A 144,179-nucleotide genomic window follows, 5' to 3' on the forward strand; every position below is an offset into this window, starting at 1 on the left:
AGTAAATACATCAGATATACCCCTAGGAAGACTCTGGGTTAGATACAGAATTCATCATTCTAGTACTCAGAAAATCCCTCAACTGGACAGGAGCAAAAAATAAAATAAAATGTATTAGCATTTGTCTTTTTTATGACACATTTGCATGCATACCGTAAACGAAACGTTGCCCCAAGCACCAAAACCAAGAAACCCTTGCATCAATCTTGGGAAACTTTAGCTAAGTCAGGATATGGCCTGATTAAGCCCTCCCAGAAAATAAGTATTGTACGCATACATCTCTTTGCTTTACTCTGTGTGTGTACCCTCAAAACTGGTATTTTGAAGAAAATGATTTGTTGCATTGTCTTTATTTCTTTACAGCCTTAAACCAGGCCAGGGAACCTGTGCCAGCCAGCACTTCCAGAGAGCATCCTGAGGGGCATGGGTGTCCCACCAGCTGCAGGGGAAAATTATATGTACGTTTTAATATTTTCATTTCTCTAGTCCACACTGGCTCGGCCTGACCCTTCCGACACGGTCATATAGGGTCTCCCTAGATCTCTAGCTGAGCACTGAGGACTTTTTCCAGCCGAACCGGAAGGCGAGCCAGATCTGCAGTCCTTCCGTGAAGACATCCAGTTCCTTTCTCCTACCGACTGGCCCCCTTCTCCATGGCCCCCCTGCACACTGTTTGTGAATAAGCTAAGAAACCTTGGAAACATTTTGTCTTTTGTTGCAACAAGGCAGAATCCCCGTCCCCATCTGGTACGCAACCCACTCGCCCATTAGGTGCAGGCTACTTACTACAAATGTTCTGATGTCTGAAGTAATAAAATAAAAACCAGAGATGGAAAATCAAATTGATCAAAATAGATAAAGGACTGGATTACAATATAGGGCCGTGCCAATCAGGTTCCAGGCCATCAGCTAGAACTCTTTTTTTTTTGTCTGCAGTGAGGTTATGGCATAGAAAAAATACTATTTATATGCACTCTTTCTGCATCCTACTGCCCAGTACATTAATAAAGGACCAGAAATATGAAGAAGCACTTAGGTGCTTTAAAAGACCTGCTTACGTAACTGCTGAATAAGTGGATAGCAATGCTGTAATTGTCCTGCAGGTAGGGGCACATGTCTTTCGAAAGCAATCGGAGCGAAGCAGAAAAGCTTCAGTCTACTGTTTGCCACTGTCTAAATGCTTCTTCTCTTCCCCTCTTCTCCGTGTTTTGTTAGAATCACAAGCAGATGGGAAAGCAGGAGGGTCTAAAAATGGCTGATAGGGCTCATAGGAAACGTGAGCATATTGAAACAGTGGCAGAAAAGGACCATCCAGACTGTCCAGCAAACCTATGATAATGTGCCGTGCAGGTTACCCCATACTTATCAGTTTCCCACACCGTAAAAATCAGGGCCCTCATTGGTTGCTGTAAGAATCCAATTTCCCACTGCTGTTGAAGCAGAGAGCCATAATGGAGTTGCATCACGAGTATATGAAGGCTTATTGAAGGGCAGTCACCACCGCACCAGCAAGTTACCCCATGCACTCCTTTCTTCATTCTCCTCCCCCCTTGCCTTTAGGGATCCACAGTGTTTATCCCATGTCCCTTTGAATTATTTCACTGTTTTCATCTTCACCATCTCTTCTGGAAAGGCGTTCCAGGTATTCACCACCCTCTCCGTGAAGAAATATTTCCTGACGTTGGTTCTGAGATGTTCTCTCTGGAGTTTCATTTCATGATCCCTAGTTCTACTGATTTCTTTCCAATGGAAAAGGTTTGATGTTTGTACATCACTAAACCTTTCAGGTATCTGAAGCTCTGTATCATATCTCCCCCTGCGTCTCCCTTTCCCCAATGATGGAAAAATTCTCCCTCTGGAGGCCGTAAGCTCCTCCTGTCCTGCTCGGAAAGGCATACTAGCTTAACGACGGTATAGAAAAGAGTTTAAATAAATAGATAAATAAATACAGTCCCTCCTGACCACCCTGAGCAGGAGATTCTGCTGCCACGAATGGAACAGGTCAAAAATGCAGGAACTGGCAAGGCATGAACCTCTGTCAGACTGGGGACCAAACTCAGAAAGCACACATGAAACACGACAGTCCCTTTCAAAAGCAAACTACAGCTACCCTGCTCTTACCTAATCTAGCCCTCTCCCCTTGTGCCTAAAGATGTCCAATTCCAGACAAACTCTGGGGGAGACACTGTCACCAATAGGTTTTCCCTCTGCAGCTGACTACCCAAGGGCTGGAACTAGGGACATCTAATCTTTTCTTTAATTCTGGAACTTTGAAGCAAAAAGCTTCAACATTTCTGTATTCTCTCTGAGAGAATACAACAGAGGAATGACTGAGAACAAAATGGTCATTAACCGCTCAAACTGCTCTTAGTTTCACTTTTACCCAAAAAGAGTGATGTCAAATTATGCAGCTAGTTGAAAAAGTGCTGAAACATGATTGGCCCTGATCCTTCCTTGTCTGGGGATCGCTTCTGCCCTTTTTGGACATTAAAGACCAATGATAGGGTAAGAGGCATCCAAAGGAGTGGGGGAAGGCTGTGGAGCCTTCAATTTTATTAATTTTGGAGGCGCTGAGGTTTTCTTTTTCAGCAGGGGAAGGTGAGTCTCATTTTCATTATTTTTTTCATTCATATTGTTTGTTTTATTTCAAACAAATAACTTAAATGAAAAATATGCAAATGAAATTTAGAAAAAAAAAAAAGAAACGAAAAACAATACAAAGCAAAAAAAAAAAAAAATGTAAGTGTGCACCCCTATAATAACTGACAGGTGAATGGAATCCATGGCAAGAAATCAGATTTGGAATTAATCTGTAAATCACAACCTACAAAGTGAATAAAATAGATGTTCACACTTGTTATGGTTTCTGTGCAGCTTAAATAGGTAACAGCTGAGCCATAAAGCCTTCCCGGTGGAAGGGCTGTAAAGAAAGTTGAAAAATGTGTTCCAAACTACCTTACAAATGAAGAAACAGTAATGACTGGGTCATTAGCTTTGTGCTGGTGGCCTTCATCCAGCTATAGAAAGAGGGTATGACAGGTTCTTACCTAAAGATGCTCTCATTCCACAACTAGGAACAAGCAGCTGCTGCAGTTAATTCAACAACTGTGAGCATGCCTGGATATAAATAACATCCGTCCATTGTCTTGTCACTCATGATGAAGGACAAGGATAATGCATGTCGCTTGGCTACCTCAAAATGAATTAAACAAATCCAAACCAAAAACAAATCTTACATTCAAAAAAGAAAACATCAACCTTGCCCTTGGTTACAGTGTAGGAAAATCTTTTTTTTTTAACGTGATAAAGAAAATAATGTGCAGCAGTTTGCCATTCAATCAAATGCACTTAGCACACTCCCCACCAGTTCACAGATTTGGGTAACCTTGGCTCTCCTCCCTTACCCTACCACCCATGCTGTGTCCCTTACCCAGAATCACATGCTCAGCCGTCTGCAAGCGATTCTGCGAGTACTTTTATGCATGCGAAAGAGGCGTACCGGGAAGGCGGAGTTATGGCGGTGATACCATTTGCACACATACTTTCGATTAAATGATCAGTTGGATTTTCGAGCATTGCGCGCATAGAATAGCATTTACGCAAATGCATGCTATTTTCAAAACTGCTGGGTCTGCAAGTAACTTTGCTCACGTAAGAAAGGGGGCGCGCCAGGCGTGTTCTGGGGCGGGGACAACATTTCCGCGCATAAGTTGCTAATTTAAAACCTGCCAAAGTGACACGGATACGCCTTTTACTTGCGTATATTTACTTACGCTCAGTATCTGGTGTAAGTGATCGTAAGCGTTGTTAAAGTGAAAAAATGGCTGGGCAGAGGGTCTGGATGCAATGTGGGGGGGACGGGACTTCAAGCTGAAGAGCCGGGAAGCGTCTTCACAAGCTGCAGATGAACTGGGCGAATTGGGTGAACTAAATGGTAAAACTGGTTATATCATTGCCGTGCGCATGTTATAAAATCCTGACTTAGGTCTGTAAAAGCCAACTTACAGGGAGTAAAAGTGTCAATGCAATAATAATCTACACGTGTATGCTTATAAAATTGGAAATACGAATGCACGGGTATGTGAGTTGTGCAAATTTATCCGGCTAACTTCCATCTTATTTGGCTAAGCAGCATCTTTCCCGCTACTTAGACAGATACATTTTAATTTATTCAGATAAGTAGAGGCACTTATTTATTTTTTATTTATTTATTTAACATCTCTTTTATACCGATATCCGTTTGCACATCGCATCGGTTCACAATAAACAAAAACTTTTGGGCAGTGCCCTTACATGTAACAGATAACTTAGTGAACTAGGAAAAATACAATTAACTTTTGGGAGGAGCCCTTACATATAACAAACATCAATGGGTAGATGCAAAGCAATAGAACTGTAACTATAACTATACACTTATCCATCTATATTCCGATTTTTCAGAAAAAGCGGAGCCCCGCACATGCCCATTACAAAAGACAGCCCCAGAGAAGGTTAGATGGTCAGCAGAGGCGGAGGATGCCTTCCAGGGTTTAAAGAGAGACATATATGCTCAAAACCTGTTCTGCTAAGTCCGGACTTTACTAAGCCCTTTATAGTACAGACAGACACATCAGAGGTGGGGCTAGGAGCCGTCCTCGCACAAGAGAAAGAAGACAAAGAACACCCAGTAGCCTTCATTAGCAGGAAGCTACTACCCCGAGAGAGACGCTACTCAACGATAGAGAAAGAGGCCTTAGCTGTCAAATGGGCCTTGGAGGCTTTTCGTTATTTATATACTGGGCCGCCAGTTCACACTGGTAACGGATCACCCACCCCTTGTCTTGGTCTCTCGGAATAAGGAGTCCAATGGACGAGTAATGAGGTGGTTTTTGGCAACTCCAACACAGAGCAGGGAAAGCGAACGTAAATGCCGACTTCCTTTCTAAGGAAGTCTCCCTTGTACAGGCAGGCGCTCAACTAAGGAAGATTGAGCTGAGGGGGAGGGGATGTGATAGAGTACATGACAAAAAGCCTCAGACTACCTTAAAGGACCGGCTCCAGCTATTTGGTCCGGTCCACCTTAAGACAGACAGGAAGGGGATCCTCAGGTGGGGGCATTTCCCTGAACCAAGGGATAAAAAGGTGAGGCCCTAAGAGAGAGGCAGAGGCCCCAGGAAGATGAAGGAAGCTGTAGTTAAATGCTGTGTTTGTTTTGGACGTTTTCTTTTGCTTGTCAGTCTGCTGAGGTAAGCAGCCATTTTCTTCTGTTCTGTTATACAATTCTGTAAATAAACTGTTGAAAAGCAGACCAGATTCCAGCCTGGTCTGTTCTCCGGCCTACCACAGTCTTAGACCGCTCAAGGGTATCACAGGGAGATAAAGCAATTTGATCAAGGTCGCAGAGAAGTTGTTACTATTGCTCTCAGCCCATTACTCTAACTGCTAGGCCACTCTTTTTCCCTGCTGGGAAAAGTAGTAATGCTGTTTAACGGTCAAATGCAATATTTGCATTGCTGCCTTTTCATAGGTGGGGTTGTTGCTATCTGAATTCTGGGAGTTACTGCTGTTTGCTACATAGGTTCTGAATTAATTTTTTTTTTTTTTTTTTTTGCAGAGTTTTGTGTTATTTTACAAGGTGCCTGGTAATGGAAGAAGTCTGTGTCACTGTTACTGATGTGACAAAAGAATAAGAATTTTGTTTTTTGCATGGTGAATAGTAAGAGAAACCAACCTTCCTCAGCCGGGCCAGCCAATCATTTCAGAGACTACCTTCTGTACTGATTTCTTTTATCTTGTAAAGTTTATGCATTTATTGATTTGTAGTCTACCCCCAAAGATCACAAATGGCATTTGCATCAGATACTGTGACATGATTTCTGAAACCTATTTGTATTAAATGTACAGAGGCCGATATTCAGCACCACTTAGCTGGATAAGTTTGGACTTATTTGGCTAAATGGCACTGTTTGCATATTCAGCCACATTCAGTGGCCATCACTTAGCTAGATAACTTTTTAGCTGTTGAGCAGATCTAAACTTAATCGGATAAACATATCCAGCTAACTTTTAGATAGCCAAGTATATTCAGCGATGCTGCTGCACCACTAAATATCCCAGCTAAGTTAGCTGGATCTATTTATCTGGCTAACTTTCTCAGCTAGCTAGTGGCTGACTATCTATCTACCTCTCAATATATATAATACAGCAACTCACCTCATACAGAAACAGAAAGCAAGGACATGCACATACAGAACAATATGGAAAACCTAATGATTCCGAACAGTTCAGTACTTGTGATTCAAACAGCATAGTGACATGTAACATGTTTCCAACAGAGCAAAGCCTGTGGGTAAACATATCCATGGACTTTGTACCGACCTGTTTAGTTTTGAAAATTTGCTCTATAAAGATTAAACTTTATTTTAAAATTTATAGTTGCTGGTTGCTTACAGCTCTGTTTTCCCTTCTTAATACAAAGCGGTGCTGTTTTACTGCTCTTGCAAAAAGGAAACCTTCCTGGCTTGTTTTGTTTTTTCTTTAGAAGGCATTCTTTTATATAAAGAAACTCCCTTGTGCCACAAATCTCTAACAGGCTCTGATTCGGAAAGGGAAAGGAAGAGCCTACTTTCATTTCGAACCATGCATACGTTTAGGAAATTTTATAAAATCTCTCTTTCCCAGATAAATCGATATTTCACCATGTAAATGGCTTTTGTTCTGGGAGGGGCTAATGGCGGGGTCCTCATGATTGTGGAGTTTAATTTAGAATGGGATGGATATTCAAAGCGGGCCATGTAAGTAAATTGGTTGGTTAGAACTTAGCATGGCGAAGCTGCCGAATATACATGTACATAAACATATTTAGCTGGATAAGTCTACCCTGCTAAGTTTAGACCTGCTCTATGGGGGCGTTTAAATTTATAAGTATGCTTACGCAGCTAACTCCGAATATCAGTAGTTAGCCGTATAAATTATATGGCTAACTCTCTTCACCCCAATCCACCCAGTACACGCCTACGTTTTGTGCGGGTATCTTTTAGCCGTATAAGTGGCGGCCATTGAACGTAGGCGCATATTCAGTGGCCGCTGCTTAGCTGCATAAGTCCCATTTATCAGGCTAAATAGCGCTGAACATGCTTTGAATATCAGACCCCATACTTTCAGTAGAGGGGGAGGGTAACTCAAGGGACTTAAATTTAGTGGAAATGGGGGGGAGGGGGGTCCCTAATGCCCTTGCACTGGCCCTATACATTGTTGTTTTTATTCCATGCACTTTATAGGCAGTTTTCAAAAGGGAGACCATCTGGGTTGTATCCCTTTCAACATTAGCAAGCCTGAAGTGGTGAACGTTAAAAGCATCCATCTACTCTCATCCTGCTATTCGAGCGGCAGGCCAAGCAGGGGTAAAATAGAGCAGGTACCTTTGAAAACTGAATGTGTGCGCACTGTTTCACGTCACTGACCTGCTGCTGCTGGAAACGCATGTGTTGCAGAATCCGGCGCGCGTGCTTTTTCCAGTCAAGCCTTTACCCGGAAGATAGCAGGTTTCATGGGTGAATTGGCTTCTCTGAAAACTGATGTCCTCAGCTGCTGAAAAGGACGCATGAGAATCACAACACCCTGTACTTTTAGCTGCATTTAAAAGGGTTAGTCAGAGCAGGGGACATAAAGTATGTGTTGTGTTTTCAAATCTGCATGCAGACTTCTCTCTCCGTCCCAGCTTTCCTCCACCTGTAGGAAAAGGAAGTTCAAAGTCCACGGGGGAGACCTTTTTTTTGCTCTCGTGCCCATGTGCGTAAATTCTCAAAGACAGTACTACGTTTGCCGCTTCTCTTCGAGAACTGCCTACCAGTTCCACGGCTGCACAAGTGCCCATGGCCTTCCCACCTAGGCGGGCTACTGAACATTGCCCCCTAAGATTACAGCTGCCTAATAATATCAGCTCTGCAGAAAGAAGTCCTGGATTTCCCAAATACATTTATACTGCCGGCATCTGCAGAGATTTACTCGCAGACTTTGTGTGAAGGGAAGCGAGTGCGTGATCCCATTGTGTGGACGCAGCCTATGAGTCCTGAGCCTGCAGCTGGTGAACGTGGTCCTGCAGCAGGACAGTCTGGAGCTTCACCTTTACCAGCCGCCTCCTGCGCAGGTTGAGCCCTTGAGTTCTGACGGCCATCAGCACTTAGGCGAGTCCCTGGGTGAAGGTGACTAAAGTCCAAAGGCCACACTGGAGGTCAGGGCAGACAGCAGACCATTGGGCTTGGAGACAGGCCAAGGTTGGGGCAGGCAGCTGGCAGGAGTGGTCAGGTCCAGGGAGAGGGGTGAGGTCCGAGCAAGGGGGCCAAGATCTGGAGAGTCAGGCCAAGGGTGGATGAGGACACACGGAAGACACGGGACGAGACAGTTAGGTCAAGGCGAGGCCGGAGAAGACCAGGCTGGGTGAGGCAAGGCCGGAAGAGAAGCAGGAACGCAGGAACCGGGACCGCTCGGCGACACACGCTGCAAGGCAGGAGACCCGTTCCCGAGGCGTCGGCCTCGCTGTGGTGCTGATGATGTCACTGGAGGGTGCCGGTAGCGGGGATTCCCGCCGCGGAGCCTTTTAAGAGGCACCCCGCGCACGCGCCTAGGGGAGCAGCAGGAGCGGTGGTCTGGGAGCATCGGCAGCGTCGGGCGGTGGACGAGGTGGGTGCGGCCGATCGCGGGGCAGCCCATGGCCGGCCAAACGTAACACTTTAGAAAGTTAGGGAGGGAGAGGGGGGGTGTGAAAAGAAGAAAACAGAATTAGAGCTCCCTGAGGAAAACAGTTATGAAACTCCTACCAATCTGGATAGGAACTGTAAGAGAATGCTGTGTTCTCGATGGCCATTGTTTATTTTTTCATTTTCCACTGACTGAAAGATCAATGATACGTTGAAAAGGGCCTGGAAACAGTGAGGATATGAGAAAAAAAGCAAAACAAAAAACCGGCACAGTAACTAGGATTCTTTTTCATTACAGGAGCTGCAGATATTCCATTATCACCATTCACACAAAGGGAGCGTCTAACAATTAGTGTCAGTGACTAATCTAATGCCGAAAAGGAAGTTTGACTTACAGTGCTTTAGTTCGTAAACTAACATGTATTTGTCACAGACGATAAATAACAGCTTTTCATTTACTGCACTAAATTGCATCCAGCTGAGAACAGTCGCATGAGTATAGTCTAATAACATTTCATGGTCATTTTAAGACTCACAATGCATAAATCTGCTCCTCAGAGCATCCTTTATTAAGGACATTTTCTTTTTTTTAATTTTCTTTTTAATTGCATTTCAATTTTTACAAACAGAAAGAAAAACAATAGAATAATCTCACAATCACCTAATCCATTATAAGGAATTACTTCCTTATACTAATAGGTATTAACAATATTATCCTATACAGGAAATTTGAATTTGAAATTAGAGAACAATTTAACGTTAAGTATACATATGGAGCACAATATAGGAACTATTAAAAGTGAAATCACTTAACACCATTGTTGCTCCCACACTTTAAATATATTCCCGCACTTTGAACCTTATCATGAATAATCATGAATGAGTATCTAAATACGTTCGAAGCTGTTCTGGAAAATTGAAGACATATCTAGCCTCTCTATGTTTGATAAAACATCTACAGGGATACTTTAAATTGAATTGTGCACCTTTTTCCAAGACTTCTTTTCGCATATCGATAAATTTTTTCCGTCTCATCTGCGTAGTGCGTACCACGTCAGGAAAAATTCTTATGGGGTAACCATAAAATTCACTTTTCTGATATTTAAAATGCTTTTTCAAAACATTATCTCTTTCTATGATAGAGAGAAATTGAACTAACAATGTAGCCCTAGTATCAATTTTTGATTCAAACGATTTCTCTAGAAAATCTGTTAGGTCTAAATTATCTTTATCTTCCAAATTTTTTCCCTCCTGAAATTGCTGGATATAATAAATCTTAGAGATAACAGGCAATGAATTTTCTGAATAATTTAAAATATTTTTCAGATAACTAGTAAATAAATCAAGTGGTGTAGCCAAATGAGTTTTGGGGAAATTCAATAGCCTGAGATTTAGTTTCCTATTTTGGTTTTCAAGCATTTCAAATTTTCTTTCATACTCTTCAACTGATTTAATCAAATTTACTTCAACCTTGTGGATATCACCCAATTTCTGATCAAAAACATTTACATTTTTTTCCAAATTTACAATTTTTTCTTGTGTATACGTACTCTTTTTCAGAGCATCCTGCACTGTTAAAGTTAAACTATTAATAGACTTTTGTAAATTCAACATCATTATCCCTAATTCTTCGATGGAAAATTTTTGAGGAACAGTGACTGAAATGTCCTCAATACCAGATAGCTGTGACTCTGCTCTTGAATGTTCAAAGGTTCCAGCAAGTCCTACTGCCAGTGATGAAGATTGTACCTTATGATCTTCTTGACTATGTACTTCTATATCAGAAGTTTTAGTCATATTCGGAACATCTCCTACATTATCAATTAAACATTGACCTTCAACAGATTTCACAGCAGGAGGAGCTGGTTTCTCTGGGGCCCCGGGGGTTAACGACGTCTCGTTAGCCAAATAGATCTTTTCTTGCTCCTGAACTGGTCTGTTAGCGGCCCCCTCCGGAGTAAGTGTGGAAGCAATTTGAAAACACTCAACAATACTAGGTTGTGTCATTTTGTTTGGAGTAGATGTTGTTGAAAGCTCTCTCAATTTCGCCTTCCTCTTAGGGTGAGACATCGCTATTAATTGTTACTTTACTTAAAATATTCCCAGCAACAATTCAACCAAATAGAGTGTATTCAAATTAACAACATAATACTCTACTTAACTTATCTTGTTCTCTGTGGCCGCAGAAAATTCGTTAGCCTCTGTTCAACTCCGTCCAAATCCGGGCTAAGCCAGGCAAAGCCGCGCGCCGGCGGCAACGCGCCGGCGTAGGCTAGATTTTAAAAGCCTACCTGGCTCCTCCTCCCGATGATGTCACCAATACCCGGATGCAGGAAGTAAACGCGGTCAGCGGACCGCTCAACAGCAAGACTCACCAAGGCAAGGAAAAGGAATGTCACTGGCCTCTCAGCAGTCAGACCCCAAATTAGGAAAGAGTCCTGGCGGCGTCTGTTACCGGCGTAGGCTAGATTTTAAAAGCCTACCCGGCTCCTCCTCCCGATGATGTCACCAATACCCGGATGCCGTACGGTCGGCGCCATTTTGCCGTACGGCAAAACGATTCGAGTTTAGGAGGTCATTCCCGGACCCCCGTTGGACTTTTGGCAAGTCTTGTGGGGGTCAGGAGGCTCCCCCAAGCTGGCCAAAAGTCCCTGGGGGCCCAGCGGGGGTCCGGGAGCGATCTCCTACGCTCCTGATGTCAGGGGACAAAAAACAAAATGGCGCCGGCGCTACCTTTGCCCTGTCATATGATAAGGGCAAAGGGCCACCGGCGCCATTTCTCTTCACAGCAGCCGTGGGCAGAGAGCGGGACATCACGCCGGGATCATCGTGCCGGGACCCCAGGTCATTTAAAACATTTTGGGGGGGTTCGGGAGGGTGGGGGTTTGTTTTAAAGGTTCGGGGTGGGTGTTAGGGTTTTTTTGGTGTGCCGGTTTTCCCACCCCCTATTTAACGATACAATACAAATGCCCCTGACGATAAATCGTGGGCATTTGTATTGTATCGTGCACTCTAATGATTTTGGATGATTTTAAAATTATCTGACGATAATTTTAATCGTTCAAAAACGATTCACATCCCTATTAACCAGATTATTTCAGTTTTTTTTGTGTTTAGTGTTAGTTTAAGCTGAGATAGTTCTTGCTGTATTGCCTTCATGTGAGAGTGTGATGCTGTATTTTCAAATGATGAGGCGAGTGGGATGTAGAACTGTATGTCACCAGCAGATGATAAGAAGGTGATTCCTAGCTCCGCCAGTAATTTACACAGAGGAAACATATAAATGTTGAATAGCGTTGCCAAGAGTGCTGAGCCCTGGGAGATGCCTGTATCGATAGGGAAGGTGTCAGATATGTGGTTGTCCAGTTTGACTTGGAATGTTCTATTTGATAGGAAGGAGGAGAACCATTTGAGAACATTTCCATCTATTCCAACTTTTTCTCCAATGATGGCATAGCAGGGTATGGTCCACAGTGTCGAAGGCGGCTGTTAAATCTACTAGCACCACAATATAAGTTTCATCGTCATCAAACCTCCATAGTAGAGGGTCCATTAAAGATATGAGTAAAGTTTCTGTTGAGCGTTTTTTTTCTGAATCCGAATTGGTTTGGATATAGAATATCATTGTCTTCTAGGTAGTTATCCAGTTGAGATAACACTGCTTTTTCTAGAACTTTTGAGATAAAAGGCAAGTTGGATATTGGTCGGTAATTGTCCCAATCATCAGTTTTACCAGTTTTAGTGTTTAGGATTGGTTTTATCACAGCTTGTTTGCCCCAGGTGGGATCAAACCTTCTGAGAGTGAATGGTTGATTATGGTTGCGATTGTCGGAGTGATTACGCGCTGTACTAGTTTCAAGGAACTTGTTGGAATTGGGTCTACTGGGTGGATTGCAGGATTAATTTTAGTAATGATTTGACTTTAGTTTAATTACTCTGTCAAATGTGGTCCATTTAGCCTGTCCATGTTTTTCTTCTGTTTCTTTTGTTGGTGAGCAGGTGGAGAATTGTATTTTTAGCCTATTGATTTTATCTAGCATATAAGTGGCATATTCATTGCAGGCATTCTCTGAGAAGAGGTAGTTACTCAAGATGGAGGAAGACGGGTCTTTGATTAGGTGTTTAGTGACTTTGAAGAGTAATTTGGAATTAAATAATACCCCGTGAATCTGGCATAGTAATCTTTTTTTTTACTTTATTGATTAGTTCACGGTATTTTGTTAGGAGAGATCTATATTTCCCTAGGGTTTCTATAGATGGACATTTCTGCTATTGTTTCTTAGATTTTCTCAGTTTCTGCTTAGTGCGTCTTAGCTCTTCATTGTACCATGGCTTCTTTTTTTTTTTTTTTGGATCATTTTTGTTTGGATTAGGCTCAAGTATTCAGCTATTTCATTGATGATTTTATCTCAGGAGTCAAAAGCTGAAGAAGCATTAGATTGATTAAAATCAATTAGCTTATTTGTAATCGATTCTGCAAATACATCTGTTTCTGTCTTTTTTTCTGAAAGTGAAGGTTTGATTATATTTTTTTGCTTTGGGTTGAGGAGGGTTATTTCTGTTTTCATTAGTTGGTGATCGGACCAGGGCAATATTTTATTTATTTATTTATAGCTTTTCTATACCGGCATTCATGATACAATCATATCATGCCGGTTTACAAATAACAGGGGGTGCAATAACTTTGTTCTTTATGGGAAGTATTGATTTTATGTATTTTATGGGAAGTATTGATAAGACAATTATTGTAATTGGCAAATATTAGGTCTAGGATATGTCCTGCTTTATGAGTATGGTTGGTTACAAACTGTGAGCATGCCATTGCTTCCATTGACTCTAAAAAGATTTGACATGCTATAGTTTTTGGTGTTCTATCTACGTGTAGGTTAAAGACTCCTACTGTTAGGGTAGAGTCAGGTGATGGAAACACTTTAGTGAATAGTTTGATTAGAGGTGAGCAGTCTTTTTGAAGTATTCCAGTGGCGGGCAATACACCATTCCTATGTTTAATTATGGTGATTTCAGTATTGCCACCTCGTAGGAGGGTTAAGCTCTACTTTAAAAGGTATAAGTTTATGTTCTTTTTTACTGATTATTATTAGACCTCCCTCCTTTAGGTTTGGGTCTGGGGAAGTGAAAGACATCGTAGTTGGGATGAGCAATTTGATTTCAGAGCACATTATCTTTGTCAATCAGCCAGGTTTCAGAAATGCAGAAGATTATTGGATTTAAATCCTCTAAAAGATCATTTATCAGTGGGGATTTTTTTTTTTTTTTACAGAGATTGAACATTCAGTAATAGGAGTGTAATCGTTAGGCAGGATGAGATTTTAGGAGAGTTGTTACTTATCATGGGGAAGATCAGTTGTTCGTTCTTTCTTTCTTTGCTTGTGTCTTGGGATTCTCCTTAGTTTTCCATATAGTCCAATAAAGTGTGTCTGCTCCATTATCGTAGCTGCATGAGCAGAGCGCAATTAAATAAGCACTTTGGGATTCGCGTCGGGCAGGCTCCTTTTTCGCACTCCTTTGTGCGCGTGCCTGCCGGCGCAAGTGCCTCTGGCGTTGCCATTGCGCTCTTGTTCCTTAGGTGGTGGGCGGGCAGTGGGGTGGGCGGTGAGCGGGCACAGGCTCACTGGCACCGGTGTCTTCTTCCTCTCTCTGGAGGGGGGGAGGGAACGCCCCTCACAAGCCCGCCCCATCAGTGCCTCTCCACTCTGGTGGAGGAACCTGGCGTGCTGAGCGCTGGCCGCTCTCTTACAAGCGCATGGCATTGCCGCCATGCGCTTGTTCCTTAGGTGGTGGGCGGGCAGTGGGGTGGGCGATGGGCGGGCACAGGCTCACTGGCACTGGTGTCTTCTTCCTCTCTCCCGAGGGGGCGAGGGAGTGCCCCTCACACACCTGCCCTACCAGTGCCTCTCTGTTCCGGTGGAGGAGCTGGTGTCGGGGCCTGGCGTGCTGAGCGCCAGCTGCTCTCTTACCCCGGCATTGCCGCCATGCGCTTGTTCCTTAGGTGGTGGGCGGGCAGTGGGGTGGTCGGGCACAGGCTCACTGGCACTGGTGTCTTCTTCCTATTTTATTTATTTATTTATTTATTTAAGTTTTTTATATACCAACATTCAAGACGATTGTCCCATCATGCTGGTTCACAAGAAACAGGAGTGCAAATTAAAAGAAACTTAACAACTTGAACAATAGTGCAGAAAAAGCAGTTACATGTAACAGGGAAATATAGAACTTGGAGTAAGGAGGAAAATGCAGATCAGATAATTACATATAATAACATTGTAAGAGGTGGCTCTTAATGGTATTAATGGGCACTCCCTCGCCCCCTCTCTCCGGAGGGGGCGAGGGAGTGCCCCTCACACACCTGCCCTACCAGTGCCTCTCTGTTCCGGTGGAGGAGCTGGTGTCGGGGCCTGGCGTGCTGAGCGCCGGCCGCTCTCTTACCCCGGCATTACTGCCATGCATTTCTGTTCCTTCGCTGGTAGTGGTGATCAGTGTCATAGATAATTGTATCTCTGATTCCAATAAGTTTCAAAGCAGACTGAAATCAGGAGCAGAAAATGATTCAGATAAACACTGAGGAAACACTCATTATTCAGCCAATTTGCAGAATTAATTGCAGGAAATCAGTAAGTTCTGAAGAAGTGGCTAGGGTTGCTTTTGATATACTGCTACCAGCACGTTGTTCATGCTTGCTTTGGTAAAACATGGAACAAAGGTACTTCATTGTATCAAAGTTCAATGTAATATTCATTTACAAAACTGAAGCAGCGGTCAAACTTTGAGAATTAATTCAGCCATAGTCTTATAATAATTTGATTGAACATCAAACGTTTTGCTTTTAATTCCCTAGGTGCGCAACCAGAAAAAGAATTGCATGGCCTTCGTAAGAAGATTGACTAGTGTGGAAAAGAGTCCTATTTATATTGTTCTGAGAAAGAAATGTCATAATAGGTTAGTATTCCCATCAGAAACACCTCAGCTTGGGAGGTCTTCTGACGGCACGCACCAAACACAATCCAACTATGCGCCTGGAGATTTTGCAGTCACATTCTTTCCTCATCTTTCTTCTTGATTTCCTCACCTCTGCAGATGAATGCAAAATTAGCTAAGGATGAAGTTTTCTGAATATTCAGCCGAAGGGTTGTGCCTAGTTCTGAAGGTCCTGCCTCCCAAAAATATAGACAGGATACACTCGAAGCAATCCAGGTAAGGACTATCAAAATGGCGCAGAGCAGGGCTGCAGCCTGAGCTGCGTTTTTGGGGAGCCTAAGGTTAACATGGGTGAGCCTTGTGGCCAACGCCCGGCCCTGCCTTTCTCTCTTACCACCTCCTGCGTGGGTCTTCATGACAGGCTTAGTTAGGAGCCTAAACCTTGAAAATTGTCCTCAAAATGCCTTAAGTCCCTTTGCATTTGTTTCGAAGGATTTGATGATGTTAATTTCAAATGTTTTATATTTCTCAGTAAATGTGATATTCCCTGATCATAAAGGCACGGATGCAGTGCTATAGTCTGGAAAAATGTCCTCCCCCACAAGTGTATCACATTATTATTCTTGGTGATATGTTAACATCTGTCTCGGAAGGTTTACTCTTGTCTTTGATTATTGACCCATTTCACGGTGTGGGGTCCCTTTTCATATTTTCTATACTGGATAATGTGTACTGCATTCATTGAATAATGTAAATATGATCCTTTTATGGTGAATGTCTTTCCCAGTTGGGTAACTCTCGTATGTGCCAGCACAGTTTGCAGAGTGGTATTTTTCTTTCTTTTTTTGAATTTCTGTTTGAAGCTTGCCTCTTTCTCTCCAGTCTTTGCATTGCATTAGGTGGTTGCCAGAAAGAGACTGACAGGAAGCATTCAAAAAAGGATTTGCATTCACAAAAAAGCAGGGAGTAGCTTGCTTGTTACGGCGGTTACTATCCCAAACCAAATAAGCCTGATACTTCACTTTCAATGCATATAAAGCATAGCTCTCTGCTTCAACGGCAGGGGAGAAAGTCTGACACTTCACGCATATCCAGCATAGCTCTCTGCTTCAATGGCAGGGGAGAAAGTCTGACACTTCACGCATATCCAGCATAGCTCTCTGCTTCAAGGCAAGGGGGAATGAAGAAATGTGGATCTATATTCAGGAAACAACCAACAAGGACTGAATTACATAGTCTGGATAAACAGATAAGCATGGGTGTAGCTTGCTTATTACAGTGGTTAATACCCCTAACTAATTAAGCTATTTCACTTAGATGCAGTTCCAACGCTGCTCTCTACATTAATGGCGAGGGTGGAAGGGAAATAGAATAAAAAAGGTTACTAAGAACCAAGAGTAACAGATAAGTATGAGAGAAAAAAAAAAGTGCGTAAGCTTGCTGGGCAGACTGGATGGGCCGTTTGGTCTTCTTCCGCCGTCATTTCTATGTTTCTTTATTTTAATTGGGTACCATTTCATTAAATGGCACTTCAGCATTCAGATTAAGAAAACCATAAATACAAATGCAATTAAAAACACGGGCCATTCTATTGAAGACATTATGGAGAGATTGCTGATAATCCTCAAGCCTACTGACTACTGCCTGATGCTGCTTATCCATGTTGTCCTGCTGGCTGGGATCAGGGAACTCGCCCTCAGGAGCAGGGCAGGACTGCAAGGCTGCACTAAGGTTTGGCTTCTGCCTAGCCAGCTCCCTCCCCCACAGGTTGAATCCTTGCGTTCTGGGGGCAGGGTGGGGGGGGGGGGTAGGGCTGGGGTGAACATCATGGTGTAAGGCAAGGTAGGCTGGACAGGCTAGATGAGCTGGTCAGGCTGGATGAGGCTGGACGATACAAGGCAGGCACCAGCTGGAACTGGGGACTGGTGATAATGGAGCTGGTGGGCGGTGGAATACTGAGCAGGGGCTGGGGCTGGATTCAGACATAGAGTGGCGACAGGATATAGATATGGACAATGGCTTAAGTAGTGCAGAAACTGCTGAGTCAGGTGGTCAGTGAGGAGGTGGCTCGGATAGCTGGGAGTAGAGCTCACTGGGGGCCTCTGCAGGTAGGGAGGCGTCATAACACATAGAACCAGGGCACAGTGAGGCTGCACAGCAGGCGAAACTGTCACACGTGTTGGCACAAATGATACTGCTAGGTACCGTACGTATCATATCAAAAGTGACTTCATGTTTCTGGGAGAGAGGGTAAAGTCAATAGATGCACAGGTGCTATTCTCCTCCATCCGCCCAGGCAGGGAAGCTTGCATTCTGGAGGTGAATGAATGGTGGCTTAGATGGTGTTGACATGAGTATTTTGGTTCCCTGGATAATGGGATCAATATGTCGAAGAAGGGGGGGGCGCAGCCTCTTTCAACACAGAATGGCAAACTTACTGAGGAGGGCTTTAAACTAGGATCATGGGGGATGGATGAAGAAAACCCTAAGGTAAATAAAACATTAAATAGTCATCTATGTAACCCACACCCCGGGGGCCTGTCCTGCATGGGTGGGGCCATAAAATAATTTATAAGCTCTTTGGGGCAGGGACCCTGGCTAGTCCTTCTTTGTGCCCCTTTCCCCAGGATGTGGATCTTTTTCTGTTGGGGAGGAAAGGTTACCCTTCAGGGCCCAGTGCTGGGGTGACTTCCTCCTTACTGAAATTTCCCTGGGAGAGGGGTAATCTCTTCACTGTGTGCTATGGGTAAGAACCATGCAGGACGCACTGGGTCAGTGTCCAAAATAAAACTTTACCGTTCAGAAGTTAGGTGAATGCTGGCACAAGAGATATAAATCCAGCAGCAGGGACTTTCGTTCTTTGGTTACAATCTTTATCCTCTACCTGTGCAGGAATCTTTTAATCAGGCAAAGGATCCACGCACCCTCCTGGATTAGGCAAAGTGGTGGTCCCAGTGGGCAGGGCCACCCTAAGATGCTCGGGAAACCCCTTCCAAAGATGGCCAAAATCCTCTCTCTCCAGGGGGTGAAGATGCCGAATGGTCGTCCTCAAAATCATTGATCATCTCTTACTCACCGTTAGTAAATCTTCAGGATCTTTACCCTTGGGTTGTTTTTTTTCTGTGGGGATCTCGGTAGGGTGGGATCCAATGTCCAAATAGCAGCTCGGGCTGTTTCTCCGCTCCAGGCAGGAAGGAGGGCAAAAATGTTCCTGCTGGGCAATTAACCAGAAATCACATCACAGGATGGAGCCCTGTGCGGAAAACTTCTCTGTCAAAGTTTCTACATTAAATGGCGCTTCAGCATTCAGATTAAGAAAAATTGCTTCACAAATATTTCTGTTCAGTGTTCACTGTGGAAGGGCCTGGTGCAGGCCCACAAGAAACAAACACAAATAAGATTGGAAGTGAGGTAAACCTCAAATCGATTTTCAGAACAGTGTGTTCGTGAGGAGCTGCCTAAACTTAAAGTAGATAAGGTGATGGGGCCGAATGGGACACATCCGAGGGTGCTAAGGGAACTTGGAGATTTCCCGGCAGCTCCTCTGGTGACCTTTTCAATGCTTCTTTAGAGTCTGGAGTAGTTCTGGAGGACTGGAAAAGGGGTGGATGTGGTTCCTATTCATAAAAATGGAAGTAAGGAGGAGGCTGGGAACTGCAGGCCAGTTAGTCTGATCCTCTGTGGTGAGCAAATTAATGGAATCTCTGCTAAAACAGAGGATAGTGCAATTTTTGGAATCCAATGGATTGCAAGACCCGAGGCAGCCTGGTGTTACCAGGGGTAAATCTTGTCAGATGAATCTGATCAATTTCTTTGATTGGGTGACCAGAGAGTTGGATCAAGGGAGAGCACTAGACGTAGTGTACTTGGATGTCAGCAGGGCCTTTGTCACGGTTCTGCACAGAAGACTTATAAATAAATCGTGCGCCATTGGTGTGGATCCTAGAGTGACTGACTGACTGACTGACTGAGGGGGAGGCGACAAAGGATTGTGGTAAATGGAGTTTTCTCTGAGGAGGGGGGTGTTACTAGTGGTCTGCCTCAGGCATCGGTTCTTGGACCCATTCTTTTTAACAATTTTGTGAGTGACATTACAGAAGGATTGTCTTTTTGCTGATGATACCAATATCTGTAACAGGGTGGACGGCTAGGAAGGAGTGGAAAACATGAGGAGGAATGTAGTAAAGCTTGAGGAATGGTCTGAAGATTGGCAGCTAAAATTTAATACTAAAAAGTGCAGAATAATACATTTAGGATGCAAAATCCCAAAGGACAGGTACAGTATTGGAGGTGAAATTCTTCTAAGCACAAAGGAAGAGCAGGATCTGGGGATAATTGTATCAGATGATCTTAAGGTGACCAAACAGGTGGATAAAGCAATGGTAAAAACCAGAAAGATGCTTGGCTGCACAGGGAGAGGAATGGTCAGCAGAAAAAGGCAGGTGATACTGCCCCTGTGTAGGTCCCCGGTGAGACCTCACTAGGAATGTTGTGTACAGTTCTGGAGCCCGCGCCTTCAAAAGGATATAAACAGGATGGAGTCGGTCCAGAGGGGGCTACTAAAATGGTCAGTGGTGTTCATTCTAAAGCATATGGGGATAGACTTAACATATACCCTGTTATATGTAACTGCTTTTTCCGCACAATTGTTTTAGTTTATGTTTCACAATGCACCCCTGTTTTATGTGAACCAGCATGATGTGACTGCGATCTCGAATGCCGGTATATAAAAACCTGAAATAAATAAATAAATAAATAAATAAATCTAAGCATGTGCACCCTAGAGGAAAGGCGAGATATGATAGAAACACAAATGCACAGAATGTGAGCCTCTTTTAATAGAAAGAAGATTCAAGATGGAGTCATGGGATGAGGTTGAATGGGGGGGTAGGCTCAGGAGTAATCTTAGAAATTATTTCTTTATAGAGAGAGTAGTGGATGCATGGAACAGCCTCCCATTTTGAGGTGGTGAAGACAAAACCAGTATCTGAATGCAGGAAAGCACGGGATAAATACAGGGGATCCGTAAGGAAGTGATGGGAATTATAATGCTAAATGAATCAGACGGATGGGCAAACTAGACAGGCCATATGGTGTTTTTCTTCCATCACCTTTGTATGAAGAGTTTATTTTCTCATGGCTGCAGAACCAGGGAAATTCTTTTAAAAAAATGGAGCGCTTGTTTCTTAAACCTGGAAAGATAATTACAGAATGAAGACATTTACTTGTCTGCACAATTTGCAGTCAACCAAGTAAGTGCTGATTAGCAGGTTGCAGGGAGAGCAAAACGGCAGGTAAAACCTCTGGAGAACTGATCAATTAGTAATCTGTCCATTAGCCGTGGGCACTGTGCTTTCGGCGCTGTGCCATTTGCGACAGTGTCCTGCTAAACAATTGATTAAATTGCCGAGTTACCATGCGGATAATTGCAACTCCGCTCCTCGTCATCTCCCCAACTGCATGCACAGCCGCCCACCTCTCGGCCGCTCTGCCTCCCTTCTCTCAGAGCCCGTTTGGGGTGCGTCGGGGATTTACGATTAGGGCAATTAACTCCCGCCGCCATTCCTTTTTATATATCAAGGAGGCTTTCGAGTACTCGGAAGAGCACGCGGGAGCTCGCAGAGTGCACTCGCCTTGTACGTGCAGGCTCTGAAAATGCCTTACTCCGCGGCCATTGCTGCCAGACGGAGCTTGCGGAATCCCGAGGAGGGACGAGGGTGATTTTAGTTGTTCCCTGCAAGGATTCGCTTCTGCGCCAGGCGGGGCTCTAAGCTAAAATCTCCAGTTCTCTCTTTCCCCAATGTTTTTGTGATTGCCTTTCCCTTCCCGGCTGTCGGCGAAAAGCGGGAACTCACTGGAGTGCTATTCAGTCCACAGCGTTGTCCCATCCCAAGGAAGCTGAAAAATGATCTTTCTTTACCCGGCCCCTGGAAATTTCCACCGCACCATGGATCCTGTTTTCTCATGGATACAAAAAAACCAACAAAAAACTACTGCAAGACAGTCAAGAAGGCTGTTGTACTCTTTGGTATTTGAAAAATGATTTATTTCCGACTTAAACTCTGGCCAGGGTGAAGTTAAAAAGTTCGGGGCTGTTTGGTGCGACCGCGGAGCTGCTCCTTGTTCCTCTGATTTGAGCTGCGCACCCCGCGGGGCCCTCACGCGCCTCTAGAGGGGGCAACTTCAAGCCGCGAGAACTTGACCTGGGTGGGAAGTTGGTGCCGGATTTCATAGGGGAAGGGCTCGGCGAAATGCTGGGGTGGACTTTTGTACCTGCGTTCGGCGTGGAGAGAATCTTCGTGGAAAATAATGCACCTACACTCAAAATATAATGCAAGCATGTTATTTTCTGATCCTGCCAAAACAAATACCCCCTCAAGATGAGAATGGGGTGAGAATGAGAAACAGAAGAGGGTGAGTGGAATTAAGGAGGTGAGTGACTAACGGAAGGGAATTAAGTGGGAAGGTGAGTGACAGAGGGAAGAGAAGGGAGTGAATGAGTGACTGAGCGGCGAGGGAAAGGAAGGGAAACAGAGAAATGCAAATAAAAATTGAACAGGAAATCACAGCAAGCCAGACTCTGTATGCAGTGCAACAGTGGGAAAACAGAAACATTTCCATTCCCTTTTCTTGCCTTGAGTTTCTTTGGCCGCCAATGGGATGGGCTCCACCAGGGCCTCTCCCTCACCTTCAGTATCTGTGGCTGCGGTGGCCCTGCTGGGTGTCTCCCTCTCTACGCCTCCATACCCCATGCAGTTTCTCAGTTTGCACACCCGGCAGTGCTGGGCCCATCTGCAAATAGTCTGTACAGCGGATTGATGTCACCAGAGCAATTCAGTATGCCTGAGAAGGAACAGTGAGGCTTATGCATATTTTAATGACGCGGATAATTCATTCCATGGCTTGAAGCCAGGTTAACTCCTAATGCCACTAATGGCTTATCCACCACCATTCAGGCTGGCAAAGATGGATTTTTCAAGCGCAGGATCGCATTTGAAACGTTCATCTGACACCCCTCCCCTGAATTCATCCTGGCCTGACGTTGGATGGTTTCGACCCCCTGAGGCTTTCTAAAAACTATACAAGATTCTGCAGATCTGTGTGTTTATTTAAAAGTGGAGACGCGGTTTGCCAGTAACATTTCTTTGCTGGTAATGACATTTCCCCAAGTGGGCGACGGTGACTCAGGTTAATACTTTATTCAGCTCGGCGTCAGCCCTGGTAATTTTTTTTTTTTTTAAACCAGGTCTCTTCGTGACCCAGAAATGAACCATGTTCTTTGTTCTATCACAGATATGAAAAGAAAAAAAAAAAGAACTTGGCTTAGAGCAGCTTTTATCAGCTGGGCCGGCCCGCGCCGTGTCTAAAAGTTTAAACGTGCAATAACTTTAGTAATCAGAGAAAACCCAGCAATTGAAGACAAGCACAAAAGTACGAGCACAGCCCGATGCTCTTGCATTAATGCAGCAGACGCCCTTAAATCAGCCTCTGCTAACCCAGCCTGCCTCCAGTGCTGCTCCCCTTTTGGGATCACTCATTTAAAAATAAGGATTTTCTTTCCCTTAGTTTAGGAATGTTTAGCATCGGTAATATCGTCATGACACAGCTGAGAGAAAGACAGAGTCAAAGGGGATAGCGACAACGTAGCATAAAAGTGCTAGGCGTTACTACCAGATGGAAGGCATTTTTTCAAATGGTTTTTACTCGGGTACAACCCTTGGTTGGAATTGGGTGCAAAAAACCCTTGGTTGGAATTGGGTGCAAAAAAGAAGTACCTATAGGGAGGAGGAATAGCCTAGTGGTTAGAGCAGTGGACTATGAACCAGGAGACCAGGGTTTGAGTCCCGCTGTTGCTCCTTGTGACCTTGGGCAGGTCACTTTAACCTCCATTGCCTCAGGTACAAAAACTTAGATTGTAAGCCCTCTGGGGATAGAGAAATACCTACAGTACCTGATATTGAGATGAATGTCGGTATATAAAAATAATAAATAAATAAACAAGTACCTGCTGCTGGCCTGCAAGCAAGTCGTGGGGGCTTTAGAAACGACTCCCAGGGGTGGATACCACTTACAATACCCACAGGCGGGATTAGCGACAGAGAAACCTGTGTCTTCTGCCTTCACACTGTCAAACTCAGGAATTTGTTGCCAGAGGATGTGGTTAGTGCAGTTAGTATAGCTGTGTTTAAAGAAGGATTGGATAAGTTCTTGGAGGAGAAGTCCATTACCTGCTATTAATTGAGTTGACTTAGAAAATAGCCACTGCTATATTACTAGCAATGGTAACATGGAATAGATTTAGTTTTTGGGTACTTGCCAGGTTCTTATGGCCTGGATTGGCCACTGTTGGAAACAGGATGCTGGGCTTGATGGACCCTTGGTCTGACCCAGTATGGCATTTTCTTATGTTCTTATGACACTGCCACCACACGGTATTTTTCACTCACCTGTTTTTAGTTCAGAAATAAATGATTATCATTTCATTACAACAGCTCTTTATCCATTTTCCAATATTTTCTGTATGCAGGGAATCAGGCACTTTCACTTCGAAGATAGGATTCACAATGGAAGGCTCCAGGACCTTTGCAAAATGAGATCATTTTAACCTGGTGGGTATCGGCCAATTTGTGAAGTGAATTGCACTCCAGTGGAAAAGACGTCCTGGATTCCTGCTGTCCATTTAACAATGAAACCATGAAGATGGCACACACCATGTGTTCAGCTAAAATCCGCCCGTAGAAATAATGCAGGGCATCTTCCTTAGCTGAAAGCATATGATTACTACTTTAAACAGGAAGAATAACATAAAGGTTCTTTATCATCAGGTGGTGTGTGTGTGTGTGTTATTTTTCTCTGCAACAAAATGAATGCCAATGACTATATATCTTGTAAGGAGAATAGATAAAATAGCTGAATATAAGACATGCCATACTGGATCAGACCAAAAGTCCAACAAGCCCAGTTTCCAGTCTCCAACACTGGCCAATCCGGGTCACAAGTACTCGGCTGAATCCCAAAGAATAGGTCCAATCCTCCTTGCCCATAGCCAGGGATAAGCAGTGGCTTTCCCAGGACTACGCAGCTGATAGTGGGTTATGGACTTTCCTCCAGGAACTTGTTCAAACCCTTTTTAAACCCTGCAATGCCAACTGCTTTCACCTTATCCTGTGGCAATAAATTCCACAGTTTGAGCGCTGAGTGAAAAAAATACTCTTTCTAATGTGTTTTGAATGTTCTACCTATTAGCTCCATGGAGTGTCCCCAGTCCTAGTGATATTTGAAAGGGTACATTACCCCTTCCACCCCCACTCAAGGTTTTTTTTTATCATATCCCCTCTCAGCCATCTCTTCTCCAGGCTGAAGAGTCCTAACCTGTTTAACCATTCGGGAGCCATTCCATCCCTTATATCATTTTGGTCTCCCTTCTCTGTATCTTTTCTAATTCCACTATATCTTTTTTGATATGGGGCAACAAGGACGCATACAATACTCAAGATGAGGTCGCACCATGGATCAATATAGAGGCATTATGATAGCCTCCGTTTTATTTTCCTTTCCCATTACCTAAAATCCTATTTGCTTTTTTAACTGCAGCCATGTACTGGGCCAAGGATATCAAAGTATTGCCCACAGTAATTCCAAGATCCTTTTCCTGGGAACCTAGCTTCATGTACCTACATGCATCACTTTGCACTTGTCCATATTAAATTTCATCTGCCATTTAAGCGCCCAATCCCCAAGTCTTGCAAGGTCCTCTTGCAACTCCTCACAATCAGCTTGTGATCTAACAAGTTTGACCCCCCAGGTACATATCCCGGGAACATTCCACTATTTACCCTTCTCCACTGAGAGAAATGACCATTCAGTCATAGCCTCTGCTTCCTATCTTTTAGCCAATTACCAGTTCACAAAGGATATTGCCTCCTAGCCCATGACTTTTTAATTTCTCAGTGGGTCTCTCCTGAAGAATTTATCAAACACCATCTGAAAATCCAGATTACTATATCAGCCAACTCCCCCTTATCTACATATTTGTTAAACCCTTCAAAGAAATCCAACAGATTTGTAAATCAGAACTTCCCTTTGCTACATCCATGTTGGCTTTGCCCCATTAGTAAAGGAAAATATTACTTTACAAGACTCAGCCTGTGCCAAGTGTCCTGTTCTGCAATACCAGTTTCCCAGAATTACTGTCCATGTGCATGTGAAAGGATACAAATTCCCTTTCACTCTTTTCCAGTCAGACTGCCTTTTCTCAGCCAACCGATATCCTCCAATTACAGCAACATTTTTTGACTGTAGATTTTGGAACATTATCACTTTCTTAATGTTCTAGGTAGGTTCCAGCTGGGCCATTACTCTTACAGTTACCTTGGCTTCCCATTTCACTATGACATCAATTTAAGTGCCTTGTTTTGGCATTTAAAATAATGAAAGGTCGTTGTTCTCCTCGCTTAAATGGGAAGTTAAAACGGTACTGCAGTACTAGCAGTCCCCTGTTCTATACAGCAATGTCAATTATACAGCTTTCAGCAGCAAAGGCCTTCTGTCATGCATGGTTGCAAAGCTGTGATTTTCTCTGCTACCATTCCTTCATTGGGGAATAGTTTAGCACCTCAGCTTAGAGATGAAAACAATCTGTTACAAAAGGGTCTAAAGACATAGTTCAGTTCTGTGCCCGAGAAAACTGGATTTGCCGGACAAGCATTGGGTAGAGTCAAGGACAGAGTTTTAAATATTGTCATTGTTTGATTGCTATATGTTATGTATATGCATGTGATATGTTGTCATCGATTACTGTCTGTTATGTATATGTATGTATTATGTTGTCATTGATTGCTACGTGTTATGTCTATATGTGATATGTTGTCATTGATTGCAGTATGTTATGTATATGTATGTAATATGTTGTCATTCTTTGATTGCTATATGTTATGTATATGTATGTGATATGTTGTCACTGATTGCTACATGTTATGTATATGTTTGTGATATCTTCTCATTGATTGCTACATGTTATGTATATGTATGTAATATGTTGTCATTCTTTGATTGCTATATGTTATGTATGTGATATGTTGTCATTGATTGCTACATGTTATGTATATGTTTGTGATATCTTCTCATTGTTTGATTGCTACATGTTATGTATATGTATGTAATATGTTGTCATTCTTTGATTGCTATATGTTATGTATGTGATATGTTATTGATTGCTATATGTATATGTATGTGATATGTTGTCATTGATTGCTACGTGTTATGTTTATACTCCTACTACTACTATTACTACTTAACATTTCTAAGGCACTACATGACATATGCAGTGCTGTACAAGCATACAAAAAGTCAGTCCCTGCTCTATAAAGCTGACAATCTAATAAGACAAACATGCAGGCAAGAGACTTGGGGTATTTCATAAAGCAAGACAATGGTTAAAAAGAAAAGAAAGTTAACAAAACCAAAAGCAGACAATCAGGCATAAGATTTAAAAGTGGTTTCAAGGTGGGGTCTTTAGATGGGATTTAAACATGGCAAGAGAGGGAGCATAGCACACCAGTTCAGGAAGACTATTCCAAGCACACGGCGCAGCCAGGAGGAAAGCTTGGAGTCTGGAATTGGCAGTAGTGGAGAAGGGCTCGGATAGGAGTGACTTATCCGATGAGCGGAGTGCATGAGGAGGGGTGCAGAGAGAGATAAGAGTGGAGAGGTAGTGAGGTGCTGCAGAGTGAAGGCATTTGTAGGTAAGAAAGAGGAGCTTGAACTGTACATGGGAGTGGATAGGGAGCCAGTGCAGTGATTTCAGAAGAGGGGTTATGTGAGCACAGAGACTTTGGTGAAAGATAAGTCATGCAGCTGAATTTAGGACAGATTGCTGGGAGACCTGTGAGGAGTAGGTTGCAATAGTCTAAGCGGGAGGAGATGAGAGAGTGGATAAGGGCTCTGGTAGTGTGTTCAGAAAGGAAGAGACAGATTTTGGCAATGTTATAAAGAAAGAAACATGTTCTAGCAGTGTTTTGGATATATGTAGAGAAGGAGAGAGAGGAGTCGAAGAGGACTCCAAGGTTATGAGTTGATGGGACAGGGACGACGACAGTGTTATCCACGGAGGAAGAGAGGAGGTGGGTTTGGGGGGGAAGATAAGGAGCTCCGTCTTGACCTTGTTGAGTTTAAGTGGTGGCAGTGGGACATCCAGGCAGCAATGTCAGACAGGCAGGTTGAGATCTGGGATTGAATTTCTGGTGAAATTTCTGGTGTGCATAGGTAGATCTGGGCGTTGTCAACATAAAAATGGTATGAGCACGCTTAGAAAAATGGTATGAGCACGCTTAGAAAGAGCACTGAGGGAATTAGTATATAGTGAGACGAGAAGAGGGCCCAGGATGGAGCCCTGAGGCTCACCAGTTGATAGAGGAATGACGATAGAGGTGGAACATAAGAACATAAGAACATAAGAACATAAGAAAATGCCATACTGGGTCAGACCAAGGGTCCATCAAGCCCAGCATCCTGTTTCCAACAGTGGCCAATCCAGGCCATAAGAACCTGGCAAGTACCCAAAAACTAAGTCTATTCCATGTAACCATTGCTAATGGCAGTGGCTATTCTCTAAGTGAACCTAATAGCAGGTAATGGACTTCTCCTCCAAGAACTTATCCAATCCTTTTTTAAACACAGCTATACTACCTGCACGAACCACATTCTCTGGCAACAAATTCCAGAGTTTAATTGTGCGTTGAGTAAAAAAGAACTTTCTCCGATTAGTTTTAAATGTGCCCCATGCTAACTTCATGGAGTGTCCCCTAGTCCTTCTACTATCTGAAAGAGTAAATAACCGATTCACATCTACCCGTTCTAGACCTCTCATGATTTTAAACACCTCTATCATATCCCCCCTCAGTCGTCTCTTCTCCAAGCTGAAAAGTCCTAATCTCTTTAGTCTTTCCTCATAGGGGAGTTGTTCCATTCCCCTTATCATTTTGGTAGCCCTTCTCTGTACCTTCTCCATCGCAATTATATCTTTTTTGAGATGCGGCGACCAGAATTGTACACAGTATTCAAGGTGCGGTCTCACCATGGAGCGATACAGAGGCATTATGACATTTTCCGTTTTATTCATCATTCCTTTTCTAATAATTCCCAACATTCTGTTTGCTTTTTTGACTGCCGCAGCACACTGAACCGACGATTTCAATGTGTTATCCACTATGACACCTAGATCTCTTTCTTGGGTTGTAGCACCTAATATGGAACCCAACATCGTGTAATTATAGCATGGGTTATTTTTCCCTATATGCATCACCTTGCACTTTTCCTCATTAAATTTCATCTGCCATTTGGATGCCCAATTTTCCAGTCTCACAAGGTCTTCCTGCAATTTATCACAATCTGCTTGTGATTTAACTACTCTGCACAATTTTGTGTCATCTGCAAATTTGATTATCTCACTCGTCGTATTTCTTTCCAGATCATTTATAAATATATTGAACAGTAAGGGTCCCAATACAGATCCCTGAGGCACTCCACTGTCCACTCCCTTCCACTGAGAAAATTGCCCATTTAATCCTACTCTCTGTTTCCTGTCTTTTAGCCAGTTTGCAATCCACGAAAGGACATCGCCACCTATCCCATGACTTTTTACTTTTCCTAGAAGCCTCTCATGAGGAACTTTGTCAAACGCCTTCTGAAAATCCAAGTATACTATATCTACCGGTTCACCTTTATCCACATGTTTATTAACTCCTTCAAAAAAGTGAAGCAGATTTGTGAGGCAAGACTTGCCCTGGGTAAAGCCATGCTGACTTTGTTCCATTAAACCATGTCTTTCTATATGTTCTGTGATTTTGATGTTTAGAACACTTTCCACTATTTTTCCTGGCACTGAAGTCAGGCTAACCGGTCTGTAGTTTCCCGGATCGCCCCTGGAGCCCTTTTTAAATATTGGGGTTACATTTGCTATCCTCCAGTCTTCAGGTACAATGGATGATTTTAATGATAAGTTACAAATTTTTACTAATAGGTCTGAAATTTCATTTTTTAGTTCCTTCAGAACTCTGGGGTGTATACCATCCGGTCCAGGTGATTTACTACTCTTCAGTTTGTCAATCAGGCCTACCACATCTTCTAGGTTCACCGTGATTTGATTCAGTCCATCTGAATCATTACCCATGAAAACCTTCTCCATTACGGGTACCTCCCCAACATCCTCTTCAGTAAACACCGAAGCAAAGAAATCATTTAATCTTTCCGCGATGGCCTTATCTTCTCTAAGTGCCCCTTTAACCCCTCGATCATCTAAAGGTCCAACTGACTCCCTCACAGGCTTTTCTGCTTCGGATATATTTAAAAAAGTTTTTACTGTGAGTTTTTGCCTCTACAGCCAACTTTTTTTCAAATTCTCTCTTAGCCTGTCTTATCAATGTCTTACATTTAACTTGCCAATGTTTATGCTTTATCCTATTTTCTTCTGTTGGATCCTTCTTCCAATTTTTGAATGAAGATCTTTTGGCTAAAATAGCTTCTTTCACCTCCCCTTTTAACCATGCCGGTAATCGTTTTGCCTTCTTTCCACCTTTCTTAATGTGTGGAATACATCTGGACTGTGCTTCTAGAATGGTATTTTTTAACAATGACCACGCCTCTTGGACATTTTTTACTTTTGTAGCTGCTCCTTTCAGTTTTTTTCTAACAATTTTTCTCATTTTATCAAAGTTTCCCTTTTGAAAGTTTAGCACGAGAGCTTTGGATTTGCACACTGTTCCTTTTCCAGTCATTAAATCAAATCTGATCATATTATGATCACTATTGCCAAGCGGCCCCACCACCGTTACCTCTCTCACCAAGTCCTGTGCTCCACTGAGAATTAGATCTAAAATTGCTCCCTCTCTCGTCGGTTCCTGAACCATTTGCTCCATAAAGCTATCATTTATTCCATCCAGGAACGTTATCTCTCTAGTGTGACCCGATGATACATTTACCCAGTCTATATTGGGGTAATTGAAGTCTCCCATTATTACTGCACTACCAATTTGGTTGGCTTCCCTAATTTCTCTTAGCATTTCACTGTCCATCTCACCATCTTGACCAGGTGGACGGTAGTATACCCCTATCACTGTAGTCTTCCCTGATACACAAGGGATTTCTACCCATAAAGATTCAATTTTGTATTTAGTCTCATGCAGGATGTTTATCCTGTTGGACTCTATGCCATCCCGGACATAAAGCGCCACACCTCCTCCCGACTGCTCCTCTCTGTCATTGCGATATAATTTGTACCCCGGTATAGCACTGTCCCATTGGTTATCCTCTTTCCACCATGTCTCTGAGATGCCAATTAAGTCTATGTCATCATTTACTGCTATACATTCTAATTCTCCCATCTTACTTCTTAGACTTCTGGCATTAGCATACAAACATTTCAAAGTTTGTTTTTTGATTGTATTTTTATTCTGCTTTTTAATTGATAGGGATAAGTTAGAATTTTTTAGCTCAGGTGAGTTTTTAGTTACAGGCATTTGGACTACTTTTCTAATTATTGGAACCTCACTGTCGGGATGCCCTAATTCTAGTGCATCATTAGTATCCTTTAAAGATACATCTCTCCGAACCACCAGAGGAAACGCTAAAAGTGTGATGGGAGAGGTAAAAAGAGAACCAAGTCAGGACAGAGTCCCGAAATCCAAGTGAGGACAGAGCATCAAGGAGTAGGTGGTGATCAATGGTGTCAAAAGCAGCAGACAGGTCGAGGAGGATAAGGACAGAGTAAAGACCGATAGCAGGAGAGGCTCCTAGCATGTGTAATTCAGGGAATGTTCACAGAAAGAACCCTCCAGAAGATTTCACCTTCAACCAGGAGGATTGTCAAGCTTACTGATTGGAGAAGAAAATCTGCAAACTTCACCCAGGTACCAATATAGGGAAAGTTCCAGTGAGGCTGAATCTTAAAGAGTATTTTGCTAGGGAATAAAAGGAAAGGAGCCATTGAAGAACCCTAGAGTGTGCAATACCCAAATGTACCCCTTTGCCCTTGCTAAAGGTGGAACTGGGGTTGCGTATCTACTGCATAGAGCAACTTGTAAATATTGTACACAGTATGCAATTTTCTTCGTTGGGTATATAATAAAGAAAGCATGTCCAGCATGTGGCCTGTACTCTATACAGGACTAGGTCTTGGGGTGGGGTGGGGACTGGAAGGTTTATTCCCTAATGAAGCATGAACAGGAGAAGATAAAGACAGAGAAACAAGAGGGTATTTTATAACTTAACTGCAGAGGCCTGAATTTTCAAAGCTGCTTTATGTCCCACATGTCTGCTTTGAAAATGTGTGGAGTTTTGCACAAAATTACACCTGCTCCCGAAAACCGAAAGCATGGGCAGCAATCCTTCCCCTGCCTCAGCTCTGTCCCACGGAAAGCCTTTTTTCAACTGCAGGTGAAAGGGCATGCCCGATCAGGTTTCCACACGCACAACTTCCAGGATGAGTCTCATAATGCTATGCACGCTTAGAAAATGCACAGAAAGTGCATTGAAAATCAGCTGCCTTTATGAGCAAAGGCTTTTGAATTCAGTGTGTCCTGAGTTTGAAATATTGAATTTACACAACGTGATTTGTCTGCTTTGGGGAATTGCTGGTATAATTAAAATCTGAAAGCTCCATGACATCTAATGGACACAGACACAAAGGCAATTACTCCCACAGTCTTTGGTGCTCTTCCTTATTTCATCATTAATGCATAAAGACAGATAAGAAGTAAGTAAAAAAAAATTAATTGGAATACTGGAAGTGTATGGCCATCTAATTTTGAAAATTGATGTGGAAATGAAAGTAAATAGGTGGCTGGTTTTATTCCTAATCTATGGTGTAAAAAATAAAATTTAAAAAAAAAAAGCCACAGCAAAATCAGACGTGGCCTATGAAAACATGGAGAGAAGGCAGCAGTCAGTGTCAGCAGCAGAAGTAAGGAAGGTTTTATCACGCGAGATTGCCATTACTGCTCGAGCTCACAAGTTTCTCCTGTCCTTCTAATACACATATTCCTGTCCAGTTTTCAGAAGGAGGCCAACATACTACAAATCAGCAACCTGCGCATCCATTTTGGAACCCCATCTAGGATCACGCCCCTAGACCCCCTCTCTTTTATCCTCATTAAAATGTAGATGCAAAACCGCAAGAAGGTGCGCCCTCTGGAGGTTTATAAAATATCACACCCGTGCACATGCTGCTTACACGCCGTCCTGCTATTTTTTTTTACGTGTGCAACCCCTGTGTAACTTCTTGAAAATTCCTTCTAAAAGGTCAGATTTATCCAGGGCTAAAAGCTTGGAGAAAGACGGTTCCTGTTCTGCCCCAAAAATTGTCTCGCAAAACAGAAGTGGTATAAGGATAAGAAGAGACAGTGAACAAGTGCCCCCCCCCCCCCCCCCAAAAAAAAACCCAACCCAAAACAAGCAAACAAAAAAAAAAAAAAAGAGCAGGTGATAAAGAAGACACCAGGAGAATGAAACCACAAAGACAATTCACAGACAACCACGAAGAGGTTTAAATAAAATCTCACATTCTCCTGAACGCCAAGAGCAAAGTGAGAAATAAAAGACAACAGCAGGTACAACAGCTTTTTTTTTTTTTTTACATTGGTTCACTGCTTATCCCACTCCACTCCCCAAATAAAATCATTACAGGGAGATGTCCAGAGATTTGAAGCTTGCTGCACTCATATATAAAAGATAAATCCTGTGAAAGGCATGTATTCCATTCCCAGGCACAACACGAAGGTGAGAGCTTATTAAAGAACTAAGCCTTAAAAATCCATGACGCTGTTCTCAAACATTACCTAACCCGACAGTGAGAGACAGAAAAGGCATCGGATCAGACGTTAAATAAAATATTAGAGAATGGTGGTGGCGAGAAACAGAGAGAAGACCATGCGAACGTGCCAGGGAAGAAGAACCCGGGCAGGGAGTGAGAGCAAGGAGCAAGGTCAAAGAAAGGCCGGGAGCCGTAGATGCCACTTCAGCCAGAAAATCATGTTGGCCCATCTTATGGTCCACTGGGACGGGCAGAGGTAAAAGGTGGACAGACAAGCTGAAGGCCGATGGATCTTTGCTGCTGGGCTGGCTTCGGGCACCGCTGGCTCGCCTGCCAGGGCCGCGCGCTCATCCTCACGTCGGTGCGCGCTGAAGGCGGCGCAGCTCCTAAGAGCTAGCCAGGCATGCGGGAAGCCGGTCCAATGAAAAGGTCTCGCCTGCCACGCTCTTCGACGACGGTGCTCGCTCGTAAAGTGCGTCTAATTTTCTCGGAGATGGTTTCTTGTTTCTGCTCCCTTGAAGTGCTCTTAGGGGGAAGTAGTGGGAGGTGCTCTATGGTCCGTGGACCTCGTTCCATCATTTTCACGCAAAAGGCACATCCGTACTTTGCCTTTGACGGTTGCCGTGGGTGCAAAATATCCGCTTTGTGTGCGGGCAAAATTTGTCAAGGAAAATATATAACAGGCATGGATTTCTACTTGGGTTTTGGGTTTTTTTTAACCTGCTCGAAACACGCCCCACCCCTGGCAATGCCTCCCCTAAATGCGGGTAAAAGTACAGGCATTGCGAAAGGGTCTTCCTGCTTTTAGCCTTAAAGGTGAATTCCAAAAGCCCTTTGCACGCCCAAGCCGGGATATATGCGCGTGTCTCAGACCGGCGCGCGCCGTGTGGAATTTAAGGCTGGCCAAAGTACGCACGCATCTCCCAGTACGCGCGCCAACCAAAAAAAGTTAAAGGGGCGGGGCATGGTTGTGGTCTGGGCGGAGCATGGGCGGGACATGGGTGTTCTGGGAAGGTCATGTGAAATGCTCGCATAAGTATTTACGCGCTCAAGCAAGCGCCGGGGACCCCTACTGCGTAACTTTACTTCTGCTATGGATGGTGTGTAAGTTTTAAATTAAAAAAAATCAGAGCTAATCAGCTGGGTTTAAAAGGGAGGCTGTCTAGCTAGAGGTATTATGAAGTCCTGTCCTTTACTGGAGCGAACTGGGAACAAACTGGGGAAACGGGTATTTGTGTTGGCACGTGTGCCTAGCAAACCCCCCGCCCCCCGTTTTCGCGGCAGAGGTGGCATTTGTGAGCACCTGTGTGCATTCGTATAAAATTGTGCACGCGCATAGGTGTGAACTGTCGATTTTATAACATGCGTGCATATCCGCGCGTATGATATAAAATGGCCGCGATCGTTCGCGTGAGCTGGCATACGCACTTACAGGTATGCCTGCGTGGCTGTTTAAAAGTTGCCGTCTTACAGAGAGGAGACGATGATCAAACCTGGCATTCTGTCTGGGTGAACAGGATTTCACTCACGGAAAGTGCCTCTGAATATCGTCCCCTTGGTGTTGTTGCCAGGCCTGTGAAGCGCGCTGCCAGGCTGATGGCATTTGCAACTGATAAGCTCCGTACGTTGAGATAAAAACGCAATCGTTTTATTTGGAATATTGGAAGCTGAAGTATCTGTCCCTGATGCAGCCATAAAGGCGAAACACTGGCCAGGTTGCTGGAGTGTGTTTTTTTACAAGAGCTACAAATTGAGAAAGAAACTCATTTACTGTGATACCTCTAATGGCCAAAGTCTTACGTATGTGGATTGCTTAATACTATATAAATAGAGGTGGATAAAAAACGAGATATAAGAGCATTTAGATGGGTCACAAAAGAAAAAAAAAGTTTATTGCTTCCTAATGTTTTATAAAAAAGAAAGATAAAAACAAGAAAATATTTGAAACAAATGGTTGGATAACTGATTAGATAGGTCGATTTCACATAGAATAAAAAAGGAGGTTTTTCTGACTAATGATTTTGCCCTCTACCAAATCGGTAATGGAATGATTGCTGATCTGGCATCTGAAGTCTTTTCCTCCTAAATAGTCTTGTTTCTAAGAAAAATCTTATTACTTGGATGTGGTTTACAGACTAAGGTGCGATTGTTTTGTCAATTAACGCATGCAGACTTTACCGAGTAGTTACTAAGCGATCTTATGCATGGCTGAAAATACCCAGGTAACTGACCGGGTCTGCGAGCGGAGGGAGTAACTTACGTGTGTATACTTAAGCGCCGCACTTTCTGAAATAAAGTATGTGTGCAAGTGCCGACTCCGCCCTGACTCTGCTGCCTGGATCCCCTCTCCTCAGTGCGAAACCAGGTCCCGTGTCATTTTAAGTGTATTGAGCCCTGGTCAATTTTAGAATCAACATTTACGCACATAAAAACTGGGTTTTATGCGTTTACAGGGCTTTGAAAATTATCCCCATAAATATACATTTTTTTTGTTTCAGAAAGTATAAACGGCTGCCAGTGTGTATCGTGACAACGCTGACAAGGGGTACAGGCAGACAGAGCATCAAAGAAACATTTGTAGTAAATGGCATCTATCAGCATGGGCATCCCAAAATGTTTTGTCATGAGCACTTTGGATGAAAGACAGAGCCATCAGGGACAGTGGGGGAAGTTGAAAATTTTTAGGGGCTGAATTGCTAAAGTGTGCTCTCTTTAATATATTCATTTTCACTTATGTTAATGACCACGGATGGGGTTCACTGGCATTTTAACGCCGTTGAAAATCCACGCAGGAAGGGAAATTTTCCTAAGCATTTCTGGAGGGGAAACAGTTTTTTACCTGCAGCAATGGATCTTTTTAGAATTGCTCACCCAATGCGTGGGTTTAACTTACGTGCGTAGGTCATGGTGGTGTAAGAAACCATAGGCTTCCTTGTCAGAAGGAATGGACCAAGATCATAGGGAGCTACAGAGAGATTAGTGAACAGAGGTTGGAGTTTGAGGGAGAAAGAAAGAGACGGTGTGTGCTTGAGCCTTTATAAACCTCTGCCACCATCTCAGGGCGTGGATTCTTGCTTACATTTTTCCTATGTTGCCCTGCTGTGGGACAGCCTTGTCTGTGCAGTCCACTTTTTATTTTTTTTGGGGGGGGGGGGGGGGGGGGAGGGAGAGAAAGAACTCTGATCTGGGTAAAGACAGATGGAAACAGAGGGACAGATATTCCAAAGCCATTTATTTATTTATTTAGTTGTGATTTTTCTTGACCGACCATCATCTGAGATATCATGCCGGTTTACATGTAACAGGGGGGGACGACAAAGAAGGAAGGGAGCAGTTACAAAAAACAGGGTAATGTAGGAAAGAGAGCAAAGATTGAAGGCGATAGAGCAAACTTATATACACTCACAAGTAATAACTCACAAGTTAACTGTCTAAATGGGTTATACAGCATTTTGAGCCTCTTATCCGGCTAAATTATAGCCGGTTATGTTGTTATCCGGTTATAATTTAGCCGGATATAAAAGGGGGTTTGGGGGACATTCTGGGGAGCATCCTACCATGATCCAAGCTGGGCACATCTGACTTTGGGAGTGTGCGCTCCCATTGCAGTGTCAGACGCACCTAGAAATGTGTGAAGTTATTCGGCTAATTATAGCCAAATAACTTTATACATAACGGGTGATATTCAAAATAATCTGGCTATGGTTAGTCGGATAACTTTAATCGGGGAGATTCAATGAGACGTTTATCCCACTGAATATCCACTAAATGTCCTACTGAATATGGACCCCAGAGTGTCTTAACCTAAGTTTCTGGTGCTGAGTTTTGGAGACTTTTGTTTGTTGCTGGAGAAGGAATTTTTTTTCCCATCCTTCCTTTCTCTCATTGGGTGTCCCCTTTTTCATTATTTTGTCTGTGACTTTATTGACTGAGGACCCTATGGCCCAGGGACTCAGATAGGAGATTAATCTGAGGAAGGTGGTGTTGCTCATCTAGAAAGAACGTGGTCGCAGAGAAATGCATTCACATCCATTGCCAGAGAGAAGGAGTTCTTAAGGTATCTCTCAAGTCTGTTTAACTACTGACCCGAGGGTGCTGCGCTTGGAAAGAGAGTGCCAACTTGGTACTCCCAGCAGAAGGTCCAGGAGAGTCGTGAGGTATGGTAACTGGGACGTTCCATTCTGTTAAGTAATTGGGACTATCAATCTGACCATTGCACAATGAAAGGAATCTGCTATAAATCTGGGAAAATTTGGTGGATGTTTACACTTTCTTAAATCCCATTCATTGGAAAGGAGCTAAATCATTAAGAAATTGGTTATTACAAAATCTAAAGACTTTTACTGGAAGTGTAAGGTCACAAATGTATTAATTTCAACTTGTAAATCGATTGAATTTAACATCAACATAACTTAAATCCATAATAATATCCAACAGTCTGTAGCAGAAATAATCACTCTGGAAGTGAAAGCTGGGAAGTACTTCACTTCCAGCGTGATTATTTGTGCTGTAGACTGTTGGATATTATCAGCGCTGTTTACAGTGGACTTAAGGACAGTGTAATTGTTGAACAACGTAAAAGGGCCTTGAAGTTAAGCCCTGGACATTTAGATTTATTGACTACCTAGAAAAGCTTTGCAGATAGGGTCTGAACTATTATTGTGTGCCCTTGGGTCCATTACCTGGGTTTCCCCAGCAGGAGTTACATTCACATGTAGGTTTAGGCACACTGAACAGGGTCGTTCCTGGGGTCGGAATGAGCTGGGGAAGGATTTTCACTAATGACCGTATTTTAGGATTTTAAAAAGCGGTGTTTTAGCTCCTGAGCCACCATCACTCAGCACCCCCACCCTCCGAACCTTTCAAGCATCCTCCGACCTCCTGATTCCACCCTCTTACTATAGCAGTTACTTCCCTTTCCCCCTTGCTTTCCTCTCGCGGGCTGCAACGCTGATTCTAAACTGGCGTTAGTTTGCAGTGCTTTACACCCTGACCCACGTGTGTCCTCTTGCATGTGGGGGCAGGGTTCCAGGTGGGTCAGAGTTGGGTGGTTCTGGATATGGGGAGGGGGATCACTGAGGGATCAGGACGTGCTGGGGAGAGGGAAGGATTTTATTTTTCTCTGCGCAATCTGGGCCCTAACTTAAGGTGCCCATATTCATACTGTGGTCGTCATGAATGCTGTGGTGTGCAAATGTTTAGCGCCTGCATTAAGTCTGCAAGATTTCGTGTACTCTTGAAAAGCAAAGGTGCAGCTGACATCTATGTAATTCTGTAGTTAGATTGGGTGTTTGTTTTTTTTTATTTGTATTGCAAATAGGCCAAAAAAAAGAAAGTTAAAAAAAGAAAAGAAATGTCTATGGGAGTTGGGCTGTAATTTTGCTGCTGATATCAAGGAAGGTAAATGTAAATTTCAGTTCCAGCTTTCCTGGGAAAAGCAATTCTCTTGCTAGGGGCCGCATGGACCACTATCTCATAAAATCCCATGTAAAGCCTCAACACTAAAATATGTGAGCCTCTGGGTACTCGGTGAAATAAAGGCCTCTGGTGCATCGAATTTGCAGTTCATAAAGGTTTTTCAAAACCACAAGAAAATAATTTGCTTGGAATACTTATGCGAAAGATAAATCTTTGGAGGATTTCTGAAGACAAAAAATTGATGCAATCTCCTTTAAAGCAGGGATGATAGAAATGCCACCGGACCACACGGGACTTCAAGCTAAGATATCGGGGGGCTAGGAGGAGGGCGTCCCACCCTAGACCACTAGGGATTTTTTTTAATGGAAGGGGGGTTTTGAGGGGGTCTAGTTGACATTTATGCGATGGGTCTCGGGGGGGGGGGCGGTGGAGAGGAGGGGTTTGGATGACTGGGGAGGGTGGGGGTATTTCAATCCCAGAGGGGAGCAGTCAGCTACAGCTTTTCATTTGTGGCTGTTTTGGAAATAGCATGGCTTGGGCCAGCCATTTTATTTGCAAAAAAATGACCCTATGACTTAGCTGCTTTGCATGCATTTGCAAACTTTATGCATGGAAATCGCATCCAAAGCAGCCTATTGTAATAGGGCGTGTTTTGGCCCAAAATAACACGATATTGTGAATATCGCATGATATCACCGCAACGTAGATCTATCATGCAATGAATGATGTTTTAAATGCCTTATAGCCATATTGTAGCTTAGTAAATGACCCCCTTAGACTGTCTATCCTCTGGGGACAGGAAAATCTCTCCAGTACGTGAATGTAACTTGCCTTGAGCTACCAATGAAAAGGCATGAGCTATATAAATAAATAAATTATTTTTTAAAAGGGATATTAATGAGAGGTTCTGAATGCAAGTATTGATTGTATCCGACTGTTTTAAGCATGATTGTGACTGTATGTCCTTCTAAGAAATAGTTCTAATCAGAAAAATTTCTGTTTGACCTTTTTCTCTGGATCGTATGATATGTTTTGGTCCTGAGCTGTCTGTTTTAGTTTATAGGGCATAGAATGACCAGACTGTCTAAGGGGTGATATCTCGCAGGCAGTCAAACTTCTACCGCTTGTCAGGTGGGAGATATTCTTAGCTGGGTATACCTGAGAAACTGGGCAGGTCCGGATGGGCCAGCTGGTCTTTATGAGGGTGATTTTCAAGGGGTCTTCTATGGGTAAACCAGTGTTCTGTGGACAGAAATGACCTTTTACAAAATTGCCCGGCAATATGTGAGTAAACTTACGTCTGTATCGTGGTTGCGCACAGGTTTATCGGTACTGAGCAGAGGCTGAGCAGGGGTTTGCATTTATGTGCCTACTTTTTGCATTTTCAAAAGCATGCGTGTAACATTTCCACCAAAAAATTCTGTACACAAGTTAGCAGCTGTCAGTTTTGGTGGAATAATTTTCCCAAAAGTAAAGTATGTGAATACATGTGTATTTTCCCTTTGAAAATTAGTGTTGTTATGCACACATCTACAATCTGGTATACGCAGGCTGTTACAAAATTATTCCCTCTCTGCTGTCTTCTATTATGTTACTGCATTATTTTACTGCGAGGCTAAGAATCTCTCCAGTATGAGAGGACCGAGCTATATCCCAGTCCTGCCTGAAGCTGCCCATATGTTGTTTATCTTAATCTTACCACTTACAGAGATGATGAAGGGGAGTCATCAAACTGGCAGCTTGTCTTGTGTTCCAAAATCCCTTGCTATGGCCCTGGCAATCTGCAAAGCAGTGCCACAGAAAGGTGCATGCATAAGTAATAGGAGGTGGACATCAGCTTGACCTTTCCATGCCTATTTTGCCCGCATATGTCCCCTAAGTTCTTCTGTCTAGAGATGTCACAATTAGATACCCCAAGACAATGATTCCCAAACCTGCCTGGGTGACCCTAAGCAGTCAGGTTTTCAAGATATCCGTAATGAATATGCAGGAGATAGGTTTGCATATAGTAGAGGCAGCGCATGCTCATGCTTATTCATTGTGGATATCCTGAAAACCCAATGCCTGGGGGGTTCCCCGGGTCAGGTTTGGGAACCAGTGCCCTAAAACATTACTTGCTGGGATGGGAATTTAGTTTGAAAATGAATCATGCACTCCGAATGTGGATGCATCAGGACAAGGGCAGGACTGCTAGGGCCACTAGAATTAAATTCAAACTTAGACACTGCTCAGAAGCTAAGAATGGCCACACAGGTGGCCTACCAAGGACACACACAGAGCTTACCAGCATTCAACACCCCACCCAGTAGAGTTGTGCTGGTAAACAGGAAGTGTGACAGAGTCCTGAATGATAGGTATTTTAGTCAAAGGCGGCAGGAATGTAGATTTCTTGAAACAGAGAAGGGAAGTCAGACACATGTCACTAACATTTTCCCCAATTTCCCATCATGGGCAGTGGGAGAGGATTTTTGTCTTTTGAGACTGCAGTCTGGTTTCCTTGACAACAGATCCCGGTTATTCTCTGACCTCACACATGAGTCATAGACAGTAGGGCTGGTTGCTATGGAAACTCCCACATGACCAACCTCAGACAGGCTCTATTCTTACAATGCAGTCATTCTTCTCTATGAGAAATGCAAATGAATGAAACGAATAACATATGTTTCATTCGTGGGAAGCACCCATTTGTTTTCGGGGGACCCACAAATAAAACTAAAGGGCATATTCATCACAGAATTAGCATTTGTTTTAAACAAATGCACATCCCTATTCTCTATGAGGATCTCAAAGGTTGCATGGGAACATAAGGCTGCAAATATTGTTTTAAATACAATGGTCCCTGCCCCCTAAAAATTGTATATACAAGTTTAGGAAAAGATGGTGTGAGTAGGGCTGTTTCCCTTATGAAACAGGACCTGCTGCATCCCGTGTAGATTATAACCCAGGAAGGCTAGGACAGGGATAAGCAACCTCAGTCCTGGAAAGCCACGAACAGGTCTGTTTTTCAGGACATCTACAATAAAGTATGCATGAGCTATATTTGCACAATGGAGACAGTGCGTGCATATATACCTCATATGTATTCATTGTGGATACCCTGGAAACCAGACCTGTGTGCGGCACTTCAGGAAGGACGTTGCCTACCTTGGGCTAGGATTTTGTTTTACTTTGTATTTTCTTTTGACTCTTGCTGTTTTGAGTTTTGTGAGTCAAGGTAATGAAGAATAAATTGTTTTACTGAAAGATAAAACCTGAGGACTGTGTTCGCCGATTACCTGGGATCAAGCTCGGGGACCCACAAAATTGTCAGGGGGATGGGAGAGCAGGGCCAGTGCAAGAGTATTTGGTGCCCTAGGTGAACCTTCAGTCATTCAGCTTCCCTCCTCAGCTTACCTCTAGCACAGTGCTCCTTCCTGCCAGTGGCAGCGATTGCAGCATTGCTCGCTCTTCTTTGGTGGTATTGGCTCTGTCACAGCACGCCTCTGAGCCTCAAGCTGCTGGGATTTTGCCACCCGCAAAGTTCTGGCACCTTAGGTGACTTCCTAGTTTGCCTAATGGAAGCACGGGTCCTTCAGGAGAGAGCTGGTATCACCTGACTACTCTGTATATTCTTAATTTCAGTTCATTTCATCCCCCATAGACTGGTGGAGTTCGGGGCAGGCAAGGATTTATGATATTGTATTTTGATTTTGTACTGTCTTGTTCCTTACGATGTGAATCTTTTTTTTGTTTTTCTAGCAATGAAAAGAAAAACTAAAAAAAAAAACTTTGAAACTTTACATATTTTAGTGATTTGAGCCCGTTATGTATCACTTCTCCACAACTTCTCTATCTACCACATAATTTAAAAGTGAGTTTTCTCCAAATACTTACAGTGCAATCACAAGAGACATGTTTAACCTTTCCAGAGCTAGCAAGTCTGCCCCAACCAGGTTTTTGACAGTTCAGCATTCCAACACAAAATATACAAATATGCACAGTAAATGTGTATCCAGAAATCCCTTGTTGTTGAAGAGTTTTATTTATTGTGCAAATAGCTATCGCCTTACTGTTGCTAACCCTACTTCATCTCCACTTATTTTTTTTCTAAACTGAAATATATAACAGAACCAGGGTAACTTTCAAAATCAAGAAAATCTAAGTATTATGTAACATGCTGCTTTCAAGAGGCAAACCAGAAAGAATGCACTTTGCTTGAATTGGTGCTCGAAGGGTGAAGCTGGGTTTCTGCACAAAATCTGTGCCAACAGCCATCAAGTTTAACAACCCATCCAATGGCAGTGTTCTCTTATGTAGCTAAGAGGAAAAGATAATAGCCCCATTTTCCAAAAGCTTCTGCTGTAAAGACAAGAGAGGACAATTTCTTTTACAAAACAACAGAGGACTCTCTCCGTTGAAGATTTTCCACTTCTGAGACTGAGGCATTACAATTGGCCACATTATTGCACAGAAAGGACAAAAACAAACCCTCAATCTGAAACATAACAACAACAAAATACCAACAAAACAGATCAGGAAGAAAAAGTTTCTGAAACTAAAAAAGTCCTCCTTTATTGTAGAAAATAGTAATAAATCATCATAAAATATAACAAGGGAAGAATTTTCATGAATAACAGAGAGCAGCCCTCAGACGCATCAATAAACCCCGACGTGTTTCTGCAGAAGCAATTCTAGGGCCTGGAAAAGGACATCGAGCTCATGCGCTGAAGGGTTGGAGGTGCTGGTATTACAGGTGACAACAATACAGTGAACGGAGCTGTCATACAGGAAGTAGAAAAGCCTTGAAAATGGTCCAGCAGACTACCAGAGGAAAAAAGGCGGAAACGACTGGATATTAGCTGAGTGAACACCAAAAATAACGATGTCTCACCGTACAAGGGAAGATGCAGACTAGATTGTTAAGTGAAGAGGGTAAACCAAACCACCATACAAAGTATGTGCAGTGATAAATGATATTAAATAAAAAACCCCAATGGCCCTTTCTCTGGTGACCTTTTGGATCTCTCTTGAAGTGCCTCTGTTGCCTGTGCGACAGCCTTTCATGTCACCTAGCATATCAGCATCTCCAACAGTTCATTCTATGAGCTTTGATGTTTCTTCCTGGTTCCAACAATCTTCTTTGAGATAGGGCGAAACTGTTTTGACGGAAGCCTATCTCGTCCTTCCATCTCCCTCTCTCCTTCTTTTCTCCCAGTCATGCGGGCACTAAGCAGACCGCACAGTTTTACATGCTCGTTTTGAGCGCATAAAACTCCTTGCTGCATTGGCACAGCTGTAAAATCTTGCATTCTGCTGAATGCACCTTATTGCATCGGCCTGTCAGACCGCAGCCTGAAATCATTTTAAGAGGAGACCCAACAGGAGACAAAACAGAATTTTTGTTCCACAAAATGGATTTGTTCAAAACAAATGCACGACCCTACATGTAACTGCAGCCAGTTGCAGGGTGTTCTGTAAATATTACCATTCCCCTGTAGGAGGATATGTGCACATAGAGTATACTGGACACAGGGTAACAAACACACTCAGAGGTTAAATTAGCACAAGTTTGAAGTGTGTGAGCAGCAGCACCAATCATCAGCCCTCATTACTGTCCATTCACTCATCTTTCATAGTAACATAGAAACATAGAAAATGACAGCATAAAAGGACCAAACAGTCCATCCAGTCTGCCCAGCAAGCGTATGGTAGCATCTGCTGCGCCATACAAGTCACCCCCTTACTTAGTTTCCCAAACCGTCAAAGTCAGGGCCCCTGTTGGTTGCTGTCTGAGTCCAATTCCCTGTTACTTCTTGCCGTTGAAGCAGAGAGCAATGTTGGAGTTGCATCCAAAGTATCAGGCTTATTGGTTAAAGGTAGCAACCGCCACATCAGCAAGTTACCCCCATGCTTATTTGTTTTCCCCCCATGCTTATTTGTTTTCCCAGACCATAAAATCCAATGTCCTTGTTGGTTGCTGTCTGAATCTAAGTCCCCTTTTCCTCTTTTCCCCCTGCCACTGAAGCAGAGAGCAATAATGGAGGTGCATCAACAGTAGGAATGCTTATTGGTTAAGGGTAGTAACCACCGCACCAGCCAGTTACCCCTGTGCACTCTTTCCTTCATTCCCATCCTCTAGCCTTTAGGGAACCACAGTGTTTATCCCATGCCCCTTTGAAATCTTTCACTGTTTTTGTCTTCACCACCTGCTCCGGAAGGGCATTCCAGGCATCCACCACCCTCTCCATGAAGAAATATTTCCTGACGTTGGTTCTGAATCGTCCTTCCTAGAGTTTCATTGCGTGACCCCTAGTTCTACTGATTTCTTTCTTTTTTCTTTTTTTTTTAATTTTTTATTTATCAATGTTTTCAATAATCACAAGCAAAAATCTTGTAGAGAAATTACAGTGTCATAGAATACAAAAAGAAGAAATAATATTTTCAGATTCAAATTCATCTATAAGTATATATATACAGCACTGTTTAAATAAAAGAAATATGAGGCTGTAAATGAGACTGTGACAAATACAAAGGAATAAGAAAAAATTAAAGAAACAGGTTACTTAGTGAGGTTAACGAACATTACTTTTACCAAGACAGCTAGGGGTACCTTAGGTATGTGAATCCAAGAGCCCCCTTAATTGGGAGGGTTAAAAAAATATGTAATTCTCATCTTGATATTCAACAGAACATCTACAAGGGTAGCGGAGTAAAAACTGTGCCCCCATCTGTATCACTTCAGAGCGCATAGTTAGAAATCTCTTTCTTCTAGACTGAGTGACTTTAGTCAGGTCCGGATAACACCAGACCTTTTGGCCATAGAATGAAACAAGCCTATTACGAAAAAATTGCCTTAGAATATTATTTCGATCTAATAAAAATGCAAACGATATTAGAAGAGGTCTTCTTCTAGCAACTAATGTTTCTTGAGACATCTCGAGAACCTCAGAGATGTCCATATTCGGCGGCTGATCTTCCGTTTCTTCACCAGTACTTCTTACCGAAGGTAAATAATAGGCTTTGGTAACCACTGGTCTAGCAGGTTCTGGTATCTTCAAAACTTGAGAGATGTATATCTTGAACAGTTCCATAGGAAAAATCAAATTAATGACTGGAAAGTTCAAAAATCTCAAGTTATGGGACCACAAAGAGTTCTTTATATTTTCCAGCTTTCTGTTATTTATTAATTCAGTTTGTACGAAATTGTGCTGCACTTTTTCAACCCCCTCCATTCGTTGCTCCAGGGCTTCTATCTTCTTATTTTGCTGAGATAACATATTAACATTCGTTATCTCTTGATTTTTAATTTCCAAGGGAATCTTAGATAGGGAAATGATAGAAGCTTCCAAGCATTTTGTAGCTGCCCAAATAATTCCTAAATTCATCTCCGAGGGTGGTTGAAGATTCCCTTCCAATTCAGGGATACTGGGATTAACCTCACCTAACCCCGTAACTGTGCCTGTCCCATTTTCCATGGCTGGGAGTGATGGGCAAATCGCTAATTTCTGCATTCCAGATCCCCCTCCATTCTCCACACTTGGAACAGGAAGTGCAGGACCTTCTTTCCCAATGGATCTCGTGCGGGATTTCTTCGAACAAGGCAGCGTTTAATGTCCCGCGGAGAATATCCGAGGTATCCTCCACCACTGCCAGCTCTCCTTTCTCTCCTCTGCATGGCGGCTCAGGCCGTCTCGGAGCGCCAGGACTTAATGTGGTGTCAAGGGTCAGAGGGGACGTTGCATACCCTTCAGCTGTCCCCGCAGTGACCTGCTCCACCGGCGTATTCGTTACCGTCGGAGAGAAGAAGCTTGCAATCTGTGGCTGTAAGCTCTCTGCAGGAAAGGAGCGCAGAGCAGCTTCCCCTCACTTTCGCCTTCCTCTTTGTGTGAGGCATCTGGATACGAGGAAATGAAAATTCAGGTAACGGATCGGAGAGCTTCTGCCGACACGTCTCACCCGGCAGCCATCTTGAGCCTTACTGATTTCTTTCTAACAGAAAAGGTTTGTCAATTGTGCATCATTAAAACCTTTCAGGTATCTGAAGGTCTGTATCATATCTCCCCCACACCTCCTCTCTTCCAGGGTGTACAACAGCCCTTCACCCCCCAAGATATACAGCTCTTTTGGAGTACCACACCCCAGAAGCATGACTGTGCACTTCTTGGCATTGAATCCCAGCTGCCATATCTTCAACCACCTTTCAAGCTTCCTTAAATCACGTCTCTACTCCTTCCAGCGTTGCAGATCTTAGTATCATCCACAAAATGACAAACTTTACCTTCTTTCCCTTCCCCAATGTCGCTCACAAAGATATTGAACAGGACCAGTCCCAACAATGATCCTTGCGGCACTCTGCTTAACACCGCTCTCTCTTCAGAATAGGTTCCATTTACCATTACCTGCTGTCTCCTATCCGTCAACCAGTTTTTAATCCAGGCCACCACCTTGGCGCTCACTCCCAAGTTTCTCATTTTATTCACAAGCCTCCTATGCAGGACCATATCAAAAGCTTTGCTGAAATCCAAGTAGATCACATCGAGCACTCTTCCTCAATCCAATTCCTTAGTCACCCAATCAAAAAAGTCAATCAGATTTGTCTGACAGGACCTTGCTCTGGTGAATCCATGCTGCCTCTGGTCCATCAATTCTTCCATCTGTAGATAGTTCACTATCCTTTCCTTCGGCAGCTTCTCCATTACTTTTCCTACCACCGAGGTGAGGGTAACCGGCCTGTAGTTTCCAGCCTCCTCTCTGCTCGCACTCTTGTAAAGCAGGACCACCACCACTGTTCTCCAATCCCGTGGCACCACTCCCATTTCCAGGGATCTATTGAAGAGGTCCTTCAGGGGACCCACCAGCCCATCTCTGAGCTCCCTCAGTATCCTGGGATGAACCTCATCAGGCCCCATGGCTTTGTCCACTTTCAGTTTTCCCCAACTCTTCCCATACATTCTCTTCTGTAAACGGAGTTTCGTCTACTCCAACCCCGTCCGGTTTCTTGTTAACCAGCGATGGTCTTTCTCCAGGTTTTTCTTTAGTGAACACCAAACTGAAGTATTTGTTTAATATTTCTGCCATTTCTTCATCTCTCTCCACACATTGATCCTTTTCACCTTTCAATTTCACTATACCGCTTCGGATCTTTCTCCTTTCTCTGATGTATCTGAAAAATGTTTTGTCACCTCGCTTTACCTCTTTGACAATCCTTTCTTCCGCTTGACTTTTTGCTTTCTTGGTTACTTTCTTTGTCTCCCTCAGTTCCTTGTGTTCCTCCCTTTGGGATCCTTTATATTTCTTGAACGCTGTTCTTTTTGCTTTTATTTTATCAGCCACCTCCTTTGAGAACCAGATAGGTTTTTTTATTTCTCTTGCTTTTGCTTCATAATTCAATCATCTTATTAAAACAAAAATCTATCTAGCTAAAACCAAGTCCTCCCCCACCCCCAACCCTGGACAATCACTTCACGTCATACCTGTTCACCTATTGATATTTACATTTCCCAAGCTAACTCCTCAGCAGTTTCAGCCTGCACATGCTGCACAGCCATATCTGATCCAAGCATGAGGTAAGTGAATGTGAGCCTGTGGGTCTGCTTTCCACTTTAAACAGATTTTTTTGAGATGACTAATTATGACTGTATCTGAAAGATGCACGAATGGATGGTAGCCAGGGCTAAAGCCTTGATGATTGGGACTACTGCTCACAAGTTACAAACTTGTGCTAATTCAAGCCCTACAGAAGAATTAGCTATTTTTTAATGTTTTATTACATTTTCATATAGACTCTGAAGAAGTTGTGTGAAGTACATAGTTGTTAAACACTGGTGTGTGTATGCAGCATTAACAATGTGGCCTCACTTTGGTTGTCAGATTTTATTTTTAATAAACAAGTGATCAGCAGTTATCAGCAATTAGCTGTCAGTCATTCTGTGACCTATGTGGCCTGAACCGATGGTCTCAGTCCAGTTCAGGGGCAGTGGAAATCTTTTAAGGTTGGAGGAGAGGAACCAACCAAGCTCTGCATAACCCCAGCCCTCTCTCTGTCCCTCTTTCCTCCACCCCCCACCAATCTCTCCCTCCCTCTCTCTCTCTTTCTTCCCCATCCCTCACGATCACTCTTTCCTCTTCCCCTGCTGATCAGTGGCAGGAGGGTGCCACACGTCACATCCTCCTCTGCCGTCTGGCCCGACTGCTGCTTTGAACGGTGCAGCCGTACAGAGTCCCGTGCAGGGCGGAAGCAGCAGTGGCGGAGGACACGACCGACGCACTGCTGCCCTCCTCTTCCGTGCTGCCTGCCTGTCCCAGCCCTCGGTCTCCCCCAGCGATTCAGAGGGAAGGGCCATGGCCCCTGTGACCCACCTACATTCCAAGACCCCAATAGTCCAGTTCACATCTTTAAAAGCGCCGCCGTCACTAGCACTAATTGACACCTTGGGTGGCAGGGTTAGTAACAAGCTCCAGGACCGAATCAGCATGAAAGAAACATGATCTTTCCCCTCCCTCCCTCCCAGAGAGGGTCCCCCATAGCAGCTTGCGAGGCAGGGTGTGGGGAAGTTTGCACTGAGTTGCCCATGCAAAAAAAAAAAAAAAATCAGGTCTGCAGTTTCCAGTGCTGTCAATCCAGCACCCTTCAGGAGGATTTAATTCACTAGGAATATGTAAAAACAAAAGCAAAAATGATGTATTTAGCATCATTGTAATTTATCAAATGCATGAGTGATATGCAAGAGTGAAATGCATGAGTGTTATGCATGTAATATGACTTTCGTCATGAACGTCGGTATAGAAAAGAATTAAATAAATAAATGAGTAATTACCTCAGGCATGAACTGCAAAGTAGGGATTTTTAAATTTCTACTTATTTTATGCATTACAGTTATGATTATACTGTTTGCTAACCGACATGTTATACATCGCTCAGAGCCAGTCACAAATGGAATTAATGCTGTAAGAGCCAGAAGATTTAATTTTCACACACTTGTCAGCATTATGTAAATTTGAATTATGGGGCAAAATGAAAAAACATTTCTCATTAAACTACTGTAATACATACTTCAACATCTGAAGAAGCAGCTCATTATGGCAGCATCTTTGAATTATTCTTATGATGGACCCAGATTAAAATATTTCACAGCCTCACAGAGAATCCAGTTTTCTTCAGGACCAATAACAGCCACTAGAATTCTGTGCTAGCGTGAGCCAAACAAACTTGCACAAGTTTTGAGAAAAGCTAAAATAAACCACCAAAAAGCATGCAGTGAATTATAGTTTCAAAAACCATAAAAGACCCACAGCCACTACACCTGGAGAATGAGTCCCTGAAAGAAAAATTCCCTGCTCTGCTGATTTTACCCTTCTGGCAACCATGCAATCTGACGCAAATACTAGCAAGAAGCAAGTTTCCAGCAGAAACTCAGAAAGAAGAAAATGACACAAATCCCTGCAATATATCACGCTACAGACTAACAGGGCCATTTTTCAAAATCATGTTAGGGCGATATTTGCGATAACGCCCGCATACATGCGTTATTTTTCGCATCTCGCGATGTGTATGCAAATTTAATCAAAGGGGAGGACTTTTGGCGGGGTTTATGAAAATAAGGGGTGTATAATGTTGTGTGTGATAGCATAATGCATGTTATAACTACCCCTTTTTTTCCTGGCATTAAGCTGTATGATATGCCCGAACTGAGGTTTGTGATATTTATCACAAATGCTGTTTCAAAGAGGGAGAAGGAGAAAGAGAGCTACTCTTTATAAGGCTCTCATATTAGTCAACTATTTATATCACTGAGGAGGGTCAACTAGCAACTCGAGGTGAGGTTTTGGTGGTGTTCTAGGGTTTGGGGGGGCCAGTTTTACATGCACAGTCAGAGGTTCGAGCAGCACAGTACACATCTGTGAACATTTGATGTGATTTGGAATGAGCGAGGTACACAAAGATGAAATTTGTACAATGTACTCTCACCTTCTCTCACTCTCTCTCTCTCGCCTCTCTCTCTCCCTCCCTATCCCTTTCTCCCCGGGAGTGGTCCAAAACATGGGTGTTGCAGTAACAAAGAAATGTATAGCAAAATGATAAATTTAGGCCTATGTGTCTCATTTACTAAGCTGCATTAGCCGTTTACCACACGGTAAATAGCCTAACACACTTTGATTACAGCCCTGATGCTATCTGCTGGCTTAAGCTGGCAGCGGCAGCATTCCCAGCACTGCTGCTGCTGCAGTGTGACACCAGCCGCACTGAGCGGCATTTATCTATTTTTAAAAAACTCATTGCGGCACTTCTGGGCTCTCTTTGGCTGCCAGGAGCTCCCCAGGCTCTCGTGGCCTCAACAACACTCAGGCAGGTATTTATTTAAATTTTTTTATTTACCCCATTTACAGTAGCCTAATACATGCAAAACAAATAACTCAGTTAGCCTAAAAAATTGCAAGCCGTGTTATTTGATTCAAAGTAGGCTACAACTCAAGAGCTATAGCTAACTTTCCCCAGGAGCATCGAGACGCTGGTGCTCCTGGGGCTCTGCTTTAAAGGGGGCCGATTGGTCCAAAGTGAAGTCCTCCCGAGTGACACTGGAGACCATCTGTTCCACTTCCATGCCACTCCTGGAGGCAGCCAAATTTCCAAAAAACAAAAAAACAGAAAGGGCATCAGACCCCCCCCCCCTCCCCTATTAAAAAAAATGCCTCTGGAGGCTGGCTCCCCAGTTTAGCTCATCCTTCTGAATCCCTGGGCCTTTCTGACATATCCTCGGTGCTCCAGTGAGGGCCTGGAATGCCCATTAGTCCTTTGGTCCTGGTGCTGCCATTTTTCAAAATGGTGCTGGCCAGGTGAGGTCCTACCTTTTGTCCTTATCATTTAATGGGGCAAGTTAGGACCTCGGCTGGCCGGCACCATTTTGGAAAATGGCGACGCTGGGCCTGGAGGCCTAGGGGGCATTCCAGGAGGGGAAGCTTTTGAACCCTATGCTGCAGTATCCTGCAGTCCCCTGCATGGAAAAGACTTTCAACATAAGGGGATCCTATTTATGCTACGCCTATAATATAGTATATATTATTCAATGCAGAACATTTGAAGAAGAGTGCTACAATAGGGAAACAGACTAGGACCTCAAGACGAGAATAAACTTACACAAATGCAAAATTACACATCACAGAGAAGAGCAAGGCAACACCTCTGTGGAGGAAACATATTTCAGGACCTGACCACTGCTTCGATGAGCTTATGATCAGGGTATTAAAGGTTAATTCAGAACAATTCTGGAATATAGGACATTTGAGGTTAAAATGATCATGTACTTCTGAAATGACTTAAAAGGACTTAATAGACACTTTTTTTTTAAATTTACTAGCAAAGGTAATTCTATTTCCTCTGTCACTTTCTTAATAATCTAAGACATAAAGTCTTTCCCTATAGAAAATGACATTTGAACATAATGTTGTAGTGTATGGGCTAGTGTTGCACAAAATGATTGCAACAGTTTTGGCATGTTTTATTTGTGTGGATTGTATTGTTATTTGTTTTATATGTGCAAATGTATTTTAATATTTTATTATGTGAACCACTAAGAACAAGGTTTTTAGGATTAGTGGGATATGCATTTTCAATAAATAAAAGCTCTCCATTTTAACCTTCCCCTTCACTCTACCATTGTAACGGAATCTGTAATTACCTTATATTTTCTGGCAATGTCATATTTTGCTCTTTCTATTCTGACTTGAGGAAATAGCTCCTGAAAGCTGGTCAAGAAAATTATTAAGTTAGTTCAATTAAAAAGGCATCGACTTATATTTTTTGTTTGTTTATTGACCTTTATTTATGTGCATTCAAGTGGCCCAACACATCTACCTTAGTACTTCATCCAAAGTTAAGGCATAAAACATCCAATCCTATTGCTCAGCTGCAGCGGGCGCAAACACACAAAAGACTGGCGTTCATGTCTTTTGTCCGATGGGGTTGGCAGAGCACAGGTGCCCAGCAGAGGCAACATGCTCGAGTCCAGGGAGAGAAGTAGGGTTACCAACTGGTTCCAGATTTTCAGGACAGGTTGATCCAATCCTGGTTTTACTTCCTTGCACGCAGGTACGTGTAGTCTTGATTTTCCAAGGGAATGCAATAGGTACATTAGAATAAGTCCCGGTGTGCAATGGGATAAAACCAGGACTGGATCAAGCTGTTCTGAAAATCTGGAGCTGGTTGGCAAGCCTAGAGCGAAGGAAGGCAGCTGTGGCTTGTTGCTGTCACAGAGTAGCCCTCCCTCCAGACAGCCTGGACAGCCAGGGTAAATTTTCTATGCCTAGACAAACTGCCTGGGATTGGGAGATGAAGATGGATAGCATGGAAAAAACCAAACAAACAATAGAAATTGCATATAAAGAACATAAAACTCCAATAGGCTTCCTTGGATAATTTTAAGAGGTTTTTTTTTTTTCTTTGTTGCGATTTATTTCTCACTCCCATGTATTGCTGCAGCATGCTTCTACAATAATACTGATGTGCTCTACTGAAACGATAAAGAATGTAAGGACAGAGGTGCTATTTATTAAAAAATGAATGTATTCTCAACACACACACAGAGAAATCAGCAGACAGAAAATGCGTTTTATTAACCTACATCGTATTTTGACAGATACTGACAAAGTATATCCAAATTACTAACAATATTTTCAAATGTGTGAAAAAGCTTAGGAAATGAGACCTGAGAAGAGTGGTTGCGTTGTACAATGCTAGAAATATAAACCAGGAGAATACGAATCTCGTCTAAATTGCATTTTTAGGGGGCAATTTTCACAAGCCCATACCGTGTGCAAGGTCTGCGGTGGGGGGCGAGGGGGGCTATTTTAACCCTTGGTACACTGCGCCGGTTCTGAAAAAGGGAAACAGCCCATCTCATCTCCCTTTAAAACGCCAGCAGGTGCAGAGTACACAGGTTAAATGCATTTCCATATTTTGCACCCGCTGTCTGTGAAGGTGGCCGAGTCGGGCCAAACCCACACATGAGCTGCTACATTCCTTCCCCTCCCCCCCACCAGCTCTGACCCGAACATGCCCATAGAACGCCTCCGTTTAATAAGGTTGAAAAATCTTAACAGGGATAGCCGAGTTTATTTATTTATTTATTTATTTATTTTATATACCGACGTTCGATCGAGATATCACATCGGTTTCCAGATAACTAAAAGAATAGGGTAGTAACAGCCCTATTTTACATTATAACATTGTAATAAATATAATAAATTAGTTTGGTGTAGCAAAAAAACTGGAAAACTGCAGTAAAAGGCTTTCATAGTTATCAACAAGTAAAATCTGGGAGATACCTAAACAATATTGTTCACAAGGCAGAACGAAAGGAAGAAAAGACAGGAGGAAAAAAGGAAGGCAAAAAAAAACTAGGAAAAAAACAAAAAATATAGTAGAAGAGAGCAATAAGTGCACTTATAATCAATAAAATCTCCTTTCCACCCACCCCTTAAAAAAAAACCCCCACAGAAAAACAATATTCCCAGCTTATTTTGTGAGGGTAATGTTAAAGGCCGATTTGGGGAATGTGCATGGACTTGTGAACAGTCTTGCTTATTAAACACAACATTATGGATCGACAGAATAATTTTACGGTGCCCTCTGCCATCTGGCACACCGTTTCAGGAAATTACCGTGGTGCTTTCACTTCTTTCGCCTGTATTTTTTTTTGTTTTGTTTTACATAAACATGCGGTGACCTTGATGCCCACACACAGCAAACGTTAAGCAACAACGATAGGGCTTTTAACCTCCCGCGCAGAGACGACGCATCACGAGCAATGGCGTGCGCTGACGTGGCTTTTCTGGGAAGCGGCTGGTGGGGGTGGGGGAGGTTGTAACTATGGTCTCTGAAGCACCGCACACACACAAAAAACACCTGCTGCCTTTCTCTCTGCCCGTCACAAGCTCACGGAGGCCCCTGCACGTTGATGGTCGTCACCGTGGCCATGAAGCATCTCTGGAAGAGTCTGTCGGGCTCCTGCGGCTGATTGTCACAGTCCAGCTTGTGGCTAAAAAAATGCCGCCTAAATCCATTGGGCCCCGCCGTGGACTGGCTCGAGCGACTCGTGCCTTCGAAAGAATGCTGCTCCGTACCTAAAAAAAAACACAAAACCACACAGGTCAGCTGTGCCTGCCAAGGCAGGTTTGGGTCTGAGGATGCCCTGCCAACTGAAGGGAAATTTCGTAAAACAGAAGCCCTTCCCGCTGATTTGTTTGCAGGTGCTCCGCGCGAGATGGCATGGAAGGAAAAGTGTAAAAATAACATGCTGTTGTTTTGGGGGGGGGGGGGGAAGGGGGCAAAGATTTTGTGTATTTTTTGTGACAACCTCTGATCAGTTCCTGGTGGATTTTAATAGAAAAAAAACAAACAAAAAAACCAAAACCAACAAAAGGACACTGTATTTAACTTTCAATGCTGTGACACTATGTAAATTTCAAAGGAACTTCTCTTATATGAAGCAGTGAAGAATTATGTCCCGCCCAGTTTTTGCCAGGAGTCACATCTGGATTGGGAATGTTTTGAGATGTAACTGTTCTTTTCAAATGTTTTGTTGAGCTCTGTACTCTGAAACACAGTAAAGGGTACACACATAAGAGAAATTCCTTTCAAATGTACATAGTGTCACAGCTTTGAAAGTTAAATACAGTGTCCTTTTGTTGTTTTTTGCTGATAGGACTGTTTGTTTGGGTTCTTTATTGTTTCGGGTTTTAATAGAATACATTCCAGGGCCACGGCTGGCCTTCACACAAAGTCTGTACCTGATCGGTCTGTTTTAGCGGCAGTTATCATGCATGTGAACGGACGGGATTGGACCACTTCACCGATCTGTTGTAAGGCATTAAAAACTCACTTAATCTGCACTACCCACATCTAACTCTTCTGTGCTCTGATTTTTTTTTTTATTATTAAAGCTAGCAGTGCAGAATTATGTCCCGTTCAGCTTTTGCCGGGAGTCACATCTGGATTGGGAATATTTTGAGATGTAACTGTTCTTTTCAAATGTTTTGTCGAGTTCTGTACTCCGAAACACAGTAAAGGGTGCACACCTCTGAACCAGATTTACTAACTGCATTGCTCCAAAACAAGTTCCACAGTTTGTCATATGTCTTGGTCTTCAGGTCTAATTGCCAGGAAAATTACAAGTAGTGGTAATGTTAACTTTGTAAAACTGATGATTGGAAATCAAGTGCTATGATTGGGCAGGACAGAGCACAAGATTTGTTTTGATCTACCTTTCCAATTTAATGGTTAAAGCTGCTTATAGCATTATTAGTACTTGGGTACAATACATTCCTGCTCTGAAGAGGAAACATAGCGATTTGTCCCAGGCCACAAGAGCTGTCAGTGGAATTTGAAAGCTGTTTTTTTGTTGTTCTAAGCCTATTGCTCTAATTAATAGCACATTCCTTCTCCATCATTCATTCCACTTTTCAGCACTTCAAAGTGGATTACATTCAGGTACTGTAGGTATTTCTCTATTCCCATGAGGCTTACAATCTAATTTTGTATGTAAGGCAACAGAGGGTAAAGTGACTTGCCCAAGGTCACAAGGAGTGACCCTAGGATTTGAAGCCTGCTTTCCCTGGGCTGCAGTCCACTGCTCTAACCACTAGGCCACTCCTCCACTGCGTTAATAGCGCAGCCAGTATAACCAGGAGTACTGGAGGGCGGCTGCAGCACCTCTGAGGGTGCAGGCATCTATTACACACAGGGGCCGTTTCCTGCACCCCAAACTATACAAATGGTTCCAACTTCCCTGTTTAATGAGTATTTTTACAACACGGTTGTTTGTTTTCTGGTGTAATAAGTCACTCCTGTGGGTATAAAGTAAAATCGATTTTACTGTAGGAGTAATCACACTGACTCAGGGCATGCAGTAAAATCAATCTCAGTGGCAAGGCTGTGCACCGCCATGCAAAAGATATGAATATGATTCCCGGGCCAGGAATCTGATCCCCAGGCTGGCCAAGGATGTGACGGAGGGCAGTTTGCAGCCCCTCAGAAGGGGAAGATTCCCATTTCATTCCCTAACGGTGACACCTAGTGGCTGGACTTAGGCTCCGTGACTGCAGGGTTGAGGGGGGGGGTTGAAGGTGCACGGCCCCAAGCCGAGGTGTGCTGCTAACTGGGCTAGGCGAGTTGGGAAGGGAATAATAGAATAGTGGGAAAAAGCTCACGGCACTGGAGTCTAAAGGAGACCAGTATTGGTTCACCTGCACGTGCAAAAGGAAACTGCCAGGCCAAGAAAACAATTGTTTTACACCCCCCCCCCCCCCCCTAGTCCTGGACTACTACACAGATACTGAAAAAAAGACTGCACCAGTTCATACCCATTTGTTTGATGTTCACACTGAGCCATGGAAAGAAGTTCCCCATCTCGAAACTCTTCTGAAACTGGCAGAAATCTCAGCTGGTTTATTTCTCAATAATTTATGACATAAAGTAATTCTACAGCAATTCTAGCTGGGCAGATACCAACATTTACATTCCAGCAGGGTAAGAACCTTAGAGAGAGTTTGATTTCATCTCATCCGAGAGTTCAACAGGTTCCCTCTACCACGAATAAGGCCCTGGGCCGTCGTAAATATGGGATTCCTGTTACTTGCGCAAATGTACTGGACCTGCTGGTTTTTCCATCAATCTCAGCTGAATTATCTATTTCTACTTTTTCAAAATGTCTTAATATAATACCATGCACTTCAATTACAATCTGTTCTAAGCGGTTAACAGATATGTAAAAGTGTAACACAAAACCAGTAAAACATAATAAAAATCACAAACAAAACAGAGCAAATAGCCAAGAACCATTTCAGAACACAGCACCTTCGCTCGTGCAGCAAGAACCTTGCCTCTCCAACAAAATTCACGTTTCAAATGCCTGCACGTTCAATCTGCTTATGAAACATATTATAATCAAGCAACCTTCTTAATTGCAATTAAAGACGCATATTTACAGAGCTACACAGCGTAATGCTACTCAAGTTAGTTGTGCAGTTTTGTGCCCATGTTCTGTACTTTTATATAGGGACAAGACAAAGGAAAATCAATTGCGGGTATAGCGGAGCAATCAAAGTTCCATGGGCAATGTGCGATTCCTGGCTCGGTTAATTCAACGTTAGGCTTCAGCTGCCCACACTTTGTGATTGTACTAAGACGGGATGGACATAAACATTTTACAGGCTGCATGCCGAGGTGGCACACATTACATCCCGAGGGTCTCGATCAGGAGACTGAGAGACCAGTTTATTTGCAAACGATATGGACCAAGGTTGTGAATGGCCTATGGAACTTGCTGGGATACGTTATTGATATTTTTGGCCAATCACTGCATTCTCAGTATAGGGTATTTCTGAACTCGTGAGCCTGTGATTTCATTTTAAAACGGCCCGAGTGGGGGTTTGAGGATGTTTGCATGGAACCTGCAGGGTAGCAAATCGATTTAAGCTCTGTGATGATTTTTTTTTTTTTAAATTTTCAGCCATGCTTTGCCTTTAACATATTATAATTATCATTTAAATTATTGTTTTATTTTTTTTCCAGATACTGATTTTTGCTCATTTAGACTGCTTAAGTTGCACTATTTTGCTTTTGAAGAGGTCATCAAAAGAATAATGCTGAAATCTGTAAATACATTTCTTTGAGAAATCCTATTTTTGGCAAAACCACGGTCCAGGTCAGAGGAGATGGAAGCTTGGCAGATTTTCCAGCAACATCTTGGATGTACATTTATGATGCAAACATTAGCAAATTGAACCTCTCTGCATTGTGAAGATACATTTTTAAATTCCATCAACTGTTGAGTACTTGCACTTCTAAAGGCCACTTTTTGTACCTTTAAGAAAGTTATTTATTGTGATTCATTGAAATGATATAATGTATTCATGGGCTATTGAAAATGTAAGAGGCTTTTTTTAAGCTAATATCAACTGAAGAAGTGTTTTTAAGGCCACTATGATTACATTGTAAGCCATGCTCTTTTAAAATGTAATTGAGGGAGATTTTTGAGGTTAAATACATGAAATTTTTTCACTTCTTAAAAACATCAGTTTTTTTAGACTGAATAAATTGGTTTGCAGAACAATAATTTTTGCCTATTTGTATAATCTATTGACAGAGCAGAAAATGTGATTTTTCAGTGACTGCACTTCCCTCCCAACTGCACAGGCAAGCGATGTCTGAAGAGAAAGGACAGATCAGCTGCAGGCTTGCAGTTGAAACATTTCTACATCAGGACAAAAAATAAATAAATATCCACATCTATATATGTGTCTCACCAAAGAGGTGCAGTTAACTAGAAGTGCATTGGTTAAGAATGTCACTACTCTGAAAGTTTAATAAGTAAAGTGGAAAGAGAAGTACTGTCTGGCACAAAATGTCCTTAGTGGGACTTTCTAAAAAGCTAGAAGAAAGCAAAGGCTAGGATCCTGATGATGATGATCTTTGACTTCCATTGACATATCACCTTGGGAGTGTGTGCTGTCTACTTTCTCTAAAATACATTAACAGTTTCAGATGAGGATACCTGCCAAACTTGTATGAATAAGAGAAAGAATATGCAAATCTCTTCTCCTCTGGAGATATGGCCACTTTCAGATGTGATGCGATGTGAATCAGTGAATTGCTTAATCACAAGTGAAAAGACAAGCCATCCATTCTACTGCATATGACATGGAATTTATTTACATTTTGATGGGTACAATAAAGCTAGCATAATCCAGAATGTTCAGATCCTATGCAATCTTTCAGTATAATTACATTTGTTTGTGGACAGTCTCATGGCTTTGCAGCCACAGAGCTTTCAGAGATTTGTAGTTTGCTAACCGCAGAAGTTTAACATCAAAGGCAGCGTCAGTTTTGAAGCATGCAAATACTTCATCAGCTTTGGCAGGTATTAATGCGATCAGTACTTAAACTGACAGAGGGCTGGGAAACTGCAATTCTCTGCTTAAATTATTAAGCCCTCTGCCTTTTCCCAAGTAGCACAGAATTCAATTGTCTCCACTTTTTTTTTTTTTTTATAAAGGATAAGTTGATACAGTCCTGCTTTTATTTCACTGCATGCATGTACTCTAGTTCTGATTTCCCTATTGATTTTGCTGAAAATAAATAGATTATTCATATAATGGGGTTAAACCAGGGCTAGGTCAGCTTTGTCTGGAGGTGAGTTATAAAGCCTACTCATAACTCTCTCTTTCTAAAGGAGGGAGGTGCAGGAGGATTTGGAGGTAGTTCTCTATCAGGTCTATATTCAATAAGCCATTGCCTAAAGTTAGCCAGCTACATGTAGCCAGCTAACCAAAATCCCTTACCTGCTATATTTGAAAATGACCAGTTAGGTTTTTTAGTTATCCGGCCTCGTGTGGTTAGATCCCTAACTACTTAACCAGATATCTTCAAAAGATATCTGGTTAAGTAGTGCTGTCAAAATTAAAAAAAAAAAAAGGTCTGTGTCCCGATTCTCTCCCTTCCCCTGCCTAATTTAATAGATGGCTCTATCGGGCCATGCACTCCTGATCTCCAAACCCCTCCTACATTACTGTAAACGTTGTATTCCGAAGATCGGGCCCCAACACCACCAGCCCTTCCCCGCTTTTATCATGGTCTTGAAAATCATTCCCCCCCCCCACAGACCTTTGCCCCCCCCCCCCACACACCTCCCAGGGCCCCCATCCCTCCAGATACAAAAAACAAATCCCTGCTGGGAGCAGGCTCTAACCCACTCCCAGTGCTCCAACATTGCTTCTGTCAGAAGCAGCACTGGAGCGCCATGAGCAGGTGAACTTAGCCCTTGGTATTAAAGGCTTGCGATGGGGCTTCTAGGGGGTAGGGGTTGCAGCCAGGCCTATTGGGACTGCAATGTGGGAGAAAGATCTGGGGGGGGTGGGGGTGGAAATGATTTTCAAGATCTTGATGAAATCGAGGAAGGGGTGATGGGGGTTCCCGACCTTCGCACTGCAACATTTGTACTAATATTTGGGGGGGGGGGGGGATTGGGGGATGAAAACACGTCCATCTATTAAATTAGGTTAGGGAAGGGAGAGAATTGGGTCGCAGGCCCTTTTATTTATTTTTTCCAATTTTGACAGAGCTAACTTTTGAAGATATCGGGTTAAGAAGGCATAGAACCACATTGTTAAGGTCAAAGATAATACTAGAAGAATAAGAAACAAGCAATGAAAGAAATAAAGCATGCTAAGATAACTCACTGATAATATATGAATACCACTGAAATAGAATTTAACTATTACATTCTGCTGTCCTAGTCTTAGTTATTATGTACAAGGAAATCTAAGTTGATGTAAATTTTTATCAGTCTTGATGTGTTAACCTTTAATATGTATGTTACTATTGTAAACCATTTGTGATCTTCATTTGGAACGATGGTATATTAAATGTATAAATAAATAAATAAATAAAGTAGCTAGTATTCTGGCCACACAAGGCAGGATAACTCAGCTGGATATAACGAAAATCATCTGTTAGCTGGATAACTTAACTGCTCCCCAGAATGCCTCTTTTTTATCTGCCTAACTCAACCCTTGATTTTTAGGCAAAAGACACTCTCAGTAAAAAGCAATCATGCTCTTTTCTAAATCATACTATTGCATCAGCCCTTATTGAGAGTTTAATCATCCCCTTATAGGTCACTAGTAGATTAATTAATTTGTTCAATGTAAAGCGCCATGCCTGGCGTTTGTTTGTGTTACACTGTAAACCGATGTGATATCCTGGATGAATGTCAGTATATAAAAATTTTAAATAAATAAATAAATAAATAAAATAATTATGAATAAACCTATACATTTAAAGTACTCTAATTCCAACTCACTTAGCAACCTAAACTTAATTAGGAACTCAACAAAATTAAGATGAAGGCAGCAGTCCAGTAGCAAGAGGGGGGGGGGGGGGGGGGCTTCCAGTCTTTTGCATCAAGTGTCACATGTATGATTTTTTACCTGCTGGTGAGAGATTGTATGTGTGCACCCAGTGCAAAGAGCTCCTGGCTCTCAGAGAACGAATCTGATCTCTGGAGACTACAGTAGCAGACCTGGAGGAGCTGAGGCAGACACAGAAGTACATTGATGAGACCTTCAGGGACATAGAAGCCAAGTCCCAAATCCAGTCTGGCAGCCCTGGTGCCCTCTTGGATCAGAAAGGTCTCCCAGTAGAACATCACTCTGGTGTAGCGGGAAGTGATCATGTAGCAAGGACCTGCTCTCCAGGGTGATACCAGTTTCTGGAGATGGTTTTCAAGGGTGATGATTCAGATGAACTGAACCAAATCACTGTGAACTTGGAAGATGTAGTAGGCCAGATTGACAAACTAAAGAGTAGCAAATCGCCTGGACCGGATGGACCCCAAGATTCTGAAGGAACTAAAAATGAAATTTCAGTTCTGTTAGTTAAAATGTGTAATCTATCTATTTTACCTAAAGATTGGAGGGTGGCCAATGTAATCACAATATTTAAAAAGGGCTATATGGGTGATCCAGGAAACACTAGACCAGTGAGCCTGACTTCAGTGCGGAGAAAAACGGTGTAAACTATTCTAAAGATCAAAATCACAGAGCATATAGAAAGACATGGTTTAATGGAACACATTCATCATGGATTTACCCAAGGCAAGTCTTGCCTCACAAGTCTGCTTCATTTTTTTTCAAGAGGTTAATAAACATGTGGATAAAGGTGAGCCAGTAGATGTAGTATATTTGGATTTTCAGAAGGCATTTGACAAAGTCCCTCATGAGAGGCTTCTAAGAAAACTAAAATGTCATGAGATAGGAGGCAGTATCCTTTCATGGATTACAAACTGGTTAAAAGACAGGAAATAGAAAGTAGGATTAAATGGTCAATTTTCTCAGTGGAAAAGGGTAAACAGTGGAGTGCCTCAGGGATCTGTACTTGGACCGGTGCTTTTCAATCTACCTTATAAATGGCCTGTGACCGACGGCCCGCAAATGCGCAGTAGAGCACAGCTCTACTGCGCATGTGCGGGCAAGGATGTCGATCAGAAAAAAAAATGGCGGTGGGGCCGCAGGAGCGGGAGGAGAAGCAGCGGCACCGCGCGCCGCGCGGTGCCGCTGCTTCTCCTCCCCAGATCTGCCGGCAGATCTCGGGGGGGGGGTGTCACTCCCGCGCCCCCCCCACCGAGATCTGCCGGCAGATCTCGGGGGGGGGGTGTCACTCCCGCGCCCCCCCCACCGAGATCTGCCGGCAGGAGCGGGGGGGTCACTGCCGCGCGCGCGGGAGTGACCCCCCCCGAGATCTGCCGGCAGGAGCGGGAGGAGTTAATGGAGCCGGGTGAGGGTTGCGGGAAGTCGCGCTTACGGCGCCGGGAGGAAATGGAGGTGGGTGAAGGGAGGGAGGGAGGGAGAGGGGGACTGAGTGAGTGGGAGGGAGGGAGAGGGGGGACTGAGTGGGAGGGAGTGAGGGAGAGGGGGGACTGAGTGAGAGGAGAGGGAGGGTGGAGAGGAGTGGGTGGGGGAGGGGGGTGGTGAAGAGTGAGGGGAGAGAGAATGAGGGGGAGGTGAGAGACAGAGGGATGTAGCCCGTTTTAACGGGCTTTACGGCTTGTATATTTATAAATGATCTGGAAAGGAATACGACGAGTGAGGTAATCAAATTTAGTTTGCTGGAAGGGTTCTGGATCACCAGGTATTTTCTATCATATGTGGTGGGAGTTCCCTGCTGTTCTGGGTTCGGGTGGCAGATATTTCTACTATCTGTGGACAGGGACTGCGGGTGGATCCTGTTCTCTTTTTGATGGGGCAATGGGCTACTAGGTAGGAAATGCTTGGCTGTAGGAAGTTAGTGGGTCATATGCTCCATGCAGCGCGTCTGATGGTGACCCATCAATGGAAGAGTTCCCCTAGTACTCTTTACTGGGAATCTAAGTTACTGGGATACTGCTCTCATGGAAAAGCTTACTTTTTCTTTAAAAAAAACAGCTAGAGAAATATCATCACATTTGGGGGCCATATTGGAGTGGCGGGAGAGTGGATATTTGGGATAGTTTGGGATCTATTTTTATGTACCCCGGAGTGGATGTTTTTTGTTGGTAATGCTTGTCTTGTCACCTGTGATGCGTCTCATCTTTTTGTAATCATGAATTGTTCAGTTTGGAAAAGTTATAAATAAAGAGTTAAAAAAAATTTACAGATGATACAAAATTATTCAGAGTAGTTAAATCACAAATGGATTGTGATAAAATTGCGGGAGGATCTTGCGAGACTGGAAGATTGGGCATCCAAATGGCAGATGAAATTTAATGTGGACAAGTGCAAGGTGATGCAGATAGGGAAAAATAATCCATGCTGTAGTTACACGATGTTAGGTTCCATATTAGGAGTTGCCACCCAGGAAAGGGATCTTGCCGTCATAGTGGATAATACATTGAAATTGTCGGCTTAGTGTGCTGCAGCAGTCAAAAAAGCAAACAGAATGTTAGGAATTATTAGTGAGGGAATGGTGAATAAAACAGAAAATGTCATAATGCCTCTGTATCGCTCCATGGTGACACCGCCCCTTGAGTACTGTGTACAATTCAGAATTGTACACAGTACATATAAGATATAGTTGCAATGGACAAAAGATATAGTTGCAATGGAAAAGGTACAGAGAAGGGTGACCAAAATGATAATGGGGATGGAACATCGACCGTATGAGGAAAGGCTAAAGAGGTTAGGGCTGTTCAGCTTGGAGAAGAGGTGGGTGAGGGGGGATATGATAGAGGTGTTTAAAATCAAGAGAGGTCTAGAATGGGTAAATGTGAATCAGTTATTTACTTTTTTGGATAATAGGAAGACTAGGGGGCACTCTATGAAGTTAGCAAGTAGCACATTTAAAACTAATTGGAGAAAATTATTTTTCACTCAACACACAATTAAGCTCTAGAATTTGTTGCCAGAGGATGTGGTTGGTGCAGTTAGTGTAGATGGGTTTTAAAAAGATTTGGATAAGTTCTTGGAAGAGAAGTCTATTAACTGCTATTAATCAAGATGACTTAGGGAATAGCTGTTATGGTTAATGGTGTTTGGGTGGATCCTTGGACACTGTGGCAGCTGACCACGCCCACGGGGGGCAGTCCCGTGAGGAACCACGGTGTCAGGCTATACTCCGGACAGACAAACACAGATTTGAATCTTTTATTAAACAGTGTGAATGACCACCAGAGGTGGCAGTAGTGAGTAGTGGTTGTAGAGCCCGGCTGTGCGCGTTTCACACAGGACGCTGGAACAGCGGATCCTCTGCAAGGCAGTGCTGTAGTGGAAAAAGACAGAGTTATGAGCACACAATAAGATTAACATTCAGAGTCCCAATGTAGAAATAGGAGAAGCTACGAGACAGGGTTAGCAGGCCCTCAAGGAGCGAGTACCTGATCCCTCAGAGCAGAGAGACTCAGTAGCGTTGTACTCACTTAGCAGTAACAGAGATTGCACTAGACGAGAGGTCTGGCACCGGAGCAGAGAGCAGGCCCTCGAGGAGTGAGTACCTGATTCCAGTGAAGCAGTACTGTGGAAAGAGATGGTTTCTGCTCTCACTGATGGTAACTGTAAGTTAGTTCTTCCAAGTAGAAGGGTAGAGGTTGCAGGCAGCGACACAGGGAACATGGGCCCTTGAGGAGCGAGTACCGATTTCCTGATAGCACCTGAAAGAAGCAGAGAGGCCCTCGAGGAGCGGGTACCCCGTTAGCGACCCCAAAGGGTAGTAAGAGTTCCAGATAGAGCTGAAGTGGCAGAGTAGCTTAGGAACGGAGAGCGAATCCCATCCGTACGAATCCTGTTGCTAACTCAACGAGCTAGCAAATGCTGTAGGCAGATATACCCGGAAGTCGTGATGTCAGAACAGGGGGACGCCACTGAGGTTCGCGCCAATGTAGAGTTAAAGATGAGGGCGGCGTGCGCCCGCACGCCCTAGAGGTACCTTGAAGGAGAATGGCGGGAGGCAGCACCAAAGGCAGTCCGGGGACGCCGGAGAGAACGGCAAGCAGACACCGCGGCGGCCATCAGTCCAAGGTGAGTGGGAAGAGCCGCAAGTAGAGAGAGGTATTTATTTTTATTTATTTTATTTATTTAAAAATTTTGTATACCGTCATTCGCAAGAAACATCATAACGGTTGACATCATAGAATCATAAAATCATAAAATCAACAATAAATTCTGGCAGTTAAAATACAATAAGATATTTAAACAAAATAAAATTATTAATTAAAGGACGGGTAAAAAAGAAACCAACCCAAAAAACATAAGAATAATCGCTTATTCGTTCTAACTACTTCTTTCCTCTAAATGGTCTGCGTAGGCCTACTCAAACAGCCAAGTCTTCAGTGCTTTCTTAAGCGCCTTAAACTCAGTTTCCAGATGTAATTCAGTGGGCATTATATTCCAAATATAGGGATCAGCAATAGAGATGGATCTGTCCCATACTAGTATAAAGTGGGCTGAATTTATTGACGGGATTTGCAATAGTCCCCTATTGGACGCAACAATAGCCACTGCTATTACTGGCATTAGTAGCATGGGATATACTTAGTTTTTGGGTACTTGCCAGGTTCTTGTACACATCAGTCTTTCACCCCCCATCATATACATCGCTTTTGGATTACCACGCCCCAGATGCATGACTCTGCACTTCTTGGCATTGAATCCCAGCTGCCGTGTCTTTGACTACCGTTCAAGCTTCCTTAAATCACTTCTCATTCTCTCAGACCCAGACAGATATGGAACTGGACTAAGATTATAGTATTTTGGCAGCAATTACAAGCACTGGGTGCTTTTGCTGGCCCAGAGTTGGCTGACTAACCAGAAATAAGGGAAGACAGCTGGCTATTGGTTTTTTTGCTTTGTTTTATTTTGAGGATTTGGAAGGCTGTTGCCTAAAAGCATAATGGTGGGGAGTAGGGGTGAGAGACTGTTTTCCTATGACCTTGTGGACTTAAACTCGAGTTTGTTTATGAGGTTTTTTTTCTGCATGATTGTAAATGGGAGTCTTAATAGGCACGACTGTGGGCAGAGCTGCTGACCTGTAGCCAAGGGAGCATTTGCTACGGTGTCGCAGCATTAGCAAGCAGGGAGAAACATTGTTCCCTCCCTGAAGGACTGACATGGGAAGATAGACTAAACAAGCTTTCCTTGTGGTGTTGTTATTTTGGATGTCCTATTGCCCCAGGAGCTGAACCTCAGGAAGAAGGTTGCACAGCGAGCTCTACCAGCGTGGATTACATGCCCAAAGGCTTAACCCGAGGGGAGCGATGGCTGGTACAAGTGAAGTCCCATGTCGGTCTCTGACAAGCCTGGGTCCCCTCCCTGCAAACTGAGCCAATCTCTCCCCCAGTCTAAGGGTCCACAGACGCAACATGCAGGAGGTGAACCTTTTCCTGGATGGAGCCCGCTCTATGGAATTTCATCTAGAACCGGGTTATTTAACCTTCTAGAGTAAACTGAAAGCCAAGATATTTAATGCAGCATTCATATAACTTTGGCTGTTAATTGCAATCCCTTCTGTTGATTGGATTTTATTGCAGTGATTATGATTTTTATTTTATATTTTTCTTGTGTTCTGTATTGCTTTATAATGCTATTTGGTATTATTGATGAAGTGTTGCACTTTAATGTGGAATGCAGCCCGTCGCTTGTTCTGTAAAACCACATTGAGCGAATGGAGTTGCAGATTTGAAGAAATAAACTGAATGCTGAGTCGCACGGCAGCAGCAGCAAATGTTCTGAGGCACCACCAGCTTAAGCACTCACCCTACGCCCCTGCTGGGTAACTGCTTAGTGATTCGAGCAAATTCCTTTTGAAAATTGCTCTCCCCATACAACGCTGCACTTTGCAATTTACAATACCAAAGGATTGTTGCATGTTTTTTAAGACTGCCTGCAAAACATGGAGAAATGAATCACACTAAACAGTTTTAACAAGCAAATATACTTCACAGAAACAACAACTTCTTTGCTGTCAGTGAAAACTATTATGTTCGTTAAAAAGGCTTTTTGTTGTGCCACTATAAAGAGCACGTGCCTGTTGTCTGCAGCCCATACTGTGATTTTCTTTACCATCCATCCATGCGCTGTTTGCTCACACTAGAGTATTCTGAGGGTTGTGTAGCGTCGCGAGGTGAGAAACCAGAGCGTTCCTCCAGCATCGACCTAGTGCTGCCTCTTTAAAAGTTCCCCATGCATCACTGGTATACAGATTGAGCTCCACCCCTCTTCCTCCCTGTACTCTCCAGCTCTGCCCCTCATTCTCTCTCTCTGTCAGGTCAATACAGTAAAGCGCGGCCTCTCCTCCGAAGCTTCTTCGCTCTTCCGCCGTGACGTCAATTTGGGCGCTCAATCAAGCCAGCAAAGCGCATGAACGGGCGTACGTGCGTGACGTCACGGCGCACGTTCCTACGCTTTCGCTGGCTTGAGATGGGCCCCCAAGCCTTAAAATCGATGCAATTTGCATTCCAACATTATTGTGCAAAAATCTTCACTGAATATGTTGCTCAAATTTGTAAACCACTGTTTATAAAGACACTGGATTTGTTCAACTTATCTGTGTTGATCCAATATGTTTGCCCCATTGCGTTTGCCAAAAAAGCAAAAAGAACAAAAATATAAAAAAACAATTTTGGAGCTAATCATTGTAATAAAAGGTGTGGTTGGTTGGAGGTTTTTAAGACCGATGATTACAATTACCTCGTACATGTTGTGTGTTCTTCATAGAACAAACATGAAGCTCTGAGGTCTTTTCCCTCCATTTTCTAAATATCTGAGTAGACTCACATTTTTAAGTTGTTGGTGAAAATTGGGGAGTGAAGTTTTGTTTGATTGGAAGTGTCCGTGCTTCACTCAACACCTTGCTTGGTGGAAAATTTCAATTGTTTGCCATTTCTGACACCTGAGGGTTCCCCGCCTCTGCAAAGATATTTTGGAGTTAAGAGAGAGAGTGACAGATCAATGTGCTGGGATACTTACCAAAGCAAGTGGGAGCCAATAGCAGACGACTGCAATGCAGCGATTCCTCCAGCACTTTAGAACTCTCATGGAATCAGTAAAACCAAAATGGTGGCTAAAATTCCTTCCTCTTTGTCTCCAGTGGTTCAAAGCAATGCGAGGCAGCCCATGATAATAATAGAAAATTGGGGGACGGGTCAGGTGGCTCGGTAGCGGTGTTGTGCGCTGCCATGCGGATGGCTTGGGTTTGGTTCTCAAATCAGATCTTCCACTCCCTGGGCTGGCCAGAGCTGAAGGTGCTGCAGAGGCAGCATTCTCAGCCTCTAGGAGGGAGGGAATTACACGCACTTTGCAACAGCGACACCTGGTGGCTGGATCTAGGGCCCCAGACTGCAGGGTTCTGAAAGGAGTCCTGGTGCATGGCCAACGGCTGAGGACAACCGTTGAGATGACTGGGCTAGGCGAGCTGCAAAGAGATATAAAACAGGGAAAGGAAAAAAAATCCCTGGATAATTCTGCATGAAGGCTCACATCACCAGAACCAACAATCTAAATAATATATCACTGAAAACCCGAACGAATATTCTTTGAATTAATTTGTAATCCAGATACTTGTCCCATTCAGGTTTTCAGTCGCCCACATGATTTGCATAAAAACTCTGATTTGAAGTGCCTTGCATATAGCCCCTGAGGAAGCCTGGTTCGGTGAAACATGAGGCTTTTGTCGGGGTTTCTGTGTTCGGGGCTTGAACATTGACCGATTGCCTTTTAGATTAATTGCCATTTGATCCTTTCTAAGACTACATACAAGGCTGCTGGGCGACAATATTGAAAGAATTCATGCATTGCATGCTGGGGCAGCTGCTCTGCACATCTCCTGCTAAAGCAATATGTCTGACATGATATCTGGATGATATTGTCTGTTTTAAATTTTTTGTACTGTTAATTTGCTGTGTGAATTTTCACGTAAAATTTATAAGTTTTATATACACAATTTATTTTTGTGTCATTAGTTTGTGTATATTTTGGTATATTGTTAAAAATTATTTTTTGTATGTATTTAGTTTGTATTTCAAACAATTTTCTAATATAGGTTTTCATTAGTGTTCCTTTGTACGTAAAACCATTTTTGTTATTTATTTATTTATTTACTTATTTATTTACTTATTTAGAGCTTTTTTATACCGGCATTCATGATACAATCACATCATCCCACTCCCCCTCAGAAACCAGCACTATAATGAACAGGCAGCAATAAGCAGACGGTCACAGTAATAAGAAAGGGTCCAGGAACCGGATGGAAATGAGGAGCACAACAATGGGCGGGGAATAGATAGCAGGGAGGTGGGGTAGGTTCCAGAGAGAGGTGTGTGAGCTTCAGTGAAGCATCTCATGGAGCAATGATGACGTGGGTGAGTACCGGGGGAGGTAAGAGGCGCTGTTTTGGAGCTTCAGTATTAAAGAACTATAGTTAAAGATTAAAGGGTAAGAGTGGGGGAGGGAAGCAAAATGGTGAGTAATTGCAAGAGCGAGGATTTTTTTTTTTTCTCCTCGGAACAATAAATTTAAGGCTGAGGCAGACCCCCACCCTTTCAGATCCCACCACTGTACAAGGTTTTACAGCACAAGTGTTAAAACGAATGAGTGGTAGATTTTTTTTAGCAAACATGAAAGGCTGGAAGACTTCGGCCATGCGTCATGCTTTACGAGCTTTTTGCATCAGTTCTTTGATGACTTTCGAGAGCTTTACCAATGCTTTTACTTCGGATACTGAAAATAACTCATACTCAAACCGTTCTGGTTTCCTCTTTATGGCTGTTTCCTAGCAGAAGCTAAATTCCCACTTGTGAATTTAGAAATTTGTAAACAAGCTTCCAGAATTAATATCAGGGGAAAAGATAAAATAAAATGAATCAGTCGACTGTGAAAAACACCAAAATATTATTTTCCTTCCTTTAAATCAGACTTTTAAAATCATTTCAGAGGAGGCACTAGCAATTAAACATTAACATTTTTAGTAGATTACTAGTTATTCACACTGATATCAATGTATTAGAGTCTGCATATCAATTAATTAAATATATTTTAAAATGACTGGGGTTTTGAAAGTATACATGATGGCGCCTGGCAATCAAACTCATGGGCACATGGGTACCGGGTCAGACAGAGGTCACTAGGCAGAGGAGTGGGGTTTTTTTTCTTTTTTAAATGCGGAAAAAATCCCTCAGGTAGGCGTGGATGAAGGTTTATGGTCACTGTTCTCTCTACATTGTGAGCGCGCATGTCGTGAACCCTGCGCACACGGCAAAGCACAGCGCGCGCAAGAAACCCTGACGATGCTTGCGTTATGCTGGCCCCTAGCTGACAAGACAATTTTTTGCACACGTAGCCTGTGAAAAAATTAGAGGGAACATTACTTTGTGCCGCCGTTGCCCCAGCAGAGTCCAATTCCGACCAAGCTTGAAGCCCGAAAGAACCTGTCCGTAGATTTAATCTGTCAAGCACCAGCTTCCCAAAAGTGGAAAAAATAGGGAGGAAAAATCAAGTTTTGAGTACTCTTTGTACACACTTAGGGGTACAATTTAAAAGAGAGGGCGCGCGTACTTTTGTTCTCGCATCAGGCACGAACAAAAGTGCGCTGGATTTTATAAGATAGGCGCGTAGCCGCGCCTATCTTATAAAATCCGGGGTCGGTATGCGCAAGGGGGTGCACATTTGTGCAACTTGCGCGCGCCGAGCCTTGCGCACGCTGCCCGTTCCCTCCACCCCCCGCACCTTCCCCTCCCTTCCCCTACCTAACCCACCCTCCCGGCCCTATCTAACCCTTCCCCCTACCTTTATCAGAAAAGTTACTATTGCCTCCGGGCAGTAGTAACTTACGCGCGCCGGCGCAGCAGGCCCCGACACAGGCCGCTGTGTCGGGGCACTCGGCCACGCCCCCGAACACGCCCCCGATCGAAAACTGCGCCCCCTTGGCCATGCCCCCGACCGCCCCTTTTTGCAAGCCCCGGAACTTACGCGCGTCCCGGGGGCTTGCTCGGCGCACTCAGGGATTTTTTTTAAAGGGTTACGCGCGTACCTTATGCGCATAACCCTTTTAAAATCCAGCCCTTAGGGGCCGATTTTAATTCCTATGCGCGCGGGGTACATTTGTGTGCGCTACCCGGCGCACAAATTTACCCGGGGCGCGCGCCACCGAGCCTATGCTAAATAGACTCGGCATGCGCAGCGGCAGATTTCCTCAGGTTACGCGCGTATGTTACGCGCGTAACCTGAGGAAATCTGCCCCTTTAAATGTAATTTAAAGAGAGAAAAATTCAAATGGATGTCAGAATGCAAAATGTCACGCAAAGGCAGAAAGGTCTCAGCTATTTAAAAAAAAAAAATAAAGGGGAAAAAAAATACCGGAAGGTTACAAGCCCCTTATGTATGAGACAGAAGCAATAAATAAAGCAGCCCAAGGGTCTCCAAATGTAGGCGGGCAGAGTGGGGTCAGCTGCATCACGTGTACCCAATTATATCTCTGATATAAGGTGAGTTCTTGCCCCTCCCCCCCTCCCCCATCCTCGCAATGTCCCTGAAAAGCACCCCTAGGGTGTGAAAAGCATCGCTTTGGGAACTTCTAGGTGAACCCAAGCAACTGATGTTTGCAGGGAGCCCTTTTACCTAAATGTTGTGAATTCCCTGATTGAAGCTGGGGGAGGTGGTGTTTGGACATGCTTTGGTGACAAGCTGGTCTCCTTTTCCTGCTTTTGTGGTGGGGGGTGGGGGGGAGAGGTTATCTGTTACTATATAATTTTCTATGTTGGAACTTTGCCAAAGACCCTTTTCCCCATAACACAATGGATGCAATCTGACCGTAGCTGGTATCAGAAATAATCATGTTTCTCATCTTACCAATTTTTAATATTTGTAGATTTATATAGCTAGCACTTTTTGAAGATGTGTTTTAAGGTTATTCAAAAAGGATCATCTTCAGACAGTGGTAATATTTGAAGCTTGTCAAGTTTCACAGTCTGACTCCTTAAGATGCAAGAGAAATTGAAACCCTGTTTTCTAACGTGATCTTATGTGTTCATTTCTCTGTTATACTACACACGTGTCAAATTTTTCAATAAAAGCAAAAGTGAAAAAGAAAAAAACCCCAAACCCCAGCCTCCCCCCTGTACTTTAGCTGTTTATATTCGGGCTGATGCAATATCGGCTTGCGTAAAACGGGCGCTCATGATTGAGTGTCCGCCCAACCACCTCTCCTGGCTGCACGATGCATTATTTAAATGAGGGGGCCGTGCTAGAAAAGGAGGCACTAGGGAAAGTTATGCATCCCTAGTGCCTCCTCTGGATCGGGCGCACAGGAGAAGTGGCTCTGCACGGGTTAGGAAACGGACGCTCGTTAGTTAAGCATCTGCTTTCCTAAGCTGACCGACAAGACATTTTTATTTTTTTTTTTAATTCTTCCAATTTTTGGTTCCTCCTACTTAATGTTGCCATGATATTAAGACAGAGGAACTACAAAAGAGCAGTATTTTCTGCTTTTCTGTTAACATCAGGGGCTCCTCAAGACTTAACACCAGCTCCGGGGCAGGTGTTAATTTTTTTTTAGAGCACAAATGTGTGCGTCGTGCACTTTGGATCCACTAATCCCCCTTACAGCATAGGGAGTTATGGACACGTGTCCAAAACGCACATCCGAGCGCTCGTTAACCTCCGCGCTAGGCTCAGTGCTTGATATTGCATCGGCCTGATTGTGCCGTAAGGTAAAGAGATACTTCACTTTATTTTCCCTGTTTTGTCTCTTCTGGTTGCACCCCCATTCCTGCGTTCAACTACACCAAAATGCAGTGGTTACGAAAACATCCAAATCTGCCTCCAGGTCAGCAACTTCGTTAGCGCAACTTGGAGCATCTGCATGATCGACTCCCTGAGATAGCGCTACACTGCCTACTATGATACGCTCTTGTATTCCCTCCCCTTCCTTCCTTCCACTATTTCATTAGCTGCCTCTCCCTACAGTCTTATTTATTTCCTGGCACCATTATTACACGGTCGATTTTGAGCTTTCATCTCTCCAAGCTTAACCTGTCTACCGTGTTGGGTTTTTATTACTTTGCATCTCTCCTCATGCTTTATATACTGCGCTGCTAGAAGCAAGGTTCCAGCCCATGAGCAAGAATTGCAGTTGCCTTTCCTTCCTGGATGTATTCATTTTATTTATTATTTTTATATACCGATGTTCCTGTATAATATACATATCACACCGGTTTACAAGGAAATAAAACTTGGATGGATGAAAAGCTATGCTGTCTGTAGAGATGTTTACCTTCCTAGGTGCAGTCCTAGCCCCAAATATGCCAGCACTGCAGAGGTAATTTTATTAAAAAAAATAAAAAAAAATGTCAGCAATGCAGAAGAGGCAAAGCCATGCAGTATTACAGCCTGCATATTTGTTTCCTCAGCTATCAATCAATCAATCAATAAAAACACTTATTTCAGTCTTCTCCGGGGATAAATTCCAGTGAGAGGGTGAGGCAGAGAAAGGGAAAGAGTGTGTGTGTGTGTGTGTGTGTGTGTGTGTATGTATATATATGTATGTATATGTATATATGTGTATCTGTGTGTGCACGTATGTATGTGTATGTATGTATATGTATGTGTTTGTATGTATGTATATGTGTGTGTGTGTGTGTATGTATATATATGTATGTATATGTATATGTGTGTATATGTATATGTATATATGTGTGTGTGTGTGCACGTATGTATGTGTTTGTATGTATATGTATGTATATGTGTGTGTGTGTGTGTAAGGAGACTGGTGGGAGGAGGGGGTGCAATATTTTCAGTGCCATGGTTCTGACCAGGGAGCAGCAACCAAATAAAAACACTGCAAACCCTTTGCTAAACAGAGCTCACAATTAAAAATAAGAATGCATTTTTTTATTCTAATGACAGAATAGAAAAACTGTAAGAGCTGTGCAAGAAGAGACACTTTACAATCAGTAGTTCTCCAAAGCAGACCATTAAAAGTGAAAAAAAGAAACTCTCCACTCGCTTATAAAATAAATATTTAGAATGAGGTTTTTTTTTCAACTGGCATGCCTATTTATAGAGCAGATTGAAGCCCTCTTAAGATGCTCGCTTATGATTCTTACAATAAGAAAGGTTCCAGCCACACGCTGTTCATGACGATTCAACCATGAAGAGGAAAAGAGCAGTTCTAACAGCCAAAGAGAAAAAGCATTGTGTCACCTGTAACTATTTATGCATTCCCTGGGTTTTAAATGATAAAACCACAGGTGAATTTACGTGAAGAACACCTTGTACACCGAGGAAAGCAAGGGAACTAAATGTTTTCTTGGAGGTGAATGGCATTAAAAGGCATTGTCCTCAAGTGGTTTGAATCATTTCTAACAGAACACAATCTGTCACATTGGACTAACAAAACATCCAGCACCCTAAAACACCAAAACACCTCCTATTAGGAAAACAGAATAAGTCAGGCTGCTATCGATCCTTACACAGAAACTACATGCTAGCAGAAAAACTCAACGCGGTCACACATGCAGAACACAGATAAGACCCTCGCCAAATACAGAATAAAGCGACCATAAAGTATAAACAGAAACGTTCTGACAAAAACTGAACTGGAAACAGTAACAAACCAGACTCTGTATGCAGTGCAACAATGGAAAAAAAGAAACAAATCCATTCCTCATAAATATACAATCAAGAAATATAAAACATCAACCATACCAATAAAAAGAATAAATACGTCAAATCAGTTTATAAATAGAACATCCAATAATTAAAAATGCATACAAAAATATTTTAAAAATTACCAAATGCCAATAAAATATTTCAAAACAGCAGACACATCAAATGACAGCCAACATTTTTAAATAAGTAAAGAAAGAAAGAAAGAAAGAAATAAAACTATTAAGGATAAAAAAAATCCCCCACCTGGGAACTTTAGATTTCCAGTCATTCTGAAATTGTATATTGGAAGGGGGAGCACAAACTTTAAACTCTGTCTCTCATATACACACTGTCATAAAATACATAGAGGTACTCTGAATCTCATATACACATGCACACAGTCTCTCTCTCTCACACACACATGCACACACACACACAGGCTCAAGCTTTCATTCTCACATACCCACACAAGCTCTCTCACACACATACTCATGAGCACAGACTCTCTCACTCACCCTCACACACGGGCAGTCTCTCACTCTCATACACACACAGGCAGTCTTTCACTTACACACACAGGCTCTCTCTCATACATACATATACACACACAAGCTGTCTCTCACTCTCACCCACATAAGCTCTCTCTCTCTCACATACACAGGCTTTTTCACTCACAGTCTTTCTCACTCTCACTTGCACACATATGCACATACATACAGGCTCTCTCATAAATGCATACAGGCTCTCTCTCACACACACATGTGCACACAAGCTTTCTCTCTTATTCTCTCACAAACATATGCTCTCTCACACACAATCTCCCTCTCTCTCATTCTCACACACACACAGGGTCTCTCACTAACATTTTCTCTCTCTCACTCTCACATAGACTTACTCTCTCTCACACACACACAGGTTCTCTCTCACTCTCTCTCACACACACATACACAGGTAGTCACATACACACACAGACACATTATGGACCTCTCCCTCTTCTTTGGCCTCCAGCTGCAGGGAAATACTGGCTGCCAGCTGCAGGGCCTCTTTTGCTCTGCCTGTGGCTGAAGACACAGAAACTCGGGGCACTGAGGAACAGACTTGGGGCATGGGTCCTGTGTACCCAGCGCTAACGGAGCTCCTGCATACACAGAGACTGAAGGAGCTAAAGATATATTATCTAGAAGAAAGAAGGGAAAGGAGATATGAGATACAAACTTTCAAGTATCTAGCAGGGTTCAATAAAGAACCCTAAGGAAGAATTTTCCATAGAATGAAAAGTTCAAGGACAATAGATCATCATATGAAGCTGAAAGAAGGAAGTCTCAAAAAGAAAGTGAGAATACACTTTTTCACTGAAGGTGGTGGACATCTGAAACAGATTTCCATGGGAGGTACACATAGGGACCTTAGTGTGCCTCCCTGACCCTTTTAACTATGTTTTACTAATGTCTCGTTAATATCTTTTATTCTAATTTCTGTTCTTTAAGTTTTTATAATGTAGTCGCCATTTCTACCCTCATATTATCCTAACTTAAGTTATTGATAATTATTATGCTGTATTTTTATTCTTACTTTTTGTTGTAATTTTTGTTTTTTATTTTGTTATTCTACTTTATTGATTTTTATATTTTATTTAATTATTGAAAACCGCTTTGAACAGTGTTAATACTGGTAAAACGGTATAGAAATATGCTAAATAAATAAATAAATAAATAAATAAATAAATGATGAAATGGCCTATGGTAATTTTAAGTGTAAGGTGGTAACCTTAGGTGTAAAAATATCTGCATGGGGATAACCTGCGCGGAGCCAGCAGTTTCAACCCTAAAGTGACGGCATGGGGGGGGTAACCTACACAGAGCAACAATTACAACCCTAAATGCCTTGCTGGGCAGACTGGATGGACCATTTTGGCCTTTATCTGCCATCATTTATTCTGTTACTATTTTAGCGTTCAGAATGGAAGGAGGGTCACAGACCAGGATACAATCTGGATTAATTTACATTAAACAATGCAAGCCGGTGAGGTACAATTTAAGAGAGCGTACTCTCTCTACTTTTTCGGTTTCACTTTCGTTGGCAGCAGCAGTTCTTAATCTTAAGTGGAAGCCTGCGGGTACCTTGACTCGGTGCTCTCTGAACTTGTCCTCGGGACCTCACGACCAGTCTCGTTTTCGGCACACCCATAATGAATAGGCAGGTATCACGATCATTCCTCCTCCACATGGTGCTATCACTATTGGGATGGGGGGAGGGGGGGGGAAAGTATCATGGTAGAGCTGGTCCAGTGCTGCTACGTGGGACGCTGGGATAAGTTCCGCACCCTGGTTTCCGTTCCTCAGGCCGGCCGGCCCTGGCAGTGCTGCGGAGGCCGCGTTCACAGCCCCTACGGGCTGAAGGGGAGTCCCAGGGTATCCTGCAACACCGCCAGACCGAGAAGGTGCGCGTACCAGGCTGCAAAGGGAGCCACAATCTGTAGCCCCCGTGCTGAGAATGGCCACTGTGATAGGCGGGGGTGGGGGGAGGGAATGCCCAAATTAAGGGGACGGGGCACGGGTGGGGGGAGGGAATGGGAATTAAGGGGAAGAGGCACCACGGCCCCGAGAAATCCCAGTTCCAATGGAGCTGAAAGCCCTAAAGGAGCAGCAGGAGACGGTTAGACAATAAGAAAAAACAAAAACACGTGTAGCGAGTCTCCTGGTAACTCCCACTATTGCCTCACATTCCATGGGGTTCCCTCTTCCCACTGAGCCAAGCCTCTTTCAGGCTCTCTCCCCCAAAACAGACATGGGTCTCATTTGCCAGCAAGTTTCCAATGGACACCGAATCTGGATACTGAAACTGATTAAGCTGTCAGCCTACAACCAACCTTCGTGCTTGTTATGGGTTTTGTTGTTATTGCTTCGGATAATTTCCATCTAAAATAACTTTCCTCGGTCTCCAGCTGACCTGCAGCCTGGACCCCTACGCCCTGCTGTATTTTAGTCACGTTTCTAGATCTATTTACGCAGGACAGCTTGCCCGAGCTCTGGCTTCTGGAGCCCTGCAGGCCACTGATTCCCTACTGGAATTCACCCAGTGCACACCGGTTTCCAAGGTTTGATTTGACGCAGATGGGTCTAAAAAGTCTCTCGCTCCTGCTTTCAGCTTCTATCACACGCTACACTGTACCATTTTTTTTTTCTGGTGGGCTCTCATTAAACAAAACAAAACAAAAGAATTATCCTGCAGAGAAGAACTGAGAGTTCTGAGCATCTGAATAAAGAAGGTACACAGTCAGCGTGTCTGCTGTGACCCTGGACATCAAAACGTCATTGCACCAATGAGCTTCCTTTTCATCCGTTTCTCATTACACAGACCCCAGGAAAATTCAAGGCTCCAGGCACAGAGCTGTGCTGATTAACGCCAGCAAATAAATGCACAGCACCCAGAGTCATACAGTCACAGAAACCAGTGCCTCTTTTGCAAATGAGTGAAAGAGCAGAAAACTATTTAATTATTGAGGAACTAATTGTACCGCTGAGGGCAGTGCAGCATATTACAGCCATACGCTGCAGTAGCACCAATGCCCTGGCGGTGTTTGTTTTGGTTTTTTCTATGAGACAGGGACAGTGCCTGCTGTGCAGTCAGGTGGAGAGGAACAGCGAGCTCTGGAAATCTGTAGTATCTTGGGATGCATCTCTCATCCGGTCCCATGGCCTCTTCTGTAAATGGGGTTGTATCTAACCCATTCCCATTCGTGCTCTTGCCAGCCAGCCAGCAATAGCCCTGCAAGGTCTTCCTTGGTCATCACCAAACCGAAGTATTTGCTTAGCCTTTCTGCTATTTTATCGTCTTTCTCCACACGCTGTCCGTATTTTTGAAATCCAGAATTTTGATCTTCGCGTCTCTTTTCTCTGTCTTGGGCTGCTGTATCAAAACCATATTGCCCGATGACCACTGGCAACTCAGCTGGGGCACCTGCCCGGACATTAGAGGCACCGTCTCCATTCGTGGGTACCAGGTCCCAGTGTCGTTTTTTTCCCCTCGTGGGTTCCATCACCATAGGTCCGAGAGAACCCCCCGTGAAGGGCACCCGCAATTTCCGTGCCTTCTTGCAGATTCTGTCGCAGAGATGCCTGCCGGGTGTGGCGTGCAGTATCACCGCGGCAGGACGGATCCTCAGACTTCAAACGAGACTACAAATGACACCAATGCGGGTCCCCCCGACACAGACCGCGTTTCACCACTCCGGCTGCACGGCAAAACATAGTCCGTGTCGGGGGGGACCGACACTTGTGTCACTTCTGTACAACTGCCCATTAAACAACTGCGTGGCCTGGCACCCATTATAATGACTGAAGGCTCATTTGAAGTCCAAGGATCCTTATCCGTAATTGCGCTACACTTGATCCTTTGTATTTATTCTGGGGACATGCTGGGGTGGTGGGGAGAGGGCATCTGAAGATAAGGGCAATAAAGTGCAGAATGCCTATGGTATGACTCAGTTCTTAAGGGGGAGGCTTTCAATCAGCCCTGCTTTTTGCACTTCCGTCCCGGTGCACTGTGGCATTTGTAGTCCTGCGCTTCCATTTCCACTCTCAGCACTACAAGTGTTACAACGCCTCAGGGTCGGAGGCGGTAACATCACAACACTACTTCTGTGTGAGCAGAGATGAATACAACACTGTTTAATTATAAAAAAAAACAAATCTAGACGGATACCGGGGAGAGCTACAAAAAAAAGTTGGGGAAATCACCCTGAGGAAAGCAAATGTTATTTTCTGAAGGTCTAACTAGGGTTGTCAAATGCCTGTGTTTTTTTCAGGGCAGGCCGATCCAGTCCTGCCTTGTAACGAGATTGCCTGGCCTAAGTCTGACAAGCTGGCTTAGGATGTTTTCAGTAGGTAGGCCTTGCTGGACTCAGCATTCTTAATACTGATCCGTTTCACGTAGCTGTACAAGTGTGGGAAAGGAAGAAGTAGACAACAGATGCACGGACTCTGTGGTGAGGGAGGTAGTCATAAGAGAAAACCAGTTGATTTCTCTCCCTGAGCCATGTTTTGGATAATCACGTATGTCTCTCAAATCATGCTTTCAGATGTGCAGAGGCATAGGCGGGAAAGGGAAGAGGGACAGATAGATAGAGAGAATCCTGAAACTTCAGCCACCCGCCTAATAATTGTAAGAAAAGTATTTGAAGAATAACTTAGCATTAGTAATAAAACACTTCTTATCCTGGCGTCTACAGTTGTGCTAACTCTGGATGTAAGTGTGTGAGTGTGCTGTGAAATGCTTTGTCTAGCAGATCCTGTCAGGAAGGGAGCCAATGCATTTTCGGGTTTCCATGCACAAGAATAGTGTGAACATACTACTAGAGATTTTTTTTTTACCATGAGCACGCTAAATCTTTTTGCATTACTCATTAAATTACTTTTAACAAGAATGATAATTTTGTTTGCAAGCATATGCTAAAATTGTTTTTGCAAGAATTTTATTGTATAAGCTACAATGTGTCATGCTACAGCCTTGTACACTCTATGTTGGACCACTAAATGACTCCTGTATGCAACCTGGAAGTTTGAGAAGCAAAGAACTACATAAATAGTGTAGGATGACCTACCCAGAAGCAGTGGGTTTAGCTGACTGAAGAAAAACTAAACAGGCAGAGATTGGCATAAGCAGAATATGGAAGAAACCTAATCAATTATCAAGAGAAGATAAGAACATAATATTTGCCATAGTGGGTCAGACCAAAGATCCATTATGACCAATATTCTGTTTCCAATAATAGCCAATTTAATTCACAAGTACTTGGCAGGATCCCAGAAGGTTGATAGATTCCATGCTGCTTATTCCAGGATCTCCCCAGTTCACCTTAATAATGGATTATAGACTTTTCTTCCAGGAACTTGTCCAATCCTTTTTTAAACCAAGCTACACTAACAGCTTTTATCACACCTCCAGCAACGAATTCCAGAGTAATTATATGTTGAGTAAAAAAATTATTTTTCTCCTATTTGTCTCACATGTATGACCTAGTAACTTAATTGTATTTCCCATAGTCATTGTACTTTTTGAGAGAGTAAACAACTGATTTGTGTTTACCCGTCCCACTTCACTCATTATTTTATAGACTTACTTCCACAGCCCTTAAAAAAAGAAACTTCCTTTCTAAAATTCAGGAAGTCGATAAAGGGCTTTTTGTTCCAGCAGGCATTTAATTGAAATTAAGTTTAGGAATAAAACAAATTATAAATCATGTCAGCTGTCATGTAATTTTAGAGCAGCATTGGTTTTACAGGCATCAGGTTGTGTTTTACTGTGTTTACTTTATTGTATTTTATTTGTTTATGTTTTATGTTCCTTTTATTTCATGCATGTTTTCATTGTTTATTTGTCATAAAACATTGTTTTGGTATTGAATTTATAGGCAGATGACAATTATTGAGGCTTGCACAGAGGTTTTTCATGGCAGTGTAGTGTAACACTTCTTTTTATTGGAACTGACAATCTATTTTAATTTATGTTTTCATGTGTTAATTATGTTGTGACTGATTTTATGAATGTATTGCTATAAACCACTAAGATATTCTGATTGGCGGTATATAAATATTGAAATAAATAAGACTTTTATCATATCTCCCCTCAACTGTTTCTTCTTCAAGCTCAAGAGTCCTAACCTCTTTAGTCTTTCCTCATAGTGAATCATTCCATCCTCTTTATCATTTTGGTTGCCTTTTCTGTACCTTTTCTAATTCTACTATATCTTTTTGGAACTGCAGTGGCCAGAACTGCACACAATATTCAAGATGCAATTGCACAATGGAGCAATACAGAGGTATTATGATTTTCTCTGTTTTATTCTTCACTCCTTTCCTAATAATTCCTAACATTCTATTGCTTTCTTGGCTGCTGCTGCACACTGAGCAGAGAATTTCAATGTATTTTCTACGATGACATCTAGATCCTTTTCCTGGGTGGTGTCTCCCAATATAGAAACTTGCATTGTGTAGCTATAATTTGGGTTGCTGTTCCCTATGTGCATCACTTTGGACATGGCCACATTAAATATCATCTGCCACTTTTATGCCCATTCTTCCCAGTCTCATAAGGTCCTCCTACAATTTCTCACAATCCTCTTGTGATTTAGCAAATTTGAACCCCTCACTGATTGTTACCATCTCTAGGTCATTTATAAACATGTTAAAAAGCAGTGAGCCCCAGTACAGATCCCTGGGACACTCTACTATTCATCTTTCACCACTGAGAAAGTTAGGCATTTAGAGCTACTCACTGTTTTCTATCTTTTAACCAGTTTTCAATCCACAATAGAACATTGCCTCCTATCCCATGACTTTTTAATTCCTCATGCTTATTTTGTCAAATGTTTTCTGAAAATCTAGATACACTATATCAATTAGCTAACCTTTATCCACATGCTTACTCACATCTTCAAAAAACTGTAGCAGATTGGTGAGGCAAGGCTTCCCTTGACCAAATCCATGTTAGCTTTGTCCCATTAAACTATGCCTACCTATATGTTCAATAATTTTGTTTTTTATAATAGTTTCAATCATTTTCCCAGCACTGACGTCAGGTTCTCAAGTTTGTAGTTTCCTGGATCACTCCTGGAACCCTTTTGGAAAAATTGGTGTTATGTTGGCTACCCTCCAATTTTCAGGTACTGTATCTGATTTTAATGTTAGTTTACAAATTACTAATAGAAGATCTGCAGTTTCATCCAAGTGAATTGCTACTCTTTGGTTTGTCAATTTGCCCTATTACTTTTTCCAGGTTCACTGAAATTTGTTTCAGTTCCTCTGAATCCTCACCTTTAAATATCACTTCTAACATGGGTATCTGCCTTACATCTTCCTCAGTACAGATTGAAGCAAAGAATTAATTTAATCTCTCTGATATGGCCTTGTTCTTCCTTAGTGTCCCTTTTACGCCTTGATCATCTAATGGTCCAACTGACTCCCTTGCAGGCTTTTTTGCTTCAAATGTACCTGAAAAGTTAAAAGATAAAAAGCTCCTTCATGCAAAGGCACTAGAACATCAAAACTTGTTATGCAAATATCAGTAAACATGAAATCAAACCAATAGGAAATTCAGTAACATTGTTAGAATCAAAGAGTTAGTAACAAAACTGGAATAAAGTGCTATGAAGCAGAAGGGTATTAAAAAAAAAAAGGGAAACTGAGTCAGAAGAACAGTTTGGTAGACTTCAAAGGAAGACAATTTACTAACCTGAGACATAGGATGTTAAGGGAAACAGAGAGCAACTGATTTGTTCACAGCTCAGCAGCCTCGGACAGGTATAAACCATCATAAGTTCACATTAAAAAGTCAGATATTAGAATCCTGTCTGTGTATTTCTGATAGGAATCCTGTAGGTAGTTAGGCAACAAAAGACATTTGTCCACTAGTATGGCATCTACTGCTAGGGTAAAAGCAATAGCGATTCTGTGCCAGGCCACTGACCTAGAACCTTTCTGAACTCACTTCCTTTTCCTCATTGTGAAAACATGAAAGGTGGAGGCCACCACTGACCCTGACCCAGTGCCTTTTATTTTTAGAAAATAAGTAGAGGGTAAAAGCATCCCTTGCGAGTATGATTACATAACAATCTGAACTGATATTGTTCTGCTATTATGGCCCTGCTGTGTTGAAGGAGGCTTACGTTATTTTAATTTAAAAAGTGTGGATAAATAAAAACTCAGAAACATATTATTTTTCCGTCCCCCCCCCCCCCCCCCCCCCCCCCCCAATTTTGTATTTTGCCCAGCAGCAACCAGAAGTCCTCTTGGATGCCGTCAGCTTTCACTCTCAAGCCACCTGGGATTTTCCCCTGCGCCCCCGCACCCCCTGTTTGGGGGTTGCAGTGTTGGCTCTTTACTGAAAGGAACGAACCGCTGCTCCCTCTGGAGCCCGGTACAAGTGTGCTCTGTGCCAGCCAGCAGGTGTTGCTCTAGAGCGACAGCCAGGAGCCCTCCCTGCCCAGGGACTGTGGACTCTAAACTCAACTGCATCCTCATTCCCAACTGGTACCCGGATCAGGCTTTTGGGCCCTGCAATTGGACCCCGGATTCCCTGTATGGCAACACAAAGAGCCGCAGCCATGCCACTGTCGGGAGTACCCCATTAACATCGTGAGAGCTCCTTGCAACGGTTGCAAAAAACTCTGTGGCTAGGATTCTTAACTGGACTATCAAAATATGATCATATCAAACCCATTTCATTCAGAATGCATTGGGCACCCTACAATTTAGAATTCGGCATAAAGTTTTAATGTTAATCCGAAAAAATCATTCATAATACTGAAATTGTACAGTTAGGTGCAAATTTTCTTCCTTGCACACTACAATGCTGTCTGCGATCACCAAACCGAGGCCTGTTGGCCATTCCATCAATACCTCAAGCACATTTAGGGGAGATTTTTGAGTGAGCTATATCGGTAGCTGGACCCTTATTTATGGAATACTATGCCCACACAACTGCATATACTGGTTAATGTAAAAGCTTTTTAAACAGGCCTTTGGAGGATAAGGAAGCCCCGGACAATGATACCTTTCTAGTTCACTCAAAATTAACTGGCATATGGTACGTAGTCTAAGGCTGGAAGAAAGAATGTAAATCTTGTGAACTCTTTTGTCCTGAAAATTAATGTTTTTATATATTCAATTATGTACATTTTATTGTAACTGCCGTGATCTGTGGAGTGTGCGGTTAATAAAAGAGTTCCAAATAAATAACTAATGTATTTTTCTAAACATTAAAACAAAAAGGCGTATCATTTAGTTTTCAAACTTATGGATTGCTGTGTCATCAGAATCTCTCCATGGGATTACAGCTCTATTGTTCCAGAACCGATTTGCGGTGAGACTGGCGGGGAAGGGAAAAAGTTTTTTTGGGTTTTTTTTTTTGCATAACAGCAAATCAATACAGCATCATATTATTTCTACAGGGGTTTATATCACTTTCTAATCTCCTGCATGTGGAAGGTACAAATCCCAGCATAAACCATCCTCCTTATCCAGCACTCCCTCCACCATGCATTATGCTCGTATTTCTGCTGCAAGCATCACACGGCAGTAGCACAATGAAAATCTGGTCTCACCTGCTGACTGTAAGCTTAAACCCGTATCCAGCTTGCTGTGTGGTTTGGTGCTAATAAACAAGTAGCAGAGGACGCACACCGTGATGATAAAGGCGAGCAGCACCACTGCCGCTATTGACAGTCCCACGAGCGCGCCTACGCTGAGAAGAGAAGAGAACAAAAGGATTTACATGAGGCAGAAACCCACAGAGCTCCTTTAAAAACATTTCCGCTTCCGCCGTACATTAGCCATGGTTAAGTTAATGCGATGGCAGCAAACTTCCCCCCCCCCCCCCCCCCGAACTGTTTTGAGGACGTTAATCAGAGATAAAGTGAGCTCTCCTAAACGTATGTTTGTGGCACAACACATGAGTGGTCAAGGCTTTTTTTTTTTTCAGCGCTTTTTATTTACAGTGTTTCAGATCTTCAGCATTCCTATTCTCAAGGCTGCGTCCCTTCTTTACTCACGGCTCTGTGGGAAGGAGCTGGCCTTCCCCTGTAGCTCCCGGGGCTACCTGCTCTGGGAGCCACCCGGTACCCATAAGGCATACTGGATGAATGCAGCCATTCGCATTCACACTCCCCAACGAAATTTACGGTCAGCTGGTAAAGGCCTTTTGGTAGTCCCTTCGCTCTCCACGGCCAGACTTACATCCGTCAGAGAAAGAGCTGTGTCATTGGCAGGACCAGGTCTCTGGAATTCACTTCCCATTGAACTAAGGTTACAAAGTAATTTGAAAGAGTTCAAGAAATCGCTAAAAACCTGGTTATATATACAAGCTTCCCAAGTGGGATCAAGTTAGAATTATTTTTACTTTATTTATTTGTTTTTATATTCTTCGGTTTTATAGGTAAGCATTTTATGTTGTATTTTTATATTTGGATTAATTTTTTAATGATTGATTTGTTGTTTTATGAAGTGTATTGTATTTTATCTTCTTTTTATGCTATTTTATGTTATTATTAATTTATGAAATTTTGTTAACCGGTGTGAAGGTATGTCCCAACACCGGTATAGAAAAAACTAATAAATAAATAAATAAATGAAAGGCTTTGTCCTAAGATGGGCCGGGACTGGAGACGGCCGGGGCCGGACCTTTACCCTGTTCTGGGGAGTCCCCCTCAGGCATGCTCCCTCACAGTGTTATTATATGGAATCTCTTGCTAAAAAGCAGACGATACCCACAACCAGCCAAGTGATGGAGTCGCTGCGTGGTTTCCCCAGGGCTGTCAGAGCTCAGGACAGTGAGGTCTTAGGGTCAGAGAAAATCCAGGTAGGTGTCAGGTCGCCTGAAATTCAGTGCCTAGAGCCTGCTGCCAAAGCAGATGGCCTGCGGCTGGGAAGTTGGGCCAGAAAACAGGAAGGGCAGCCGGCCAGGACTGGGAAGAGGAGCGGAGGCGGTCAGGATGGGAGAAGTAGCTGCTGGGGCTGGATCCAGCAGAGGGAGGCTGAGAGGAGCAGCAGCTGCCCCAGGAGCCAGGAGCAGTAGGGCCAATGGGGCCTGAAAGAGGGGCCAGGGCTGGGAGCAGCCATCAAGCTTCAGAAGAAAGGAGGAAATAGGAAGGAAAAACTTGAGAGGGGAAGGTGATACACACACACACACATCTCTTTCTCTATATATATATATTTTTTATTTTTTTTTTGTTAATTTGTGAAACAAAAATGAAATAATCCAACCATATATTTAAGACAAAAAAAACCCTTTTTTGAAAAGTACTGCAAAGATTTATTACAAATTAATCACATATAAAAACGATATCTGTTACAAAGGATACCACCCACAAAATTGCTTATCAAACATTCTACCATATTGCTTACAAAACCATACTCAGCCGAATCAAAGCATGCATGCAGACTCTTCATGCATCCCTTCTATAGCACAAATCTAAAAACCACAATGTTTCACTCACTCAGTAATAGTAATGAGCAAATGAATGTCCACATCTAGGACATAAACCTTAAACTCTGCTACACATTGCTACATATAAACTATTAAACTTTACTGTCACTTTATTGAATATAGATGTCACAAATATCGGGGAACTGCAACAGAGAGGAGTGGGATACCATTGCCCTACCGGGAGAGACTCTCGTTGACACCGTTACCCTTGGAACAGCTGCAGGTCTCGGCGGCTGCCCCGACCCGGAAGGAGGTCCCTCGGTCACGTGAGCAGTTCGTGCCTGCTGCTATAAAATCAAGCGGCAGACACTGGAAGTTGGGAACTGCAACAGAGAGGAGTGGGATACCATTGCCCTACCGGGAGAGACTCTCGTTTGACACCGTTAGGTCTCGGCGGCTGCTCCGACCCGGAAGGAGGTCCCTCGGTCACGTGAGCAGTTCGTGCCTGCTGCTATAAAATCAAGCGGCAGACACTGGAAGTTGGGAACTGCAACAGAGAGGAGTGGGATACCATTGCCCTACCGGGAGAGACTCTCGTTTGACACCGTTACCCTTGGAACAGCTGCAGGTCTCGGCGGCTGCTCCGACCCGGAAGGAGGTCCCTCGGTCACGTGAGCAGTTCGTGTCTGCTGCTATAAAATCAAGCAGCAGACGGCGCACCGCCGCCGTCGGCGCACGCTGCCTAAGCCGCGCGCTCCGTAAGGGGCGCGCGGCTTGGTCCGGCTTAGGCCGGCGAAGGCGAAGAAGGCGCCAAGAACGTTGCACCAGTGCAGTGGTTACCAGTCCTTACATCTGATTCCGATACTTGAGGATTAACAGAACTGTGAGTAGATCCCTAGCTCATTGAAAACCTTACTTGAATACGATGCCTCATACGAAACGTAAGGGGAAGGTCAGGCAGGAGTCCTCAGTACCTGCCAGACCGAACCCCATACAAGCAATGATTACAGGGTTCTACTCACCGTCGGGAGTTATAACCCCGGAGAGGCCTATTATGGAGGTAGAAAAAGAGCTAATTTCTCCTTCATCGGGCGAAGTGACTCTTAGTCCCGGGGCACCAACAGTACCGATTCCCCCTCGGTCTACTGGCTATGCCACTGAACCAGACTTTTCAGTCATACGGAAGTCGATGTTACTGGAAAGTCCTATTGAGGAGGCACAGGGTATAAAGCCAGTATGTGCGAGTGTGCTCGAAGGAGCAGCGGGTCCATCATCAGAGGGAGAATATATTGTCGGGGGAAATAAGAAACCCGACGGGAGAACAAAAATTGCTGGAGAACTTATTTCCTCTCCCGATAATGGGAACTTTGACAGACAAGGAACTATTGTTCAAAATGTTATTTCCTCAACCCCTACTTATGTTGTGTCTCCTCCCAAACAGGTTTCCCTAGAAATGCTATGGCAAGCAATAACGGCTTTACAGTCTAATATTACAAATTTAAATGTAAATATTAAGGAGATGCAAAATGTGATATTAAATATAAACCCACTGGTTACTAGTAACAGCTCAACATTAATAAGAGTAGAAGAAGAATTAAATTCGGTAAAAAATGTGCAGGCCAGTATTATCAAAGGCGAAAACATCATAGCTAAAAAAGTGGAGTCTTTGGAAAACCAAATTCGATATTTAAATCTTAGGATAATTAATTTCCCTAAGTGTAAATTAATTTCAGCAAGAGAACAACTAAAAAATTATTTTGTGAATATCCTCTCATTTTCATCTGAAGACTTACCTTCTATAGCTAAGGCTTATTTTATTACACAGAATAGCCAAAATGCAAATATAAATCAGGACCAACAGGAGTTAACTTTAAATGTCACAGAATTAATTGAGACATCTCTTAGTGCCCAAGTGGAGAATAGAGGTACCCTCGTGGTAAAATTTTCTCGGTCCGAGGACAGAGATAAAATTCTTAAGGTTTATATGTCTAATAGGACCTCGCTCTACTTGGGCCAGAGAATCTGGATCTATCCAGACATAGCAAGGGACACCCAAGTCAGGCGGAAAAAATTCATTACCTTAGCAAATATAGCTAAAACTTATGGGATACGAACTGTAATAAGATTTCCCTGTAAATGTCTGATGTGGGTGAGGGGGAAAAAATATATATACTATGAACCTTCTGATTTGGAAAAATTTTTAGAAGGCCAAAGGGCCCGAGGTGATGAGGAAAGTAATGTTAGCCAGCAATAACTGTTTGGTTTAGTAAATTGGCCTGACCAGTTTCTGTTACTATATGCTTGTAATTATATCTTCTTTTTCTTTTAGAATTATGCTCATTAGCAATTCCCCTATATTGTTTGGTAAATGGGAAGGGGAGATTTGTTTTATGTAATGCTAATTTGAACTGTTGGGAAGTAATCAGAAATATGTTAATCCCCTTTCCTTGAAAATAATTTCATTGTATGAAATTATAATAGATGTTTTGATTTTTTGTTTTGTGAATTGAAATCAGAAATAAAGAATTTAAAAAAAAAAATAAAAAAAAAAAAAAAAAAAAGATGTCACAAATATCTAAATCAATTAATACCCACGTATGAACCTGAAAATTCACTTCACAAGACTTTTTCTCATGGTTCAGTTATAAGGCTCAGTCCATTTATAAAGCTTTACGTAAAGGTTCCTGGAGGTAAAGTCCATGAACCATTGTTAAGGCAGATTTGCGGAAATTCACTGCTTATTCCTGGGATAAGCAGCTTGGAATCTATCTATCCCTTGGGATCCTGCCAGGTACTTATGAACTGACTTGGTCACTGCTGGATACAGGAAACTGGGCTTTATGGACCTTTGGTCTGACCCAGTATGGCGAGTCTTATGTTCTTATATTCTTATGACTGAGCCTCATAACTGGACTAATGCATCAGCAGCAGAAACAGACCTACATGAAATAAATTTGCATGGTTATTATACCCCGACCCCAAAGACCTTATACCCAAAATGTGAGCACAATGAGATTAAGTGACTTGCTCCAGGTCATACAGTGAGTGACGGAGTCTGCAAAGTCCTAGCTGTTGTGCGACTCTGCCACGCAAGTCTGCGTATTCCAGATACAGAAGGGCCAATGATGGCTCCTGTACCTTAGAATTTTCTTTTTAAACGCTTAACGACACAAGAGAAAATTCAACTAGAAAGAAATGTGAAGTTAACTGAAATGTTACAGTAAATCAGCAGCTCCAAGGCTGAGGATTGACGGACTAGGTCAGGGATGGCGAACTCCAGTCCTCGAGGGCCGCAAACAGGCCAGGTTTTCAGGAAATACGCAATGATTATGCATGTGGGAAAGATCTGCATGCACTGCCTCCGTTGTATGCAAACCTCTCTCATGCATATTCATTGTGGATATCCTGAAAACCTGACAGGCTGGAGGGTCCCCGGGACGGGGTTGGGAACCCCTGATCTAATACATTCATGATATCGTTCTGGACAGTGATCCAAAGGCTAGGCTGATGAACTAGCCCGGTCTTTTCAGTCGTGGATTTGTCCTACCCTCTCTGCTCATGTAATTTACTTCTGATCTCTAACAGGGAAGCACTCACCCATAGTCACTGATCAAAGAAATATACTATGGCAGAATAGTTGTCCAAGGTTATCATACCATTAAGCAATTTATTTTCAGCTCTACCATCTCCATGTGCTGTAATTTCATAGATGAAAGATTCAGGATCACAGTCCTTTTCTCCAAGAGGCAGAAAATAAATAGAGAATATTTTAACTCCACGTACGAAAATGATTTCTGCCACTCCATTGCCATCCGCCTGAAACGGCAAGTGGGATTCAGTTTGTCTTGTGTCTTAACACACAGAACTATAGCAAATAGGGCTGAAAAGGAACTCAAGAAGCCATCTAACCCCTGCTTCAAGGAAAAGCAAATGCACCAGCTACTCTTGGCAGAATTCTGTCTAAAAAATAAACATTCTGCACAGCTGGAGGGCACTGTATCGAGCAACAAAGTCCTTTGTCAAAATGAGCAAGCACCACCGAAGTTTCTCGCGATGCCAGCTCATTTAATTAAAATGTAAATGTAACTCGCAGCATATTTTTTTGTGAAATGGTCCATGCAAAACTGTGAAATTTTCCCCCCAAAAATCTTAACTACACCTCACACAAAATGCCCAATTTGCAAAGCTTTTCATGCATCTTATACGTCTGTCTTTGAAGGACTCCCTCAGATTTGGAATGTGTTCTAAGTTCTGTGAACTTAGAAAATCCGCTGGTTAACAGGGGGCGGACCTGCGCTAGCCGGCAGCGATCGCACAGCCGCAGTGCGATCGCTGCCGGCGACGCGCCGAATAACTACACCATAAAAGGTGTAGTTAGTCGGCGCGAAATAGGCAGCGAAAAGGCTCCTTGCCTTTTCGCTGTCTGCGCCGTCTTCGCGGAGTCGGCCCCGGTGACGCCCCGACTCCTCCTCTTCCGGGGCCGACTCCGCCCCGATGTCCCCTTCGCAGGCGTGCGCTACGATTTCTAGCTATCGCACGCCTGTGCTGGTAGCGCAAGCGTGCGATAGCCTTAGAAAATAAGGCCCTTGGTGATCTGCAAACAGCATCGCAAACGAAAAATGTTGTATCTTAAAGTGGCAGATAGCACGGACAAAAATTTCCAAATGCAATTGCACGTGCCGTTTCACATTTTAACACACTAAATCACATTTACTAAGCATAAATTCTGCAAAATCCTGCATACTTTATTTATCCTGGAAAGGAAATTTTATATTGTATCATTCTTGGAGCATTAGGTTTTTTTTGTGTGCAGAATTCCTACATCATAAGACTTGACCCCTCTTCCCCAGCTCTCTCTCTCTCTTCTTCCGTGGCGCAATCTCCCCCTTCCCCACCCCCACTCCCAAGACTTAACCTCCCCCATCTCTTCCCACCAGATCTCTTTTTCTCCCCTCTGGCTCTGCCTCAACTCTCTCTCCCTCCCCCCAGCTCACAGCTCTCCCTCTCCCACCCTCCACCTATGTAGTTGAATTCCCAGCTTTCTTTCTCTTCCCCCTCTCAAGATTGCTCACTAGCTCCTTCTGTCTCTCGTCTGGGCCTTCTCCAGGCTCCTCCATCTCGACCTGCGGGGAGCCTCCCCTGCTGTTTCCTCCTTCCAGTCCATATTGCTGCCTCCTTCCATCCTGGTACCAGCATCAAATTCTGTAGGCCATTCTAAAATTCTGCGTGAGGGAAATTCTGCACAGAATTCCTTCAGGATTAACCAGCAAGCAGTGGAAAAAGCATAGCAACACTTGCCTGATCCCTAAAATGTATCTCTTAGGGACAAAAAGTCCATCAACACTTTCTGCAAGTGATCCCCTCACAGAATTTAAGGGAATTTAAAGCTTTGGGAAAGAATATGATATTTTAAAATGGTGCAAGCAGACTGACTTGCAGATTTTTTGCATTTGCCTTGCCTTAATTTTGTTTGGATTCTTAAGTTTATCCCAGATGTACCAACTAAAACTTTTTTTTCCCACAGACATAAAATTAGTGTGTGTGTGTGGGGGGGGGGGGGTGCCAGCGATGGGTGAAACAGCTGTTAGTATACTTGGTGCTAAAGTGTGCAATGTTATCTGCTATACATTAGCTAATAAACAACATAACCTATGCTTTGTATTTTTCCACACCCAAATGTGTAAAAACTGTCTTTAGCCTGCCCCCACACCCCCCAAAAAAAGGATCAGATATGAGCTGAAAGTCTTGAAGCATGTGTATGATGATTTTTATGCCCAGAAGATAAAAATACTTTTAGGGATTTTTGCTGTCCAGACTTGCACTCGCTGCAGATAGCACTCCTGAGTAATGCTACACAATTCTAGACCAGAGTCATCAAAACCATTAGCCAGAAAGGAAAATCACAAGTATTATGGTTCCTTTTAACCTATGATGAAAGCACCAGAGGCTAGTGTGCTGCTATTCCTGGATGTCAGTACTGTATTACTGTTTACTGACATTACCTTCTGCACACTGCAGGAAATTGGTTGCAAACAGTGCATCCCAAGCAGAACCTTGGTGTCAACGGTTTGTGTTACTTAAAACGTGTATTGGCTTCCATTCCAAAGCTCAAAGCAGACTGACCCCCCCCCCCCCAAAAAAAAGCTGACCACTGCCTGCAGCTCATACAAAACTCAGGTGCCTGGACCATACTAAAAGCTAGAAAGTGTGATCTCAGCCCTACTGAAAAGAGACTCTCAACCACCAGAAAAAGAGCTTTCACAGGCTCGGTCCCCATCCTCTGGAACAGGCTTGACCCAGACATTCTCACTTCAGGAAAAGTCTGAAAACCTGGTTATTAGTAGCAGCTTATGGCTCGCAGCCGGACACCATGAACTCCGGTTGAAATCCCTGATGCTCTACCCTGGCCCACAAGAACCATATCAACTGCTCACTTGCCGGATCTAGACCCTCTCTGCTCCACCGAGCATTACGAACTCTTTAGCCCATGGATAACCATGTCTGTTATGCTTTGCCTGTGCTATTATTCCCTATTATATATAAACTAGTATTGTCTCCTAGTCCCTCTTCCGATGATAGTCCCACTAGAGTCTGCTATACCTGTCTGCTATTGAATTGCTTATTGTAACTCACTGTTGGACTGATGCCTATCTTTTGTAATCTTCTGGTAGCACTCTAAACTCTTAATTATTTCTTTATTGAATCACTCTTTGAACTCTTATGATGGAAACGAGTAATGGAAGGGCCGGGGTAGCCTATCTCGCTGGGCCCATGATAATATGGGCGCCAGCCGGGCTCCTCCGGACGGATACTCGTGGGAGGGGTGGGGGGGGAGAATCGGGAGGTGCGTCCCGGCCCACCCCCCTCCCCGGTGTTGACGCGGCCATGACGCGGCGGGGCTGACTCGGCCGACCGAGGGCTGTGGTTGGTCGGCCTCGCCGCATCATCGAAGTTCAAATGGGGTTTAAAAAGGGGCGGAGCCGTTGTGCCCGCCCCTTTTTGATGCGAGCAGCCGGCCTGATCCCCACCCTCCCTCCCCTTTTCTGTGTGTTATGGGGGCTTGTTTGTCGCAGCTTGGGGGGGTTAAGCGGAGCGACCAGAGCCAGGACTCAGTTGGGGTGGGGTTCAAAGCAAGGAACCCGCTAGGTGGTGGGCTTTCTTGTCTCTGGCTTCAACTGCGTGTGACTGGGTTCAGTCTCATGCTGGGGACCCTTTGCTGGGGGCTGTGGTGGGGGTCCCGGTTAGCGGCGGGATGCTGCTGGCTTGTGCAGGTTTGGTGGCCTGCGGAGGGGTCATTGTGCTGGGGCGTGGCAGATGATCCCGGGGTGGGAATTTAGAGTGATAAGTTGGCTCTGGTGGTTTATTGTAACAATAAAGCTGCGGCCTTGTTTGAAATCCATTTCTGTCTTTGAGTGTTATTAAATAGTAAGGTTGTAAGGAGCCGATGGGAGGGGACCATCAGTGCTGGCTGCCCATATTATGATAAATAAAACGATGAGATAATGATGATAGTCTTATTAAATAGTAAGGTTGTAAGGAGCCGATGGGAGGGGACCATCAGTGCTGGCTGCCCATATTATGATAAATAAAACGATGAGATAATGGTGATAGTCTTGGGAAATCCGTTTTAAACCCTAGAGCAGAAGAAACGCAGCTCAACACAGACCTGGAAAACCCAGTTTCCCTTAGCCACCAAAAATCAGTGCGAGTCCCCTACAGCAAGTTACTTATTAATCTCAATGCGCCCCCTACTTGGAGGCGAGTTTTAAAAACCCATCGCGCGCATCAGTCGGGGGGATGCGCGAATAAGTTGGGCTTACGCGCGCCGACCCTATTTTAAAAAGCACCCGGATACGCGCTTAAAACCCGCTTTGTGCCCATTTGAAACGTTTCCAAAAAGGGGCGGGGTGTTGGCGTGGTGTGGGCAGGGAATGGGCATTTCGGGTCCTGGCCGAGAGATGTGCGCGTACGCGCTTTACACGCCCCGGCGCGCTCGCCAAGATCCCCAAGCCGCGCGACTTTACTTCTGCTATGGAGGATAAGTAATAAAATAAAATGATCCAGCCAATTCTGAGGTGATTTAAGGGTCTGGGGTAACTGGGGGGGGGGAGGGGGAGAGTGAAGGCTATTAAACTAGGGGGAGTTTAAAGGGCCCAGCTGTTAACTGGGTGAACTGGTGGACAAGCTGGTGAAACTGGCAATGGCGTGGGCACGCGCCCCTCTTAAAATCCCCCAGCTTACATGGTAGAAGCGGGATTTACTCGTGCATGCGTGCACCCACTTAAAATTTGCCAGGCCGTTTTATACAACGCGCACATAAGTTATAAAATGCCCATGTCCCTGAGCGCGCGCGCTGACACACGTGCGCCAATGTGCGCCGGTTTTAAAGTTACCGTCCCAGATTGTAAGCTCTTTGTGGAAGACACTTTGTATCACTATCTTGTACCAGATGGTGGAATATTAATAACATAAAATGTGATGTTTTTCTTAGATTATGATGCTGTGTGCTTAGAATAAAATTTGCAAGCCAGGCATTGCACTTTTGATTTTTCTGGCCAGAGTGATCACAGTGAAATGTTAACTCCAGAAGTCTCTACTGATGGAAAACAGCCAAATCATTTTATGTTCATAGTTAGCCACTGAACTTTTGCCAAATTGGGTCTTTAGGGACTTAACTGATAAAAGTCAGGCCCACAATTTTGGATGCCTCTGAATTGATAAATGCAGAAATATTCATTAAGTACATCAACTATGTATACACACGGCTAGATTTTTAAAAGCTGGTGCGCATAAAAACAGTGAGATACGCGCATGGCCGGGCCGCGTGCTCGCTGCGGGGATTTTTAAAGGGCCCTGGCCACGCTTGATTCTCCATGCATGCATCAAAGACCGGCTCAAATCAAAAGGGGCAGGCAGGGGGCGGCCAGCCGGGACAGCGCCATTTTGCAGTCTCAGGGAAGCGCGCGCCGGCAGCCGGCTGGCACGCACTAATTACTTCTGCTCGGAGGAGCAGGTAAGTTGTGAAACAAAAAAAGGTTAGTTAAGGTGGGTTTAGGAGTCGAGCTGCAGAGGGGAAAAGGGAGGAAGGGTAGTTAGGGGATAGGCCCGATCACGCTGCCACGCGTGTTTTAAAAAATTCCCCCTCTGTGCGTGCGATTGGGCACCCGTACGCGCATGCTCGCACCGAGACAAAACCGAGCGCGCATGTGCACGTGGATATCAGATTTTATAACAAGCACACTGCGACGCGTGCATGTTATAAAAACGGCCTGTTCACGTGCGCGCCGGGAACCACGCGCACATGGACGCCTGCACGGCCCTTTAAAAATTTACCATACAATTTTTAGTGCTTTTCAACACCAAGTATAAAACGCACACAGCAGTGATTCAATCCGTCCGTCTGTCCCTCCGGCCAGAGGCAGGATAACTTCTGCTATGTTGCACGGATCAGCTTGAAACTTAAGAGGGGGAGAAAGATGTGCGAGAATGTCCATCGTGGTCCTCTAAATTAAGTTATGTTGAAGGGACTGGAATCTGATGAAGTTCAAGTCACTTTCTCTTCTTCTTGCCCATTCCTCTCCTCCTGCTCCTCTGAGCTTCCAGCTCAGATTGGAATCAGCCTGTACTGGGCTACAGTGCCTCGAGCCTTCATTCGCAACTATCCAGGCTCCTTGCCCACCCCGCTGCCTCCTATTTTATCTCCCAATTCACTGGCTGACAATCTTCAGCTGGGCGGGGAGGGTCACGTTCCAGGGCTCTTTTCAGAACCTCGCTAGCAAACTTGGGCCCTAAATCCAGCCACTAAGGTGTCGCCGTTGCGCAATGACAGGCTCCCTCCCCCCCCCCCCCCCCCCGAGGCTACAAGCGCTGCCTCTGCAGCATTCACATCCCCTTCTGCCCTCGGGAAGTGGAAGACCTCAGCTGGGCATCTTAACCTAAGTTCTTCTGCATGGCAATGTCCAGCACTGCCGCTAAGCCAAGGGGCCTGGCCGCAGGTCATTATCAGTAGGACGATGTTGAAAAGCGTTAGAAAGTCTGTGTGTAACTCCTAGCTTGGGGTCCTAGTTAGGAGTTCACGGGGCACATGTTCTGCACATGGGAAAAATAGTTCTTCACACTCAATCTACGGAGCTCTGGACCTACAGGATTCTCTGGGGGGGGGGAGGGGGAGGATAACCTCTTGGGCCCTGAGCATTAGATTTCTGTCTCTATGGTAGGTGCCAGTAATTAAGCTGGATGCCAAGGTGGTGTTCCAACACAGCTTTACCGATGAATCAAGTTAACTGGAAATATGGCGCTCTGTACAAGTCTCTTTCTGGAAATATCCAATAAACAAAGTTGATTTGGTAAATCTGTGAATCTGTAGTTTTAGTGATCCATGTCACCATGCCAGCAAGAGTTCCTTTCTGTTCTTGACTGGGGGGGGTGCTGTCTTCCCAAATTTAATACCCCAATCTGAAATACCTTGGATCTGATGCTTGATAATGTAAGCCAGAAGCTTAAGATATTATTCTTGCTATGACTAGCAAAGGTGAATTAAATTGTTCATTCTTTGTTTGAAGTATACAATGCCAGGGAAGAACAGTAAAGGCAAATGGTGACCTGTGAATTACTTGGCAGTACCTTTTTTAGTGGCGACAGAGAGGGGCCAATGCAAATTATTTCCTTTGAAGCCTACAGAAGTCCTTCTCACCTATGCAAATGTTAAATTACCCTCTGGTTCCACTACAAGGGGAGGGGGGGGGGGGGGGGTACCATAGCTGGAAGACAGTGATATTATCCCCTGAACTGCAGTGACACCAAGTGGACCTGGCTGCAATTGCCAGGATTAAATGGATATTTATGCAGAAGGAAATTTTTGAGTTGAATGAACCTATGGCAGTTCTTGGAATCAAAACTTGGGGTCTAATCCTGTACCAGAGCAAATGAGGAGCAGGGGATCGATTGCTAATGAACTTTTTAAAATTAGGTATAAAAGAATGGTTGTCTTTTGTGTACAGTCCGAGTGATGAAAAGATAGAAGGACATAGCAATGAGATAAGGTTCCTACCCCAGCCACATAACTGCAACCACAAAGGAAAGAGCAGTTGCAGATAGATGGGAGCGTTCCTCATAACCAAGGTCTGTAGAATAGTAATTATATTGCAGTGCCGAGAAAGCAGTGGTTTGTTATTTTGTAGTGAGGGAAAAGCGTGTGAGTTTCAAGAATTTTCTGACCTTTTGTTTCATGTATAGCTAGAAGGACAGTATTTAGAATAGTATCTGCATACATTCATTATCAAGCTGTCTTAGTTGCAGGGAAATTCAGAAGATCTGTCACACTTTTATATAGAGTAGTGAGGAAACTGATTTTATTTTTTTTTGTGAGAATCGTGACTTCCAATCTTCTGAAGCAATTGGACACTGCAGCTGAACTGAGCACAGGATCTCAGGCATCTTCATCGGCTTCATAAAGCAGCTTGTCTAAAGAAAAGGAAATCAGAACTCAGGTGAGACTTAACTGAGAACTTATGTTATTATTCTGGCCAGAATTTAGGTGGGAGTTTGAAGTATTTTGCAAGTAAACTGAACTGAGATACAGAGTAGGGCTAGTGATTTTCATTTTATATCTTGCAACCTGATTTTCCTCACTTTTCCATGTTAATAAAATCTTCTTTCTTTTTTTACTATAATGCCATTTGTCTGTGTTTGCTATGGGAGATAAGAATCCTAATGTGCTATGTAACTGTGCATGCACTGATTTTATATGCAATAGTTGCTGAAGCTACATAAGGTGGGTTTTATGTTATCATTATTGTTCTATTCTATCAGATTCTACTGTCTCCTCTCCTCTTTCATTGTGCCATTCTTCTCTGAATAGTTGGTTGGTATCTGTAGTGGCAACCACAGATGGGTGCCACTGCTCCGCCCTTGGATGCTGGATGAGTATCCTCGCCTCCTTCCAGGTGTGGCTTTGAATCTCTCGGACCGAAAGAACCAGCTGAGTGAGCTCCAAAAACTCCCATTAACCAATAGGAAAGGAAGTGCTAAAGAAAAAAAAATAAAAACTTCCTTTCTAAAGCAAAATCCAGAACAGGGAAAACAAACCGTCTTGTCTTCACCTGGAAAAAAAAACCCAACCCCGAAACAACAGCAATAAAACAGATCTGGAAGTATCTCACAGCTTCCACCGACCTTGTCCCCAAAACAGGAGTTAACAAAAAACACTCCCCTCCCTTCAGTTTCCAGTGCAAAAAAAATCCACTACATAAGCCGCAGGAACCAACCCTCGCAGCAGCCTCACATCGGGGCGCTGTGGCGTCATTAAACTCAGCGCTAAGTGCTTTTTTTTTTGCTTTGTATTGTTATTTTCCTTATTTCAATAACCATAAACTTGCATAGGAAATCGCTGCGGCTGTTTAAGCTGAACATCCCTGTTCTAAAGTCGTAGCCTTTCTGCAGGCCACGCCGCAGTAAAGGGGCTCGGAGGGGCTCTGCACTCGCCCGCCCTGCCTTGCTTATACCGCTCTGCACCACACACACAAGCAGCATCCGAACGCATCCTGTCCCAGTTTCACCGCAGAAACTCCAGTGAGTGAAAAAGTACCAGGTCTCACAGCAGAAGCTTTCCACAGATTTCAAATCATTAACTCGCCATTACTGTAACTTTAACACCGCTCCAGAACATAATATAGTGCTCACTAAAATCTGAAACCTCTTTTCCTGCAATGATTATTTTGTGTTTAGCTAAAATCGCAATGCTGACAGACATTACTCTAAGTCTAAAGAAAATAATACAAGGAAAGCAGTTGGGCAAGAGAAGAGAAAAGGCTAATTAATGACTCATCCTGTGAATTCAGCTCCCACTGCTGGTTAATCCGTGCATCAAAAGCGATGCTGAAGCCCATGCAGTGATGGCCCTGTGATCTATAACAAATGGGGCTGGAAGCAGGCGAATTTGTTTGATGGAAGTATCAAAAACACTGCCCAGGATTTACTTCAAGCTACATGGACTTCAGTCTGAGCGGCAAGACTTTTATACGAAGAAGTGAGCGGAAACGGATGAGCGGACGAGTAGACTTCTCAACCATGGTCAAGAGAGCAGAGAGAGGCCGTGACCCCCGGTTCTCAGAACAAAACGTGCAACTCGAATTCCTGCACATTAAAATTACCGATCGCGGGGCCCAGCACAAAGTGCACTGAGCTTACCCTCCAAAACGCTGGTCCCAAGTCAAACAGGGTAACAAACCACTTGTGATGGAACGTCCTTCGGAATCTATTGGGTACTTCTGGAGCAAAAGAAAGAGCAAAATAAGGACAGTCCGGGGTGATGACGTAAAAATATGGTTAAGACCTGGAAACCAGGGAGAAGTTTGCAAGCAGGCTGAGCACAGAAAGGACTGGCACTCATTAGCTGCCAACCTTCATATCCATGATGACGCTTCACCACAACAAAACTTTATAAACAGCAGTTAGGTGCCCCCCCCCCCCAATATCATGACTGAATGGGGCCCAGGGTCCATTTCTCATAGAAACATGACGGTAGAAAAAGACAATATGGCCATTCCAATCTGTCCATCCGTCAAATTAATGTAGCATTATAATTCTCATCACTTCCTTAGAGATCCCCTGTATCTATCCCATGCTTGAATTCAGATATTGTTTTTATCCCCACCACCTCTACTGGGAGGCCGTTCCACACAACCACTACTCTCTCTGTAAAGAAACATTTCCTAAGATTACTCCTGAGTGTATCCCCTTTCACCCTCATCCCATGACCCCTTGTCGTAGATCCTCCTTTCCACTGAAAAGAGGCTCACCTCCTGTGCATGGAAACCTTTGAGATATTTGAATGCCTCTGTCATATCTCCCCTATCTTGTCTTTCGTCCAGGGTATATGTGTTTAAGTCTGTCCCCGTATGCTTTAGAACAAAGACTACTGACCATTTCAGTGACCACCCTCTGGCCCGACCCCATCCTGTTTATATCCTTTTGAAGGTGCAATCTCCAGAATTGTACCCAGTATTCCTAGTGAGGTCTCACCAGTGACTCATAACCATAATCCCATTCATCTGATATCAGTCACAATTTGGGTTTATTTTCCTGTCCCCCTTTTCTCTCTTACTGGTTTAGCAGTGGGGGGGGGGGGAAAATAACATAGTAACATAGTAACGACCATCCAGTCTGCCCAGCAAGTTGCTCATGGTAGTACCTGCCACATCATGCAGGTTTCCCTCCTGCTTTCTGTTATGGGTTGTATCTGCCGCTCTCTGCAAGTTATCCTCATGCCTCCCATTAAGGGCAGTCAGTAACTGCCAAACTGTGCAGGTTACCCCCATGCACCCCTTTCTTAATCTCCCTCCTCCAGTCTCTAGGGATTTGCAGAGTTTATCCCATGTGAATTCATTTACTGTTTGTGTCTTCACCACCTCTTCCAGGAAGGCATTCCAAGCATCCACCACTCTCTCCGTGAAGAAATATTTCCTGATGTTGGTTCTGAGTCGTCGTCCCCTGGAGTTTTATTTTGTGACCCTTATCTATACCGTTTCCTTTCAAATGGAAAAGATTTGATGTTTGTGCATCATTAATACCTTTCAAGTATCTGAAGGTCTGTATCATATCTCCCCTGCACCTCCTCTCTTCCAGGGCAGATCCTTCAGCCTCTCCTCATAGGTTTCCCGATACAGAACCCACATCATTTTGGTCACCTTTCTCTGGACTGCTTCCATCCTTTTTGACATACGGTCTCCAGAACTGAATGCAGTACTCCAGGAGAGGCCTCACCAAGGACCTGTACAAGGGGATTACCACCTCCTTTTTCTTACTGGTTATTCCTCTCTCTATGCAGCCCAGCATTCTTCTGGCTTTAGCTATCGCTTTGTCACATTGCTTTGCTGCGTTCAGATCAACAGACACTGACACACCAAGGTCCCTCTCCTGGTCAGTGCTCGTTATTCTCCCCCACCCCCATCGCATACGGCTCTTTTGGATTACCGCACCCCAGATGCATGACTCTGACCTTCTTGGCATTGAATCCCAGCTGCCAAATCTTCAACTGCTCCTCCAGTTTTCTTAAATCACTTTACATTTTCTCTGCTCCTTCAGGCAGTGACCACTCTGTTGCAGATCTTACTGTCATCTGCAAAAAAAGGTCAAAATTTTCCTTCTAACCCCTTCACAAAAATATTGAACAGGACCGGTCCCAAAACCGATCCTTGAGGCACTGCACTTGACTCTGTTTTCTCTTCAGAGCAGGTTCCATTTACCATTGCACATTGTTTCCTGTCAGTCAACCAGTTAGTAATTTACTCCACCACCTTGGCGCCCACTCCCAAGCTTCTCATGTGAGACCGTATTAAAAGCTTTGCTGAAATCCAAGTAGATCACATCAAGTGCTCTTCCTTGATCCAGATCTCTAGTCACCCAATCAAAAAACTCTATCAGATTTGTCTGACAGGACCTTCCCCTGTCTCATGTCCAGCAACCCACCAGATTGTAGATAGCTCACTATCCTTTCCTTCAGCAGAGGCTTCATTAACTTTCCCACCACTGAGATGAGACTGACCAGCCTGTAGTTTCCAGCCTCCTCTCTGCTACCGCTCTTGTGAAGCGGGACCACCACCGCTCTTCTCCAGTCCTGCAGTACCACTCCCATTTCCAGGGATCTATTGAAAAGGTTTTTCAGCGGACCCGCCAGCACATCTCTGAGCTCCCTTAGTATCCTGGGATGTACCTCATCCAACCTTCGGTCTTGTCCACTTTCAGTTTTTCTAGCTCTTCCTATACATTTTTTTTTCCATGAATAGGTTTGCATCTACCTCACTCCGGTCCATGGTCTTGTCAACCAGCAATGGTCCTTCTCCAAGGTCTTCTTTAGTGAACACCGAACTAAAGTATTTGTTTAATATTTCTGCTATTTCCTCATCTTGCTCCACACATTGCTCTTTGCCACTTTTCAATTTTATTATACTACTACAGCCTCCCTTCTTTCTCTGATATATCTGAAAAATGTTTATCACTCACTTTACCTCTTTGGCAGTCCTTTCTTCCAACTTGACCTTTTGCTTTCCTGATTTCTTTCCATGTCTTCACCAGGTAGTCTTCCTTGCGTTGCTCTGTTTGGGATCCTTTGTACTTCTTGTACACTCCTCTCTTTGCCTTTATTTTTCAGCCACCTCCTTTGAGAACCAGATTGCTTTCATTGACGACTCACTCGCAATTATTTTATGTTCCTCCAGCAGGTCCTCGCCAACCATTTGTGAGCCCTTGAGTCCAATCCAATGCCCCAGCACTGGGGCCAATGCAATAAGACGCGCGCTGAAAACGGGCGCTCATATTCCTAACGTGCACACAGCCACATCCCCTAGGTTTCTGATGCAGTATTTAAATAAGGGGCTGCAGAAAAAAGGGTGCGCTAGGGAAGAATGTGTGTCCATAGCACTCAAATGCATCAGACGCTCACAACTGCAACAGGAGCTCAATATGAGCATCCATTTTTATCCCACTTCTTCTGGCCATTTTCTGTGTTATTTTGTTGAGGTTTGCTGAAGTCACCCATAGCTAAGTGCCCTTTGCTATGGGTGCCTAATTGTGCAACCATAAGAATTGTTTTCTTTTATTAATCAAGCCAATACACATTTATTTTTCAACACCACAAGCAGTTAATTTAAGTGTCACAAGGATACTATTTATTTTATTTATTTAAAAGTATTTTTATACCGTCTTTACAAACAGTGTTTAGTCAAAACGGTTTACATATATCAAAAATAATAAAGATGAAAATAAAAACAAATTAAAATTAAAGTAAAAGTTAAAAGTAAGAATAATAATGATTGAAAGTGGGTTAACATATAAAATATAAGTTACAAAAATTTTTCATTAATATAAAATAACAAATTGTTTAAAATTAAATAGGTAGCAAAAGAAATCAATACACAGAGCAAGAGAATGTTGGGTGCCTAACTGAAGATATGTATTCTGGAAGTGTGAGATGATTATTTAGTGGGTGGTATCTGAAATGCGGTTCGAAATAGGTGAGTTTTTAAAGATTTTTTGAAATGCTTAGGATTGGATATGGATCTGATAGGATCCGGTAAAGCATTCCATAGAATGGGACCTATGACTGAGAAAGCTCTTTTTCTGGTAATATCAAGACGGGCTTGTCGAGGTGAGGGAATGTCAAGAAGGTTTTTTTCCAATGATCTTAGGTGTCTAGTCGGTTTGTAAATTTGGAGGATGGAGCATAAAGTAACCGAGTTGGGAGTGTAGATAAGAGAATGTATAATGGACAAAATTTTAAATTGTATTCTATGTTTAACTGGTAACCAATGTAAAGACTGAAGTATTGGAGTAATGTGGGTTTTTTTTGATGAATTTGTTAGGATACGTGCTGCTGCATTTTGGATTAGTTGGAGTGAGTGAAGCGTGTTTTCTGGGAGGCCTATATATAGAGAATTACAGTAATCCAGTCCAGAGAAAATGAGTGATTGAAGAATAGTCCGGAAGTCATGAAAAAAAAGTAGAGGACGTAGCCGTTTTAAGAGTTGAAGTTTATAGAAGGAGTTCCTAGTTAACATGGATATGTGTTGTTTTAGTGAAAGATCTGTATTGATAGTTATGCCTAGATTTTTTGCAGATTTTGAAATGGGGATGGTTGTTCCATTGAATATAAGTTGAGAAGGGGGGCCTATAGATGAGTCGGTAATTGATGAGAGGTGAACTATTTCTGTTTTTTTTGGATTTAGTTTCAGACGATTATGAGATAACCATGTATCGATGGTTGTAAGATATAGTGATACTAATGATAGTGTATAGGTCCAGGTCCTGTCTAAGGTCCGGACCCACCGGACCTTAGACAGGAGCCCAGCCTCCCAACCTTCAGGAAGAGACTTAAGACCTGGCTGTTTAAAAAAGCTTTCCCGGACACCGATTAATTCTATTCAGCCAGATTCTACCACTTCCACATGTAAAAATGTTATTACTAATGTAAATACCTATACCTAATGTTATTCTCTTTCTTTTCTTCTCTCCTCCCAGTTCTATTACCTTGTTATTTGTAACTGCTTCCTTCTACACAAATAGGTTATTGAATTGTTTACTGTACACCCCTGTTATATGTAAACCGGCATGATGTGTTTGCAACATGAATGCCGGTATATAAAAATTTTAAATAAATAAATAAATAAAATAAATATGGTACCATGAACTGTATATCGTCAGCATAGATTTTGAAGTTTATATTTAAAGAGGCTAATATGCGGCAAAGAGGTAGCAGATAGATATTGAAAAGAATAGGAGATAGAGAAGAACCTTGTGGAACACCTGATGCAATGGAATATGGATCGGAGGAGTAATTGTTTATGTTGACTTGTTGGATGCGGTCTGATAAGAATGAAATGAACCATTGTAGTACAGTACCTGTAATGCCTATAGATTTAAGAATGGAAATAAGTATTTGGTGATCAATGGTATCGAATGCTGCTGATATATCCAAGAAAACAATAATGTGGTCCGTGTAAGAGTCAAAAGCCCGAAATATAGAATCAAAGGAAGTTAGGAGAAGGGTTTCAGTGGAGTGACCTTTGCGAAATCCATGTTGATTTGTATGTAATATGTCATTTTCTGATAAGTAGTCTGATGGTTGAGATAATACTGTTGATTCAATTAACTTGGCTAAGGATGTTAATGTGGCAATGGGTCTAAAGTTACTGAGATCGAATTCTTCTTTGGATTTGTTTTTTAAGATAGGTAGAATTGAGGTTTTTTTGAGAGAGGATGGGAAGAAACCGGTTTCTAAGGATTGGTTTACTAACTGTGCTAAGAAATTGCTAGCGTGTGGGCCCAATGTTTACTAAGTAAAAGCACACACAGAGGACCAGATTTGTTTTTATTTTTCATGAGTCCTTGACTCGCAAATTGACTTCATACCACCTCCGGGGCTGGAGTTAAATTTGCAGCGTTAAAAAGTGTGCGTTAGGCACCCTGCGATTTCCTGCATCGGGGTGGGGGGGGGGGGGTAATAACTAGGGATGATGTGCATTCGTTTCATTCGTTTCCTATACAAGCATGTAATATTAAACGAATGAAACGAATGACACAAATGCACATCCCTAGTAATAACTAATAGACTCATTTTCATGGAATTCACATGTGATGGGCACTATCGGCTACGCATTTCTTTGGGCACACGTTTTGAATTCACTAATCTCCTTATTGCATCCTTAGTGCTGGTCTAGCGTGTCCAAAACATGTGCCCAACCATGCGTAGCCCCATGCACTGGGCTGAGCACACTTTATTGCATAGGCCCCACTATGTAGCAGTGCAGACTGGCTTTGATATGGCCGATCCTTCACCTCTTCCCAACAAATACATAAATGAAGATTCAGTTGCTGTATCAAAATTAAAAGCTATTTCATCAAAAATACGACTGGCCGGGATCCAGAGTCTACATGCAGAGCAATGACTGAAATGATTGCCTGGCCAGCATTGCCTTGCATAGACCCACAAGTGCTCTTAAAGTTGACCGAAGAGAAATGAATAAACTGCCGTAGGCAAAGCGAGAAGCGCAACCGCTGCTACTCAAATGTCCAGAGTCCTTTGTTCAATAAATTATTCACAGCTGCTTAGGAGTGTGGCAGGAGCTTCAAATCCTAGTTTTCAATCTGAAAACTAATATTTTAATTCCATGTTGTTAGGGGAGGGGGTTGCATTAAGGAAGGGATATATTAGTATTTTAAACTTTCCTCAATAACCTTGAGGTCCATATTCATCCAATGGCCAACTAGGAAAGTTAGTTGGATAAACTTATCTGGCTAACTTTCGGGCCGATACAGTACAGTGCGCACTGTTAACCCGCCATTGGACGCACGTTTTCGACGCGCTAGCGTTACCCCTTTTTCAGTAAGGAGCCGAAAACACGTGTCCAATCCCCTGAACCTAATAGCGCCCGCAACATGTAAATGCATGTTGATGGCCCTATTAGGTATTCCCGCATGATTCAGAAAACAAAATGTGCTGCCAAGCCGCACATTTTGCTTTCAGAAATTAGCGCCTACCCAAAGGTAGGCGCTAATTTCTTCGGGCACCGGGAAAGTGCACAGAAAAGCAGTAAAAATTATATTAAGTCGGAGGTCCTGAAAGTTTCCAAAAGTAAAAAAAAAAAAAAAAAAGTGAAGTCGGCCCGCAGCTGTCGGGTCGAAAACCGGACGCTCAATTTTGCCGGCGTCCGGTTTCCGAGCCCAAGGCTGTCAGCGGGCTTGAGAACCAACACTGGCAAAATTGAGCGTCGGCTGTCAAACCCGCTGACAGCCGTCACTCCGGTCCAACAGGCGGCGCTACAGACGCGCTAGTGTCCCTAGCACCTCCTTTTGCCTGTTTTTACCTCCAGGCCTCATTTGAATAGAGAATCGCGCGCACAGGAGAGTGACCTGTGCGCGCGCCAGGATAGCGGGTGTTCGCCTGCGGACTTTACTGTATCAGCCCGTTTGATAGCTGAGTATATAACATGGCCAGATAACTTTAGGATAGCCAGAGCATACCTGCTCTGGCTATCCTAAAGTTATCTGGCCATGTTAGCCAGATAATGCTGAAAATAGACATTATTTATTTAGCTATAAAACCTTTTATGACCCGCAAACTCCAATACCTAAAATGTTGGATGTGGCACCCTGGAACGCCTTCCAGATCACCCCTGATGTAGCCCAATATGTTTACAGACAGCTAAAAACATATCCGGCTACGTCAGAGTCAGACAAATCAATGGCATTTTCAAATCCCAGAGTTTGTCTGGTTAAGTGCCAGTCTGAGCCAGACAAGCACGCTGAATAGGGATCTTTTCCATTTTAAAATTCTATATAGGACAGAGCTCGGCACAAGCTCATAGGTAGTTTGGAAAAAAAAAAAAAGCAAGTAGTGAACAATGAAAGGTCCTACAAGGGAAAATAACCAGGAGAGCTCTTCAATGCTAGAGAGATCATAACTAGCAAGTTTACCAACAAAGATCTCCAAACACTCAATATCACATGCCCACTTTAAAGCGCAAAAGCGGTGGTTTATGGTTTATTGTTTTTATATACCGTCACATCGGCCTGGCCTTCATAACGGTTCACAGTGGGGGAAAAAAATCACTTGGATCCATAAAATGTAACAATTATAGTGCAAACTTTGCTCACAAATCACAGATACAGATTTTGAACAAGCTGATATTTTGTAATGGGGGATTGGGGGATTGCAATGTGACTGGGACAGAGTTGTGATTGGTGTGTGTGGTGGCTGAGTGATGGTTGATGCAGTGTTTTTGAAATGTATTTAAAGGGTTTATAAAATCTCTCTAGGTAGCCCAAAACTCTTGAACTCCCTCCCAACTGAACTCAGAACTCAAGACAACCTAAAAGCCTTCAAAAAAGAACTAAAAACATGGATGTTCACCAAAGTATACCAACTCACCCAATAAACAACACAACGCCAACACCCTCTGGTCTAACCTGAAGAAAAATTAAATTCAACACAAGTATGGATTATAACAAAGAATTGAAACGTGAAAAAACTGAACAGCAACTAACTTGTATATAATATCCCTATGTTAACAATCTTTTGAACCTTTTCAAAACCCTTGTTATCCTCCTTAACCTTGTAACCTCTGTATTTTTGTAAACCGTTATGATGGCGAAACTGAATGACGGTATATAAAACTCGATAAATAAAATAAACAATCAAAGAAGAAAGGAGCAGGGAAAATATCAGCTAAAAACCGACACGGACACTGTCTCGGCATTCAAACAATGCCCACCTTGGGATTAAGTTTTTTTTCTTCACAAAGCGGGAGACGCGCTCGGTGGACTGCAGGCCCATCCCCGCCGCCCTCTCCTCCAGCCTGGGCCCGTCGTTGCCACCTCCTCGGCAAGATGCGGCCGCCCTCCAGACCCCCGCGGGGATTGCCCCACGTGGGCCTGAGAAGGCCTTGCCGCGATCCTCCTGTGTGGCAGGATGCTAAGACTGCAGGATCCTGCTCCCCTTAGGGCGTGCTCGCGCCGATCTCCAGCTAGTTAAAAGGGCCGGGAGAGGGAATCCCGCCGGGGTGCTTCCGGATGTCATCACAGCTCCCCGGGTATTTAAGGCTTCCCCGGACATCCCTCCAATGCCTCAGCAATAGATCGTCTCACCTTGAGAAGTGCATTGCCTCTGCGTTCCTGTTCCTGGTTCCCGATTGTGCCGAGTGTGTTCTTCAGTCCCCGTGTCTGGTTCCTGGTTCCATGCAGCCTGGTTGTCTTCCGGGTTCCTGTCTTCGTGGTCAGTTCCTCCTCCATCTGTCTTCAGCGTCTGTATTGCTCCTGTGGACCCTCGCCTTCTCCGCTCTTCCTCATTCCTTATCTCTGGCTTTTGACCTTGGACTGGCTCCTGGCTTCATCTCTGATTTACCTTCTGGCTTTGATCTCGGCTTGGACCTTGACGCTGCTTGACCTCCACCTGCCCCTGACCACCGCCTGTTCTCCCTCCCTCACTGAACTCCAACTGCCCAGACCAGTGCCTGAGCCACGACATTGTTTGAATGCTGCTCATCTAGACCTCAGACTGGATCTGAAGGCAAGTAGAGCAATGTCATGTTCTGTCTCTGATCGCGTGGCAGCTGTACCGGCGGATGCTGGTAAGCGTGGGAAATGCAGCAGAGATTTCTACTCGTTCAAGACCTCTCATGATCTTAAAGACCTCTATCATATCCCCCCATTATCATCTGTTACACTTGCTGTAGCAAGGCTCCAGCGCTGAGCTCCATGCCTTCCCCTGCCTCAGCATTTACCCCCCCCCCCCCCCCCTGCTCTTGGGTGGGATGAAAGCCCTGAGCAGGGCCATAATTAGAGCATTTAACAACGGGCAGTTTGCCCCCTCCACCCAAAGAGGGTAGCAAGAACAGTTCTCCTACCACAAGCCGTCTCTGACAGCTCAGACTATGCCTCTGCTCTGACAAAGAAGAACCTTGTGCCACCAGACCAACACCAACATCCTCTTCCTCCCTCCCTTGCTACCCACCTCCACCTCAGCTACAACACCTGTTTTAGTTGTATAAATGCTTAAAGCCCTCCCTTGCATGTTATTTAATTTTACCTTATGATACCTGGAGGGCGTGCATGTAATATACAATACTCGCATCCCCTGTTAGGTTTTTAACACTTAATTATCGGCTAACCATAGTTAAAATTTGAAGTAAAAAGTCTTAATGGCATTTGTGTTGTCTGAGCACAAAACTGCCATAGGCAATTCAAAATAGAGCCTGCGGGGGGGAGGGGGATTTCTTCCCGCTCCTCTCACTGAAAAAGAAAAAAAAAGTTGCTGATTTGCTCTTTATTTTGGAAAAGAAGTGGTCAAGATCTGTGGTCGCCTCTGCCACATTCAAGCCCCGAGCAACTTTGGCTTTCCGCTTTATGCAGACGGCTAAAGACTAAAGGAACCAGCCAGATAAGAGGGAAAAGCCGTCAAACACGTAACAAGGTTTGTAATAATAATTAGCCACCCTTAATAATCTGCAGCGGTGCTTCCATTAAATATTACTGGCACGCGCCTCTTTAAACCGACCATTCTTTGCAAGCAGTTTTGGTTTTTTGCGTGGCTCATAGTTTTCTCTGCTTTCCAAACTGAAGAGGTCAGCACCCGGGGAGTGGCGTGAACCGCGGCTGGGGGAGCAGTCGCGCCCTCCCTGGCGGGGGGCGGGGGTTGTACAGCCGGGGAAGGAGGAGATGGGAGTCCTCCGGACATCTCAGGGGCCGGCTGGGGGTGCATAACACTGAAAGGAAACTGTGCTTTACAGTTCTATTGCCCCTAACCTTGGAGTGAAGCAGCAACCCGACCGGCTGATCTAGTGCATGCTGGGATTTGTAGTTCTAATATTCTGGGCAGGGGGCATTGCGGCTGAATGGGAGACGGGAGACACTCCAACCCCCCCCCCCCCCTCCAAACCTTCCCTGCCAGCTACAGGAACAGGCCCCCTCCTCACCCCCTTTTCAGTCTGGTTTTTGCTTGTAGTTTATTTAGAAAATTTTAAATAAAAAATAAAGTTTTTAAAAAATAAAAAAAAAATACAAAGACATTTTATTTTAGTCAAGAATAAAAACCGTTTCCAGAACTAAATGAACTGTTCTACAGTCACTCACTCCTTTTTCAGTTAGATCGGTTTCGGCTTTCAGGGTACAGATTCCTTCCTTTTCAGCTCGGTATAAAACAGTTCTGATGTGCTTGGGCACTCAATGGCAAAGCCACATCTACAAATCCATGCCCGCAATCGGTGCAGAACCAGGGTAGGACCAGACCCCTGCCCAGAACGTTTGCAGTCCGTACATAACATAAACGTGTTTTGGACTGAGCATTGGTTTGTTCGCTGGAGCACCGTACCACAGTTGGGAATGATGAACCTCTCCATGTACAGGGTCATTATTACTCATTCACAAACACTCTGTCTCCATAGCCCAGCACCTGTTATCACTCGCACCTAAAAATCTGGAGCAAAGACTTCAGGAAGCGATAAACCCAGACCCTTTGCACCAGCGGCAAACTTTGTGCTCTGCAAACACGAGCACCTCCACCTCCATTCCTATTCCTTCCCCTCACCTCCATCCCCATCCCATCCGCACACCCACCTCCTCTCCATCCCCACACCCACCCCCAGCCCCTCCCCATCCCAACCCCCCACCTACATTCCCATCCCCATCTCCTCCCATTCCATCCCATCCCCACACTCACCTCCTCCCCATCCCTTCCCCCACCTCCATCCCCACACTCACCTCCTCCCCATCCCTTCCCCCACCTCTATCCCATCCTATCCGAACACCCACCTCCTCCCCATCCTATCTCACCCCCCACCTCGATCTCCATCCCATCTTATCCCCACACCCACCTCATCTCTATCCTATCCTACCCCATACCTCAATCCCATCCCCACCTCGCCCCATCCTATGCCCATATCCACCCCCACCTCCTCCCCATCTCCATCCCCACACCCACCTCCTCCCTATCCTATCCCACCATCCCACACCAACCTCTTCCCCATCCCATCCCACCTCTCTCCATCCCACTCCCACATCCTCCCAATTCCACACCCACCTCCTCTCCATCCCATCCCCACCACCTCATCCCATCCTATCTCCACATCCACACCCACCTCCATCCCCACACCCTCCTCACCCCATCCCCACCTCCTCCATGTCCTATCCCGCCCCCTCCTCTTCTCCATGCCCTGGTTCGCAGCTGCCAGAGGGGGGGGGGGGGGGTTTGATCCGAGCTCCGGACACTTCGTATTCTGCAACCCCTTACTAAAGAGCTGATAAAACAGTCCCACGGAGGACGGTGCTTTCGGTCGCTTCCCGTAAGCGGGGGGACGGCAGCTCAGCCCCTTACCTCAGCCACCACATGTAGCTGTGCTCGTAGGGGAAGAAGCTGTTGGGGTCGTCGCAGCAGTACTTGTCGTCCTTGAAGCCGCAGCAGTAAATGGCCGCGGGCTCGCCGTCCGCCCGGGGGCAGCTGAAGGCGCTCACCAGCCCCTCCTCGGCGCTGGTGTAACTCGTGCACTCCGCGCTCATCTTTCGCCGTCTGTGGCCGGGAGCCCGAGGCAAGGGCTGCGAAGGGAAGGGAGGGGAGGGGAGGGGGGGGGGCGAGGCTCCGCTCCCCTCTCGCCGCCGCTGCCAGCGGAGGCTCCCGGGGCGAGGGAGGAGGCAGCACGCGAGCCCTCTGCTGCCCGAGCTTAAGAGGCTGCGGCACGCGAGCGTTCTGTTCCTAGGGGGTGGGGGAGAGATGGCACGCGGGCGCTCTATGGTGGGTCGGGGAGGCGGGAGAAATGGCACGCGGGCACTCTATGATGGGAGTGGGGGGGGGGGGGTGGATGACATGCGGGCACTCTGATGGGTCGGGGAGGGGGAGAGATGCACGCGGGTACTTTATGGTGCAGGTAGGGGGAGAGATGCACGCGGTCACTCTGTGGTGGGTCGGGGAGGCGGGAGAGATGCACGCGGGCACTCTGATGGGGTCGGGGAGACGGGAGAGATGGCACGCGGGCACTTTATTGTGGGGGTGGGGGGATGACATGCGGTCACTGATGGGTCGAGGAGGCGGGAGATATGCACGCGGGCACTCTTGTGAGAGTGGGGGAGGAATGACATGCGAGCACTCTATGATGGGTCGGGGAGGCAGGAGATATGCCCGCGGGCACTCTATTGTGAGAGTGGGGGAGGGATGACATGCGAGCACTCTATGATGGGTCGGGGAGGCAGGAGATATGCCCGCGGGCACTCTATTGTGAGAGTGGGGGAGGGATGACATGCGGGAACTCTATGATGGGTCGGGGAGGCAGGAGATATGCCCGCGGGCACTCTATTGTGAGAGTGGGGGAGGGATGACATGCGGGAACTCTATGATGGGTCGGGGAGGCGGGAGATATGCACGCGGGCATTCTATTGTGAAAGTGGGGTAGGGATGACATGCGGGCACTGATGGGTCGGGGAGGAGGAGAGATGCACGCGGGCACTTTATAGTGCAGGTAGGGGGAGAGGTGCACGCGGGCACTCTGTGGTGGGTCGGGGAGACGGGAGGGATGGTACGCGGGCACTCTGATGGGGTCGGGGAGACGGGAGAGATGGCAAGCGGGCACTCTATTGTGGGGGTGGGGGGAGGGATAACATGCGGGCACTGATGGGTCGGGGAGGGGGGAGATATGCACGCGGGCACTCTATTGTGAGAGTGGGGGAGGGATGACATGCGGACACTGATGGGTCGGGGAGGAGGAGAGATGCACGCGGGCACTCTGTGGTGGGTCGGGGAGACGGGAGAGATGGTACGCGGGCACTCTATTGTGGGGGTGGGGGGAGGGATGACATGCGGGCACTGATGGGTCGAGGAGGGGGAGAGATGCACGCGGGCACTCTATGGTAGGGGGAATTATGGCACGCGGGTACCGTATGGAGGGAGGACGCAACGCATGAGCCTGTCTGCTCTCCTGCGCCTAAAAAGAAGCTGCAGGCGGGCGTTCTCTAGTCCGGGGCAGGGGAGGCAGCGGCTGGTAAAGTTTAGTCCTGGCCCGGGACTGTGACAAACTCAGTAAAATAAGAAAAAGGCAGCACATTCGTCGACTGTACTAAAAGCCGGAGAGCAATTCATTTGGGCGCAGGAGGTGGCCTGCAACAGCCATTTAGCTAATAGCAGAAATTGTTACAATACATTCAAGAGTCATTCAGCTCTGTTGCGCACGTTTCAAGTCCCGCTTTTGGAACCCGCTGAGAGAAAATCATGCGGACTCTGCGCCACTTTGCAAAACGTGTACGTCGTAAATTTGTTTCCCAGCTCCGGTTTCTGTGTTTAACGACCGAGCCCGGATTGAAAACGAACAGAAGCGCCGACCCGTCGGCCTCGCCCCGAAGCAAAATGTGCTAGGAAGAAAGCTCCTCGCGGTGCCTCTCTGTGCGTAGGGAGGAGCCAGATAATCCCGTACTACGGATTTAACTCGCGTCACGCACATAATCAGTTCTAATTGGTTCCCACCGGCGAAGCAGGAGGAGGCTTTTTTTTTTTTTTTTTTTTTTTAAAGTAGCTTTGGAATGGATCCTAACCTAAAAGTCTCCCCATGGAGTCCAGAGGTGGGATGTTAACTCCCCATTATAGAGGCTCTCGGTCTGCCTCCTCAGCTTGCTCAAGCTGCTGTGCGTGGATCCTGGCCAAAAAGAAGCAATTAGTAGGAGGAGATATCATAGGAGCCAGGGTCCGCTCAAGGCAATCTGCTGACTAAGGTGAGAGATGAGATGGGCTCCTTTCTCCCCAAGCTGTGACGTAGGTCAAATCACCAAGGGGCCAATGCAATATCAAGTCCAAAGCAATAGGAAAATGAGCTGCTGCGCTAAATAGGACACACGTGTGTGTCCCTAGCGCGTCCATGGCATGGGGTGCCCAGGAGATGTCATACACTTGGGTGGGGGTTCTCTCAACTGTGTCTCTCTCTGGCAGCCTTTCTTCTCTGTGTGGGAATAAAGCTTCGAGACAGGCTGGCCTGCAGGTTTTGGAAAGGTGGCTCCTGCCCAGGCTAGCTCCAGAGTGCACCTGCTGCCCGATCTAACTCAGTTCCTGGAAATGGGAGATGGCCTTGTGGAGGGCAGTGTGAGCTTATGATGTGTGGCAGGGCCAGAATCAGGCCAGTGCCTCAAGACAGTGCTCTCTGGCTCCAAGGGGGGCAGGAGACGGAACAAAATATTTTCAGAACTAGTCTGGCTTGGGTGCCAGGGTTGCTGACCCCTGGTCTAGAGAAAAATGCTGATCCAGGGATTTAATGATAGCCATCTTTCGGTCCAGGAAGAAATCCTTTTCTTATCATGCTGCAGATGTTTTGTTTTGTTGTGTACTGGGTTCATTGTTACCTGTTACATCCTCTGAACTTCAGAGGGCAGCTCTCTCTGGCAGGATGCAAGTTTTAGGAAGAGCACTAGCACTAAATTTGAGGGCTTGAGACCCTTCCCAACATACCCTGGCTAAAGAGTTGAGCTTCATTCCTGTCAAGGCCTGCCCAAAGCAAGCCCATTGGTAGTCGATACCCAGAGAAAGAGAGAGAGAGCTTTCAAGCCATTAGGAAAGCAACAAACCAACTATTTAGCTATGCAAGCTAGAAAGGCAGCTGAGATTGATGAGTTAAATGGTGACAATAAGTCAGGCTGCTTCAAAAGGAAATTTGATTACATTATAAAACAAAACAGGTGAAATGCTAATAAAATATGCAGGGCTGTGCATGCTCGCTTGTTAGGAGTGACCCTGCGGAAGTCACACGTGGCGTAAATTAATGCACGTAGCTAGTGCTAATGCTGCCCATACAAATAATAAGAAAAAATGCTTCCTGTCACCCATCATACAGGCTTCGCTTTTTCCTCTTTTCCCCCCCTCTCTCTCTCACTCACTACAGATACAAATAAACTCGCTTAGCACAGAGGATGGTAGATGGAAAAACCATTAACAAACATGGCCTTGCTCGATTCTCACCCTCATTAGATGGTAAATTCAGCTCTGGAAGAGCGTTTCAGCAGTGCCTAGCACCTTCCCTCACCCAGCCTGAGGAATGCCACCTCTGAGCGAGGAGCTGTTTTACTGAAGAGATTATGCTCCCCTCCCTCCAGAGTGCACCAAATACCAAACCGGCAGCGGCCAATGGCGATGCGTGCCTTGTGCAGCGAGGCGGGTCCGTAGAAACCCTGTTTCCAGAGACTGAATCCATTTCTCTGTCCCACCTCCACCAATTATGGTCCCTCCAACTAGTCACGGACTTCATTTATCCTTGGCGGGAGTCCTTGTCTCCTGCTTTCCCCGGTTCCGTCGTGTTCCCGTCCGCCGGTCAGCGCCTTTCTGAAGTGACCTCAACAGGGGCGGCTCAAAGCAATCCTGCTGCCTGAGGCGTGGGATGAAATGGTGTCCCCCCCCCCCCCCCCCCCCCATGGTGCGGCAAAGGTGACATCACCAAGATGGTGGGTGGTGGGGGTCCCCCTTGGAGTCTGGCCCTTTTGGTGATTTGTAATGCTGGGAAGTCAGGCGTCCCAAAAGAGTGGCAGATATCACTGACCCTCTTTCTAAGAAGCTGGCAACCCTGCCATCCTCTTGGGAGCCCTGTTTTATTTATGTGACTTATGTTCCACCTTTTGGCCATTTCAAAGCCGATTACATTCAGGTACTGCAGACGTTTCCCTTTCTCCAGGACGTTCACAATCTGCTCCTGAGGCACTGGAGCGAGATGTCACTTGCCCAAGGTCACAAGGAGCAGCAGTGGGATTGGAACCCTGACTTCGCTGGTTCGCAGCCCCCTGCTCTAACTACTGGGCTCCTCCTCCATGCCCTGCCGTCTGCCCCTGGGGGTGTGAGAGGTGGGTGAATGGTGGGAGTCTCTAGGCTGCTCCTCCATGCCCTGCCGTCTGTCCCTGGGGGTGTGAGAGGTGGGTGAATGGTGGGAGTCTCTAGGCTGCTCCTCCATGCCCTGCCGTCTGCCCCTGGGGGTGTGAGAGGTGGGTGAATGGTGGGAGTCTCTAGGCTGCTCCTCTATGCCCTGCCGTCTGTCCCTGGGGGTGTGAGAGGTGGGTGAATGGTGGGAGTCTCTAGGCTACTCCTCCATGCCCTACCGTCTGCCCCTGGGGGTGTGAGAGGTGGGTGAATGGTGGGAGTCTCTAGGCTACTCCTCCATGCCCTACCGTCTGCCCCTGGGGGTGTGAGAGGTGGGTGAATGGTGGGAGTCTCTGTGTGGCGGGGTTCACTCTCTTAGGGGTGGTGCCAGGGTGTTAGATGCCCTGGATGAACCTTACATCCTTTCATTTCCCCTTCCCTCCCCTCCCCACACAATTAAGAATTATGCATTTTGTTTCTTATTTAAAATTTATTAACCACATCCCCAATCTAAAAAGGGAGATTATATAAGGAAAAGGAACATTCAAATTACAATCTTCTGAAGTAAAACTATCACAACACCATGTATATTATATTTACATGCATGAAAAAAAGACTCTTTCAATAATAGTAGTTTAATAGACTTAATAAATTGCCTTTCTCATAGTAATCAAAGCAGTTTACTGGATCCCATATGGTATTAGGCCTATGGTAAAGTGCACTGGGTGTGGACTTGGTCCACAGAAAGCCAGGAATAAACAGAACTACAATTCCAATACAGTAAGCCTTCCATATCATAACTGCCAGCACTCAACCTATGAAAAAGCCATTCTGCAAATATCACATCAGGCCCTAAACACCAATACACCTCCTATTGGGAAAACAGATTAAAGCCAGGTTGTTGTAAATCCCTACACATAAACTACATGCTAGCAGAATACCTAAAGCCTCAGTCACACACGCAGAACACAGATAGACCCTCATCAAATACAGAATAAAGAGACCATAAAGTACAAACAGAAACGTGCAGACAAAAACTGAACTGGAAATCACAAGAAGCCAAACTCTGTAAGCAATGCAAACACAGTCAAGAAATATAAAACATTAAACATGCCAATAAAAAAAAGTCAAAGCCACTGATAAATTCAGCCAATTAAAAACATGAATAAAAATGTTTAAAATATTACCAAACACCATCAAAATATTTCTAGACAGCAGATACATCACATCCAATAATTTAAAACTAACAAGGATTTTAAAAAATCTCCCATTCTCCATATGTGGGAACTTTAGATTTTCAGTTATCCTGAGATTGTCGTGGATTGGAGGAGGGAGCACAAATCTTAACCCCTCGCACACACACGCAGGCATAGGCACTTTTTCAAACAGGCACAGGCACGCTGTCTCACAGGAACCCACATAGGCACTCATGGACACACACACACATATACAGAGGCCCATTAATACAGACACCCTCTCATACACACACACACATGCGCTCACTCCTATACACACTCACCCTCTCATACACAGACACCCTCTCATACACACACAAACACACACACCCTCTTACACAGGCACACTTTCATATACACACACACTCCTCTCATATAAATACATACACACCCTGTCATATAAACACACATACACACACCCTCTTTCATAGGCACCCTCTCATATACACACACCCCCCCTCTCATATAAACACACATACACACACCCTCTTTCATAGGCACCCTCTCATATACACACACACACACCCCCTCTCATATAAACACACACACACACCCTCTTTCATAGGCACCCTCTCATATACACACACACACACCCCTCTCATATAAACATACACACACATTCAACCCTCTCATACACAACACCCTCTCATACATATATACCCAGACACCCTGTCATACACAGTCTCTCACACACAGGCACTCACTCTCACAGGGCCAGTCTCTCGCTCTCTCATACACATTTTGGACATCTCCAGCTGCTGGCTGCACAGCAGGGCCTCTTCATCTGCCGCCGGCTCCTGGGGAAATGCCGGTGGCACTGCAAACCCTCTTCATCTATCGTCGACTTGGAGAAAATGCCAGTGGCACTGCAGGGCCTCTTTATCTGCCACTGGCTCTTGGGGAAACGCCGGTGCCATTGCATGACCTTGCTTTTACTGACAGAGAATGGGAGTCCTGGCAGCATGTCTCTTCTCTGCACCACCATGGGAACCCCACCAGCACGTCACCTCACCTCTCCGCGCCACTGCGGGACCTTCCTATATGCTGGCGGGGAGTGGTAACCCCACCAGCACGTCACCTCACCTCTCCGTGCCACTGCGGGACCTTCCTATATGCTGGCGGGGAGTGGGAACCCCGCCAGCACGTCACCTCTCCACGCCCGCCAGCAGCACGAGTTTTCCTGCCGGTGCTGGTGTGTTGGCCTGAAGTGAAGGTGAGGTGGTCAAGGCAGGAAGGTTTTGGGTCACTTTTGCTGCCTCAAAATCTTGCCGCCTGAAGCAGCTGCTTCATACTACCTCATTACAGAACTGCCCCTAGACCTCAAGGTCCCTCAAGGGGAAAGGAACATTTACCACATAGGTACATGCTCTATTATATCAACCTATACCTTAATGCTTTTCTGGGACATGTGAGGGGACTGGTTTATATACCAGCTGACTTATTCTCAAGGCAAGGGTATCTTGTGTGCTGCCGTTACTGGGATCTGGCAGATTAACAATCCGTTACCGCACTTTTGGGTATATTCAGTGCATTTCTTCATTCTGTATAAAGTAAGGCAAATAGAATGTTAGGAGTTATTTGGAAAAGAATAGAGAACAAAACTGTGAGGATATCATGATGCCTTTGTACAGATAATGGCGCAACTGCTCCTTCAGTATTGTGTGCAGTTCTGGTCACCCCCTCTCAAAAAAAAAGACATAGTGAACATAGAATAGGTAAAGAGAAAGGCAACAAAAATGATAAAGGGGATGGAAAATCTGCATTATGGAGAAAGGCTAAACAGATTAGGGATCTTTAGCTTGGAAAGAGACAACTGAGAAGGATATATGATTGAGATTTATAAAATCATGAGTGGTGTGGAACGGGTAAATAGAGAACGGTTATTTTCCCTTTCAAATAACATTAGGACTAGGGTACACTCTATGAAACTCGCAACCGCCCGATTTAAAACAAATCGTGGAAAGTATTTTATCACTCAGCACACAATCAAGCTATGGAATCTGTTGCTGGAGGATGTGGTCAAGCCAACTAACATAGTGGGGTTCAAAAGAGGATTGGGCAAGATCCTGAAGGAAAAGTCCACAGTTATTAGCCTGGTAGACTTGGGAAAGCCAGCACTTATCTCTGGGAGTGAGATACAAGCAATAGATCGACTGTTGGGGATCTGACGGGTACTTGTGATCCAGACTGGTCACTGTCAGAGACAGAAAGCTGGGATCGATGGACCTTGGTCTGACCCAGCATGGCACAACCTTATATTCTTAAAAAGGATCGCTGACCTGTAGCATCTTAGGGTTGCCAACTGGCTCCAGATTTTCAGGACAGGTTGATCCAGTCCTGCTTTTACCCCATTGCATGCTGGGACTTATTCTGCTTTCCCTATTGCATTCCCTAAAAAAAACCAAGACTATAAGTACCTACATGCAGGGGAGTAAAACCAGGACTGGACCAACCTTGTCCTGAAAATCTGGAGCCAGTTGGCAACCCTAAGCATCTCCCCAGAGCTTCGAAGCAGCACTTTACAGCAGGAGACTAGAAGTGAAGAGCCTTTAGTGAGAGAAACAGTGGCAGCGACAGTACCTGGCTTTCCAGAGGACTGCAGCCCCTGTGACAGAGCAGACCTTGGAACACAGGGGGCCCTGAAAGAGCCCAAAAGGTGCAAAATAATCCTGTAATATAAACCCCGGAAACTAAGAAAACAATGATAGACTGCCAATCCCTGAGCCAGGGGCTCTTTCGGATAATAGAAAGACTAGGGGGCACTCCATGAAGTTAGCATGTGGCACATTTAAAACTAATTGGAGAAAGTTCTTTTTTACTCAGCGCACAATTAAACTCTGGAATTTGTTGCCAGAGGATGTGGTTAGTGCAGTTAGTATAGCTGTGTTTAAAAAAGGATTGGATAAGCTCTTGGAGGAGAAGTCCATTACCTGCTATTAAGTTCACTTAGAGAATAGCCACTGCCATTAGCAATGGTTACATGGAATAGACTTAGTTTTTGGGTACTTGCCAGATTCTTATGGCCTGGATTGGCCACTGTTGGAAGCAGGATGCTGGGCTTGATGGACCCTTGGTCTGACCCAGTATGGCATTTTCTTATGTTCACAGCGCTGCTGCATCTGGTGAGACCCTCGTTTACATAAAATAATTTAGCAAGCGGCTCCAGCATGCCACTGAACTAAGGAACAACCCGGCTACTCTCAATAAAACCTCAATAGCGCCTCAGGCCTTCCCTGGAGCCTTCATCATGGCCGGGGCTGCCAGATGTTGAAATATCACCTCACAAGTCTTCGCTGTAGTTGTCACAGATTTCCCTAGCGCGCAAGCTGACATTTCTACCTCCCATGCGTTTAGTAATCACGTTAGTCTGATGCTGCAGGCAGGTAGATGCAAGGGGTTACCTGGGATGAGTGGCTAGCATTCAGAAGTATTGAATTCAGTGATGTTTCCCTCCCATTTTCTGTGACTCTGGGAAGAAAAGTTCGGGTAGCCTCAGCATTACTACACCAGAGATCCTGTCTCTACGCTTCCCTGCTCCTCGGGGTAGCCTCAGTGTTACTATGCTTCCCCGCTCCTTGGGGTACCCTCATCTTTACTACACCAGAGATCCTGTCTCTACGCTTCCCCACTCCTTGGGGGTACCCTCAGCTTTACTACACCAGAGATCCTGTCTCTATGCTTCCCCGCTCCTCGGGGTAGCCTCAGAGTTACTACACCAGAGAGCCTGTCTCTACGCTTCCCCACTCCTCAGGGTAGCCTCAGCATTACTACACCAGAGATCCTGTCTCTACACTTCCCCGCTCCTCGGGGTAGCCTCAGTGTTACTACACCAGAGATCCTGTCTCCACGCTTTCCCGCTCCTCGGGGTAGCCTCAGCACTACTACACCAGAGATCCTGTCTCCACGCTTCCCTGCTCCTTGGTGCAGCCTCAGCGTTACTACACCAGAGATCTTGTCTCTACGCTTCCCCACTCCTCAGGGTAGCCTCAGCACTACTACACCAGAGATCCTGTCTCTACGCATCCATGCTCCTTGGGGTAGCCTCATTGTTACTACACCAGAGCTTCAAGTACATTGTCTACCACACAAAGGGACCACAATGTGGAGGTGGAGGTGGAGGTGGGATGTTGCAGAGTATTCTCTGTAAGCGATCCAAAGCTGTGAAAAACGCAGCACTTAATTTCAGGGTGAGAATAATGTACCAAGCAAAAAGTTAATTCCCCTTCTGTGTTAGTAATTGTATTTCAGACAATGTATATCTTAAGCCAGGCCTAGAAATGTATAAGCATTTAATAGTTGAACTCACCACCAACATTTTAACCAGTTTTCATGCTAACGACAGAATCTCCTAAATTTAAATCTATGCTTAATTTAAAGAATAGTGTAGTCAGATGTGCAGGCACTTTTTTTTCCCCTATTTACCCAATTCCAGTAGAGCAATAATGACCACACTCTCCTGCTTCTTTGCTCCCCTCCTGCAATGGCATCCATGCCCGGGTGACATCTGGCATGTGTCCGAACCTGACGTGCACACGAATATGGCTGAAAGCTGAAACAAATCCAACTCTAGGAAGAGAGAATGACAGAACAGGAGGCAGATAATGCCCATCAGGCCTGTTCCAGTCTTCTCCATCTTTCTTGCCTACTGCACTATCACAATCCCTCTTCATCAGCAGCTTTACCCTCCCTTACTCACCGCCACCAACCACCTTCTCTGCTTGTCTCAGGCCTCCTTCATTTTCATTATTGCTCTTATCCTATCACCTCTGCCTTTTCATTATTGCTCTTATCCTATCACCCAGTGCCTTTTCTGTGAAAACAACACTCTCTTGCGATATTCTTCAGCCTATCCCCCCCCCCCACGGCCACTCAAGTGGCACAATGGCCGACATGGGGGTCTCCTCAGCCACCCTGCCAGTGACTGCTTTACGTTCAGCAGCTGGAGAAAAGGCAAGCCTTGGTCTTCACAATCTCTGTGCCTAGGCCTGTGGGTGCCAGCTTTGTGGGTGCAAACTCCTTCATGGTTTCCAGGGAGGGGTTTGTTTGGGTTGAGATCAGCAGGCCCCTCTCTCCCCCCCCCCCCCCCCCCCCCAATCATTTTGGAAAGTTAGGGCTCCTAAGTCTAGGTCTGCTTCAGTTTTCCAGTTTCTGTTATACATCAGCTTGCACGGGCAACAGCAAACAAGAAATCCTCTAAAATACGTGAGCGGCAGCCCAGGGCCGGCTCCTAAAGAAGGAACAGTACAAGAATAATTATTACTGTCATTCCTGTTGTTTAGGAAAAACAGAGGATCGGGGTGAGGCAGAGTGACTTGCCCGAGGTCACCCACAATCTTCCCTCTAAGGGGCACAGGAGACGGCCCACCCTTTTCTTCCTGCCCGCTGCGCTCCAGCCTTCCTATGATTTAAACTGTGCCAGGACCCCGTGGCCCCTGCGGGAGACGCTGATCCCGCAACGTTTAAACTGTGGGATGACTGGAGCAGGGACGCTGTGGAGAAATACATAACTAGTCACGCAACATCCTGGTCCGAATGCTTCATTAATGCCTTCGACGTTTTTCTGAAGGACAAAGCACATTGAGTAGCCTTGACATTATCTAGTAAGGCCCTCCATAATATAGGGCTAATCACAGTGAAGGCCCTGGACTGTCTCTCTTCCAGGCTACAAAACTGACTACAAGGCCAGCATGCAATGATGTCTGTGAGTTCCTTGCCGCTAGGCGGCTTATCGACAATTGCCCTAAACAAATGTGGGTTATTTTCTTAAAGAAAGACTCTCCAAATGAATTCACCTGGGCCCTGTGCTCCAAAGGCATGGTGATATAATAGGGGCAACGGGGAATATATTCCAAAGAATTAATATTCAACGATCCAGTCAGTGACGGGGACTTGAAGGCATGATTCATGGCTTGGGAACGAGGAAATAACGCAAACCACTTCTCTGCTGCGCTTCTCAGGAATACTTTTCTATTCCAGCAGTCGAGTGAGCTTTTTAAATTGTTTTTCCAAAGGTTAGCTTTTCAGCTTTAATAGCCTATGAAACTTTTGAGTCTGAGCAGCAGGCTAGTGCACAGCTATAAATAATCACTTCCTGTAGTGCTCAGCTCACTTTAAAGAGAGCATCAATTAAATCAAGCCACTAATCATCCTTACCAGTCCTTTCCCTGGGCAAGTGGTAAGGCTTTTTAGCCCAGCATCGATATTGCCATTTCAATATCCCCTGGGGATCCAAATGCTGGTACTGCTATAATTTGTTTAAAATGCAATGCAAAGGCCCGGCACTTATAGGATCCTCCACTGCTGGTAAATTAATATTATCAGGGACCCCTCTGTGGAGGAGTTGGTGCAGAGATTCCAGAGCCCTGTTCCTCCTTGGGAAAATTGGACCCTTGCAGGTTGTGAGACCTTTAGTTGGCACAAGATAAGCGTTATCCAAAGTTAATGCAGCAGTTGAGCTTTCAAGGCAGCATGAGATTTCCAAAGAAAGGATGTCTTGAAAGGTTCAAGTGCTTCATCATCTATACACGGCTCCTACCTGTCCATAAATTTTGAGAGAGCGGTTGTGTTGCTTATATTTAAATTGCTAACATCTCAAAATATAGATATATATTTTTACCTTTGTTGTCTGATCTTTGTATTTTTCTAATCAGTTGGTCCTGGTCTCTTTTTCCCATTTTTTCCCTTATAGCTCATTTCCTAATTCCTTTTCAGTGTCTTTCTTCTATTACTGTCTTCTTCCCTTACACACACATACACGCTTTCTCTCACACACTCAAGCTCTCACTCTCATATGCTCTCTCCCCCCCCCCCCCCAGCTCACATTCTCTGCAGACACACATACAAGTTCTCACTTTCTCACCCCTCCCCAGGCTTATATTCTTATGCACACACAGACGCACATCCAGGCACCCATTCTCACCCACACACATAAACCCAGACTCCCATTCTCACCCACAAACCCATGCTCCCAGTCTCACCCACACATATTCAAACTCCCATTCTCATCCATACATATACACATGTAAGGTACTATTCTTACCCACACATACACACATTCAAGCACCCATTCTTATCCACATATTCAAGCTTCCATTCTCACCCACCCACACAAACCCAGGCTCTCATTCTCACCCATATATACACACATTCAAGCTCCCATTCTCACCCACCCACAAACCCAGGCTCCCATTCTCAACCACACATACACACATTCAAGCTCCCATTCTCACCCACACAAAAACCCAGGCTCCCATTCTCAACCACACATACACACATTCGAGCTCCCATTCACCCACATATTCAAGCTTCCATTCTCACCCACATACACACCCAGGCTCCAGTTTTCACCCACACACACTCCCATTCTCATCCACACATACACATTCAAGCACGTGCACAGCTTCCGCTTTCTCCCCCAAGCAGGAAGATCAGCTGCCTCTCCTGCTGCCACCGGCCTCCTGCTATCTTCGGGCGTCGGGCCGTACTGCCCGCCGAACTTCCTGTCGGGGGGGGGGGGGGAGCGGAAGCGCAGCGCACAACGTCCGCTTCCTCCATCCCCCCCCCCGACAGGAAGTTCGGCGGGCAGTACGGCCCGACGCCCGAAGATAGCAGGAGGCCGGTGGCAGCAGGAGAGGCAGCTGATCTTCCTGCTTTGGGGGAGAAAGCGGAAGCTGTGCGCGGCGCTTCCGCTCCCCAAACAGGAAGATCGGCGGACCATACGGCCCGACGCCCGAAGATAGCAGGAGAACGGGTGGCAGCAGGAGAGGCAGCTGATCTTCCTGCATTGGGGGGAGGAAGCGGAAGCTGCGCGCGGCGCAAGACCGGTTGGCCATACGGCCGCAGCCGCGCTTCCCCACGTGTGCCGTGATGGCGCGCGAGGCGTGGGTTCTCTTGTTCGCTGTCGCGGGGATGGGATCCCGCGACAGCCTTCCAGTTCCGGTGCCAGTTGGGTGGGCCTGGGTCTAAGTTGGGTGGGCACCTGCCCACCCAGGCCCACCCGTGGCTACGCCACTGTCTTATACAGCGGTTGTTTCCTGACTCCAGTTCCTGACCTGCAGTTCCAGCTTTGCCTCTAGTTACCTGCTCCAGCCTAGTAATCTGTCTGCCGATTTCAGCTCCCGGCACACGGTCAAACTCCAGATCCAGTTCCGCTTCAGCTGCTGCTCTGCTGACTCCGAGACCCCGGTCTCTATCTACCCGAGTGAAACTCTGGACTCCTGGATGTTTCCTAGCCGTCCCTGATCCAGCTTGTGTGCTTACACTGGGGGCTAAAGGCTGGCCGGTGCTATTTTGGAAAATGGTGGTGACTGGCTTGAACCTAGGGGGCGCCCCGAGTCTCCCTAGACTACCAGGGACATGCTGTAAGGTATGAGCGGGATCCATAGGGTGGGGGAAACTTGGCAGGCTGCTACTGGGGGGGGGGGGGGATTAGCAATGGGGGGTTGGCTAATTTTGACAAGTGGGAGATAATTAGCTATGGGGGGTTGGCTAATTTTGACAAAGGAGGTATTTGGGTAGGGGCGGGGCATCACTGCATGACTGTATACTTTTTTTTTTACTCTTGAGATGCCTTTGGAGGTGGCAGGGTTAGATGGGGATCTACCAGCCCTGGATTTGTCAATAGGCACCCATTATATCTGTGCCTAGGGCAGCAAACATTTAGGGGGCAGCAGGCTGAGCAAGATTTACTGCCTGCCAGCTCAGAAGAAAACAACCCTCTGCTACCCAGTAACAGCCTCTTACAGTGGGAGGGGAGGGGAGTGCCCAGGGGAGGCAAAATCCTAAATCCATCCCTGGGGTCTACCCAGACTCCTTAGGGGGGTCTTTTACTCATTGGGAAGGATATAGTTGGGCTGGTGTGGCCCGTTAAATTTCAGCATGGAGGTATCAGGATGCGCATAAGCGTCCCGGTGCCTCTGAGAAAAGATAATTACAACTCCTGAGAACAGAAAATAACACAGCTTGCATTATTTGAGGCAAGCAACATTATTTTGTTTACATTGTGTATGAGCTGTTTTGCATGTATTTGCAAATTGTATGCACGCAAAGCAGCTCATTTAAATACCGGGTGCTTTGGGGGGGGGGGGAATATTGCAAGATAGTGAAAATATCATGCAATATCACCTCAATAAGCATATATCGCATGTTAAAGAGCATCTTACAGGCCGATACAGAACGGTGCGCTCGGCCGAGTACTCCATTTAGCCCTCCTTTGGCCGCACGTTTTTGATGCGTTTTATACAGTAAGGGGTAACAGCGCATGGAAAATGCGCGGCCAACACCCCCCCCCCCCCCCCGAAACTAATAGCACTCATCACATGCAAATGCATGTTAATGAGCCTATTAGTCACCTGAAATACAGAAAGTAAAAGGTGCGGTCAAGCCAGGCGTTAATTTCAGATAGCACCAGGCAAGGGTACAGAAAAGCAGAAAAAATTGCTTTTCTGTACACCCTCCGACTTAATAACACAGCGATATTAAGTCGGAGGCCCCAAAAATTAAAAAAAAAAAAAAATCTGCCCACGGCATGCAGGTTGGAAAACGGACGCTCAATTTTGCCGGCGTCCGTTTCCCGAACCCATGGCTGTCAGCAGGTTCGACAACGGACGCCAGTAAAATTAAGCATCGGTTGTCAGACCCGTTGACAGCCGCTGCTTCTGCCAATAAGGAGGCGCTAGGGACGCTCTAGTGTCCCTAGCGCCTCCTTATTAGCACGGGCCCTAATTTAAATAAAGAATCGCTCTCCCAGGAGAGGTGGCTGGGCGCGTGTCGGGAGAGCGGGCGCTTGTCTCGAAGCGCTGGCTCTCCCGCGGAGCTTATTGAATCGGCCTGTTAGTAAATTTAACCTTTGTAACTGAACTTATGGAAGGTTGGTGCTTGTGAAGATGCAGGGCTCACATGTCCCATTGTGTCCGTAATTGCCTGAATGACCCAGGCTGATTCAATAGGTATTTATTTCAGTTCAGTTCATATCTGAGGTGCTCACAACACCGGGTAACGTTTGATCACTGGGGATCTGGGAGAAACTGAAGATGAGAAACCATTTCTGTGCTTCATAAAAAAAAATTAAATGATAGCAATCTTCAGACTGGACATTGTTATTTGTTGAGCTGCTTACTGTATTCCAGGGGCAGGATGGGCCGGATTTCTCCAAATATCAACACGCCTGTTCCTGGTCTCTGTCAGGGAACGATTTTATTTTATCTTATTTTTTTGGTTTCTTTCCATTTGGCTCTAATCTATGTCTACTCAGTGCCGGGGCTGCATACAGGCGCAGCTGAGCAAGGCGGAGAGGGAAGCATCCACTTCACCGGTGCCATCTGGACCAGCCAGAACGCTGCACACGCCTACCTTTCCCTGATGGCGCGCTGATGGCAGATGGGCAAGGCAGGGTCATGCAACAGCTCTAACGGGGGAGGAGCAGATCAGTGTGGTGCAGGTCGGGTTTGCGGCACATCCAGGTGATGGATATCAGCCACAGTACCTTAGGAGCAATAAGGAGGACTGGACTGTTGTTCCTGGGAGTATTTTTTGTAATAAACATAAAAAAATTTCACTGATTAAATGTAACTCCTCTTCCTAAGCTAGCTGGTCAACTTCCAAAAATCATAAAGTTTAAAAATTTGCAACACTGCTTAGGGTTTATTTATCAATTAAAGACTTTAAAGGGCATTAAGGAAGAAAGAGGATTTTCTAAATGTTATTGCATGGTAGACTTTAATGTAATCATGGATAATATCATATAAGAATCGAGCACATTTAGATGGTTAAGGTGCAAGGCACAATCTGAATTAATTACTGTTAAGCTTAAGCTCCTACAAAAAAAGGGGCATATTACTTCTGAAGGATGGGAATGAAGTGTTGAATTAATTGATATTTTTAGTGAAAATTTTAAATGTATAAGCAAGAAGGTAAACGTCTTTTGAAGCAAATATGTTAGGCAGTCCTGCACGCTCCAGAGAAGAAATAATATTCCTGAGCTCTTCCTGTTTTTCAGCTCCTCTACTTAAAATTGACTCCCTGATGCAGCACTTTGCACAAAATGGGGCCCATATGGGGTATTTTGAAAGTTCCCTGTCTTAGAGGAGAGTGGTTACAGAGAATTTTGTCAAACCTTCAAGAAGCTGAATTGATCAACTTGAACATAATATTAAGAAGTTTATTTGATTTATTTAAAAAAGTTCCCATTTGATATTTGGGAGTTGACAATGAAGCTTTCTAAGAAAAGTTCAGTTTAATCAGTGAATTTTTTTTCATGTCTATTTTCAGTTCACTGGAAAATATTTTTTAATTGTTGGATTTTTCCATTTTTTTTTTTTTTTTACAGACGGTGGTGCAAACCTGTAAAAGGAGTGGAAGATGGGGACTGAGAGGGGATCCGTTGCTTCTCTGTGCTGCCTCCTACTTAATATCGTTGTGATATTAAGTAGGATGAAAAATAAAAGAAACAAAAGTAAAAAAAAAATAGACAGTCAGACGCATCACAAAAACCGACGCCGATAAATTTGGCGTCAATTTTCGTAACTGCTGTTCGCTGGTAAGGAAAACCGACACCGGGTCTATCGGCGTCGGTTTTCATGACCGGTGTACGGCAGTCACCGGTCATTAGCGACCCGCTAATTTAAATATTGCATGGTGCAGGCGCCAGGAGTGCGCTAAGAGAGCGGGCGCTGACTGTTCAGCGCCTGCTTTCTACGCGACTTTATTGGTATCAGCCCCTTACTGTAGTAAACTAAAGGTCACCCTAGGGCTAAGGAGGAATACAGTAGGTTAGTCCTGAAGAAAGTGACAGAAAGGTGCGGGTAAACAGCGGGACATTTTCACCAGAGTTTGAATAGTGGGGAGAAGGGATTAACTACCCTTAATCAATTAGCTTTCATGTTTTTAACTCATTTCCAAAATCACAGTCCACTTTGTGGGGGTGGGAGGGGGGTGGGGATTGGATTCAGACGACAGCCAACGCTGGGCTCTGACTTTTACGATCCAGGGTACTGATACGCAGACATTGGGGGGAAAAGCACAGGACTGATTCTACAACCAAGTCCAAAAGCAAAGCACGTTCAAACAGCATTGACCGCATTATCAAGAAGGCTGCTTACTTTGTAAAAATTTGCTAGCAGTAATTTTTGTATGGGTATGACAGTGGCTTGGTTTTGATTATAAATATTACTAACCTTAACATAAGGCTTGGGGCTAAACTACATGGAGCGGCAGTTAATACTCTTAACAAAAACATTGGGGAAACCTGCACAGAGCTGCAGTTACTATCCTTATCAGATACATGGGGCTAACCTGCACGGAGTGGCAGTTACTATACTTATCAGATACATGAGGGTAACCTGCACGGAGCGGCAGTTACTACTCTTAACAGAAACATGGGGGTAACCTGCACGGAGCGGCAGTTACTATCCTTAACAGAAACATGGAGGTAACCTGCACAGAGCAGCAGTTACTACCCTTAACAGAAACATGGGGCTAACCTGCACGGAGTGGCAGTTACTATCCTTATCAGATACATGGGGTAACCTGCACAGAGCTGCAGTTACTACCCTTAACAGAAACATGGGGGTAACCTGCACGGAGTGGCAGTTACTATCCTTATCAGACACATGGGGTAACCTGCACAGAGCTGCAGTTACTACCCTTAACAGAAACATGGAGGTAACCTGCACGGAGCGGCAGTTACAACCCTTAACAGAAACATGGGGGTAACCTGCACGGAGTGGCAGTTACTTTCCTTATCAGATACATGGGGCTAACCTGCACGGAGCGGCAGTTACTACTCTTAACAGAAACATGGGGCTAACCTGCACGGAGCGGCAGTTATAACCCTTAACAGAAACATGGGGGTAACCTGCACGGAGCGGCAGTTACTGCCCTTAACAGAAACATGGGGCTAACCTGCACTCTCATCCCTCCATACCTCTCTTCCCCATTCCATGACCCTATCACACGGACCTCCATCCATCATCACATTCACTCTCACCCCTCCATTTTCTCCTTCCTATTTCATCACCCTGTCCTTCATGCCCCCAATCTAAACAATCTTAGGATGACAGATATGAAGAGCGGGAGATTTTTAAAATCCTTATTAGTTCTAATTATTGAGTGTTATTTGATGTGTCTGCTGTTTTGAAATATTTTATCAATGTTTAGGACATTTTTAAATTATATTTTTGGGGGGAGGGTGCCAAAGAATTATCCGCTTCAGGTGCCAAATACTCTAGGTACTTGGTAATATTAGCTATATACAAGGCATATCAGTACTAATGTTCTTTATTTCTCTGCATTGCTAATTGGGGATGTGCTCCCTGTTTTGGGATTTCTTATTCTGGGTCGGTGTATGTTCCATTTTGCACCATTCAGTCTTTTGGTTTATTGGTTTAGGATTGCATTGATTATCATTTTTCCTGCCTGTGATTCCCAATGGCTTTCTTCTGAACAAATTCTGTTAATGTCAAGGGGCTCAGTTCCCCATTCAAGAGAAATTTGTTTTTCAGGGAAATGGAAACTCTCAAGGCGGATATCATATTTGTCAAGAGACCCATCTAAAACATAGATACGAGCATCTGCTTAAATCGACTAAATATTCCCGTTGCTTTTTCACTCCATGTTCTAAAAGTGCTAAATATACGGGTGTTAACATGCTGTACTCTAGAGATTATGTATTACAGATCCCAATGCAGATCTCGGATAATGGCACCCCATATTCACTTGTTAATATATATTCCCCTAATGAGGACCAGGGGATGCTCTTTGAGAAGCTAGCATCTTGTCCTGGCACCTTAATACTTGGTGGAGATTTTAATTTGGCTAAATCCCCTGCTTTAGATACTTCTCAGGGATCTTCCTCGGTGTCTCGCTATCACAGAGAAAAATTAAAAGATCTTATGGGTGATTGGCACTTGATTGATGTATGAAGAATGCTTTTTCCCACTTCTCGCTCCCTCGCTTTTTTGTTCTCATTCACATGATTCTCACTCGAGAACGGATTACTTTTTACTGGACAAGTCTGTTCTCAATAAGGTGGCTCGCGTGGGTATAGAGACCATAGTCTGGTCCGACCATGCCCCGGTCTGGGTGGACATTACCTTTGACAATTATGACAGGGGAAAATGTTTTGGAGATCGAATGATCCATGCTATTAGATAACAATTTACAATAACATTCTATCCAACAATATTCAGTATTTCCTGATTAGGAATGAAACCGGAGATTCCTTCCCCATAATGGTGTGGGATTGTCTAAAGGCTTATGCATGCAGTCTCTTCATCTCAAAAGCATCCTACCTTAAAAAAAGGAAGGAACAAAATTGCCAGGCTTTACGCCATAAAATTCAGTGTTTAGCTCAGAAACAGCAATCTGACGGCACCAAGAAAATGTTATTTATGCTTTCTTGTGCCTGTGGAGAACTAAAGAGACTTGCGGCATCTAATTTAGCTCATAAATTGGAACTTGCTAAGCGGGAGTATTTTGAAGGGGGAGATAAAGGTGGCAAGTTGCTAGCCAACAAGCTAAAGAAAATTTCTCTCCAAAACCACATATTGAAAATCAAAGATGAATCTGGTATCATGCTTACTAATAATTCTGATATTCGAAATAGGTTTCTTAAGTTTTATGGAGAGGGTAAACCAGTTCATATTTTGGTCCTGGGAAAAGGATTTGAAACACGAGTTATCAGAGGAGGACTGGAATGTTATTTTCCTGAGGGTTAGAAAATCTTCAATTTCATCTTTAATAGTGGAAAATAGCTATAAAATGCTATACAGATGGTACTATCCTCCTAAAAAATTACAAAAAAATATATCAACTCTCAGTGGTCTTTGTTGGAGAGGGTGTGATGTTGTGGGTTCTTTTATTCACATCTGGTGAGAATGCTGCATTATTTCTTCATCCTGGCAGCCAGTAATGGTCTTTATCTCTGAAATTATTTCTGACACAGTTCAGCTGCAGGTGGACCTGCTGCCTGTGAGGATTCAGCTGCCCAATCTTTAATTCAACAGATCTGCATGGCAGCCCGGATTGAAGTTGCCAGAGCTTGGAAACAGAAGGATACTGATTTCTAGATTGGGTAGGGTATGCACCATGAGTAACATAACAGCTGTTAAACGCTGCACACTTAAGAAATTTCACCTGATATGGGACCCCTACTTGCTATGGAGAAAACGTGTTAGGTGTTGATCTTAGCACAAGGGCCTTTGCATAGGTCCTTGTTCTTTAACTATATTGCCTTGGTATTATCACTCTGCCTTGTTTTGGAATAATCTACACCTTTAATTTCTTATATGGTAACTTGGCGATTGTAGCTTATGGAGATGGATATTTGAAATAATGCTCAGAGTCTTTTGTTATAATTATCTTTTTTTGGTTTTATGGATTTTGTCGAGTGATGAAGGGATAGGATTGGGGAAATAACCACAAAATGCTTGCTGTCTCAGGGTTTTGTCACTTTTAAATGATTCTTCTTTTTTGTAAGTGATGGTTGTTTCATTCTACATGATGATAACAATAAAATTATTTAAAAAAAAAAAGAAATATGTACCTTTTTTAAAATTGTATATGAATTTATTTAATATGAAATTCTTTCTAGTATGTTGTTGGGAAAGGGGTTAGGGACATGTTCTGATATAGTTCTTAAATGCTTTGCTGGAAGGTTTCATTGTTATTGTATTAATTGAAATTAAAAGTGAGAGGTTTTCCTGAGTCCACTCTTCAGCTATTTGTAGTGTATTCAGATTACAGATGGATTGATGTGATACCCTCATGGGGTTCAGAGAAGACTCAGCCACTAATTTTCTCAGCTTCACAATGCTATTAATGGCTAATCTGGAGATTTGAAGACTGATATTAGAATGTTAAAGGATGAATTCTTTTACATTTTCTTTGGTCCTGTAATCCTTCCATTTCTCCTTTTCCTTCCAGCTCAGTCAGAAACCGGGGCTGGGATCCTGGCCCCGGGAACCTTTTATTCGCAACTACCTGGGGTTCCTCTTCCCCCTCCCTCCCCATGTAATCGACTCTCCCTCCCACTGTTCCTAGTTGGGTCATCGTGGCAACGGTCCTGAGGCTAAGAGCCATGCACCGGGGCTCCTTCCAGACCCCTGTATCACAGACCCTAAAATCCAGCTACCAGGTGTCCCCATTATTGAAGGACACCCACCCCCATGGCAGTGAACGCTGCCTCTGAAATAGCCCCAGCTCCGGGAGTGAGTAGGCCCGACTCAAGAACTGAACCAGCGACCTTGCGGCCCAGGATGGATTCGAATGCTTTTGTTTTGACTGCCCACTGAAATCATTAAAAAAAATAAAAAGCCCTAAAGCTTTTTCTAGCACTGCTGCTGCACGTTAACCCTTTAAGGGACCGATGGTTTTGTGCATCTCTAGTGCGTCCTTGGCATCGGGCTCCCAGGAGATGTGGCTGGGCGCACAGCCACAGGTTAGGAAAACGGATGCCGGTAAACTGAGCGTCGGTTTCCTGAGCTGGCCGCGGTCAATACTTTTTTTTTTTTTCATGTTGCTGCTTTCTGTTGTTCCTCCTACTTAGTATCGTGACGATACTAAAAGCAGGAAGAACCACAGAAAGCAGGAATTTTTTGTTTTTTAGTTGGCGTTGGCGTTAAATTTGGCGTCGGGCGCACAGCAATCTTTTGCATCGGGGGGGGGGGGGGTAGTAGCTAATAGCCTCATCTGCAAGATATTTACATGTAATAAGCGTTGTTAGCTATGCACAAGCTGGGACACGTGTTTGGATGCGCTAATCCCCTTTTTGCATCAGGCGTTAGCATAGCGCGTCCAAAACACGCACCCAATTGTTGGTTAAGCTGTGCGTAGCCTAAGCCCACGCTATCGCATCGGCCCCTAAGAACATAAGAAGTTGTCATACTGGGTCCATCAAGCCTAGCATCCTGTTTCCAGCAGTAAACAGTCCAAGTTAAGTAACTGGCTGGTACACAGACATTAAACAGGTCCCATGCTACTAATGCCAGTAATAGCGGTGGCTACTTTCTAAGTCAACTTGATCAATAGCAGTTTATGATTTCTCCTCCAGGAACTTATCCAAACCTTTTTTTAAACCTAACTGCCCTAACCACAGCATCCAGCAACGAATTCTAGAGCTTAATTGTGCTTTGAGTGAAAAAGAATTTTCTCCAATTTATTTTAAATGTGCTACTTGGTAACTTCATAGAGTGCCGCCTAGTCCTTCTATTATATGAAAGAGTAAATAACTGACTCACATTTACCCATTCAAGTCCTTTCATGATTTTGCAGACCTCTGTCATATCCCCCTCCCTTAGCCATCTCTTCTCCAAACTGAACAGCCCTAACCTCTTTAGCCTTTCCTCATAGAGGAGCTGTTCCAACCCCTTTATCATTTAGGATAGCCCTTCTCTGTACCTTCTCCAGTGCAAAAGCAAGTTACATACTTACAGCTGTCAGTAAGCAGCTTTAGTTCTCCCAGGGCAGTGCACGCCTCTGCCAGACACCAATTACATCCCCATAGTGTCTACCAGCCCTTGAGTTAATGCCTGCTGAGTGAATGACAAGCTCTTTCTTGTCAGCCCTGCTGCATGCCAGGAGAAGAGAAGTCTAACGAGACTTGACAAAGTGGGCTTGTTTTAAATAATCTTCCAGCTCATAAGGTCAGGAAATGTTAGTTAGCAGGAAACCGTAAAGAGCAGAAACATTTTCACTGGGTTTTCTCACTGACATGGTCTGACTGCAGACCTCGAGGCACTTCACTCTTCATAACCAGTAGAGAAGTGAGACAGTGGGGGGAGGGAACCATAGCCTTCTCTGTTTGACTCCTTTTGGTAGAGCTAATGAGGGGGCAGAAGTAGTGAGATGGATCAGGGAAAATATCCTGCAGCTCAAAGCAGGGCTCATCCCCACAAGCTGTTAGACGTTTGTCCTGTGGTCCCGCGGCATTTCTCAAACTCTGTTTTTGGGCTTAGAATACCAATTTTCTATTCAATGGTTCCTCAAAATATCCCTTTGTGTGCATTGACACCCAGCACAAAATTAGACAGAATCAAGTCTTACAGTTACCATAAAAAATTAGTGTGTGTGTGTGTTGGGGGGGGGGGGGGGATCGTCTATGAGTATGTAAGATGGGCAGCGTGTGTAGATGTCTGTGTGTGTCTGTGTTGTGGAGCATGGTGCTTGAGGGAAGAAGGTTTTGGAATGAATATGGTGTGTGTTTGTACAATATGTATTGTACATGCGGTGTGTCATGTGGGTACAACATGTATATGTGTGTGTATGGGAAGAGTCTTAGAGCATGCGTGATGTGCAATGTAGGTAGAGTGTGTATGTGTGTGTGTGTGTCTTTGATGATGTGTGTGGGGGGGTGAGAGACTTAGAGGGTGTAATGTGTGTTTGTGTGTATGGGGAGGATCTTTTGAGTGTATGTGAATGTGTGTTTGTGTGTAATGTGGATAGAGTGTACGTATGAATTTTGGGGTGTGGTGTGTGTATGTGATTGAGGGGAAAGCAGGGTCAGAATCCCTGGCTCGTCTGTGAAGCAGAGATTCATCGCTTGGTCCTGGGGTCAGTTCCAAAAGGCAGTGGAGAACCTAGAATAAGGACAAGACAAGCGTTCATATAGACTGAGTTTGTCAGCTGTAAAATGTGGGAGGCCAAGAATTGCCTTTCTGATAATAGGGTAGAGTCCCAAGTGCATGTGGCCATAGCGCCTGTATTCCCCTGGTCTGCCTGCCAAGCAGGGTCTTGCTAACCATCAGAGATGTGCAGTCTGGGTCTTTGGAGGCTCAACCCTTAACAAATGCAGACTGGGACCATAGCAGAAGTGCCAGGCTCCAGCAAAGGCAAGGAAAAGAGCGGGACCACTTAGATGAGACCAAGGCACCACCTTCAGTGCCAAAGGGAGGAGGCAGAGCAGAACCACTGCTGCCAGTAGCACTATCTTCGCTTCCATCTCCCCGCCCGCATAATATCCTCCCACCGCTGCAGCCTCCTCTGCAACTGGAAGCGCAGAGGACCTTCATCAGCCCTCTGGCACTGACGGACTCTGCGGCCCATCGGTTTTCACTCCGCTCCTCCCACCCGGGCTTGCTGTTACCAAGAAAGGGGCAGGGCACCAAAGAGTCCGCCAGTGCGAAAGCGCTACTCAAGGGGCGGGGCCACAGAGTCCGCCAGTGCGAAAGCGCTACTCAAGGGGCGGGGCCACAGAGTCCGCCAGTGCAAGAGCGCTACTCAAGGGGCGGGGCCACAGAGTCCGCCAGTGCGAGAGCGCTACTCAAGGGGCGGGGCCACAGAGTCCGCCAGTGCGAGAGCGCGCTACTCAAGGGGCGGGGTCACAGAGTTCGCCAGTGCGAGAGCGCTACTCAAGGGGCGGGGCCACAGAGCCCGCCAGTGCGAGAGCGCTACTCAAGGGGCGGGGTCACAGAGCCCGCCAGTGCGAGAGCGCTACTCAAGGGGCGGGGCCACAGAGTCCGCCAGTGCAAGAGCGCTACTCAAGGGGCGGGGCCACAGAGTCCGCCAGTGCGAGAGCGCTACTCAAGGGGCGGGGCCACAGAGTCCGCCAGTGCGAGAGCGCTACTCAAGGGGCGGGGCCACAGAGTCCGCCAGTGCGAGAGCGCTACTCAAGGGGCGGGCCCACAGAGTCCGCCAGTGCGAGAGCGCGCTACTCAAGGGGCGGGGCCAAGAGTCGCCAGTGCGAGCGCGCTACTCAAGGGGCGGGCCCACAGAGTCCGCCAGTGCGAGAGCGCTACTCAAGGCCCCGCTGCTTTCACTTCCCCTTCCTTGCCCGCGCCTCAGGCGGAGAGAAACGGCGGCACCACGCAGATCTGGATTTAGGCTTAGGCAGCAGAAGCGATACTCCGACGCGGCACCAGAGGCAGTTGCCTGCATTGCCTATGCCTGAATCCGGACCTGCCAGAGAATGTGGGAGGGAGGTAAAATGATTATCGGGTGGGGGTGAGAGGGAAAAGGAAGGGCAGGTGATTAAAGCAGGAAGAGGGAAGGGCAGGTGATTAAGGGGGGGTGAGGAAAGGGTAAATAAGGTTATTATGCTAAGTGGTGGGAGAGTGAAAGGGGAGACAAGTAAGCCAGGAAGGTGGGGAGAGAAGGCGAGGTGATTATGCGGGGGGGGGGAGAGTGAATGGAAAAAAGGGAAGATGATTATATGGGGGAAGGTGATATGCCAAGGGGTGTTGGGAGAGGGAAGAGAAGGTGATTATACCTTGGCTTGCATTTACTGAATCCCCTGCTGTGAATGTCACAGCTCGCGGCTGCTAGTCAATTAGGCATAAAATGTACTTGTTCATACTTAGCTCAGGGTCACCACATGCTCTCCGTCTGCCAGCTATGTCTTCTCCGCAATTTTTATTACTGGTACAACCCCCCCCCCACACACACACACACACACACTCACTCTCTTATCTGTGCAAAAAGCAATGCCAGTGTTCATGCAGCTGTACTGAGGGAGTTTCTAACCTCTCCCTTGTAGATATTTCTTTCTGGTGGTGGCTGCATTTTTTCTGTTTTTAAAGGACTCTCTGTTTTCGTAGAATAGATGTTTGGTGGCTGGAAAACTCTCTTTATCTGTACCAAACCTAAAAATTAAAAGACCCATTGGCATGAATAAATTAAATATTATTATTGCATTTGACTCATAGGACTGATTATTTACATTTTTTATCATGTCAAAGAAATAAATTAATTGTACTACTATATAGATTATATAAAACATAGCTCTAAACATTTTACTTAATTTCCTGCTCAGCTTATTAAAATGTAATTTAATTTAGATGTCTGCTTAAACTGCTGGTGCAATGCACAAGTGTCCCTCCCCCCAGTCTCTGTCTCCTCTGACAGATTTAGGATTTTGCTACTCTTAGGCACTGATGGTGCTTATTCTCCCCCCTACATCCCTCTTACTTCCCCTCTCACACACTCTCTCTCTGCACAGGTCAAATGGGAGAGGCTGGATTGGGGAGCAGAGCAGTTTTCCTTTGCTGGGATCTATTTGTTCCAGCCTCTGCCTCCTTCCTGGGACAGAAGGGGCTGGAAAGGAAAGCAGAACATAAAGGCCAATACAGTAAAGTCACCGGCACCCAGCCACCTCTCCTGGGCACATGATCCTGTATTTAAATGAGGGGTCGTGCTAAAAAGGAGGCGCTAGGGTCAATAGCAGGTCCCGAGCACCTCCTTAGCAGGGAAGCGCAGGAGAGGGGTGGCAGTCAACGGGTTAGGAAAACAGATGCTCATAAAATTGAGCATTAATTTTCCTAACCTGAGTTGCCGGCATGTTGGGGGTTTTTTTTAACCTTTTGGTTCTTCTGACTTAATATCGCCATGAAATTAAGTTGGAGAATGTACAGAAAAGCTCTATTTTACGCTTTTCTGTACACTTTTTTTTGGGCTGCTCAGAAATTAATGCCTGCTCTTGGGCTGATCGAGCACACATTTGTTTCTTCTGTATCCCGGGTGAATAACTAATAACCTCATCAACATGCATTTCCATGTGAAGAGCGCTATTAGTTTCACGGCGCATTGGATATGTGTTGTGGATGTGCTAAATCCCTTTAAGGACGAATGTTTAAAGGGCCATGCACATTATGGAGTGGAGGAGTAGCCTAGTAGATAGAGCAGTCGGCTACAAACCAGGAGACCAGCGTTCAAGTCCCACTGAGAAAGCTAGGTTGAGAGAACATTGCACAAATCTCATCTTTGTGTGAGTTTCTTCACTCCGAAGGTCATCAAATCTTCACAAGAGTGTACTGTACTGTGCGTACATCTCACTCTGCATGTCAAAGGGGCCCCTAACCCCTACACTAAGAACATAAGAAAATGCCATACTGGGTCAGACCAAGGGTCCATCAAGCCCAGCATCCTGTTTTCAACAGTGGCCAATCCAGGCCATAAGAACCTGGCAAGTACCCAAAAACTAAGTCTATTCCATGTTAACGTTGCTAGTAATAGCAGTGGCTATTTTCTAAGTCAACTTAATTAATAGCAGGTAATGGATTTCTCCTCCAAGAACTTATCCAATCCTTTTTTAAACCCAGCTATACTAACTGCACTAACCACATCCTCTGGCAACAAATTCCAGAGTTTAATTGTGCGTTGAGTGAAAAAGAACTTTCTCCGATTAGTTTTAAATGTGCCCCATGCTAACTTCATGGAGTGTCCCCTAGTCTTTCTAATACCTAAACCTCACCTCGAGTGACTCATATAGAGGTATTAATACCTAAGTACTATAAGGGCCTTATAGCTAGTCTCTCTCTTCCCCCCCCCCCCCCCCCTGGTTGTAGGTAAGAATTGCAACATTTGTGGAACTTGCAAAGTGTGAAAAAGTTATCATGGTAATACCTATGCGAAGCGCTAAGATAGCGCACTTTGCGATAAACAGGTTACTACCATAAAACACACCCCTTCTCCTATCGCATGCAATATTTACTACATTTTGATAAATCTAGGCCTAAGTTTGTACCTGAGGCAATGGAGGGTAAAGTGACTTAAGGAAGCCCTTGGAAAAGGTTATGAAAATCAGAGGTGGTGTGGTAATGAACTGCTGCAAGGTAGCAAAGAAATTGAATCTCAGGGAAGGTCCCAGCAGTATCAACACAGGGGGAATAAAGAGATCGGCCAAGTGCATGGACTCAGTGTAAGAAAAATTGCCGGAAATGTCACACGCAGAAATATAAGGAAACAGAGAGAGAGAGTTCACATGGGTCAGGGCAAAAAGTAAGTCAGGAATTTTCTAAATTACAGAGCTCTAGGGATGCCACATTGCAGTCTCTTGCCGACCAGAGGATTTCTAATTATGAAGATAAGAAAAGTTTAGAATTGGAAAAAGCAGCAAGAAAATATGAGAAACTAATATAAGATTTAGAAAATTGCTCCAGGAGAAACAATCATGTCTTATTGGCATCCCTGAAGAGGTAACGGAGAGAGATTTAATGGAGCTGTGCACAAAATTGCTAGTGGAGGCCCTTGAGCTGGATGAGACACTGAAGAGGAGCACTTTTTAAAAAAGAGGTCCCTGAATTGGGGGTGCCAAATCAGATTAATATTAGACTGAGGCCGGTTATTGCAAATGCTCTGAGCTTTACTGATAAAGTGGTCTCAGACTTACAGGAAAATACAAGAACATCTATATACCAGGGTAACAGGATCCCGCTGCTTCAGGATTACTCTGACGAGAGTTTCAAGACGCAGGAAGGAGATGGCACCTTTTCCCCCAGAGCTTTGTAAAATGTGCAACGCTTTACCCTGCAAGCGTCAATATCTGTCATGAAGATGGAGCAAGATTTTTATTTATTTATTTTAAAATTACTTATAGCCCACACCCTCCAAAGTACAGGGTAAGGAACATGTAAGCACACATAATAGAAATCAGAAAACTGAATGGCTCATATAATTCCTCTCCTGCACAGGGAGAGGACTGGTCAAGCAGAAAAAGGGAGGTGATACTGCCCCTGTGTAGGTCCCCGGTGAGACCTCACTTGGAATAATGTGTACAGTTCTGGAGACCGCGCCTTCAAAAGGATATAAACAGGACGGAGTCAGTCCAGAGGCATGGGGATAGACTTAAAGATCTAAACATGTATACCCTAGAGGAAAGGTGAGGGACAGGAGATCTGATAGAGTCATTAAAATGTCTCAAAGGTTTCCATGCACAGGAGGTGAGCCTTTTTCAGTGGAAAGGAGGCTCTAGAATGAGGGCTTATAGGATGAAGTTGAAAAGTGGTAGACGCAGGAGTAATATTAGGAAATGTTTCTTTACAGAGAGGGTGATGGATGCGTGGATCAGCCTCTCAGTGGAAGTGGTGGAGACAAAACCAGTATCTGAATTCAGGAAAGCATGGGATAAACACAGGGGATCTCTAAGGAAGTGATGAGAATTATAATGCTAAATTACTTGGACGGATGGGCAGTCTGGATGGGCCATGCGGTCTTTTTCTGCTGTCACAATTCTCCGTTTCATTGTCTTAAGCAGAAACTTTGATTGTGCCACTGGGGCAACGTGAGGAGAATGCAAGGGAAAAGGAACACTCACTAAAATGATCAGAATATTACAATTATCACAAGGGCTTCTGCTCAGGTGGGAAAATTGGTTGGTTCTGGACATTTTTTCTTTTTGGCCCAGTAGTTCCTTATTTTTGACCCAGCTCAATCAGAACCAGAACTGGCATCCTGGCATTGTGAGCCTTCACCTTGTTTTAATAGACCCTCCCTCTGTTCCTGATCGGGTGATTGGCCGGTATCATTGGAGGATACGGCAGCAGCCTTGGGGGTCAACCAGCGCCGATTTTGAAATACAGCACCTGTGGGTCAGAAGTGCCTTGAGATTGCTTATGCAGCCTTGTGAACCCACAGGTGCACAAATCCTGGATGGATTTTTTTTTTCCCCCAATTTTAGCTGCAGGGTTTGGCTTGGGGGTGTCTGCTTACAATGCTTCTTCTTGCAAACAAAACTGTTTTTCTTTCACCTCGTTTTTTGCCGTACAGTTGTTACATGATCATTGCGCCGATTCCCCCAAGGTGCGTTTGTGGCCCAGCGTTCAGACCACAGGAGGAGACCTCCTTTATTGCACTGGCACTCTTTCCCTAACAGGGAGCTCTCGTGCTCAGGGGTTTAAGTTGGCTGGCGAGGGTAATCCCCCCCCCCGGCTGTATGATCCATTTTAGACTCAAGCAGACTGTGGGCTAACCTGCTTACAAATAAGGTTCCCTGCTACTGCTGGGCAATTTACATTCTGAGCCTGCAGCGGCCACTAATGCTTATAAGTCCCTCTATTACCTTAGAAGGGGTCAAGGTCTGCAGCCATCACTGCACAACATGGGCAGGCCTGGCAACAGAGAGCCATGCACCGACTCATCCTCCTAAAACTGAATTATCCAGGACAGGGAGAAGGACGACTTTCACAAGACTTAAAAAAAAAAAAAAAAGCTGTGATTACGAGAGTTCTCCTTTTATCCTTGTAACATTCACCTGTTGCAGCCTGCCTGGATTATATAGAGCTTAGGGACGCCACAGGTAGGAGAAATATGCTTTTAAAAATCAAACCACTTTCCTATATTATTCTTCGTCTTCTGTCTCTGATTTCTTTTACAGGCTCAAAGTTATCAAAATTAACTGGTGCTGACGGGACAGCTCCTCTCAATCCAGACACCTCAGGCTGGGGTTGGGGAGAGCTGTCCAGTCAGCACCAGGCTAGGCTGAGTGCGCATTTACTGGGGATGTGCGGTCATTTTGAAAAAAAAACAATTTGTTTATTTCCCTTTCAATTTTAAGATGCAGCTGTCACCAGCATTAAGTTAAAAAAAAAAAGGCAGCCTCTGGGTCCCTTTTCCTGCCATCAACCTGCATAAAGAGAGGCCCTTCCCACCAGCCCCGGCCTCCAGGGACTCCTCTGGCCTCCTCCTATCCAAGTCCTTACCCTATCAGGAGGTCTTCCAGGGGTCCCACAGCTTGGGCTTTTCAAAATGGCTGCCAGTCAACCAGAATTCTGCCATACAAACAAATGGTAGGTGGCCTCCATTTGGCCAGCGGCCATTTTGAAAAGCCCAAACGGCAAAGCAAGAGCATTTGGGATCGGTCCTGCCCCTGGAAGGGTAGCCATGCAGTAAAGACTGGATGAGAGGAGGTCGGAGGGACCCTGGCATCTTGGGCAGAGGCAGGTTGATTTTAGTTTTGCTTTATTTCTCTGTGGTTT

At 44.5% G+C, this 144,179-nt stretch overlaps 1 protein-coding gene and 1 long non-coding RNA gene across 4 annotated transcripts; one reads left to right on the forward strand and one right to left on the reverse strand.

The window, feature by feature from the left end:
• The first annotated feature begins 15,532 nt into the window (after window positions 1–15,532).
• LOC115099833 lies at window positions 15,533–24,378 on the forward strand. The gene is made up of 3 exons (XR_003858894.1): window positions 15,533–15,635; window positions 15,774–15,890; window positions 24,142–24,378. It is a non-coding gene; the product is annotated as an uncharacterized LOC115099833 (long non-coding RNA).
• A 29,030-nt stretch (window positions 24,379–53,408) lies between these two features.
• Window positions 53,409–113,130, reverse strand: SHISAL2A (shisa like 2A). Of its 3 annotated transcripts, none has more exons than XR_003859021.1 (4): window positions 112,766–113,130; window positions 85,583–85,722; window positions 68,806–69,250; window positions 54,814–54,936 (listed from the first exon to the last, which is right to left on the reverse strand). XR_003859021.1 is itself a non-coding variant. In XM_029618687.1 (3 exons), exons 1-3 carry the CDS (start codon window positions 112,945–112,947, stop codon window positions 54,749–54,751), a joined length of 510 nt encoding a protein of 169 aa, XP_029474547.1. In that variant the 5' UTR covers window positions 112,948–113,122; the 3' UTR covers window positions 53,409–54,748. The 3 variants fall into 3 exon arrangements, 1 of the variants encoding a protein (XP_029474547.1); XR_003859020.1 differs by lacking the exon at window positions 68,806–69,250 and adding an exon at window positions 83,295–83,471 and having other exon boundaries at window positions 54,826–54,936; XM_029618687.1 differs by lacking the exon at window positions 68,806–69,250 and having other exon boundaries at window positions 53,409–54,936; window positions 112,766–113,122.
• Window positions 113,131–144,179: the final 31,049 nt, after the last annotated feature.

The sequence above is a fragment of the Rhinatrema bivittatum genome, chromosome 10, assembly GCF_901001135.1.
Source record: "Rhinatrema bivittatum chromosome 10, aRhiBiv1.1, whole genome shotgun sequence".
In the NCBI taxonomy this organism is placed as follows: Eukaryota; Metazoa; Chordata; class Amphibia; order Gymnophiona; family Rhinatrematidae; genus Rhinatrema; species Rhinatrema bivittatum.

What these genes read in the sequence shown, in the direction of transcription:
- SHISAL2A (XM_029618687.1), bottom strand. Translation starts at nt 112,947, where the DNA reads ATGAGCGCGGAGTGCACGAGTTACACCAGCGCCGAGGAGGGGCTGGTG. An exon ending in AGCTACATGTGGTGGCTGAG is followed by an intron (nt 85,723 to 112,765) that starts GTAAGGGGCTGA and finishes TTCTCTTCTCAG; the next exon opens with CGTAGGCGCGCTCGTGGGAC. An exon ending in TTTAAGCTTACAGTCAGCAG is followed by an intron (nt 54,937 to 85,582) that starts GTGAGACCAGAT and finishes GTTTTTTTTTAG; the next exon opens with GTACGGAGCAGCATTCTTTC.